This window comes from Euprymna scolopes, chromosome 7 (assembly GCF_053919585.1).
Source record: "Euprymna scolopes isolate OS-2025 chromosome 7, ASM5391958v1, whole genome shotgun sequence".
Classification (NCBI taxonomy): Eukaryota; Metazoa; Mollusca; class Cephalopoda; order Sepiida; family Sepiolidae; genus Euprymna; species Euprymna scolopes.
In genome coordinates, this window is record NC_136488.1 from 156,647,842 (window position 1) to 156,792,020 (window position 144,179).

General features: G+C 32.3%; 2 protein-coding genes and 1 long non-coding RNA gene across 4 annotated transcripts in view; 1 reads left to right on the forward strand and 2 right to left on the reverse strand.

The window, feature by feature from the left end:
* Window positions 1-2,878: 2,878 nt before the first annotated feature.
* Window positions 2,879-69,050, reverse strand: LOC145280091 (cathepsin L-like peptidase). 2 transcript variants are annotated; one of them, XM_080131815.1, is made up of 8 exons: window positions 68,853-69,050; window positions 54,052-54,200; window positions 44,472-44,577; window positions 38,713-38,868; window positions 28,685-28,799; window positions 21,935-22,035; window positions 9,655-9,923; window positions 2,879-3,074 (listed from the first exon to the last, which is right to left on the reverse strand). In XM_080131815.1, the coding sequence occupies exons 1-8, from the start codon at window positions 69,033-69,035 to the stop codon at window positions 2,972-2,974; spliced, it is 1,182 nt and encodes a 393-aa protein (XP_079987941.1). In that variant the 5' UTR covers window positions 69,036-69,050; the 3' UTR covers window positions 2,879-2,971. The 2 variants fall into 2 exon arrangements, with proteins under 2 accessions (XP_079987941.1, XP_079987942.1); XM_080131816.1 differs by lacking the exon at window positions 68,853-69,050 and adding an exon at window positions 62,124-62,274.
* Window positions 69,051-71,141: 2,091 nt separating this feature from the next.
* LOC145280092 (cathepsin L-like peptidase) lies at window positions 71,142-113,794 on the reverse strand. The gene is made up of 8 exons (XM_080131817.1): window positions 113,588-113,794; window positions 109,237-109,437; window positions 100,276-100,381; window positions 94,251-94,406; window positions 85,463-85,586; window positions 85,219-85,319; window positions 77,872-78,143; window positions 71,142-71,332 (listed from the first exon to the last, which is right to left on the reverse strand). Exons 2-8 carry the CDS (start codon window positions 109,389-109,391, stop codon window positions 71,233-71,235), a joined length of 1,014 nt encoding a protein of 337 aa, XP_079987943.1. The 5' UTR covers window positions 109,392-109,437; window positions 113,588-113,794; the 3' UTR covers window positions 71,142-71,232.
* LOC145280093 (uncharacterized) overlaps window positions 101,066-144,179 on the forward strand; it is a 45,269-nt gene continuing 2,155 nt past the window's right edge. Inside the window, exons 1-2 of the long non-coding RNA XR_013868539.1 lie at window positions 101,066-101,397; window positions 109,302-109,373. This is a non-coding gene — a long non-coding RNA (uncharacterized LOC145280093). The remainder of the gene's footprint in view (window positions 101,398-109,301; window positions 109,374-144,179) is intronic.

Genomic DNA, 144,179 nt, shown 5'->3' on the forward strand with positions numbered 1-144,179 from the left:
CACTTTTATAGATAGATAGATAGATAGATAGATAGATAGATAGATAGATAGATTAATTGACTATTAATCTAAACCCCAAAACTATTTGCGACGTATTTACTATTATTCTCAAATCCAAACATATTTACTAATAATTCACTAATAATCTCAAACCAAAATTATTTGCTATTTATTTACTATTTTCTCAACTCCAACTTATTTACTAATAATTTGCTATTTATCTCAAACCAAAATTATTTGCGACGAATTTACTATTGTTCTCAAATCCAAACGTATTTACAATTAATTCACTATTAATCTCAAACCTAAAAGTATTGTCTATTCATTTATTATTGTTCTTAACTCCAAACTTATAATTCACTATTAATCTTAAACCCAAAATTATTTGCTACTTATTTACTATTACTCTAAATTCTAAACTTATTTACTCTTTATTTACTATTAATCTCAAACCCAAAATTATTTCCGATTGATTTACCATTGCATTCAAAACACAAGCTTTTTTACTACTTACATTTCTGCTCGGCCTTGCTCGAGACCTTTGTTCTGTTAATAACTTGCCCTATGGGTGAATATACTTTTATGTAAAAGTTCAAATGTTATGACCAAAAATTGTCTGAGTAATTTCGTAGAGACAGCCGAGGTAAATTTTTTAAAACTTTGACCCGAATTTTGAACCCTTAACATTTATTGTTGTGGTTTCAAATCGAAATAAAACGTTTGACCCATGTCCAAGTTACCTACATTTAAAGTGTTTAGACCCAAAATTGACGGAAAAGTTTCGTAGAATCTGAAAAGGTCAACTCTTTAAACGTTGACCTTTTCGCAGCCAAATCCTTGCTCCAAACCGTATTAAGATGCTTGCCACATGTCTGAATACCGGTTATATAAAATTTCAAATGTTTAAACACAAAATTTGCTGAGTAGTTTGCTGGACGCTGTAAAGGTCAAATCTTTTGAACTTTTACCTTTGGTAGCTCAAATTTTCGATTTAAACCGATTTAAAAAGCTTGCCCTATCTCTGAATACTCTTAATGTAAAATTTCAAATGTTTAGACCAGAAATTGGCTGAGTGATTTGGTAGACATCGCGAAAGTCAAATTTTTTTAACTTTGACCCCAATTTTGAACCCTTTACATTTATTTTTGGGCTAAAATCAAATTATAAAGTAACCTACATTTAAAATTTCAAGTGTTTAGACCCAAAATTGACGGCGGAGTTTAATAGAGTTTTCAAAAGTCAACTCATCGAACTTTGACCCCTTGACAGCCAAATCTCTGGTCGAAAAAGGATTAAAACGATTTTCCCAAATCTCAATAACACTTATGTCAAAGCTCGCGTCTGTAGACCGAAAATTGACATAGTTATTCGGTAAGGAAATGTACACAGACACACAGACAAACAGACAGACAGAGATTTTTACTTTTATAGATATATAGTTGGGGTGTGGTTTGGATTCTAGCTGATGACAGGCAAGTTATATATATATATATATATATATATATATATATATATATATATATATATATATATATAGTTTTGATCTCACTGCTATATATTAGGTTCAATATAATAATCAATAGAGAATTGTCTCTATAATAATAAATACGAAATCTGCATGAATTAAACTATCATATTTAAGCGTATCTTACGACCGGGCAATGCCAGACGGCCTGCGCGTAACTTATAAAGATACTACTACTTTACATAGAATAGATTACTTTTAATAATTATATTTCATTTGTTTCTTTTTAGTTTAATAGCATAAAATAAATATTCGAAGGTAAAAAGATAAGTATTAAAATTAATCAAGAATTAACCTTATTGTTATAACATATACTATTTTTTATTAAGCAGTGCATCTTACATTTTAGGACTTTAATTAATCTTATCTCAATAAATATAAAACTCTGTGGACCGTCTGGATGTTCTTGCTTGTTTGAAACTTGTATTTTAATAAAGTCGTATTCTTGTCTGTTCACAATTTAATTAATCTGTACAAAACCTAAACTGTTTCACAAATTAATTTTCATACTGAAAACCGACATATATTTAATGCGCTTTTATCCCAGCATGATTTCTATATATACTATTTTAATCAAAAGAAATCTATATTCAATGAGCATATTACATTAAAGAAGATCTATTTTTTATAATTAGCTCGATTTTATTAATCGTTTGTTGTAATAGAATCGTTTTCATTGTTCTATTTAGAAATGTTATTTAAAGTTAATTTATTTAATTTATTTTTTAGTTATATTAAATTTGATGTATTGTCAATTGTTAATAGCTGACATCAGGTCTGTTTAAAACCGGAAGTAAGCTTATTTATTTAAGCTATGAGAGTTATTTGCCGTTTAAGCTATGAAAGAAAGTTACTTCGCGTTTGATTATCATTGGGGCTAGGATGACATCATATTCTTTTCATTGTTTTGACTCTCGTGTGTGTATCTGTTGATATCTTAATATCTTATATGCTTTTATATAGAGTGGTGTGGTTCTTGGTTAATTAGCTGTGTCTAACTGAGTCGGATATATACTCGAGAGTCAAAACAATGAAAAAAATATGCTGCTGTCATAGCTTTAATTATCTTAAATCAAGATGGATTAAACATGTGATCACTTTTCGTAACAAGTTGGGATATTCGATGCATCTTAAAAGTATATGATTGTTGCTTCCAGTCGGCAATATGTTTCGACTGGACAAGGCCGGGTACATACTGCTAGTATTTATTAAAAAGTACGTTCATTGAATGCATTGAAATTTGAAAATTACAACGGTTCAGAAAATTTAAAAAATGCAATTTTTTTAAACGGATATATTTATTTATCTAAAGTTTTGACCGATAATTTAAATAAATAATGTGAAAATAAGATATTTCGAGGTTTTCTCACGGTTTTATTGTTTTTTTTATTGTGAAATTCAAAGAATATCATTTTTTTTCCAATTTATTTTAAAAACGATTAAAATTTATCTTATAATCGGAAAGCTGGCCATGGAAGAAATGCCACACATGTTGTCTTGGTTGCGTGCGATCTTGATGTAACCTTGTAACCCCCAAGTTGGACCCCAACTGAAAATATATGTATAGACGAAAAAAATTAGATATGGAAAGAATGAGAAAAATAGTGATGGAAAAAATGAAAAAATTAGTTATGGAAAAAATGAAAAAAAAATAGTTTTGGAAAAAATGATAACAATTAGTTATGGAAAAAATGAAAAAATTAGTTATGGAAAAAATGATAACAATTAGTTATGGAAAAAATGAAAAAATTAGTTATGGAAAAAATGATAACAATTAGTTATGGAAAAAATGAAAAAATTAGTTATGGAAAAAATGACAAAAATGAGTCATTAATTAATAATGGAAAAAATGAAAAACATTAGTTATGGAAAGAATGAAAAAAATTAGTTATGGAAAGAATCAAAAAAATTAGTTATGAAAAGAATCAAAAAAATAGTTATGAAAAAAATTAAAATAAAATTAGTTATGGAAAAAATGAAAAAAAAATAGTTTTGGAAAAAATGATAACAATTAGTTATGGAAAAAATGAAAAACATTAGTTATGGAAAGAATGAAAAAGACAATTGGTTAAAAAAAAATTAATTTGCTGAGGAATATCTGCGTTAAGGACGAGTTTTAGAAAAAGAGCGAGTCGAGTGCTTGGCAGCTGAAAGAACAACTCGATGTTAAGCACCAGTGGAAATCACGGCGTCAGTGAGAAGGGATGTGGCAATTAACAAGATGAACAGACATTGCCAGATTAGATTTCAGCGACGCCTAGTGGACATTTTCAGAGTGAAGATTTTATAAAAGACATATAGCAGAAATCTAAAGAAATAAATGTGTTTATTTAAATGATTCAATTTTATTTACTAAACTGAAATTAAATTAAAAGTAATAAATAAAAATCATTCCAATCATTTTGAATTTAAAAATTAGGGGGAAAATACATAAAAACCTCTTCCTTTTTGCCAAATTCCAGCGAGGTCCGAAAAAATGAATAAAAAATAGATCCATATAAATATTATTAATTGAATAAACAAATAGAATAATATCTATTTAATATAAACTAATAATATATTAATTGAAACATATAATCATATACAACAACAGTGACTTGCATGAACAATAATTTATAAGAAATAAAACAGTTAAATAACTTTTTAACTGTACAAAAACTATACAGCGCTTTGAAAATAATATACTAACAAAACCTAGGAGCCCCTTTACCCAACAAACTCATCAGGAGTTAATCGTTGATATCAAAAGATGCAAAATGACGAATTAAATTGTAATGCAAAAGCAAATACTCGGATATATACGAAAAAGATAAAAAGAAAGACGAATGGGAATTCATGTAAAATATATATACAATAATATAAAATATATATACAATAATATAAAATATATATACAATAATATAAAATATATATACAATAATATAAAATATATATACAATAATATAAAATATATGTACAATAATATAAAATATATATACAATAATATAAAATATATATACAATAATATAAAATATATATACAATAATATAAAATATATATACAATAATATAAAATATATATACAATAATATAAAATATATGTACAATAATATAAAATATATATACAATAATATAAAATATATATACAATAATATAAAATATATGTACAATTGAGATGGAGGGGATATGAGAATGATGAAGAAATATCTCCAAGCAAGTTTAATGATTTAACGAATTCTTTCTGTCGGCAAAACGACGGCTTACTGTAAATAAACTGACTCCAAAATCTTTAAATGATGTTGAGAGTCAGCCCGGTGCAATATTCTGAAATAATTAATTTTATAGCCATTGGCACAAGCTAGATTTTCAATTGGATGCTGGCCAATGGCAACTTCTAAAGCAGAAGAAGTTTAATTTCTGCCGGTATATGTTGGTTGATGCGTGTCTGCAAATGCAAGGAGGTTCGACCCACATTGCCAGCAGCGCAGTGACAATTAAATTCATAAATAACACTACTTTGCGTGATGTGGGGCAAACTGTTCTTCGTTACCATTAGGAATGTAAATCTTACACCGAAAACCAACCATAATACGACAGACGGGAAACAATGTATGAAAGAATCATTAAACTTGCTTGGAGATATTTTTTCATCGTTCTCATACCCCCCCCCATTTAAATTGTACATATATTTTATATTATTGTATATATATATATATTATATTGTTGTATATATATTTTATATTATTGTACATATATATTTTATATTGTTGTATATATATTTTATATTGTTGTATATATATATTTTATATTGTTGTATATATATTTTATATTGTTGTATATATTTTTTATATTATTGTATATATATTTTATATTATTGTATATATATTTTATATTGTTGTATATATATTTTATATTATTGTATATATATATTTTATATTGTTGTATATATATTTTATATTATTGTACATATATTTTATATTATTGTACATATATTTTATATTATTGTATATATATATTTTATATTGTTGTATATATATTTTATATTGTTGTATATATATATTTTATATTGTTGTATATATATTTTATATTATTGTATATATATATTTTATATTGTTGTATATATATTTTATATTATTGTGTATATATATTTTATATTGTTGTATATATTTTTTATATTGTTGTATATATATTTTATATTGTTGTGTATATATATTTTATATTGTTGTATATATATTTTATATTGTTGTATATATATTTTATATTATTGTATATATATTTTATATTATTGTATATATATTTTATATTATTGTATATATATATTTTATATTGTTGTATATATATTTTATATTATTGTATATATATATTTTATATTATTGTATATATATTTTATATTATTGTATATATATTTTATATTATTGTATATATATTTTATATTGTTGTATATATATTTTATATTATTGTATATATATATTTTATATTATTGTATATATATTTTATATTGTTGTATATATATTTTATATTATTGTATATATATATTTTATATTGTTGTATATATATTTTATATTGTTGTATATATATTTTATATTATTGTATATATATATTTTATATTATTGTATATATATTTTATATTATTGTATATATATTTTATATTGTTGTATATATATTTTATATTATTGTATATATATATTTTATATTGTTGTATATATATTTTATATTATTGCATATATATATTTTATATTGTTGTATATATATTTTATATTATTGTATATATATATATTTTATATTATTGTATATATATTTTATATTATTGTATATATATATTTTATATTGTTGTATATATATTTTATATTATTGTATATATATATTTTATATTGTTGTATATATATTTTATATTATTGTATATATATATTTTATATTGTTGTATATATATTTTATATTATTGTACATATATTTCACATGAATTCACCCTCGCCTTTTCTCCCCTTATTTTTGTATATCTCCGAGTATTTGCTCTTGCGTGACAATTTAATTCGTCTTTTTGTATTTGTTGATATCCAACGATTAACACTGTGATTGATTTGTTGGTGAAAGGGGCCCGTAGGTTTTGTTCAAATATTATTTTCAAAGCGCTAATATAAAACATTATATATATAGTTATCCAAACACAGTAATGTTTCGCTGTATCACAGCTCATCAGTGCGGATAGACTAGCAGCTACCTCAAGCCAGGATTGAAACTCGACCGCCTTCTCACCGTTACGCTATTTGGCTGCTGCTAAGATCGATATGCATATTACAGTGTCGCAATCATGGGACAATACTGAAAATGATTACTTAAATATTTGAAGAAATGTGAGGGGTGTACTCACTTTTGTGATACACTGTATGTATATATATATATATATATATATATATATATATATATATATATATATATATATATATATATATATATATGCATAATCGTTCACATGTGTGGCAGGGGAATTTGCCAGCATTTGCTGGTTCATGTAAAGGGACTATATATACACCTTTGAGTATTGTGTCGAACCGATTGCAAATTTACATATTAGTTCACAAGTATTACAAAAATGCCCAGGTTGTCTGGGTGGCAGCACATCTTCATAAAATTGTTGGTCTTGTCTAACCTTGTGTGACCTCATGTGGTTCACAAAGCCTTAGACAGAAGAAATCTGCCATAGATTGTACATTTCAGTTTTTGTTGAAAGACGGCAGGAACTGCAAATTTATTCTGCTTTCTGGGAACACATTTTAATACTATATGCTTAGCACGCTTTTCATCAAAGTTTTTGCATTTTTTTTTACAAAGAAGTCACCACTTATTAAGGCCTAGAGGTCACTCGATGATTAGGATTAAAGAGTGCATAGTAGTCAATGGTACAATATCATAGTAGTCGTTAGTAGTATCATAGTAGTCGTTACTAAGTTTGGTAAATTGGATTACTTAAGGGGAATGGCTCATCAAGAACTTGTTTACGTTGGTTATGAAGACGAGCACATTGTAGTTAGTTTGAAAGCAGGCAAACAGAACAGAGTTGCACAGGTGTGAAGTTCTGAGAAGCTTTGTTCATGAAATCTACGTCTAGGTTTAGGCACAGATAAAGAGTGGGGGAAATTATTGATAGTGGTTTCAGGTAGACGAGTGTTTCTCGTGAATGGTTGGCGAGGGGGGAGCACAGATTGGAGATCAAATGAGCACTTGCCATGAAAATAACGATAAAACAGAGACAGGCTCACAACGTCTCTTCTGTGAGAAAGTGATTGCAAGGAAGAGAAAAGGGCGTCCCCTACTTGGCTACGAAGTCTATTTTGAACTCTATCAAGGCAGGATAAGATCTCCGTAGCAGCTCCTGCCCAGATGTGGCAACAATAGTCCATCCTTGGGCGTACCTGACTCTTATATAGAAAATTATAAAATTTCATGTGAGATATCTACTTGATCGATCGATAAAATCCCAACATTTTTCCAGCGACCTTGGCAACGGATTTGATGTATGTGTTCCATTTTAGATCAGGAGTAAAGGTCAAGCCCAGAAGCTTGTCAAAACATGGAGCCTCCCCAAGTCGAGGGTCATTCATCTGAATTGATTCCAGGTGGAGATCAGAACGTTAATAATGTAATGATAGAAGCTTGGTTTTAGATGCATTAAAAGTAATCAGCCACTTTTTTACCCATTGTACCACATACTCAAAATCAGTTTTCTTCAATGATGTGAATCATTCAGTAGTCCCATTTGCCCACTTTTCCGCAGGAAGAGAAAGATATTTCCACTTGGGGCATCTCTGATGTGATCTCTGATGTCATCCCAGGCAGCCTTATTGTACCTTGTTGTTTTAAGCAATGGCTCTTCAACATGGGGTCGAGAGTTTAGAGTGATGTTCATCATAATCACAGCATGATCAGCATTACCGAGGGCGTTTGTTACACAATCCTCAGGAACTGTTGTCAGAAATAAATTGAGAAGTGAGGCTTGCTGATTCTGACGATCTTAGAGACGGATCGGGAACGTTACTGTCAGTGTTAATAAATGGGATATAGAAAAGTTATGGCTGTGTTTGTGTAGTTAGAGAAGCCAAGCCAATTACTGTGGTGGGCATTAAAGTCAGCAAATACATGTATTTAGGCGCTAGTGTCAAAGGAGAGTGCTACATGCATGCTGCCAGAGACTTGATTGATTAAAGTACAGAATATATATATATATATATATATATATATATATATATATATATATATAGTAGTTAATAAAACATGTTTAAAACACTTTGAAAAGAGTTAAAAACGTATTTAATTATAAAAAAGAAGCATAAAATAAGTGAATAGTCCTTAATCCGCGGAGTTTCAGAGAAATAGGATGTAGCAAAATGCGGGATCGGATTTTGCTTGCAAAAGTATTTGATGAAACTACAAGTAAGTTATTGATCTTACTTGGTAACAAATAGTGAAGGAGAGGGAATATGGTGAAGAAAAAGGCGATTTCACATGAATGTATAGTCTTGTGAAGGGTAAAATATCCAATAATGCTAAAATCCAAAAATCCAAATCCAAAAAAATTGGTTAAGTTTCCATTTTCACAAGTAAAATCCAAGGGAATCGCGTAATTGGAAGATGGTCCAAAGTAATCCAAAAGGCAGAAATCCGTGGAATAATTCACAAATGGGGGGAAAGATGTGCGTAGAAAAAAAGAATTTAAAACGACTGCCAAGGCTGAGCTAATTTTGGGAGAATGAGTAAAAAGAAGAAGAAGAAGAAGAAGAAGAAGAAGAAATTGAATGGAAATTGAGTTGATATTAGAATAGAAAAGCAAATGTCATTTATATATATATATATATATATATATATATATATATATAGCGAATGGTTATTTGGTGGAGGTATAGAATACTCTCAGGCATGAGTAATTTTTTTTTTTTAGCACTGTAGAGAGAACCCACTTCTCAAGAAAGAGAAAACAACGTTCCGAAAATAGACCATGGCGGACATAGCTCAGCGGTGACCTGGAACTTTTAAAAAGTCATGTGCTGTAGACATGTAGACGACCACTGTCACTTTGTAATTATTGACAAAAACAAAAGATTAAAAAAATGCAAAGAAACTGTGTTAATCTTTGAAAAGCAATAGGATTTTCCCAACCTGTTCTTCACTAGCCAGTAGTCTTGCCCATTTTCAGTTCCATAACCAACGACCAAGATTCCATGAGTCATGGTTTGAGAACACGTGGGACTTTGGTAAATTCCACTTTTGTACAAGTGGAATGTCTTCTCTTTGGAAAAGACGGCGGCTGATATGGGACCAACTGTGGCGACGGCGATCTGTAAGCAATCCTCGCAGAATGGTTCAATAGTGGTGTAATCTTTTACTCTTGCAACCACATCATAACGCTGGAAACGGCATTCTTTGTTCTGTAAAAATAGAAAGAAAAAAATTATCTCAGATTTAAAGTAAGCAAATAAAAAATTTGACTACAGACATATAACATACAAGCAAATGAGCCCGGCGTTGCCTGGAATTAAACGTAATGCTAAATTTCTTTTAAAAAAAATGAAGTAAAAAAAACTGAAAGAAACTAAGACATGTGCATGCGATGATTGTTTTATTTCTAAACAGTTCATTTCTTGTAAGTAAAAAAATTTTACTCCAGCCGAGAAACCTTAAAACAATGAGTCAAGTACAATAACCACTTGACAAGCGTGACACGGTCCTTAAAAGCTGTTTTCAAACAACTTACTCTTAACATAAGTAATCTGTAATGTGAAATATTCACGCCTGCACATTTGTGGGACAGTTAATATTTTTTAATTTTAACGTTTTAGCAGCATTTTTTCAGATGAAAACGGATTAAAAAGTGTTTCATGTGGCTATATATTCTATATGCCAAATTTCAAGCCTGTAAATAAAAAATCGTTGAGTATATAGGTTGAGAAGTGTCCTCACAAACATTCTCACTTGTACACACACACACACATATATATATATATATATATATATATATATATATATATTATCTAGTATGTTATGTATAGTTTACAATTCGAACCATGAAATAATTTTTTTTTCTTTTTATCAAATATAAGATTAATTAATAAAAAAAAACACTCCCCGTAGTGTTGTTCCTAAAATCACGATTTTTATAAAACGTCAAATTGAGTTTCCTTTTTGTTTAATTATTTTAAATCTTAGACATACCAAGGAAATAATTATTTATAAATACTTAAACGTTTTTATGCATTCTTCAGAGTTATTTTTTGTTTTATATTTTGTTTGTTTTATGACGCCATTAAAATCTATTCTAAAAATGACACCATTAAAATTTATTCTAAAAATGACACCATTAAAATCTATTGTAAAAATGACACTATTAAAATCTATTCTAAAAATGACGTCATTAAAATATATTCTAAAAAAATGACACTATTAAAATCTATTCTTAAAACGGCACCATTAAAATCAATTCTAAAAATTGACACCATTAAACTCTATTCTAAAACTGACACCATTAAAATCTATTCTAAAAAAATGACACCATTAAAATCAATTCTAAAATCACACCATTAAAATCTATTCTAAAAATATAACACCATATAAATCTATTGTAAAATCACCATTAAAATATATTGTAAAAAAATAACGCCATTTAAATCTATTCTAAAAATAACGCCATTAAAATCTATTCTAAAAATAACGCCATTAAAATCTATTCTAAAAATTAAAATTTATTTTCTTTACGTTTTATGAAACTAACTGATTAGTGCCATCACAAAATGTAATCGAAAGAAATTTTCGATGGTGTGAAAATTCGGTTTATAATTTAACCCTTACTATGATTATTGGGTTAATTATTCGATTTCTATAACACACAAACATGGACTTATATATAAATAGACAGCGTATATGAATATACATGCATATATATATATATATATATATATATATATATATATATATATATATAACTACTTAATTTACTCACATAAAATTAATATACGAAAGTATAGATTTATGCATAAACTTTAACTATTTACTTCAAAAGTGCTCAATACGTAGGTAGAGTTAGTTCGTAATTTATAAAATATATATAGCGATTAAGCTACACTGAATATTCCGCGTTTCATCCACTCTAGGACTCTTCAGGCTTATGCGCAAATTCTGTGGTTGTTTATCGTTTTTATATGCTCCTCTTCTATTGAGATTTTAGTTAGCCAATCAGCTTTCTAGTATCCTCCGCGCCCTTCCTATCAGCCAATAAGCATGCATTTATCGGACAAAAGCCTATTTGGCCTCTGGTTGACCTGTTTCTTTGTGTGTGCTCTATTTAGTTTCTTGATCTGTTTTAAAAATAGGTTAGTGTTTTTTTATGTTAGTTTATATATAAATATATATATGTGTACATACATATATGCACATATATATACATATATATATACATACATATATGTGTGACCGCTTATGTATATTCATGTTTATTTAATTTATTTATTTGTTTATTTTTCTATTGTTTTTGTTAGTTTTACAATAAAATTAATATATACATATATATATATATATATATATATATATATATATTACTTAGACCTTCAGCCCAAACAAGACATATTGCCTCTTGGGTGTAAGGGTTACTAAGGAACCATGTATAAGAAAGATTACGATGTTGGTTTATGTTGCATGTGAACTTCTGCATATCAGTACAGTTTGGAAATCAGGTAGAAGAAAGCATTCCAAAGCCTAGCCGTTTCAGAGAAGAAACTATTAGAGTAGAAAACTTTCTGGCATTTAAGGGACCTCAATAGTGAAAGGGTGTGATTTTGTTGCTATGCGGTTTTGTTGGGGATATGTATGTCAAGAGGGCACAATGAGTTAATCAGATCAGAACACATTCTGTTAAAATATTTGTAAAAAAAGCCTAGGGATTCAATATTGCGGCGATGGGACAAAGGTTGGACCCTAGTTGACAAAGTGAAACCTATTAGATTGGAGACCCTTTTTTTGGACTCTATCCAAGAGGGAGAGGTTAGTGCTAGATGCACCAGCCCAGATGTGGCAAGAATATTCCATGCATGGGCGAATGGTGGCTTTGTAGAGGTGCAGGATACTCTCAGGTGGAAGTAGTTTTCTAGCACTATAGGCGCAGCCCACCTTCCTTGCAGCAGTCTTCGCAATGTCCTTAATGTATTTGTTCCAGTTCATATTTCCTGTGAATGTATATATATATATATATATATATATATATATATATATATATATATTAATTGCTTACCACATATATATATATATATATATATATATATATATATATATATTAATTGATTACCATATATATATATATATATATATATATTAATTGATTACCATATATATATATATATATATATATATATATGTATATATATGTATATTAATTGCTTACCATATATATATATGTATATATATATATATTAATTGATTACCACATATATATATATATATTAATTGATTACCATATATATATATATATATATATATATATATATGTATATATATATATTAATTGCTTACCATATATATATATATATATATATATATATATATATATATTTATATTTATATACTAGCAAAAGTAACCGTCATTGACTGGGTTCAAAAACAGCCTACAGAAAATGGACTCTGGTTTATGAAAGTATGATAGGTTATGAAAAGGAAGGGTTGTAAAGAGATAGCTTCGAATTTGGGGGTATCAAAACCAAAGCAAAATATGATGAAAGTAAAAATAAAATAGATAAACCCCATAATTTATTATACCATATCTGTTCACACTGAAACACTTATCACAATATTCTGTGGATCTATATTAAAAAAACCTTGTTAAACTTTGCGATATATTTACATTCTACGGAGGTAAGGTGCGAACGAACACCCCATAATTTTATTATATCATATTTCTTCAAACTGAAACATAATTATCAAAGTATACTTACGCAGATAGATATGAAAAGTCTTTATTAAAGTTTGTTACTATTTCCATTCTATTGAGGCCAGCGCGAACTTAAAGTTTACGCATGAATCTATACTTTCGTTTATTAATTTTATGTGAGTAAATTTAGTAATTATATATATATATATATATATATATATATATATATATCAAATTTTAGTCATTCAATAAATTTTAAAATGTATGACGTGAAGTTTTTGTGTTTCAGATCAAAGATTTTTATTATTCTATGTAATACAAAGAATACAATAGAAATGTTTTAACTCCTTAGAGGGAAGTTAAAGAAAAGGATATAAAATTTAACATCCAAAATCTTTCCTCCCTCTCTATATGTATCTCTCCCCTCTATTTCTTCATAATTATTTTCTCTCTTTTTTATTTTCTTTTTTCTGTCCCCCCCCCACCGCCATGCATTAATACATTTTCTTCCCTTTTATTTTATTTTATACTCGCTTTTTTTTATTACGCGCAAGCATTTTCTGTCCTTTTCTTTCCTATTCCTTTTTCGTACCACTTCAGTTTCTCTCATTTTGCATGACCTGTCTGCTAAAGCGGCTTTAATTTTTTAATTTTTAATTTTATTAACAATTTGAAGGTTATTTTAGACTGGAATTTTAAGCTCATGTTCTATGAGTATAAAAAATATTAAATATATCAATTTATATGTTTATTAATAAAAAGATCCACCGGACCTATATATAAAAAAACTTTTTTACCGAACCCATCATATAACAAAGCAAAATCACTCCAGGAAAATGCCTAATTCAGATCATTACATTGTGATGTGGATTACTCAAAATACAGTTTTGATCGTTTGCTTTCAAAGACATTCACTTCGGATTTTACGATGCAATTCGGATGTTAACTTTTATATCCTTTTCTTTAACTTCCCTTACTCTATGACTTTTAATTACTCAATCAATTTTTAATTGTGATTTTCCATGTTTCACAGACTTTAGCAAATAAGGTGTAAGCCATTATAACTATTTACTAATATTTTCTCCTCTGAAGAGATGGTAGACATCGAAATCCTATAGGATAAGGAGTTAAAACATTTCTATTGTATTCTTTGCATTACATAGAATAATAAAAATCTTTGGATTTGAAATTTAAACATTTCACGTCATAAATTTTTAAATTAATTGAATGACTAAAATTTGATTTATTTGCTCTATCTTGTATATCGAGCAATTTTTATTTAGGTTGGATAGTACTTATAGAATATTACTGTCAGTGTGTGTGTGTATGTGTGTGTTTGTGTGTGTTGATAAACAATGTTATATATATATATGTGTGTGTGTTGACCAGCAGTGTTGATTATATATAATATATATATATATATATATATATATATATATATACATATATATATATATATATATATATATAGAGAGAGAGAGAGAGAGAGAGAGAGAAAGTGTAGCAAAGTGCTAGATTATAAAGACAAATTCAATATAAAAGCATAATTTTTTTTTTAATTTTACACAAATCCGTATAGAAATATGGATATGATTACCCGAAATAATGGGAAGCAGAAAATAAATCTTTCACATTTGAAAACAGCTAAACATATAATTATATTCAAGCTTATAATTGCCGAGCATTTTGTTTCTTCCTTTCTATTTTCAATTCATCTCTCTCTCTCTCTCTCTCTCTCTCTCTCTGTACACACACACGCACACACACACACACACACATATATATATATATATATATATATATATATATATATATATATACACTTGTGCCCGATATTATTCATACCCCTCGGACCTTTGAGATTTCTATAAGAATATTGCTCAAACCAGAAGGTAGAAAATATTAAAGGGATTTCAAACAATAAATCAAGCATAAGCATTTAATTTAAACTCAACAAATAAATAAATTATGCAAGTTTGAAACATTATACAAAGAAAAACAATAATGGCACTAGTTCAAAATTATTCATACCTCTCTTACTAATAGTCAATAGCATGCCCTTTATTCTTAATAACTGCCTGTAACCGTTTTGGATATTTATCAACAAGGTTTTTACAAGCATCAACACTGATTTTTGACCATTCTTCAATGCAGTAGTTCTCCAAATCCCTCAAATTTCTAGGTTTCCGCTTTTTAACCTCAGTTTTCAATATGTGCCAGAGGTTTTCGATAGGGTTCAGGTCGAGACTCTGGCTAGGCCATTCCAAAACATTAATTTGATTATCCTCAAACCATTTCTTGACTATTTTGGCAGTATGTTTTGGATCATTATACTTTTAAAGGACCCAGTTTGGTCCTAAATGGAGCTTCTCCGCATCCTGTCTAATGTTTTTCTGGAGTATCTCCAAATATTGCTCCTTCTTCATGGTTCTATCTATCCTGACCAAACTACCTGGACCACTAGCCGAAAAGGAGTCCCAAAACATTAGGCTACCACCACCATGTTTCACCGTGGGTATGGTGTTCTTTGGGTTGTAAGCTTCTCCTTTCTTCCTCCAAACGTAAGAAGCATCCATATGGCCAAACAATTCAATTTTTGTTTCGTCAGTCCACAAAATACCTGAGAAAACGGACTCTGGAGAATTCACATGGGTCCTAGCAAACTTTAGACGTGCTGCAAGGTGTTTTCCGGTGTGCAATGGAGTCCTTCTTGATCTTCTTCCTTTCAGACCATTTTCATGCAGAGTCCTTTGCAATGTTTGCCTTGATATTTTTATGCCAGAAGACTCCAGATTTTCTAAAATGTCCTTAGTAGTGGTGGTTGGATTTGCATTAACACTTCTTACAATATTCCTGGTGGCTCTAGCAGACAGTTTCCTTTTCCTTCCTCTACCAATCAAGTTGTTTGTTGTGTGGTGGCTCTGGAATTTTTTGATGATGCTCTGTACTGTTGCTGTAGGGACCTCAAATTTCTTGGAAATTGACTTGTAACCTAAACCATCCTTATGTGAATTCACAATTTTAGTCCTAAGATCATTACTAATCTCTTTTTTCTTCCCCATTCTAATAATTTTTATTCTTTTATTGGTTTTCTAGTTGATATCATTTTAATTTCTGAAAAATGCAAAAAACGAAATGAAATTAATCAAAGGTTGTATAAAAGCATTCAAAATAAGAATCAAACAGGAAACAAACAGTCAGAAACTCGATTAATACTGAAAAAATAAGGGGGTATGATTATTTTTGAACATTGCAGATTTTATAAATAGCTGTATATTTCTTTTATTACAAGTATCCCGAGATTTTAAAATGACGAAAATGATCAGAAGAGGTTTATTAAGAATATGTATCAATATGGATGTAAACAATAAATTCTTACAAAGTTACACCTAATAAACTCAATTTTCAAGGAGGGGTATGAATAATATCGGGCACAAGTGTATATATATATATATATATATACTCGTACTAAATAATAGAAAATATGTAAATTCATTCCGTTTAGGATAATTTTCGGCTTGTAAATTGTACAGGCGAGATATCTTATATTTAAATAACAATTGCAACCATTTTTAATCATTTGAGGGGGTTCATGTGGCAAACAATTACTTTTTTGTCACATTAGAAAAGTCAACGTTTTTATTTAATAGAACATTTTATAGTCTAGTAATCTTAAATTCAAAACATTTTGCAAATATTGTTTAAAAAGATTTTGAAAGCGATTTAATAATACTGTATAAGTATGGGTCGCTCTAAAGACATATCTTTGCCTGAGAAGCAGCGTATCTTTGATTTGCAGGCAGAAGAAAAGACGCACATAGAACTCAATCATTCACAAACCCGATTCACAAATTCACAATTACAGTCGCAGTAATCCTTACAGGGGGTATCCATTCTAATTCGAGACTGCAAAGGGTTGTTTAATACTCAAGATGAGAACAGTAGTCCGAAGAATCCAAATAATACGAATTATCACTCATTATCTCCAAAATTCAGAAACGAAATAGTCACATGATTCCTAGTTCAGGATTTTGTGACAAGGTCAGGTGTGGGTTTCATGAAAGTGTTTCTGTGGAACGAACTGGATTCGAATTTGACATTTCCTAGTTTTCAGTGAGTGTCTCTAAGCACCGTCACTCCCAATGATGTGCCATGTAATATCACTTCATCGTCAGTGAAATCTCTCTATTATATAAATTAACTTTGTGTGTGTTTTTGCTTCCACTTATTTTTCTCTGTGACGTCAACTTTGTTAATATAAGAATTAATCAGTAATTTTCTTAAGTTAAACAGTACAATCCAGTCTAACCCGAAAAGATTTTGTGAGCGAGAAAATACATATATTTTTGATCTATAAATTTTTCCCGTGAACGAAATTTTACTATTTAGTTCTCATTTGAACTTTAATTTTATACCTGATACTCTTCTGGCAATCTCTTTCATTAACTCTAAGAAATCTAATTTTTCCAAGTTTATTCTTTTATTGCCGAGATACCACTTCCTGGATCAATAATTTTTTGTCAATTCGTGGCAGTTGTAGCACGGACCCGAAATTACAAACAAAGACAGAATTATCAAATCCATTCCCTTCACTTAAGAATAAAAGATATAATATAACGGCGTTATTACAATCGAATAACTCCAAATATTAATTAGTTATAAAATTAGAAGGTTGTGATAATCTGTATTTTTTTTCGTTCGTCCGAGTTCGGTGCTTTATTTCGACGCTGGCCATAGTGTCTATCGAGTTGTCTCGATTACTGAAACAGGTTAAAACAAGTTTTAATTTGATGTCACAATGACACCCAATTATTCCACTGGATAGCAAAATTGTAAAAATGAACAAGCATATCTTCTAACCGAAAATAAAGAGTCCATCAGCTTATGACCCAAAGACCTATCTATCTCAAGCAAATCTAACTGGTTCCCTTTGTCTTTTTAGCTGGAATATATATATATATATATATATATATATATATATATATATATATATATATAGAGAGAGAGAGAGAGAGAGAGAGAGAGAGAGAGAGAGAAAGAGAGAGAGATAGAGAGAGATAGAGACAAAAAGAAAGAGAAAGAGAGAATTATTTTTATGTATAACCAGGACCCGTGTACCGGCGTTGCCCGGTGGAAGCATGCCCCCACCCCACCTGTAAAAAAAAAATAATTCAACTACGGTTGGTAGTGGGAGCTACTGACGGCCCGGTCAAATAGCGGCCACTGGCGCCCGTGGCCAAAATGAATGTACCGTGCCAAAGTAAAAACGTTAGTATTTATAAACTCAGTCTTAACATGGGGATTTGATTATGTGCTGCGATTATTCTGTGCTTTCACTTAATGTATCAAATAAAAGTAGGGTAATGTGGCCTATTAGCAGGTGTTACCGTCCGCCTGTAATTTATAATGAAAATAAAAGAATGAACTAATCATCAATTATAACCCAGTGTATTTGTTCTGGGGGAACATTAGTCACGAGGAAAAGAAACAACGAAAAAACACTGCAGCTAACCTGAACAATGATTCTATTAGCCTTTAAAAAGGCTTAATTTTCAGATTGCAAAAAAAAAAAAACAGATTTAAGGTAGTATTTTTAATGACTGTAATAGTCGAAGATCAATTCGTAATGATAACGTTCTAATAAATGGAACACATTTTTTTTTTTTGCTACGTAATTTCTTACTGCTGTCCATAGCCGTTTAATGTTTTCTTTTTCTGTTGGTAAGGTGTATACAATTTTTTGAAAAGTAATGTGAAAGCTAAGCATGTAATCTATGATAAGCGCCGTAGAAATTTGAGAAAATTTGAAAAGGAAAAATGTCAATGCTAGCGGCAGCATTAACAACGGGAGTGGCCAACAAATGGGGGTTCACTGTAGTAGAACGTTACAGTTCCAACTTTAAACATGTAAGAGCTGATAATCGCCTGAAAACTTTACGAATAAGTGAAAAATAAAAATGCAAATCGTGAAGGCAGCATTTTTCAGGTCCACCAATTCTTTTATTATCATTATTGTTATTATTATTATTATTATTATTATTATTATTATTATTATTATTACTATTATTATCATTATTATTATTATTATTATTATTATTATTATTATTATCAGTATTATTATTATTATTATCATCATCATTATTATTATTATTATCATTATTATTATTATTATTATTATTATTATTATTATTATTATTATTATTATTATTATCATTATTATTATTATTATGCCATCTGAAAGTTATGTGTGTTTCAAAGGTTCTGAAAGAATAAACGTGTCATATAGCTAACTCTAACTGGATTGCCACTCTACTATATATTTGAAGCCAAATTTCTCAGAAAAAAATGGCAGAAAGGGCACCGAGAACTATAGCCAGATTTTCACAAACAAAAAAGCCAAATTGTAAAAACAAAGAATCTGTGTAAAAATATCTAAACATTTATGTATTTACCCGTCATTATTATTATTTATGTATAGATTGATGATGTTTTTATTTGTGTATAGATTGATGATGTTTTAAACCGACGTATTTCATGTTACATTTATAAGCTGAAGAGTTTGGCTTCGAAATAATCGCGTCTTTTTTATTCCGATTTGTTCCATAAAAAAAATTACAGAATTTTATTAAAAGAAATATGTTGCAGAAATAAAATTGTTGGCAAAATAATAAATTCGTTTTATTTCGTTCAATAAACTTCCGTATTATTTGTCGATATAATAATAATAATAATAATAATAATAATAATAATAATAATAAAGCGCAAATATTTGATAGCTAATCGATTTAATAATAATAATAGAGTTAACATCTTCAATATAGCCATAGTCTCTATATAGTATTAATAAAGGTAATGTTCAAGGTTTGAAAAAGTTAAATTGGTTGTTTTTCACCGCCTTTCACATTCACTTTACTTTCACGATAGGTTTTTCGGATAATTTGTAAACGAATAACAGATGTAAAAATGCCGCTGACAAATAGTCTTGCAATAACACGCGCATGTGCATTGTTTGGCTGGCTGTCGGAAAGCATAACGTTATTACATAAAAACTATTTTTCGGCGGCAATTTTACGTGATAGTCATTATCATAATACCCGAAAACCTATAAATGTCGTCAAATCGCCTGGAAAAGATAAAATAATTAACAAATAAACTTCCGTATTTATTTTATTTGTTTTTTCGGGCAAAATAATATGTTTCTTGATGATACCATATTCTAATGTTAGTAAGCGTTCGTTTATAAAGCGAAGAACTGGAATCTGGAATATGAAAATTTTCAGAGCTTAGCCAATAAGAATGAACGGACTTTGGTGAGGGAACCTTCATTATTTATAATCGGAAATTGGAAAGATTATGTTAGGTCTATGTATTATGAGTCAGTTACAGTGATGTAATCACAAAATCTGTGAAACGTAGAATTTGTTTTGGTGACAACTAGTAGCAGTGGTAGAACTAAATATTTAGAGGGAAAAATAGGAACTCCTTCATCTAAAGATGTTATCATTGTGATGGTATTCGTAGGATCTAGTATTTTATCATTACAACTGAATGTGTATAAAATGGTGTTCGAAGCTACATAAGATAATGGCTATTAGCCTAGATGTATTGAAGTTGTATGTGGCATCTGTTGTTGCAAACCTATGATATTTTGGTCCAGAGAGGAATTTCTGCAGTCATTTTATTATATATGGAGATTATTTTTTATTTATTTTTAGCATTGTTTAGTAATTTTTTATACCAGCGCTCATCCGAAAGTTGGGATCGAAGCAATAATCAGTAGCTCCCTCCATCAGACCAATTAGAGAGACACCGTCGACAATGATTTATACAATGATATCTAACAATATTATACATGTGTGCAAATATTTCATTGACACTTGTATTTTTAAACAATTTGGATGATATATATTTGTGTGTATGTGACTTAAAAATATTGGGAGTAGATATAAACAGGATGTATTATGGACAAGGGGACGTCATCAAGATTCAAGCAATTAATTTTCGAGCAAATCGGCTATGCACGGGAAGCGAGTTAAACGGAAGTGACGTCAGACGATTGCTTCGAAAATCTGATGTTCTGAGATTCTGGCTAGAAGATCGTAGCGAAGAGATGTGTTTATAAGACGCTCTAACGACTTAGAATCCGTAAGATATGCGTTTATAATGTATCTCCGTCTCTTTGCTTCTCTACACACATCCTTGCCTTTCAGCTAAAAAGTGAATATGACCCTTTTGTGTTGCGTTTGTTAATAAAGAAAAGTTAATGTCGCCCAACTTTCACTACAGTTGCATGATTGTCCATTGTCCGGCTAGATCACTAGTTAGGCGTGGACATTGAGAAGCAGGCAATTAAAGAAGGAAAAGATTATGAGTTAGAATCATTAGCGGTAACGTACGAATCTAGGAGTCCCCTGATATTCCTTTGCTAGATAACATGTGTGCACGTGTACATGCGTTTGTATGTGTGTGAGGGGGGGGTGCCGACCTGGATTTGGTTGGATAAAAACAAAGTTACGAGAGACTCACGATGCCTACAAAGTTGTAGCTTCTCTCCTTCTCGATTCCACCGATGGTGCGAATACACTCAAAAGCCTCGGTCATCAATCCGCCGGAGCAACCGTCATCAGCTAAAAAACAGAAAACGGGAACAATATATCCATGTAAACAAATAAAGGAATGTTGAGTGAAGTCATATTCATTTATTTGCGTTTAAATATTATCACTTGTAGATGGAGTGTTATGCTACAGCTGAATTAATCAATGTTTTGACAATATTTTACCTTTATATTATTTATCTCCTTGTCACAAGATTAGACACAAGCTCACGTGTTTTTAAGAAGCTAACGCACTCAGAGAAGCACCTACAAAACATGTCAACATTTGTTATTCGATTGTGAATTAAAAATCTTTGAGGAAATAAATGAAGGCTATACAGAGCAGGTCCTGGATATGACCTTAAACTATATATGATGGTGAGGCCTTATCTTGTGGGCTTTGGGGAGTGTGGAGCCACTCTTTAATTGCCATTGCTCCCAGGTCCACTCTGACCCCAAGTGGTAGTACCTGTTAGGGTCCCAACTATGGGTTAAATAGAAACCGACTTGAAAAAAAAACAAAAACAAAACAAATATATTCTTTTTAAAAAATTTTCTTCAAAATCATTGGATTCGGCATTAAATAACCTGAAAAAATGGCCCTTTTTTACGTTCATATTCATTTTCAGCACATCGACCATATATCCATATATATAATTTTCAAAATGTGAGAGATTATAGAATTATTTCCACAGTCAAATAACGCTGCAGCCTACAAGAGCCATGACAGCCAACAAACCGAAAGTCCAAGACTCGAATTTCGCCTTCATTCGCGCTCATTAGTTAGACATATCCGAACCCAGGATTCGAAACCTGAGCATTTTGCATGCGAGGCAAGTACTCTGCCAACTGAGCAAACACCACTCACACAAGAAATTCTATTAACTAATACAGATCAAGCAAACCGCGGCGAAATCCAACTGTGAAATGAACCTACTTCGTCTCGACAAGGGACGTGGTCATCCAACCAGCTAATAACTCCAAGCCGATGTCTCACAAATAAGAATTTTCAACTCGCCAGGACGATGCCATCCAGCAATGCTAACCTAGCGAGCAATTAGTAACAGAATTTCTTGTGTGCGGAGAGTTTGCTCAGTGGGCAGAGTGCTTGCCTCGCATGCAGAAGCTTGGACTCCGAACCCCCGGTTCGGATATGTCTAACTGATGAGCCCAAAAAGCAGTCTCCCCCCCCATAAAAAAGAGGGCACTGTGGCAGTATCCAAATAAATAGTAATTGTCTCAGTATAAAAGGTTTCCTCTACATTGACCAAAGATGACGCGGCTCGACGGCCAGGCATTTGCGTTCAAATACGAAAAAGACATACAAACACCGACACGACGGGATGGTGGGAATTTTTTAAAACTTGATCAAAAAACAGATAGAGACAATATGCGTTTGCGAATCTGAGATATTACGATCTAAGAAGTATAAGAAAACTTCTCACGGAACCTAACCGACATTAGAACCTCGACGCCAAAAGCCTTTCGTGGACATACACACAAACGCTTGCGCCCATTTTGCCTTTTATATATTAGACTAGCCTGGGGGTCTGGTGTTGTCCGGGTGTTTGGAAGTGTGTGTTGAGCAAAAAAAAGTGGTAGTAGGCAGGCAGGCTCGAACCAGTATTCGCGCCATCGGTGGAATCGAAAAGGAGGAAAAGAACGTGAAAATACATCGTGACGTATTTGCCGTTGCGTCCATCACTAAACCAGAAATTGGCGAAGGTTTAAATTAAGACTAGTCAATCGAAAAGAGGGATGACTTTCGAAAATATCAGCGAAAAAAGGCGACCCTTCCCTGCAGAAAAGTGCCGAGTTGAGGGTAAAGGAATTGAAACCTCTCGGTCAGTTATTGGTCTACAGAATGAAACTTAATATATAGGGTATTCGAACCCATGCGAAACATTATATTTTGATTTTAGCCGAGGAAAATCGGCGCTAAAGTGTGACAATAAAAAAGAAGGAATTTGTCAGATGACGGTCGAACGACAGCATTACCAATATGCATGCGTAATGTAATAACTATTGGTTTATGTTTTAATTTGTAGCTCTGCAGCAAACATGTCTTCATAGCTGAGACATTAACGTCAAAGGAAAAAGTAAATCATGAGCTAAACGTTTTGGTTTCGATTCTCTGTGGTGACGCACGAGTTATTTATTTTAAACTTTTTAAATCATTACTATATATTGGGTCCAATATAAGATAATAATAAATACAAAATCTGCATTAATAAAATATTATATTTAAGCGTATTTTACGGCCTGCTAATATATATATATATATATATATATATATATATATATATATATATATATATATATATACATATATATATATAAGGCACTTTGTGGGTGTGTCCGGTTCGATATTTGATGTGTCTGGGATATGTTTTGTATCGGAATGCCTCTGATAAATATCGATAATCGAAAGGATAGATTAAAAAAGAAACATCCGATTTTGAGTAAAGTTAACACCCTTATACAACCTCACACCACAAGTGCATTTTAGGAGTTTTATCAACTGTAATTTCTCCACGGGACAATATAGTATACATATATACATATATATGTATTGTGGGCCAAATTATTGCATGAGAAGCTTCCTCCCGTTGTACAGCGGTCATCGAGTAGATCAGGCAATATTGTGGCTTTCTTTTAGAGAGAGATAGTATTACTTATTTTTAATTTAATTAATATTTTTTTAATATTTTTAATCAAATGCAAATTTGAAATATATGGATTTTCAAATGAGAGGTTGTGGCCATATTATTCCCTTTAACCCCCCCCCCTTAAAATACCTCAAAGAAAGTTAAATTCGGAGAATATTTATTAATTGGTATCTAATGCCTATTCCACAAATTTCACAAAAAAATCAAAGATATCTGAATTTTTACAAACGATTTTCACCTTTCGCCTGATTTGCATATAACCTCATTTAAATAATACTATTGGGACCTGTGGAAATTCCACAGCAACATCTTTCATATGTAATTGATTACTGCTGCGCATTCTGTAGACATTCAGCGTGACTGGGGACTCCGCGATATTATTGTAGCCCTTTTGTTAAAACTGTAAAAGTATTTATCTAAGTGATCTGGTTAACGTAATGGTTAAAAAGAACTAAGGGGTTTCGGTTGTGCCAAAAATTAAAATCGGATGTGCCAAAAATTAAGAACAAAAAATACGATTTAAAAAAAAACGCCGTATATACAGATTAAAATCTTTCTTTGAATCGTTTTTTTTTTTCTTTTTTTTATCGTTTTTTCCTTAATTCTTGGCACATCCGAGTTCTTCTTAGTGCTCTTTAATTTCGCCAATAATATTGTTTTGCTTGCTATCGAGTTTTTCCCGAAGAGATGATGATGATAGCCAAAAGAGCTCTCGAGAAATTCACGCATATTATATATATATATATATATATATATATATATATATATATATATATATATATATATATATATATATATATATATATACGAACAGACTTGTAAAGTAGAATTTTACGGAATACTCCAAAGCTGAGTGCTCCTTCATTTTTCCATTACGCTTTTTATCATCATAATTATTATTATTATTATTATTATTATTATTATTATTGCTATCATTATTATTATTATTATTATTATTAGTAGTAGTAGTAGTAGTAGTAGTAGTAGTAGTAGTAGTAGTAGTAGTAGTAGTAGTATTTTTACTATTAATTTAAAATTGCTAGCATTTCTACTATTACCAATAACACTTTAATCTCTAATTTTTGCTTACTAACACCTAGAGTTCCATCTCTTTTCTTCTAAGATTAGCTAACCCTCATAACGACCCCAGATGTCAAATTCTATCTGTCCGCTTCATTTCTAGTCGTTTGACAATTATTGCCATGACAACGCGTGGTCCACATTTTAACCCTACGTTTTCTTCCTTTTCTTTTTTTTTTCTTTTTTTTCTTCATCTTTTTCTAATTTTTTTTCTTTTCACTAATCACTCTCAACTTTCAACCCAGCCAAAAATGGAAGCGTTTTTTTTTTTGTTTTTTTTGTTTTTTTTGCTTTATTCAAATTCTTTGAACTTTTACTTCTGACGCTTTGTTTTTCATCTTTCAACCATTGAGGCGAACATCGGCTGCTTCATTTACCTGCAAATTTTAACCTCCATTACACCGGACTTCTTTTTATACGGTTGGTTATTTTTATTGTTTTATTGTAACATTGAACTCTGAATGAACTGTCCACACGAATTGTTTTACGTATTATGTTTTTGTTTAAGTTTTGTGACTACAAATCATAAAACTTAAAGTTTAAACCTATTCAACAACCATCAAATACATAGAAATGTTAATACTTTTAACGTGAATTTCTGATTATTTCGGTAAAAAAAAATTTCCCTCTGATGAGAAGAAATAGCATTCTTTGAAAGTCCACGGATTAAGGAGCACCCAACTTTGGAGTATCCTGCCGAATAATAAAAACTTTTTGTAAAATTCTACTTTACAACTTTGTTCTTATTATTATTTATCCTAAGCTTTACTACCCTCAGTGAATGTATTGAGCTTTTTCATTTGGTTGGGATTAAGATATAGATAACTACACTGCGTGTAAAATTATTAACGAGATTACATTTATTTAACCAGTATCAAAAGCTTCGGAAACATTGGCCATACTGAGGTTCGTGTACTGTGAAATTTTCGTACTGTTCCGCGCAATGTAAACAACTTGCCATTGTAATTGCTGAATCCACGGTATTTAAGATGTGTCAAATTATTAACAAGGCAATTTGTTTCGTCAATAAAATTGGTCGTAAAGATGGATTGATTAGTTCTAAAAAGAGCCCTATTACAGAACAGCTAGGAAAAGTTAAAACTGCCCTCGAAATATCGAAAATGATAGGAAGATACCATCAAACTGTGAAGAACTTTGTCAATGATCCTACAAAGGTACGTAAGAGAGCTGATAAAGGTAAATTCACGCAGTTTTCTACTCCAAATTAAACGTGAAGTTGTTAAGAACTCTGGGCAAACAATTCGAGAAGTCTTTGACCAAACCGGATTAAAGAATGTCTCAAAAAAAAAGGACTCGATGCCGCCTTCTGAAATAAGTGACAAAGTCTGTTAAGTCGTGACAAAGCCTCCATTAAAACAACATCACATACAAAACTGATAGAAATGGGGAGAGAACAACATGAAAACGGATTTTTCCAAAGTTTTGTTCACGGATGAAGTGCGTGTCATTCTTGATAGCCCAACTAGCTGGAGCAAGGAATGGGTTCAAGATGGCCGACATCGCCATCAGTGTTTCAGGCACCAACAAGGTAGTGGTGGGATAATGATTTCGGCTGGGATTATTGGAGGTACGTTAGTTTGCACATGGAGAGTGCCAGAAGGCGTAAAAATGACGTCAAAAACTTACATAGGTTTTCTGAAGGAGCACTTTGAACCATGGCTGAAGAAGCAAAGGTTGACGTTCGGAAAAACTATTATTTTTATGCAGGATAATGCTCCATCGCATACAGCAAACAAAAGCAAAGAGTATTTGCAACAACTGGGGTTCGCTGGGCGACGGAAGATGAGTGGCTTGCAAATTCACCAAATTTGAACCCAACTGAGAACCTTTGGAGTATCATAAAGCGACGCCTCAATGCAAATGGACGTCAGTTTAAGAGCAAAGATGAGTTGTGGGATGCTCCCCAAGAGGTATCTCGAAGAATAACCGTTGACGAAATCACAAATTTGACTAATTCTGTGGACCAACGTTTTTACAAGTCATTCATAAAAAAGGATCGCATAATTATGTCAACTTAGAAATTGCCATGTAGTTATTGTGTTCTAATGATTTTTCCTAGTTTATGTAATGTTTGAATATCATTTCAATAAACAAGTTATGGATGTATATTGTGTTTTTTCTCAACCTCGTTAATAACTTGACACACTGAAATCAACGGCGATTCCTGTCACCTGCCATAGTTTCGCTAATACTGCTTTAAATACTTTTATTTTCTGAATGGAGTATCTGAATATTATCGTAAGCACATTCTCAAAGTTTCATGGATTTTTATTCACTCGTTCCTTAAATATTAAAAAAAAAAATGTAAACACGTTAATAATTTGATACGCAATGTATATATTTATATTTGGTTTTGGAATTTGCTTTTTCTGGATTAGAAAATTACTCCTCATAAACATTTCTGTATATATATATATATATATATATATATATATATATATATATATATATATATATATATATAGAGAGAGAGAGAGAGAGAGAGAGAGAGAGAAATATATAAGAAACGGTTTTCTGTATGAAAATCTATTTGTGAAATAGTGTACCTGTTGTATATATTAATCAGACAGGAATATGTTTTTATTATAATGAATTCGTGTTTAATAACTATTGATTACATTCGATGTAAGCTTGAAATGACCCTTAAGACCCTTAAAATTTCACAAAGATTAAAGATATCTGAAAATTCAAGTAGGGATTGTAGTTTCTTTTTATTTACTTTGCATAAAGCTAAAATAAACTAAATATAGCCCACCTTACAACCCCTATTACGCCTGGCAGCTGTGCTTCAATATTTATAATGATTAATTTATGAGTTTAGGAGTGAATCCCGTACATATAAATGTATAAGATTATACGCATAGAAAACTTTATACAGAGATTAGTGAATAAAAAGGAAAACTTTTACTTACAGCAACAGTCGAGGATTTCTTGTTCCGATAAAGACAACAAGACGCCTGTTTTTTTGAAATGCTGACCTTCCAATGACCCGGTGGCTGAAAAAGCCCAACAGCCGCCACAATCCTTCTACAATATATAATCAGTAGAAGAAAGAATGTTCAAAATTAATTGATAGAATTATACAAACCATTCTTACACACACACACACACACACACACACACACACACACACACACACACACACATATATATATATATATATATATATATATATATATATATATATCAGGGGCGGAGATGGGACTAGTGCCACTCGTGCCCGGCACGACCAATAATTCGGTTAATGTTATTCAAAATGGATTAAAAATCATCCATTAATTTCAAGCAAACATACTTAGTCTGATCTCAAATTAAATTACATATCTATTCAAGTTTCGATAACTAAGTAGCAAAAAATTCATAAATATATCTGGGAATAATACAAGGATGCTGTTTTGAACGGGTTGTCTTTGTCCGGCCACCGCCAGATTCATTGAAAACTCCATAACAGCGGCTATGACGTTGAACGTCCGTAATTCGTGCCAAGCCAAACCTTTACTCGTAATAATCATAATGTTAGAGAAATCCAGATTTTTCTGTAATCACCCGCAAAGTGAAGCCCACTTATAGTGCCTAAAATATTTAGCACGATTGAGCCTGCTGATGTCTGTTTTAGGAAGAGGATGAGGGACCGAGAGAGAGAGGGGGGAGAGAGGGATCTCTAGACACATACATACGCATAAACACATGAAGAACGATTACTACTACTGTTGCAATATGTAGTAGCACGAATAGTTCTGTGTAAACATAACCCCGCGTGTATATCAGATTGTAAATAAATATCAGTGATGAAGTTATTGTTTCATTAATTAATAAAGAACAGGGTTTGAATAAGAGTGAATTTGTTTTTTGGAGGAATTTTTTTTTTTTCGTGAATTTTGAATCATAGAAATCTACGAAAAATACAGGTTTTAAGTCATTTTATATTAATACTAAGAAACCCGTCAATCCAATAAACCTTCGTAGAATCACGCAATAGCAACTATGATTACTTATTTGGGTCCACGGACCACGGATTGGGAACTAAAGTTGACAAAGGGCACGGGGGGGCGGCACGACAAGCAATAATAGGCTAGAGTCACCACTGATATATATATATATATATATATATATATATATATATATATATATATATATATTGTTGTTGTTGTTGATTTTTAAACGATATTGAGGTTAGCGTCTCCACCTTTAAGATCGGATGTTTTTTTGTTTAGAAATTGCCCATTTTTATTTTGGACGTAAACAAATAATTTTTTTTTTAAGTAATCTACGTACATGCGTGTTTCGTGGTCCTACCCCTCTTCAGCGTAGCTTAACTGTTATTAGGACTCGAACCCTGGACCTTACGTATTTCAGTCCAGCGTCTTAATCCATTACGCTAGGATGCCATAGACCATTTACTGTTTAGTTTTTATCGTTTATATATTTACGTAGATTTTATATGCAGTGATGAAACGATTACTGATTAAATATCTAAAAATTTAACTATAAAATTACGTTTCTAAATTTTTTAGATAAGGATTGGTTATTCGTATTATTTGGATTCATCAGACTATTATTCTCATCTTGAGTGTCATTTACGCAACGTTTCGGTCGCGAACTTGAGAATGTTTCTGTCGAACTTGGGAATTTGGACAGAATTTGGAACGGAGCACTTTATTTACTTCTACGGGGTAGTATGCTTTTGTTCCACCAACCATGACTGGATAGAGGTCCTAGGTAATTTGCAATTGTATTTTTCGATCGCCTCTACTGAGGATTGAACCTTTAACCTTCAGAAAAATATCATTTTTTACAATTGATTTTATAAATGCTCTAACAACTTGTGGACAATTATAGTATGAATTGTAGGATGCTTAAACCTTTTTTTTATTTCTAGTTGTAAATATGACTATTAATTACTAATTATTACTGTATAATATATATATATATATATATATATATATATATATATATATATATATATATATATATATATATATATTAACGTTATTTTCTTATTACTGTATATATTATCTATTACTTATAATTAACGTTTTCCATATCGTGTTCAATTCTATACTATATCCACTTAGAAATCGAGTGTCTCGCAGCATATGTGCTGCTTCTTTGTATCATCTTACTTTCCACTGTTCTTTTCTATAATTTTTACTTCGTCCTATCATGATTGATGGTTTCCCTTTTCCCTCCAGATATATTGAAACAATTCCCGTTTAGCTTGTCAATTTCTGACATTTCATCCGCAGACGCGTGCCACATTTTAATTCATGAACATACATATATGTATAAACACCTATACACACACACACGCACACACACACACACACACATATATATATACATATATATATATATATATATATATATATATATATATATACTAGCATGTTAACCCGGCTTAGACCGGGTCATTCGTGTAACATAGGCAGTTCAATATAAACATTCAAATAAGTAGTTCAATATAAACATTCAAATAAGCAGTTCAATATAAACATTCAAATAAGCAGTTTAATATAAACATTCAAATAGGCAGTTCAAGATAAACGTTCAAATAGGCAGTTCAATATAAACATTCAAATAGACAGTTCAATATAAATATTTAAATAGGCAGTTCAATATGAATATTTAAATAGGCAGTTCAATATAAACATTCAAATAGGCAGTTCAATATAAATATTTAAATAGGCAGTTCAATATAAACATTCAAATAGGCAGTTCAATATAAACATTCAAATAAGCAGTTCAATATAAACATTCAAATAGGCAGTTTAATATAAACATTCAAATAGGCAGTTCAATATAAACATTTAAATAGGCAGTTCAATATAAACATTTAAATAGGCAGTTCAATATAAATATTTAAATAGGCAGTTTAATATAAACATTCAAATAAGCAGTTCAATATAAACATTCAAATAGGCAGTTCAATATAAACATTCAAATAGGCAGTTCAATATAAACATTTAAATAGGCAGTTCAATATAAATATTTAAATAGGCAGTTCTATATAAATATTTAAATAGGCAGTTCAATATGAATATTTAAATAGGCAGTTCAATATAAACATTCAAATAAGCAGTTCAATATAAACATTCAAATAGGCAGTTTAATATAAACATTCAAATAGGCAGTTCAATATAAATATTCAAATAGGCAGTTCAATATAAATATTTAAATAGGCAGTTCTATATAAATATTTGAATAGGCAGTTCAATATAAACATTCAAATAAGCAGTTCAATATAAACATTCAAATAGGCAGTTCAAGATAAACGTTCAAATAGGCAGTTCAATATAAACATTCAAATAAGCAGTTCAATATAAACATTCAAATAAGCAGTTCAATATAAACATTCAAATAGGCAGTTCAAGATAAACGTTCAAATAGGCAGTTCAATATAAATATTTAAATAGGCAGTTCAATATAAACATTCAAATAGACAGTTCAATATAAGCATTCAAATAGGCAGTTTAATATAAACATTCAAATAGGCAGTTCAATATAAACATTCAAATAGACAGTTCAATATAAACATTCAAATCGGCAGTTCAAGACAAACATTCAAATAGGCAGTTCAATATAAACATTCAAATAGGCAGTTCAATATAAGCATTCAAATAGGCAGTTCAATATAAACATTCAAATAGACAGTTCAATATAAACATTCAAATCGGCAGTTCAAGACAAACATTCAAATAGGCAGTTCAATATAAACATTCAAATAGGCAGTTCAATATAAACATTCAAATAGGCAGTTCAATATAAACGCGACGAATATCAAAACATGGTTGTTTTTAACGGACTACTAACCTCTTTACAATTTCAATTCTTCCCGTTCTCCGGCGATTGGTCATTGTGTTGGAGACGCTGGAAACATGTTACTTGCATAAGAAGGAACACCACAATAACTTCTAGTTATATTCACTTTAGGTTTTTTGTTTATTTTTATTCTTAATCTTCAAATCCCCGTGACTATCGGAATTACAATATACCTTGCTAGGTTTTCTTACATTCTGACCATAAACGTCCCCATAGCTTCCGGGACGCACGAGACGATCCTTCACCGAGTGAATCACTCGGTCTACTTGAAAAGCTCAGCTCTTTCATACGATTCATGTTAACCTATATAATGAGTATTTCTTTTCTTAATAATATCTAACTGTTACTGTTATTACTGTTATTTTGTTATTGTTATTTTGTTGTTATTATTATTACTGTTACTATATTACTGTTGTTTTCTTATTCCGATTTACAATGCCTCCCCACGGGACAGAGTTAGACACCAGGGTTGTTTTTTAACGTGGAAAAAAAGGAACAAAAATAAAAATTGTCTCAGTCGTGAAGAATTTCTCCTTCACTGACAGAGAACAAAAAATTGAAGTGCAGCATCTGAAGAACAGATACTACACTTTGATCGTGTCCCGAAGGCCAAATTACTTATAATTAACGTTTTCCATATCGTGTTCAATTCTATACTATATCCACTTAGAAATCGAGTGTCTCGCAGCATATGTGCTGCTTCTTTGTATCATCTTACTTGCCACTGTTCTTTTCTATAATTTTTACTTCGTCCTATCATGATTGATGGTTTCCCTTTTCCCTCCAGATATGATCAGTCATATCCGGTTTTTCAATCTCTCCACGCATTGAGGTTTTTCGATGTTCTTCTTACCGTACTTTTCGTGGACGCCATGTCTCACCTTTGTATAGTTTTCCACATTTACATAGGATTTCATATACACAAATCTTGGTCATGATTTTTCTGTAGGATGCTTGACTCACAAAAGCTGTTTCTATAGAGCTGGATTGCTTCTGAATAATGTCCTGATGTCATACGGATTACATATTAGTTAAAGATACACCTGAAGAAGATGGGAGGTTACATCGATCGAAACGTTGTGTAAATGACACTCAAGATGGGAATAGTAGTCTGATGAATCCAAAAAATGCAAACCATAAAATTGTTAGTGCCCCCCGCGATACCGTAGAAACACATGCTACACGTGCATATATTTTCTCAAACGTAAAAAAAAACAAAAAAAAAACGTGGTGGTGGTGGTGGGCGGAGAGCTTTACTGGAAGTTCAAAATCAATAAATATTTATTATTTCATTATTACTACCAACAGTAGAAGATTTTGTTTTAACAAAATCAAATAAAAAATGATAATTAAAAGAATCGTGTTTGACATCGTAAAATACGCGCACATTTTTCCGATTCCGATACCCTAAAAAGTTCCGATTCGCGATTCCGATTTCGATTAATCGTCTCAACACTAAATGCACATACATTTAAGTTCATGATTATTATTATTATTATCATTATTATTATCATTATTATTATTATTATTATTATTAGTAGTAGTAGTAGTAGTAGTAGTAGTAGTAGTAGTAGTAGTTCAAGTTTATATACATGTGTTTTTTCTATATTAATTGAGCTTAGAGAATAACCAAAAGTCACAGGGAATAAGTTCTGGACTATATGGACGGTATGACACTGTCTTTATGCCCATCTTGGTCAAATATATGTAATAATATAGATATGTTTTATATATATATATATGTGTGTGTGTGTGTGTGTGTGTGTGTGTGTGTGTGTGTGTGTGTGTGTGTGTGTGTGAAAACATATGAATGTTTTATACTTGTTAATTATATATATTTCTGATTAAAATTTTAATCAAATCCATTAACAAATTGTAAGTTTTTAGAAACCTACATTTACAAATAAAAGAGGGTGTTGGTGAAATATAATGTTAAATCACGTGCGTGTCTCTTGTCCGTTTTTTTAATGAATTTTTTAACGAGATGTAATCTTTTTTTTTTTTAAGAATTATCATATAATGACTTGCTTTAATCAAATTTTAATCATAAATAATTTCAAAATTATTTCCCCTAGCGTTTTGCCAGATAATTTTATTGACTTTATATTTTTTGTAAATTTACTATCATAAATCCAAAAATACGAAACCTTGGAGTGTAGAGTTAACTCCCTTTTCTCCTTTGTCAAAAATGGCGACTTCTACACCTGAAGAAGGTCGGAGGTTGCATCAACCGAAACGTCATGCAGATGAGAACAATTGTCCGATTAATCTAAATGATGTAAACAATTATAATCCATCTCAAAAATTCAGAACTGTAGGAATTAATAAAGTTTGTGAATAAAATTATCACACTGATTGCTAATTAAAATTATATATATATATACACATACATACACACACGCATATATATATATACACACAAACATACACACACGCATATATATATACACACAAACACACACACACACACACACACACATATATATATATATATATATATATATATATAATACTAAAACTATCGTTCTTGGTTGTTTGATAGCGCAATATCCTCCTATTCCTACTACTACTACTACTACTACTACTATGCCTCCTCTTCTTGCTACTACTATTACTTCTCCTCTTATAACTACTACTACGCCTCCTCTTCCTCATCCTACTATTACTACTAATGGTTGACATGTATTTTCCCTCCTACTACTCTAAACAGAATGATTCATAGAAATCTATCTATATTTTTTTTTTCATTTTAATATACTTTCATAGAAATGTTTCTGTTATGTCACAAAAAACTACTTTCTTTACGTCACAAGTGTCATGCTCATACATTAATTCCATAGCTAATATAACATACTGACCCCTTAGGGGATGTTTTGCAACTATTCTGTATTACAACTATACTGTCGCAATTTTCTCACAAAAAATCAACTTTGACCTGTTGACGTATTTTTTTTTTTTTTTACTGTGTACGTTTCAGCGACCTAATTTTTTTTTTTCGTTTTAAATTATCCAAATAAACAATTGTTAATACTTTCTGCATTTTTTGTTACATCGTTCATTTCCGTATTACGTTTAAGTTATTTTAACGCAATTTTCTTACAAATAAATCTACTATTTTACAATTTATTGTTTTACTGTGTGCGTTTTCAGCGAGCCAATTTTTTTCCCACATTTAAATTAATAGATATTTCAAAATTTGAATTTAACTTTAAGTATTATGGTATCTGTTCAGTGCACATTTACCTGTAAGTATGACAAACCACTTATAATTCAATGGCTGCAAGTTTTTTTTTCGAGATTAAACAATTATAAACAAAACGACTCATAGAAATCTATCTATATTCTTTTTTCATTTTAATATACTTTCATAGAAATGTTTCTCCTATGTCACAAAAAACTATTTTCTTTACGTCACAAGTGTTACGCTCATACATTAATTCCATAGCTAATATGACATACTGACCCAACGGGTCACGGGTAGTCTAGTATATATATTAGCAGAATTGCCCGTCGTTGACTGGGTTCAAAAACAGCCTACAGAAAATGGACTCTGATTTATGAAAGTATGATAGCTTATGAAAAGGAATGGCTATAAAGAGATAGCTTCGAATTTAGGGGTATCAAAACCAAAGCAAAATATGATGAAAGTAAAAATAAAATAGATAAACCCCATGATTTATTATACCATACCTGTTCACACTGAAACACTTATCACAATATTCTGTGGATCTATATTTAAAAAAAAACTTGTTAAACTTTGTGAAATATTTCCATTCTATGGAGGTCAGGTGCGAACGAACATCCCATAATTTTATTATACCATATTTCTTCAAACTGAAACATAATTATCAAAGTATACTTACGCAGATAGATATGAAAAGTCTTTATTAAAGTTTGTGCCTATTTCCATTCTATGGAGGCCAGGCGCAAACACAGACCCCACAATTTTATTATACCATCTCTATTTAAGTCAAAACATACTTATCAAAGTATTCTTATGTACATCTATATCAAAAACACTTGTAAACGTTTTTTTTTTTAATTTTTAAATTTTTTATTTCCATACTTTGTGGACAAGGCGCGAACGCAGACCCCACAATTTTAATGAAACACCGTTCTGCCAGATCATACATACCCATTCCTGTGTCTCGATACATCTTCTATCATTATATGTAATCAGTTTTATAAAGTACCTATTTACAATGCCTCCCCACGGGACAGTTAGACACCAGGGTCGTTTTTTAACCTGGAGAAAAGGTACAAAAATAAAAATTGTCTCAGTCGTGAAGGATTTCTCCTCCACTGAAAGAGAACGAGAAATAGAAGTGCCGCATCTGAAGAACAGATACTACACTTTGATCTAGGCCAAAAAAGTAGCTAACCATATAGGAGCCTATTAGTGACTACACACACACACACATTCAGCTTTATATTTTAGATATACATATAGCCATTCGAATACCGTACTGTTTAGTTTTATCGCAGATCATCAGTTCGGCTAGACTAGTACCTTAACTTAGCCGGGAATTGAACCTACACAAATTGCGTTGATAGTAGTCCTACTTTCTGGCTCATATGTTTTATATATAATGAAGCCATTTTGTTGGAAAAAATAATTGAAACATGCTGTGAATTTACATCAATTTTAAAACACTTATAAAGATTGAAAGCATTACGAAAATGCTGGTTTCATTTTTTTGTTTTTAATTGGTTAAAAATTGATTTTTTTAGACAGTGCATATTAGTAAGAAAAAAAAATAAAATGACAAAACTAACAGAATTCCAAACAGAGCAGATTGTTGATGACTAGAAGTTCTATTAATACGAAAGGGGCTGACATGGTGGCCGTATGGAGAGGAACTTAATCGAATGTCATAACAGACTATGAAAAAAAAAGTGCTTCCTCTAAACAAAATTATGTAGATAATCGAACCTGTCTGAAAGAGATTGTAGAGACCTTGTAGGGATTATGAAGAAAGAGTACAAAACCACGAAACCTAAAATTATAGTCGCGCTTAATAATTATCTGGATAATCCCGTTTCAACAAAACCTGTTTGCCGAAGTTTTCAGAAGGTTAGGTTTTATGGGAGGTCTGCCATCAGAAAATCACTGCTCCAAGGTGTTTCCACTATTTTCTTACATCCCTACCCATATATATATATATATATATATATATATATATATATATATATATATATATATATATATATATATATATATATTATTCCAAATATAATCATAGGAAATAACTAACACACACAGACACACAAAGTTCCTTTTATATACTAGTAGAGATATACGCTTCACTTAGCAAATTTATAAACATGTTAATCACCTAATCATACCATACATACATCCCCTACTCACATTTGGCCCGAGGCCTGACATAGCTACACAACTTCCGGCCCTTCATCCAGCATGCTTTGAATCGACCTGTTACGCACACCATTTGAAAAGGGAAAATTTTTCCGAAATTATTATGGAACACGTCGCATGAAAACAAGTAAGACATTTTACCATACAACTGAATAAATATATATATTAAAAAAAAATAATAATAATAAAACATATATATATATTTATGTACTTATTGATTTGTAAATCGCCACTTGTTCTCGTCTCCTCTTACCAACAGCGACTATAATTCATTCCTCGCATTGTGACAGCCTTCTAAATCTCTTTTACATACATATATATATATATATATATATATATATATATATATATATATATATATAATATAAAGTTATATATATATATATATATATATATATATATATATATATATATATATATATATATAGGAAGACGAGTTGTTAAGGAACGTCCGAGTTAGAAGACGCTCAATATTCCACGTGGTGGAGTTTATAAAAACTCTTCTTCGACGTATAGCATACCATGTTTGGTCACCACTAGTTGAAAGTAAAAAGCTGTTCCTATTTACTTGCCTCCCCACGAGGGCAGTTAGACACAAGGACTCTTTTGCATGTTGAAAGTCCAGCTCCCCAAAAAGGGCACTCAAGATTGGAACAAAATGTAGGTTCTTTTCTTTTGTTGGTATAGTATTTAGGAATTACGAAATACGTTTTATAAACTATATTAAAAGAAGAAAAGACTTGCCTGATTTTTAACTTCAGTGACGTAACCTTTTTTCCTCCAATCAACTTCCTTTGGAAGGTCGCTGACATTCACAGATTTTGACATAATTGTTGAGCTGTTTAATTCCATGGCATGGGGTGGGATACCGCTCTTTAACATTGAAAATTCAGCGTGATCCTTAAAAAAAGAAACGCATATATTTAACAAGATAAAAATAACATTTATTTCATCTATTATACAAAGAGCAAAATGTGTGTGTGTGTGTGTGTGTGTGTGTGTGTGTGTGTGTGTGTGTGTGTGTGTGTGTGTGTGTGTTAATATCTCACCGTTTATATATCTTTTCTCAGCCGTATCGAATCGGATCGAGACCGGTACCATCTAAAAGAGCGATGCCTCGGTCGAATAATATGTTAGAATTAGAAAAAAAAAATAACAGTCAATTGTTTCGTATAGAAATAAACGTTTAAACCAAGGAAGGATCGGAAAAGTCATGCCTTTCTAAACAACTTCGGAAACTGCGCATGCGCGTCAAGCATTATTTTTTGAATTGCTTTAAATAAAAGAATTTTCAACGTTATTTCGCTCTCAGGTGTAAGGCAGTGAATTAGGAGGTTGTATCGTAAGCTTTAGTTCTCACCTTTGAATACACGTAATGGTGGTCTTTTTTTTAAACATGGTTGTTTTTGATTTTTTTTTTATTAGTGGTTTTAAAAGAAAGTTTGAACATTTTAACAGGGTTAAAAGATTTTTATCTGCCATAACATTTTTCTTATTTCAAGGATTACGTAATGTGATTTTGTTTTTACTTTTAACTAATCATTTTTATAGCAGATATTTCGCTTAGCAAATCCTACTTTTTGAAAACTGAATTATTTTCACTTTGGTTTCGTTGCAACACACCGTAACGAGAAATCTTTCTAGACTGAATTCGCTTAAATTGGTTTTAACGTACTTCTGTTTTTTTGCCTAATTACATTTACCTGTTTTATCCAGTTTTATTTTATTTTTAAGTTAGCAGCTGTGTCCAAACCCAACTTCATCTCCCACCCCCGGGCAACGCCAAGTATCCATAAAAGGATAGCCCCCTGTTTCCGTTGTCACAATTTTTTTTAAATTAAAAGCGGTTTTTACGATCGGGAAACCAACCCTCCGTCGCACGTATGTCTGTGTGTATGTATGTTGGCTAAATCTTTTGTCATCGGCATTGTACACTGTACAGATACCAACGTGGCAGCGTAAAAAAGAGCGATTACTCGGACACAAAATATTAAAAAATTGGAGAAAAAAAATCGCCGATTATTTCGTGTAGAAATGTCGTTTTGTTCGAAGGGGTTCAGATAAAAACCCTGCTTTAGCAGTTTGCAAACCGTGCATGCGCTGACCGTCGTTATTTTCTTCCGTTTTAAATAGCTAAATTTGCGACGGTATAACATTTATCTTCGTGGGCCCATCGATAAACGCGATTGCTTACTAAATTGTGCGAGTTAGCACCCGGCATGTGTCTTCTTCTTTTTTTTTTTTTTTTGCTTTTATTTTTTGCTTACAAAATTTTGCTTTCGATTTCACCGTTGCCTGATGGCACCCAAGTCCCGTTTTTACTTCTGCCAGACAGCCATCCCCACCCCGCCCCCTTTGTCACAATTTTTTATGAGCCGGCATCGCCCCCTCCCCCTGCTAATATGTTAATAAAAGGAAAACTGAAGAATATTACAAGAAATTTACTTGTGAAATCAACTAGAAGAAACTGTTGAAAATGCCGCACTCGGAGTTCATCAACTTTTGTATGGAAATGTTTTATTAATAGCACTACCACATGCGACAGGAATTCGACAATAACGAAACGCCATTATGATTTTGAATCTATTCACTTCTAAACTCAATGCTGATTGGTGACAAACATTCTATTTCCCTTTTGGTTTACCCAATCAGAGATCATATGGGAGTTGATAATAAGGCAAGGCCAACTGGACTCTTTATTTTTCTCTTGCCAGGAGACCCAAGCTGAATTGTTCCGCGACATTTCTTTCAATCTCAAATCTTCTCTCCTGGTGCAAAACCAAACCTCCCGGGTCGTTCGGTCCTAGGGTTCGACAAGAAACTCCACGGACCCAACATGACTAATACAGCAGCGCACACGTAGACTTTATATAAGACACGCATGCACATACATACATACATACATACATACATACATACATATTTACATACATACATACATACATATATATATACATACCTGGCCCTGACTTCAACACCTGTGTACTGTACACATTCTTCGTATATGAATAATTTTCTACAAACAGGATTTTCTAACGGATGTATTTCTTTACTAACACCTTTGTCTTTTATTTACTCCTAGTTTGGCGGTGCGTGTGTGTGGGTGGGGTAAATCAAAACAAAATGGAAAATAAAGAATAAGCGAAGTAATAACCTTGTTTATATATTATTAAAAAAAAAACGATGTTAAAACTTCTTAAAGACACCAGAAAAACAAAAACAAAAAAAAAAAAACAGAAAAAACAGCGAACGTGATGAAAAAATAAAAAACGAACGAAAAATGGCATAAATAACCCTGTTTAAATATTAAAACTTTAAAAAACGAAATAAAAATTCTTACATCTCGGCTCGAACGTGCGATATTAAGATACCGACGCTGTGACTAAACCGACTGAGCCATGACCACAACAGTAAAATAGGGTCGGGTTTTTTTATATTTAAACTAATTCAACAAAACCCTTTTTTGCGCATGCGTGTATGGCTAAATTGTCATGAAGGAATGAGTTTTTGCTACCCCTCCTTGTAGAAAAGTGTCCCGTTGAGGGTGAAGGAATTAATGTTTTTAGCCGAATTTTCGCGTCCGAATGGTCGAGCTTATAAATATAAATCCGTCGCCTCTGTCGAAAGTTTTTGCGAGAAATACAAACACATACACACAAACAAATATTTTGCCTTATATATATATATTTCGGTTTGGCGATGGGCGCAACAGCTAACGCGTCACGTTTTTCTTTTTTTTTTTACTTTCTTTTTCTCCTTCGCGATACGGGTCCGAGCCTGCCTATCTACTGCCATTTTTTTTTTTTTGCACTCGCAATTTTCCTTTTTTTGCCCAACAACACCCTTACACGCACCTCCACTTTCTTTTCCGCCACGCGTCACGGGTTCGAGTCTGCCTGCCTATTACAACTTTTTTTTTTTTTTGCTCAACACGCACCTACAAACACCCGGGCAACGCTGGAAACTCAGGCTAGTGTAATATATATTGGGTACGCCTAGACACACACACACACACACACACACACACACACACACACACACACATATATATATATATATATATATATATATATATATATATATATATATATATATATATGTGTGTGTGTGTGTGTGTGTGTGTGTGTGTGCGTTGTTTTGATAAAATGTTTTTGCAATTATATGCCACTCTTGGTGTATACCAATCTTTTTTATTTTTAGAGACGTATGTTAAATACAACAACAGGGTATATAAAAAATAAGAATAACCGTATAGTTACATTCCAAAATCCAAATTTTCATTTTTCATGCAAAAAAAAAAAACTTGGTCTTTTTTTTTTTTACTGTTCCGTTTCGTTATGTATAAAATAAACGGTCCTGTCAATACCGTCTCTTTTCGTGCATATACGCTTTAGAAAAAAATAGAAACTAGTTAAGTTTGTAGAGATTTGTCCCCTTGGATATGAAATAATTGCTACTTGAGTATCTATAAGCTTAATTAAAGTATATTGATTTATTTGATACACAATTATGTTTATATATATACTAGCATTTCAGCCCGGCGTTGCCCGGGTTTGTGGATGTGTATGTTGAGCAAAAAAAAAAAAAGTGGTAGTAGGAAGGCAGGTTCGAACCCGTACCGCAAAGGAGGAAAAGAACGGGGTAAAACCTAACGTTTATGCTGTTGCGACCACCACCAAACCGGAAGCGACATTTTTTAAAATTAAGGCTAGACAATCTAAAGGAGAAGATAACTTTCAAAAATATCGGCGAAAAAAGTGACCCCCCCCCCGTAGAAAAGTGCATAGTTGAAGGGGAAGATATTAATGTTTTTAGCCAATTTTTCGATATTTGTCGTATGAAAGGTCGAACTTTAAAACGATACTGATCTTGGTAAAATCCGTTGCCTCTCTTGAAAGTTTAAGGCAGACATGCAAACAGACATACATACATACATTTATATATTGGTAACTAAAAATTTTCGACCCAAACTGATGAAAAAGCTTGCCCTATCTCTGAATACCCTTTATGTAAAATTTCAAATATTTAGACCAGAAATTGTCTGAGTAATTATGAAGAGACCACAGAGGTCAATTTCTTTAAAACTTTGACCCCTATTATGACCCCTTGAAATATATTGTTTTGGGCTCAAATCAAGTTATTAAGTTAGACCCATGTCCAAGGAACCTATATCTAAAATTTCAAGTGTGTAGACCCAAAATTGTCGGAGGAGTTTGGTAGAGTTCTCAATCGCCAAATTTCTGGCCCAAAACCGATCACATCGATTTTCCCAAATCTCAGTACCATGTATATCAAATGTCGAGTCTGTAGACTAAAAATTGGCAGAGTTATTGCGTAGGGAAATGTACACAGACACACACACAGACACACACACAAACACGTTCATTTTTATAGATAGATAGATAGATAGATAGATAAGCAAAAATACATATGGAAACAATTTTGTGTTTACTGCACACTTTTTACTCAAATATTATGCAAGTATAAATCATGTAGAATATCTGCATGAATATCATTACACGTAATAGTTGACTAAAGATGATCATTCCATAAAAAAAACGAAAAAACTAATAAGGAATTAATTAAAATGAATGTTTAAAAGAATATGAAAATTATCTAGATCTTTTGCTAGTGAATGCAATTCTACGACCCATATATAAGAAAATTTTCTTTTCTTTTTAAATAAATAGAAAAAGGGTTTTTAATATGAATATCAATACATACAAAAGAGAAACGAATTTATATATATATATATATATATATATATATATATATGTGTGTGTGTGTGTGTGTGTGTGTGTGTGTGTGTGTGTGTTATTAATATTGGTAAGTTACCAAAATATCTAACTGTATAGGAAAAAAACGTAAAGAATTAGTTTCGTATTTTCAACCGATGTATGCAATTTTAGATATAATCTAATTTAGACTAATAATAATAATAATAATAATAATAATAAGTAATTTATTTTCAGAATTTTTAACAAATTTCAAAACGATTTAATTCAAATGTTAAATAAACCCTGTCTCGCTTTACAATATGAACAAAGATGGCTGCCGAAACAAAAACAGTCTTCTATGAACTTTTTTTTTTCTTGCAGCTTTATCTTGTCATGTTAGATTTTTTCTAGCAAAGCAAACAATTCTACCTTTTTTTAAGAGTCTATGCACGAAAAGAGACGATATTGACATAATACTAACAATTTGTTTCAGCATAGCGAAATGGATTTGTAAAAAATGTATCGAAATTTTAATATGCTGGAGGAGCTGTTTTGCATGAAAAGTGAAAATTCAGATCTTGGACTCTAACTATATTGTTATTTTTTTATATGCTCTTTCGTTATATTTAACTTAGTACAAAAACCTGACCTAATGGGGAGAAACGGATGCCATTTCTTGATTCAGCAGTGTAAAAATACTCTAAATTGGTTGGAGAAATCTGGAGAATATTCAAAAAGTAAAAAAGTCGTTGCCCAGTCTTATAGATATTAGTCAAAATTGCTTACCAGATCTGCATACTCATTAATTCCCAGTCTGTAGGTGTAGAGGCCGAGGTCGGCTTTTCGATTATGTTCCGCAATTAGTTGCATATTACTTTCCCATATAAGGCGCCTGAAAAAAAATGGTCAAGTTTGAATTTATGTAACATCTTAATACATAGACACATTTGAACCGTTTAATAAGCGAAAATATTTCAAATCATATAGTTAAAACTGTGTTTACACAACTGAAGTTATGGGCCTAAAAGTTTATTTTACTTCAGTAGAGTTATTAGCTTGGTGCAAAAACAATATCGTTTTCTCCCAAATGTTACTTTTATATATGGCAAACCTGGGTGCCCGGCGTTGCCCGGGTGTGTGAAGGTGTGTGTTGAGCAAAAAGAAAAAGTGGTAGTAGGCAGGCAGGCTCGAACCCGTACTGCGAAGGAGGAAAAGAACGTGAAAAAAGCGTGACGTCTTTGCTGTTGCGCCAATCGGCAAATCGGAAGTGACCTAAGTTTAAATTAAGGCTAGTCAATCGAAAAGAGAGGATGACTTTCGAAAATATAGGCGAAAAAAGAGACCCCTCCCTGTAGAAAAGTGCCCAGTTGAGGATGAAGGAATTAATGTTTTTAGATAATTTTTCGATATTTGTTGTCCGAAGGGTCGGACTTCAAGGTGATACCGATATCGTGAAAATCCGTCGCCTCTGTCGAAAGTTTTAGGCATGCATGCATACATACATACATACATACATACATACATACATTTAAACAGACAGGTGAGATTTATAATATAGTTTTCTGAATTAATTCATTATATATATAGCCATGTTATATATCATTTTGAAGCGCATTTTTAGCTCTATCGAATCGTATTATTCGTTACCGTTCTCAATCTCTTCATTTATTTTTTGCAGGCTTTTCGGCAGCATGGATAAAATTCAAATCCGCACGATTTCTTGTTCTTCAAACTAAGCCGAAAAGCGGCCGAGACAGCTCGGGATATCAATGTTGCGTTTGGCCCAGGAACCAAAACGAACGTGTGGCACAACGGTGGTTCAAGAAATTTCGCAATGGTAACGAGTCTCGAAGATGAAGATTGCCTCGGTCGGCCAACTGCAGTTGATAACGAACATTTGAAAGCCTTAATTGAAGCCGATCCTCGCAAAATCACGCGAGAAGTTGCTGTCTAACTCGAGGTCGACCACTCAATATTCGTTCGCTATTTAAAGCAAATGGGGAAGTAAAAAAAAGTTGGATAAATTAGTGCTGCATGAATTGAACGATAATAAAAAAAAAGTCGTTTTGAGATGTCTTCTACGCTCCTTCTGCGCAACAAAAACGATTCATTTCTTGAGCGGATTGTGACGTTGGATGAGAAGTGAATCCTCTACGACTATTGGTTACGTTCAGCACAGTGGTTGGATGCCGGAGAAGCTCTACAACACTCCCCGAAGCCGAAATTGCACCAAAATGGTTATGATGACTGTTAGGTGGTCTGCAGCCGGTCTCATCTATCATGGCTTCTTGAATCCGGGCGAAACGATTACGTACTGCTGACAAATTGACGAAATGCACCAGAAGTTCTAACATATGTGCCCGAGATTGGTAAATATGAAAGGACCAATTATCCTCCATAACAACGCTCCCCCGCATGTTGCTCAACTGACCCTGCAGAAGCTGAACGAATTGGGCTTCGAGACTTTGTCTCATCCACCATATTCACCGGACCTCTCGCCCACTGATTATCACTTTTTCAAGCATCTCGACAATTTCCTGCGCGAAAAATCCTTCAAAAGCCGAGATGATGCCGAATCGGCCTTCAGTGACTTCATCGCTTTTAGAACTCCGGATTTCTATGCTAATAATATAAATAAACTTGTTTTTTGTTGGCAAAAATGTGTCGATTCTAATGCTTCTTATTTCGATTAATAAAGTTTATTATGAAAGGTTTTATGATCTTTTGAAATTGAACGTCAAAAACGATATTATTTTTGCACCAACCAATGTTTATTCCCCCACCGCATTGGAGCGTCTTAAAACTTTGGACACTCTAAGAAACAAAAATATTCTAAAACAATAAAGCATATGGTTAAGACGATTAACTACTCAAGTGATAAGGCCCCAGTTCGGGGAGGTTTGGGGGCAGTGTAAAGTTGTCACTTAATTACAACTACTCCCAGGTCCAATCTGAGAGCCAGTAATGGCACTGAGCTTTAGTTCCTCATCTATAGTTTAAATGGGAACTATATTTTACATACTATTTGTTTATTAAATATACGCCTGCAAAATAAATGGATCTGCAAACCTATCGCATAAAAACATATGTACTACATTGGGTTAAGGTTAGGGTTAAGACATAAAATTACCCAGTTGCAGTTAACGTGTCGTAAAACCTAACAGCTAAACACCATACAACGCAGCATCTAACATGCATGTTAGCTTTACAGAACGTTGACATTTTTTTATTACTAGCAGGTAGCGTTGCCTTTAAAAAAAATGAATGGTTGGTTGTTTTTGTTTTACGGCATATCAACCCGTTTCACGTCATTTTTAAAAGAATATATTTGTTTGTTTTTTTGTTTTTTTGTTTTTTTCAAATCGGTTTCTATTTAACCCATAGTTGGGACCCTAACAGGTACTACCACTCCGGGTCAGAGTGGACCTGGGAGCAACGGCAATTAAAGGGTGGCTCCACACTCCCCAAAGACCGCAAGCTGGGGCCTTACCATCGGATATAGTTTATGGTCATATCCAGGACCTTAAAAAATGAAGTAAAAAAAACAAAAACAAAGAGAAACTGAGATATGTGAATGCGACTATTATGTTTTTTTTTTCTAAACAGTTCACTCTTTAGAAATAAAAACATACTCGAACTGAGATCAAAATCAATACATAGACAGTGATTCAAGTACGATAACCATTAGGCTATCTTGACATGATCTTTAAAATGTGTTTTCATGCCTACTTATTCTTAACATAAGTAATCTGTCATATGAACGATTCACGCATGTGCATTTGTGAAACAGTTGACCAAGAGATAAAGATCTGATTACCCCCCCCCCCACATACAAATGTTTCGATTTTCACCTTTTAGCAACCTTTTTTCAGGATCAAAACCGATTAAAATTTTCCACGAGTCTGAATATCCTATATACTAAATTTTAAGTCTGTAGATCAAAATTTCGTTGAGAAGTTGAGAAGTATCCTCACACACATAAGTTTTCACTTTTATAGATATAATAGATTAATTTCAGTAAATAAAATTGGTAATGGTATACAGACAAGCAAAACTCAATTTTACCCCCTAAAATAGAATCGATTATCTTTTAAAACTTTTGTACATTACACAATCAATGTTGTTGTTTTTTATGACCGCAATGTCAATGTTTTGGGCAGCACATTAAGTTCAGCATTCTTTCCAGTTATTAGATGGCTCGTATAGAATGTACTGCATTTGGTTGCCATTAATTTAGGGCAATTCTACAGAATGCCGCTTGACACAATTTCAAAACATCTTAAATCTATTATGTTTAATGACTTTTACAAGAAGTATGTGCAAGGTAATTTAATAAATAAGATTACTATCACTGCTTAAAAGACCGCGAGAGGCCATTTTTAAATATGGTTGTGTCTTGTTTCCACGATTAAGTGATACATTATAATCGAATGACATCGTGTTGATCGGTCACAGATCAGCTGTGTAATAGCACTTCGTCACGACCGGACAGGCAGTGTTAAAGATTTTTAAGGCCAAATAGATGCGCAAAACCCAAATCGCCAACGATGTATTCGCCATCAGTTTATATTCGAACAAGCAGGTCGTCAGTTTGATCTACCTCGGCCAGGATCTGGTCACTAAGAACAGGAATAGCCGTGAGTGGACGCAGAAAAAGTAGTGGCTGGGTCGGTTGCGCTCCTATTTTGGGAATGACCAACAGCAAAATGAGTGACGGATATCGGGGGCAACCTGTTAAACAACAGCGTGCTGTCAGTCATGGTTTATGAGTTCGAGACCTACCACAACCAACCATTAGAAGCTAGCTTTCACCCAGCAACCAATTGATAGATGTTCAATGGACTAGTAATGTCAGCAAATAAAAGATAACGATAAAATTGTCGCCCTAGAAAAGACGACATGATTCCATTTCCTTTTGATGAAAATCGGTTTTCTTTTTTTTTCTTTTTTTTTTGCAGACCATCTACTAGTTGGTCAGTTGTGTACAAATCAAAAAAGTGATAGGAGCCTTCTATCATGTCTGAAAGTGACACAATATTAAACGAGGCAGATCGGAAATGCGCCACTGCACAACTCATGCTCTCTACTGATCCAAGTTATGAAAACAGGACCATTGCCAGCACCCTCAAAATGCCCAAGAAGATAAAAACAAAGTTTCCGGTAACTGTTATGGTCTATGGTATGGCTGTTAGTGAGGGCATATCATGCCACCTGACATTTTCGAAATCGGCTTGAAATCCAACACCAATGTGTACCTGGGTGTGCTGAACGTGGTGATCCCCTGGTGCAATCAGGTGGCCGTTGGCAGACCCTGGATCTAACAGCAGGACTCGGCGCTGACTCACAAGTCCAAAGAGACCCAGGTTTGGCTTCAGAACAGGTGCTACGACTTTGTACCCTTCTCTCACTGGCCCCTCTCCTCCCCTGACCTGAATCCGCTGGACTATTTCGTTTTGTCATACGTCGAGAACATCACCAACATAACCTCCCACAACATCAAAGCCAGCGTGATCGCCAACACTTGTGGAAAAGGCATGCCCTTATTTCCGGACCGTATCGAGACGATGATTGAGGTTGAAGGCGGTTACATTAAATAGATGTCAGCTCTACTACATAATCAATTTAGCTGAATTGTTTGGGTTTTTTTTTCAATAAAAGTTTTAAAATAAAGTTGTAGTGGTTTTTTTTTCTTTGGGACGACAAGTTTATCGTTCCACCCTGTAGCTCTGCTGAGGCGGCGATTTGATCAACAAGTTGAAGTCATCAGATGATCAATGGACATGAATGCTGACTGACTGGCTGCTGATCCACATCAAGGGCCCGCTCAACTGACTGGCAATAAGATCACGTGATTCAGTGTAACAAGATCTGATTTGCAGTTAGATTCAAACAGACTTTTCCTTTATTAGAGATTACTTTCGAAGTTTAAATGAAATATATTTTCCATGTCCACTGAAACTATGTTTTGGGCCTATCGGTATGATTCATTTTCCTTAATCCATGTTAGATTATACATGTTATGTATTAATTGGCGTGGGTAACCATGCAATATAGACACATTGAAATGATGAGGTTCTTTGATATGACAGGGGTGCGTTCGAAATGAATGTTTCTGTTAAGAGCACAATCGAAGCATGATACTTGATATTTGCATTTTAAACTTTAATTCAGGCCATTATATATAAAAAATAATTTGATAAAATCAACAGTAGGTTATTTGTTCTTGGCTACATTTTTTTTTTCAGTTATATTTGTTATCTTTTCTAAATTTTTATCTTCTGTATTAGTTTACGTTTTTCTTATGTTTTGTCCGTTATTGTCATCGTTTTAGTAGTCTTCATTTCAAAATATTTTGTTTGTTTTTAGTTTGTTGTTTGTTGTTTGTTGTTTGTAATTTTATTTTATATCTGGTTTATTCTTTTATCTTTCATTTATCTTTTACGCATTTATTCATGCTTTTCTTTGTATTTTTTTCTTTTTTTTTCTTTTTTCTTGTTTTGTTTTATTTATTTTTATTTCATCTCTATCTCTACTATTATATAAAAGTCACTTTGTGTGTGTGTGTGTGTGTGTGTGTGTGTGTGTGTGTGTGTGTGTGTGTGTGTGTGTGTGTTCCTTCCTCGTGGGTATCGAAACGGCTGAACCTATCTTTTGCAAATTTCACACAAAGGTAATTCACATGTCTGGCAGTGTTCGTAGATATGTTTTGTACAGAAATTCATTCGATAAGTAACGAACATCGAAAAAATCCGATCTTAAAAATAGGCTTACTTTTTTTATAGATGGAGATTTTTAGAGCAAAGAATTTTTACAGGATAGTATTTTACGTTACACCGACCAAGGGATATGATTCTCAACAAATCAAGGGAGATTCTCGGAAATGATTTATTCTAAAAAAGAAAAAAAAATAGAGCTATTGTCATCTGGATATAGAGATCAGTGGTAAAGTATTCGACTACAAATCGAATGGTCCCTGTTTAAGCCCGGGTGTACGTCGTCATTTTATTTTAATTTTTTCTCTTGACGATTTCAATTTACGATAAAAGAAGACGTACCATTTAAAATCGCTACAAATCATTTTTTCGTTTGCATATTTTAAAACTAAATATTAACCAGAAGTAACATTTCAAGGCATTCATTGACAAACCCAAATATCAGCTGACGTGTTAATGTAAACAAACACGGACTGAATTTTATGAACAACATTATCATTACTTTTTTATTTTATTTATTTATTTATTTATTCATTTTATGCGAATTAGTCAACCGGGCAAATTATTCGTCGCAATATACAATAATCAATAGAGGATTGATTCTATAATAATACGTACGCAATCTGCATAAATTAACATATCATATTGCAGCGTATTGTACGACCGGCAACGCCAGGCGGCCAGCTAGTATCTTTTATTTTGCGATGTCATATGTTTCAGCGAAATATTTATTTTAACCGTACTTCTCTCGTGGAGAGTTTTCGTAAGTGTAGAAAGAAAAGAAATTAAAAAAAGAAATACTAAGACTAATTCATTCAGATTTAAGAAGGCAAAAGAAGGCGAAATGTGATGAGTTTGTTATCATGTATTCGCAAAAGAAATGCCTTTGTCTGTTAGGGTCTCCATTCGAAAATATGCCGTTTAGTATATACTAGCAGGGAGACCCGACGTTGCCCGGGATTGAATGGGAATTAACGAATGCTCTATGCTTCCAATAATGTTATTGTTGTTGAAATCGATGAAATCGCCTAATTTTCAATCAAATCGATTGATTGCCTGCTCTAGTCGGGAACCTACTGCTTCACATGACTCCACGCAGTGACTTAGTCTACAATACATTGTACTCTACGTTGCGCGTTAAAAATCTACTGTTGATTTTATAAAAGTATTTGTATATAATGACTTGAATTAAAGTCAAGTATCATGGTTCAACTGTACTCTAAATAGAAACGTGTATTTCGAACGCGCCTCTGTGTTATCAAAACACCTACTGTTGATCTCATACGCTGAGCGCTTCTGCTTGGACGGTGATCAAACTTCTCAAATTCACTTTTGATGTTAGGCTCTATAAAAGTGTTAACTTTGATCAAAATCGGATATATATATATATATATATATATATATATATATATATATATATATATATATATATATATACTAACAAAGACACTCGTGCTTCGCGCGAAACTTTGCTGTACGCTCAGGTACCCGCTTTGCGGGCACCTTGCAGTAAGTGAATGTCAAAAAGCCGCACTAAATATGATCTTAACCTTTGATCTTGACCTTGGAAAATGGTGCGCACAACCAGGTTTGGTCATGATCGTCCAGTAGTGCAGACTGTAGGAGAGCATATATACATATGCTATGACATTGACCTTTGACCTCAACCGGGAAAAATGGTGTGCACGGTCTCTAGGTGGGGGACCATCACCATGCCAGGTTTTGTCATGATCGATCCAGTGTAGGCTTTAGGAAAGTTGTACACGCACACACGCACGCGCGTGCGCGCACACACACATCACACACACACATACACACACGAATGCTACAAATTTATATATATATAGTGTTCTTGGCCTTCGGGCCGGGATCAAAGTGTAGTATCTGTTCCGGCAGATACTGCAAACTATGACTAGCTATGACTAGCAAAGACCAGATGTGGGGGCAACCCCACATGCCTGACCTTTAACCAGCTCCCATTTCCCACCTCTCGGGAGCTGGTCCCCTTTTTCCCTTCCCCCTCCCTTCACTCCTCACATTAAAAATTGGCCTTGTGCCTAATTTGCTCGGTGGGGGAGCAAATAAATACCATCTGTTCCGGCAGATACTGCAAGCAAAGACCATATGTGGGGGCAACTCCACATATAAGACCTTGGTCAATGTAGGGGCAACCCTTCATACCAATTGTCACTATCCAGCTCCCCTACTCCCCGGGGAGTTGGTCCCCATTTCCCCTTCACTCCTCACTTTAAAAATCGGCCTTGTGCCTAATTTGCTCGGTGGGGGAGCAAATAAATACCATCTGTTCCGGCAGATACTGCAAGCTATGACTAGCAAAGACCAGATGTGGGGGCAGCCCCACATGCCTGACCATTAACCAGCTCCCATTTCCCACCTCTCGGGAGCTGGTCCCCTTTTTCCCTTCCCCCTCCCTTCACTCCTCACATTAAAAATTGGCCTTGTGCCTAATTTGCTCGGTGGGGGAGCAAATAAATACCATCTGTTCCGGCAGATACTGCAAGCTATGACTAGCAAAGACCAGATGTGGGGGCAACCCCACATGCCTGACCATTAACCAGCTCCCATTTCCCACCTCTTGGGAGCTGGTCCCCTTTTTCCCTTCCCCCTCCCTTCACTCCTCACATTAAAAATCGGCCTTGTGCCTAATTTGCTCGGTGGGGGAGCAAATAAATACTATCTGTTCTGCATATGCTGCACATAAGTTAATTGGTCCTTGGTCAATGTAGGGGAAACCCTTCATACTGAGACAATTACTATTTTTTTGTTCCTCCTTTTGCCCTTGTTTTAGGGGAGCTGGTTTAACCTCACATTAAAAACGACCTCGTGTCTAATTTGCTTTCGTGGGGAAGCAAACATATATATATATATATATATAAAAAAAAACAGCAGACGTGATGGAAAAATAAAAAAAAACGAATGAAAAAAATGAGATAAATAACCGTGTTTCAATATAAAAATTAAAAAAAAAAAAATATATATATATATATATATATATATATATATATCTGACACCTCGGCTCGAACGTGCAATCTTAAGATAACGACGTTGCTACTATAACGACTATAACGCGTGAGCAAAATAGGCCTTTTTTATTTAAACTAATTCAAGAAAGAACATTTTTGCGCATGCGTGTATGGCTAAATTATTATGAAGGAACGACTTTTTGCTACCATTCCCTGTAGAAAAGTGCCTGGTTGAGTGTGAAGGAATTAATGTTTTTTGACAATCTGGGATATTTATTGGCCGAAGGGTTGATCTTCAAAACGATACCGATCTCGTGAAAATCCGTCGCGTCTGTCGAAAGTTTTAGGCCCACATACATACATACATACATACATACATACATACATACATACATACATACATACATACATTTAAACAGGCAGGTAAGATTTATATTATAGAAGATTACATTTCTTGAAACGTGCATTATTTTCGAACTATACTATTATTAGAATGTTGTCAAGCCCAGTTGATTTGCTGAAATCAAGTTTCTTCATAAATCTGAAAACATTTTTGATAGATATATAGAAGCCGATTAGAATATTTAGAATGAGAGAGAGATAGAGAGAGAGAGAGAGAGAGGCGAAAGAAAGAAAGAAAATACTGAAAGGCGACTAAAGCGACAAACTTTTTTTCTTCAGTTTCATTTCCATCATAGATTTTGTTGAATGTTTTCTTAAAATCATCCCAACGATCGTTCAAGCGTAGATGTGCACCCGTGACAGCTGAAATACTAACTGTAACCATCATAAGAGTGAGGGACAGGATTATTCCGATCTGAAAATAAAAAAATGGAAATAATCAATAAAAATAATTGCACATTAAGGGCATTTTTTAAAAGTAAAGGTCTACATGTGGAACATATAGCTTTTTAAATGAATACTGTGTGTGTATATATATATATATATATATATATATATATATATATATATATATATATATATATATACTAGCTGTACCCGGCCACGCGTTGCTGTGGCTCAGTTTGTTAAAATGGAACACATTCCTCAAGAAAAATTGCATTTTGTTCGTTCATTTACTTTTATTATTTTTTGCAATTTTTTTAATCAATAAAAGTTGTTGCTTTTTTCCCCAAAAAAAAGATTAATTTTTTACCATAAATTGTTAGGTGAAAGTTTTTTTTTTTTTTCAGGAAAACTTGCACTTTTTTTTTAAAGAAATTTGGCAGTAAACGTTTCTCTTTGAAAACGGAATTTTTATTATGAAAAGAACAGATGAATGCATTACATGAACACTGTAAATAGTTATGTGAATGTAGAGAAAAGTTTGATTCTTTTTTTCAAGAGAATGTACAAATTATTTTTTTAACAGATGTTCAGAAAATAAACAGAAAAATACTTCCATCATTAATTATGCAGATTTAGTGTTTCAACATTATGCTTATAAATTACGATAAAACTTGCTGTATATGCGCTGTTTTACGGTTGTTGCAAAAATGGAACGGAAACTTAAATTTCGTTTCGTTTTAATCTTTCTTAATTTTTTAATTGTGCCCCCCAAACGAATATAATCAAAACAGTAACATTCAACAATTGTACTTTATGTATATAAAACACAAAATATTAAAAAAAAGAAAAAAAAAAGTTAATAACGAAAGGGAAATAATTCCATTTTTAAACGAAAAAGTCAGTTTGGTGTATCTTTTTGTTATTTTTTTTACATAAGTCCAGCTTACCATTCACATTGGAAATGTCAACATTTATAGGTTGGCGGGTACGTTTACAACGAATAAACACTCCAATCTAGTAGATGTATCAGAATTTTTGTAGGAATTTTTGACACCCCTATCACGAAACTGCGAATAAAATATAAAAAGACTCGTAATTTCTCTTTTAAAAGTGGGTTGTTTATTTTCTTTATGGATTATACTTCCAAAATAAACTAATAAAATTGTTTTAAAAGTAATAGAAATATTTTTTTATTTTTTAAAAAACAGTAATGAATTTTACGAACTCAATATTTTTCAATTTTTAACATTTAAAAATCTATAAAAAATTTTCTATTGATTCTATTTTTACGATATTTTCAGGATCAATATGAAATTCTATACTCTTTCCAATAAACCGAATATAATATTTTAGACAAACGTTTGTTTTTAATTCACGCCCACCCCCATTTTCAAGTGTCTGTAAAAAGTAAATAATTAATTTACTCACCAAAGTTTTATATATCACAAATTGAAGAGAAAAGGTCAATAAATAATATATTCAAATTTTTAAAAAAAGTAGTGTTTTTAGAAATTTAACTGTGAAGTCCGAAGTTTAAAATCTTTAAAAAAACAAACACGTTGTTTTTTTTTATTTATTTAATGAAACCTTGCTCCTTGCTCCTTTAATTGAAAAAAATTAGGGCTTGAGTTACATTTTTTGAGGAGTTATAAGCTTGGAAAAACGGGGTGGAATTATTCACTATTTTTCACGAAATTTCTGACACACATACCAATCTACCCATGTTAGAACGGCTTTCGGAATAGACACCCCTAACCTTGCCAGCATACCCGTAAAGCTATAAAAGTTGACATGTTGAATATGAACGATGAGTTGGACGTAATTTAAAAATGTACCGAATTTAAAAGGGAACAAAATTCAAATTTCGGTTCCATTTTTACAACAACCGTAAAGCAGAGCATGCTATGCCAATTTTACCTAACTTACTGTATTAATGCTATATTTTTAAGCAAAAAAAATAATATTTAGGGTTGGCTATAAATTCCTAAACTCATTTCACCCTAAATAATTTAGGTGACTGAAATAGGAATCTAATTGAATCTTTAATTTTCTGTATAGTATGCGAGAAATTCATTTTTCTTTGAGTTATATCGAATTCATTAATACGGACTTTAGGGGCTTTTTTCGGAATGTTCTTGTAAAAATTATTTTTTATTGTTACAAATTACGATGCTTTATTTAAATAAAAAAAGCAAAAATAAATTCTCACGTTTTTTATTTACTACTGAAAACCATAACTTTAGTAAAGGTATTTTTTGCTTAAACAAAATAAAACATTTTCACTAAGAGTTAAGTAAAAACATAATTAGTTCATTATATTCTGCGATCATTATTTGATAAATACTGAAATTTTCATTAAAATTGGTTAATTTCCTGATTTTTAGTGAATTTTTAAGTAAAGGGGGTGGGGGAGTCAAAATGTTTATACACTTTGAGCGTCGGCATTCATTTTGTCTGTAGCTACCATTTTTCGATGAATATTTGATAGGAAAACGATCACGTGTAGTTAATTTAAATCAAATTTCAATCACATGATTACATTATCAATAATCATGTGATTAAACCCATTGAAAATTTACCGATATTGTAAACATATTCTGTTTACATTTAGCCTGTGAGACTAAAATATCCTTTTCTGAGATTTAAAAAAGCCTGCGAGATCAGGAGAAAGAAATGTCCAGAAAATCGCTAGATTTTTAACTTTTATCATCTGAAATTTTCAAAAATCGCTAATTCCCCCCCCCCGAAAAAAACTCCATATTTTAACTTCCTACAATAAAAAAATTATAAATATAGTATATTCAATATATAAAATGTTCCGTGTTTTCTCACTATGTTTCTGGAATTATATTGAAGCGGTTAGCTCCCCAGAAGGATTACATGTTTTTTCAGAGAGAGTATTTTCTTTTTTTGCAAGAAACAAATTATAAACTTAAAATTTTCATAATAAAAGTTAAATTGAAATATACTGCAAATTAAACATCACAATAATGGTGCAACATATTCTGAAATTAGAAAAATAAAAAAACAAAAAAAAACTTTGTTTTAGCATGTTAAAAGTATTTTAGGTTGGTAGATAATTAAATTCTACTGTATTGGTATAAGTTTTTTTTGCTGTTGTTTCTTGCTTTTTACAATTTTCGACTAAATACTTCTAAATTAAGCGGGATTGCTTAGATCGTATTTCAAACTAAACTTCGGAGGTTGGAATGCCCTCCCCACCTAAAATGTACTTGGAAAAATCGATTTTATAGCGAGATTTAAGAATGGTTAGCCGAAAAAAAGGTGAAAAACAAAACAAATAATCAATAAATAATTGTTACCAAAGGCAATAAATAAATGCTACTTTCTTTTATTTACATGAATGAATTTATTTTATGTTTTAAAGTATTTTCAAGCGCTTTTCTTTATTTTTTTAATCTAAAATTGCAGGTGTGTGGGTGCCAAATATCTCCAGATTTTCTAGAATTCCTCGCTAGATTGCAAACGTAATCTCCAGATTTAGCAGGAAAACCGATAAATTGGAAACACTGGTCACGTGACAGGAAGCGGTAATAAATAATTGTCCCTAAATAAAAAAAAAATGGCCTATCGGTACAAAGAAAACCACCTGTTTATCATAGAAAAATTAAGTATAATGTTATAATTGAAAAGAAATATATAAAAACACACATGGATATAGTAAACATATTATACCAAAACATGGAAGCCATCCGTCCAGTGTTTTTTAGACTATTAATTGCGAACGAACCAAAAGTTACATTTTTATATATATAGATAAACTGAATTTAAAAACAAATTCTTAGCGCTGCAATATTTTTTTTAAGCTCGTGATGATGCGTTTGGCCCAGGAACTACTAACGAATGTGTTGTACAACGGTGGTTCAAAAAATTTCGTAATGATGACGAGAGCCTTGAAAATGAAGTCGGTCGCGACCGGCCGACTTCGGTTGATACTAAACATCTGAAATTCTTAATTGAAGCCAATCCTCAAACAAACACACAAGAAGCTGCTGCTGAACTTGTGGTCGACCACTCAATAGTCATTGGCCATTTAAAGCAAATAGGAAAGTAAAAAAGTTGGATAAATAGGTGCCGCATGAATTGAACGATAATTAAAAAAATCGTCGTCTGAGGTGTCTTTTACGTTCCTTCTGAGCAATAAAAACGACCCATTTCTCGAACGGATTGTGACGTTGGATGAGAAGTGGATCCTCTACGACAATCGGTGACGTTCAGCACAGTGGTTGGATGCCGGAGAAGCTTCACAACACTTCCCGAAGCCAAAATTGCACCAAAAAAAGGTTATGGTGACTGTTTGGAGGTCTGCGGCCGGTCTCATCCACCACAGCTTCTTGAATCCAGGCGAAACAATTACGATATATATAGTTTAGTGGTTATATTTAAATTCTGAAAAAAAAAAAAACATATAGACACATATATTCGAATTAAGAATTTATTGTTTGACAAAAGCTGAAAAGCAAAATAAGCGTCCATTCACAGTTGAACATTTTGCTAACCGCATTTCATTTCCTCTGATGATGTGAGCCTTTATTGAAAATCCATGGATTAAGGAAATCAACATAACCCCTTCTATATATTCCTTTTTTCAAACAATAAATTCTTAATTCGAATATATTTTTTTTCAGAATTTAAATATAACCACTAAAGTTATATATTGCTCTATACTTAAATATTGAGCTTCTCCTTTTTGGCTAGGATGACTCTGAAAGTAATACACCAAGTAATATCTATCAGGAACTTTCATCTGATTTCTAACCAGTGTCTTATCTCGATTATATATAATTGATTCCCGATTCCGATTCTGATTAATCGTCCCAACGATAATATGTGTGTGTGTTTAAGGAACAACAATTATAAATCGACTTTATTAAAAATATTACAGGTGCTTTATAGGTTCAATAAAGTCGATTTAAAATTGCTATTCCTTAAAAAGACCCTATAATATTTTTTTAATAAAGTCGATTTAACATATATATATATATATATATATATATATATATATATATATATATATTTAAATAAGAAAGGTCACCAACAATCGCTATGTATTTTTAACATTATTTTATTATTCCGTGTTTTGATTTTTCATATAAAAAGGTATCATATTTAGATCATTGTAATAATGTTGTGAAATCATTGAGATAGATTTTTACGCGTTTCAGACGTTCTGTGTAGCGTCCTCCTCAGAAATTATTCCAAGTGTAAAATAATTAAAATATATTTAAAATGTGTTCAGAATGTATAGACGCATTTTCGCAGTCGATTTTGGTTACATGTTTCTAGAGCGGATGAAATATCTGTAAATAACACCAAATATCTTCATGGGTGTGTTCCACTCCTACCCTTCTTATTGGGGTCAGACTATGATCATTCCTATCTTTGCTGTCCATTCTCTCTTCTCCTTTTCCTATTTTTTATTTATTTTTTGTTTTTATTTTTATTTATTTCATTATTACTTGGGTGGAAGTGAGGATCGCGTTGGTACTTGGTTAAGTGTGTGTGTGTGTGTGTGTGTGTGTGTGTGTGTGTGTGTGTGTGTGTGTGTGTGTGTGTGTGTTTCCTTGTATTGGCTTGTAGAATGTATATGTATGTGATACAGGTTCGTTTGTAATGTGTTTTGTGGTGGTGGCAATTTCTCTGAAACGGGGGTAATCAGTAAAGATGTTTTCATTTAATTGTGATTTTGATTTTTTTGGATTTTTTGATTTTAGTTTCTTTCTAATGTGATTTCGTGTTAATCTTAGTCGGATGTGCATTCATAATATTATGTTTGTTTAAATAAAAAGGCTTATTTATAAATAGACATAGGGGATTTTTGTTTGTCTCCCCATGTGGGTAGGGCCAGATCCATGATCGCTTTTTAGTGTGGGGAAGATCTCGCTCCCCAGAAGGGAGGGGACACCTGGAAAGGCACAAGTATAAGAATGAGCATTATCTGTCATGAAGGGTTTCTCCTCCACTGACTGGGGATAGGAGGGATGGGCGCAGTGTTAAACAGACACTACACTGTTGTTCTAGGTATATTTTAGTGTTGTAGGTTTCGAAGTAAGTTGGTATTGTTTAATCTGTTATACTAGAGGTAGGGGTGCTGTGCCTGTGTGTATGTATGTGTGTGTATGTGTGTGTGTGCGCGTGTGTGTGTGTGTTTTCTAATGCATCGGTTCTGATTTAGGTGTGGGTTGTACATGTGTATGAACATGCATACGGGTGTGTTTTGCATTTCATTTGTTTACGCGTTGATATTAAGCTCTGTTTAATTCGGGAGTGAATCTTGCTATGAAATTTTTTCCTGTGTAAGTATATATATATATATATATATATATATATATATATATATATATATATATATATATACTAGCATGGGGACCCAGCGTTGCCTGGATTTACATGAAGTTCCGTTTGAAACACGCCTGTATACTAATCATTTGCATGATGAGCAACGTGGATACCCCCACAACAAAAATAAAAGAACGGATGAAAACATGTAAATGTAATCGCTCCAAAACAGAAATATGTGATACCCTCTCCACCAGATATTTCGGCAGAAGGGCTACAAAGAGAAGAAACTATTCTCCGGATATTGAGCACTGAAAAGACTCTCCCTCCAAAAATAATTAAAAGTAAATCATTACAACTTTTGTTTCAATAAAAAAATAGCAGCGAATGCCCGTGCGATCGGAAAAAAATCTACCAAAAATTAATTCAAAAACAATTAAATGAATTTTTTGTCATTTTATATTTCTAATGTAACCCCCCCCCCAAAAAAAAAATGAATTTGTCATATTTTGGGGTTTGTTCTGTTTAGAAAATTGTTAGGTGAAAGTACTTTTTTTTAGCGTGGGGGATAACTTTTCTATGTAAATTTAACGTAAAATGAGCACCCATTTTTGACCACAAAGCGTTCAACTAGTCATGTCATCTCTAGCATTTTTTTTTAAGTTTGGCGATCGAGGGTGGGGAGAGCAAAACATGACAAATACAATTTTTTGTGTGGTGGTGATGAGGGGCGGGAATTACATTTGAAACATAAAATAACAATAAATTTAATTAATTTTTATTAGACCATTCTGTACTATAAATATTTTATTTATTATTTGCATATGTTGTTGTTTATTGTTGAGTTAGAAAGGGTGTCAGTCGCTGGATTGAACTTATTTCCCCCATATTATTTGCATATATTTATGTAGTGAAAATTGTTTGAATAAAATTAATTCATTAGTTAGTTTGTTAGTAGATGGAATTAATAATTTTATTATATCATAATTAGGATCATTTACTTCTTTCTAACTCAACAATAAACAACAACATATGCAAATAATAAATAAAATATTTATCAATATTCAAATTTTATTTTTAGCTGCAATATTTTAAGTCTAAAAAATTCTTATTTTTTACTTTACTAGAATATCTTGTTCTTTACTTTTCCAGGTTGAATTTCTTGTCCTTTACTTTTCCAGGTTTAATAAAATCTTAAGAATATTACTTTTCATGCGCGCATTTTTCCATATAATCCATGATTTTTCCAGGCATTGCTATTGTATTAATATATAAATTTATAATATTTATTAATGATTGTCAAAAAAAATTAGCTCTCAAACACACATTTATGCAATATTTATCATTCAATCACAGTAGTTCCGAGCCAGGGTCTCTACGGAGACTGCGGTTCATGAATTCGTGATCTGTATAGAGCGTAAACTAACAAAAAAGAAGATGGCACTCGGTGTCTTTTTAGATATCGTTGGAGCTTTTGACAACATACCCTTCAGTAGTATGTTCAAGTCGCTACGAGAACTCAATGTGCCATCAGTACTCATCCGATGGATTGAGTATATGGTGAGGCACAGAACAGTTCAAGTAGAACTACTGAGGGCAACTGTTAAAAGGGAAGTAGTTAAATGAAACCCCCAAAGTGGGATTTTATCACCTTTACTATGGAACTGTATGCTGAATCCTCTTTTAAAGGAGTTTCAAAATAGGAATATTTATGCCCAGGCTGCTGCTGATGACATCGCCGTGCTGGTCGCGGGTTCAAAAGCATCATTGGTCAGACGCATTGCCAAAATGGGACTACATTTTTCATCAAATCTGATAACGAAAAATTTGAGTTCATTCAAAGAATATGTATATCATAGAATTCACTAATATTTTTAATCGATAAATTCACCATTTTTTGCTATAAAATCATAAGGAGAGTTAAAAAAAAAATTAGTTATTAAAAAAAAAGTTCGGTTTTTTAATTATAAAAAAACGATACACGGGATTGAACCTAAAATCTTTCCACCAACCCTCGGTACTCTATCCGTTACGCTAACATGTCATATTGGCAAAACCCCAGTAAAAAATATTTATATACAAAAAAAGTTCTGCAAAATAAAAACAAAGCGTTAGTCACTTATGTACTTACTCTCCTGTTTGTGAACCCACATATTTTGTTGTAACTTTTTTTCTACTGAACGAATTTTCGAAATTATTTTTTCAAAATGTAGCTAATGAGGTTTTCTATCCAACTATATAACCTGTTTGAAATTTGGTTGCGAACGGAATTAGTGGTGGGGGTTTGAATGTGTCTCGATTCATTCAATTTCGGACTTAAGCATATATTCAACCACTACCGTGGTTGAATGATAGAGTCGTGATTTCAAAAGTTAAAAAAAAGTTTTTGGGTGCCATCAGCTAGAATCGAAACCGAAACTGTAGCATTCAAAACTGGTGATGTGACCACTGTACCAACGTGACCCACATATGAACTGATTAAGAATTCAAAATAAACTCAGATGAATGTACAAAATGCATACCGATTTTTTAATTTTTGACCCATTTTTGACCCCTTAAAACTATTTTAACCGGCTAAAGACCCATACAAGAATGGTCCGTAAAAAATCCAATCATTTGAGGCCCCCAGCGCCGCTTTGTGACTTTTGGTTTCGGAGGAAATAGAGTTTGAAATTATGGAGACAAACAGACAGACATATAGGCATATATTTTTTTATATATTAGATTCTTAATTTAAAAGTTGTTTTAGTATTTATAACATTTTTCTAATAGATTAAACATCATTGTATTTCCAAAACTCTTTGTAAGCAAACGAAACAAATAAAAACAGATTGAAATAAAAGATCCATGACGCAACGGATAAAAGTGCTATAAATTTCAATTCTAAGTCCCAGTCTTTTGAAAGTTGAAGCTTCACTCTTCGGTGCAGGCGATACTAAGAATACAATTACGAATTACTTAAAAGTTTTACCGGGAACATATTACCCTGTGAATTAAATAAAGGGTTCCGTTCGAAAATTTATACAAATTGCAGAGTTCGATAAGATGCGTTCGAATATTGAAGTTTACATTGCTAAAACGTAGCGAGATTTGCATCGAAAATGAGAAAAGAAAAAAAGAAAACAATTTTTATGAAATTTAGAGTGCGGATCAGTTTTGCATTTATATTTAACGTAAATTGATACTACACTTCCGGGAAATTCCAGCGATTTTGAACAATGAACATTTTTTTTTTTTTTTTTTTTTTTTTGGAGGGAGGGCTTCTACTTTTTAACGAGGGTTTTTGTTTTAGGAGTCTTGCCGATTGGATCTAGTGTTAGAGTTCAGAGATTTTTGCGAGTGCGGTTTGCTATTCGGACTGAAGTTTATTGTTAGGAGTCTGTGATGGTTTTAAAGAGAGGGGTTGTTACTTGCATCTAGATCAAATTGAGGGAGTTTGTGGGGTGGCTTGTCATTTGGATTTAGGGTTAGTTTTAACGTTAAGAGTTTTTCTTGACAGGAACAACCTTGTCACGTAGACTTAATGTTAGAAGTAAGATGCTTTGAGGGAGGGGCAACTTGTAACTTGGGACTAGCGTTCGTCGTAGCGTTTTTTAAACTAACTTTTCAGCTTGAACACACACGCCCCCATCACAAAAAAAACACACATCTAAAAAAGATATTTGCTAAACTACGCTAAAAATCCAGAATGACTCGGAAAAAGATTATTTTGCGTTGAATTTATTTGCTAAACTTATCCGCACACACTAGATTCTAAAATGAGTGTTTGTTTTTTTCTTTTCTCCGTCAACTTTTTCAGGGTGTCTACACATAATCGCGAGAAAAAAAGTAGTATATCTATAATAGTTAAGAGTGTTGATTTACAAAATTGTTAAGATATTTAATAAATGTACGATAAGTTTCTAGACTTTTTCGTATGGGCACTTTTACTGATAGTATACGCATGAAACTCTAGTTCCCTCCGAAGCACTTGTTGTGCTGTTCAAACAACTTCTGGAAGCCCCCATGGAAGTCTTCGTGTTACCATGTCAATGACCCTCGTCACAGCCTCTTTCGTCTCTTCAATTGTCTCATAATGACAACCTCTAAGATTTTACTTGAGATTAGGGCATAACCAAAAGTCACATGGAGCAAGGTCTGGGCAGTAGGAAGGGTGAGTCTTGATACCCATCTTGGTCAAATAGTCTGTAGCAAGGGTGTAGTTGTGGACTGGACCCTTGGGACAAATTCTGTGCAAATCTTTCACATCTTTAGTTGCTCTCGAATAATTATGTGTACAATACCCGCACAGACATCAAACTGTGCATTTATTGTCTCTATAAACACTGACAGTCCTTATCTATGAATTGGAGGGGGGCAATTAACTCCGGTGTTTTGACTTCTTTACTCCTCCCACACCTCTCATCATGCTTCACAGACTCACTGCCTTCCTTGAATCTCTTATGTCAGTCACTGATGCTCAATTCATGCAAGGTGGCCCAAAAGCAGTCTGAAGTATTCCATACGTTTCTGTGGCATTTTTTAAAAGTTTAACACAGAATTTTATTGCATATCATTCTTCTAAAGTGTCTTCACGTCCAGATTACATTTTTAAAATTCACCAGCTGTGACAATCAGGCTTTAGTAGGGTGTATTCTAATGCCTGATGTAGCTGTTAATCTGATATCATAAAAATTGGCCAGTCATCTCATAAGATGTAAAGCAATAGCATACCGAATTTTCAAGAGTCTATGACAATTTCTAATGCCTGTACAAAAAAAAAGTCTGGAAACTTATTGAAGGCGCCTCGTACTCAACTTGTCTATAAAAAGCAAGAAACGTAGAGAAGCCCATCATTGACAAGTATTTCAGCTAGTATTACTAATGAGCTATTTAATGTTGAATGTTTTCTAAGCACGGCTCATGCACATAGTTTGTGGACAAATTCTTTCATCGCAAATTAATTGTCAGTTTTGCAGTATAAATAATGTTTGTTGATATAAACAAAATCTCTATTAATAATAACATACACGAGATATTTGACCCATATTGTCTACTGTGCCATGTACTAGCGTTCCGGTTTGTGCGAACTTAGAAATGGTGGCAGCCTGAATAAGCATTTCTTAATACTTTGAACAAAAGTGTAGAACCACAATACTAATTGCAATTTAAAGCCATACAAAGGATGAAAGTGTCACCAATAACAAAGAATCTAATGGTACAGTTGGAAATGTATATTAATGTCTCTGCCCGGTGTTGTCCGGAAGTGTCTTTACTTTCATAAATAGATAGACAATCGTCAAAAATATATATTTTATTAAAGACGTAAGCTTACGTTTCTGCTTAAATCAATGACGAAAAATAACTCCACTTTAATAGTATTCAAAGCCGAAATTAATATTTTAATAAAAAAAGACGGCACATGTGTAACTTAGCGCATAAATAATTTGATAGACAAAAAATTACTTTAAAAAAATTAGTTTATATAAAACACATTATAGGTTGAAATAAAACAAGAAAAAAATTCATTTTTATTATTTTTTCATCATTTTTAATTAAACTAAATGTACGAGATTCAAGGCCGCCATATTGCTTTTAAAATTTGATCTTTCTAAGGTTTGACAGATTGGCCTTTTTAAGAACAAATTTGGCCTTTTTACGCTCTTTTATAGAGCCATGTTTTGGGCCGCCATATATGAAAGAGCGCAAAAAAGGCCAAATTTCACCTTAAAAAGCAATATGACGGCCTCGAATATCGTACATTTAGTCTAATAAAAATGATGAAAAAAATAATTAAAATAATTTTTTCTATATTTATTTCAGCCTAGATTTCTTTTTTGTCTGTCAAATAATTTTTTGTCTGTCAAATAATTTACGCCGCTGAACTACACATTTACCAAGAAAACTGAAGCTATATTAATCAAAATTAAAGTACTTTAATTTTGATTCACGCTAGCTTTAATTTTGATTCACGCTAGCTTTAATTTTGATTCACGCTAGCTTTCTCTCCTCCAAATTTTTAAAGCTCTGGAACCTTTTTTATTTTTTTAATGCCATGGCCTTAAGCGGTTTCTCCCTTATTCCTCTTTCTGTGACCCTTATCGACTTAATAATGCAATAAAGTTCCTTAACTTTATATATATATATATATAAAAAAAAAAAAAAGGGGGGGGGGATTAAACAAAACGAGATTTGAACGTGGATTCGCGAGGTATATATACTTCACACTTCCGGTTATAAGATAGACGAATATTGGCTGAAGAGAGCTTGATAAGGATACCTTAAACGGGCCTTATTATCGGGCTTGAAACCGACGGTACCAATGACCTGTCTCAACTAACAACTTTCTGTACACAAAATATAAGTACGCTCTTAAAATTTGGATTTTCCTTTTAATTGAGCACTCTGCTGGAATTCTTTTTCCAAAAAAACTAATCATAATTATATATATATATATATATATATATATATATATATATATATATATATATATATATATATATATATATTAGTGTTAGGACAATGACTAGGAATCGGAATCGGGATATGAAAAAATGACAATTTTAGGGGTTATAAGAATCGGTATCGGAATCGAAAAAAATTTTGCTTTTTTCCCGATGCCAAAAACGATTCTTGTAATTGTCTTTATTTGATTTTGTTTAAAGCAAAATTTCCTATTACTGGTAGTAATGATACAATCATAAATATTTATTGATTTTAAACTACGAGTAGAACTAAAATCTATAGATCATCCCCCACACAAGTGTATTTATACGCTTGAGAAAATATCTGTACATTTAACATGTGTTTTTAGAGTTTTATAAATAATAAGAATCGGAATCAGCGATTGTATCGGAATCGGGAATTTAGTACGAAATGGGTAATGGTATCGGAATAGGGGGAAAATATTGGAATGGACCCATCGAGCATTTGGGAACTGATATAAAATTTACTATTAGTGTATGAAGCGTTGCGCTTTGTGTAAACAAATTGTGCTTAGGTAATTTGGACAATGTCAAAACATTGTTAAATCACTGCCCGCATAGCAGCAACCGTATAGCACAACAGTTAGAAGCTCCGACTGTCATTTAGGCGATCGGGTTTCGATCGTGACTTGAGGTAGCTACTTATCTAGCCGGACTGGTGAGCTGTAAAACAGCGAAACAGTACTGTATGTGGATGACTATATATATGCACTCTAGAGAAATATAGATAAGTATATATATATATATATATATATATATATATATATATATATATATACTAGCAGGGAGACCTGGCGTTGTTTGAGATTGAATGAGGATCAACAAATGTTCCACCCTCCCATACTTTTATTGTCATCGAGATCGGTGAAATCAGTCATTTTTTTTAATCAAAGCGACTGATTACCTGCTCTAGTTAAGACGCTCTCCGTAGTGTACGGGTAAGAAGTTTCACATGTCTCCCCGCAGTGAATTATTTTACAATACATTGTAGGCTATATTGCACTGTAGAGAATCTACTGTTGGTTTTATAACGTTATCTGTAAATAATGGGTTCACTTAAAGTTTAAACTGCAAAATCAAGTATCATTGTTCAATTGTGCGCTAAACAGAATCATTAATTTCGAACGCGTCCCTGTCTTAACAAAGAACCAACTGATCATTTCATGGAATTATTTTAACATAATTATATGAATTAACCGTGCAAAAATAAAGTATCATGGTTCAGTTGTGCTCTAAAAAGAAACATTCATTTAAAACGTGCCACTGTTTTATAAAAGAATGTACAGTTGGTTTTATAGGCTTGGCCTTTCTGCTTGTGCGGTAATAAAACTTCTCAAATGCACTTGCGATGTTGGGTTATATAAAACTGTTAACTTTGGTCAAAATCTTACTTCTTTCTTTAATCAGATTTTTTTTTTCGATTATTGATTTTCGATAGTTATCTGGCGTATTCTGATCCAAAATCTACGTAAAAACACTTTCAGACACGTCAAGTACCTTCATGTTAAATTTAAAAAAACATCGGCCCAACTGAATCCAGACGGAAATGACTCCCCCCACACACATACATACATAATACATACATACATACATACATACATACATACATACATAAAGTTCCTTTTATGTAGATAGATAGATAGATAGATAGATAGATAGATAGATAGATAGATAGATACTCGTTGGTTTTTATTATAGAGTGGAGAATTTTAAGAAATAAGATTGATAATAGTTTTATTTTTTGACATTTGTCAACAGCAGAGATTATCATATCGACCAAAGAGGTTGATATCGATCCCTCTGTGTGTCCCTTGGTAAAACGAAATAAAGGAATGCCGGGAAAAGAAAAAATGAATAATATGTTGAACGACAAGCAAGAAAGAAAAAAAAAAGATTTTGTGCGCTTCTTCTCTTACCTTTCTGTCCATGGCTTCTGTTGGACTTAGAATGAGGTCGATTGCATCTGGCAATCGAATGACACCCAGCAATTCACAACATTTGACGTTATTTGTAAAACAATTCGCAAATACTGAGTTATAATAATAACAATACATCGACTCATAGAGTATGCAAAGTGATGGAATTTTGAGGTGACTCATTGTCACTTAACTACCAGTGAAAACAACTGGACGTTATCATCGATACATAAATAGTAAATGGGATTCACTTGCACGGGTTAAACCGGCTTTTTCCCAAGGGGGGAGTTTCATGGGAATATCAACTTCACAAATATCAGATTTATTAAAAAATAACAAAATCCATTTTTTTTAATCATGTTCACCCCTAACAAGGCATATCGCCAATTTGACGTAAGGGGCAACTATTTGGAACCATGCCTAGGAAAAAAAATATCAAGATGTTAGTTTAAGTTACATTTGAACTTCTGCATGTCAGTACAGTCGAGGAAGCAGGTAGCAGGAAGGGAATTCCAATGTCTAGCTGTTCGAGGGAAGAAACTATTAGAATAGAAAGCTTTCTGACATTTAGGGACGTTAGCAGTAAAGGGGTGAGATTTTGTTGAGTTTGTCGGGGATATGTACGTCGAGAAAGCACAAGTGCTATAAGTTCATCGGAGCACATTCCCTTATAATATTTGTAAAACAGGCACAGAGATGCAACATTGCGGCGATGGGACAGGGGTTGGAGCTTAGTTGACAAAGTGAAACCTATTAGACGGAAAACTCTTTTTTGGACCCTATCCAATATGGAAAGGCCAGTGGTAGATGCACCAGCCCACATGGGCGAATGGTGGCCTTGTAGAGGTACAGGGTACTCTCAGGTATTTCAGTAGTTTCCGAGAAAAAATGAGACTAAATGTGATGTCTAATGTCGAAATATAGGAAGTGTTACCTCTTGTATCTGGTTACTCGTTGAAAAATTTCGTTCTCTCATAGAGAATATAGGAAAGTATTATTTTCTAAATGGAAATCCTGACTTGGTTAAAGACTGAGCGGATCCGTTGACAGAAAAAGTGTGATTTACTTCAATGTGGAGGCATGGCGCTTTGTTGGCTTGGCGATGGCGATCTGTTTGTTCGCTGTGATTGTCTGAGATTTTGTAACATACTTGAATGTTGAGAAGTATGTTGTACTTTGTTCGAAACATTGTGTGTAGTGTGGAAGGAGTTGTGTTTGAAGGCTATATCAATGTGGTTCGTAGGAAACACTGTTGACACGAGTTAGCATATTAAAAAAATAATAACAAAGGAAAGCCTCGCAAAACAGTTGTACACGTTTCTTTTAATTTCTCCCCTAAAGAAAAGAAACTACTCTAAAAAATTAGGGACATCAACACCTACCACGGTGTTGGCAAATAAACGTAATATAATTGAAAATTATTGAAAATTACTTCTCATATTATCATTATTCTTTTATATACTAACTCATGTCCACGGTGTTTCCTACTAACCGCAGTGATATAGCCTTCAAACACAACTTCGGTAAGTGTGTAGTTTAGCGGCGTAAATTATTTGAAAACAAAAATTTATAAAAACTATTTATTTTTATATAAAACACATTAGAACCAAATACTGCAACAAAACCAGAAAAAATTCATTTTTATTATTTTTTCAACATTTTTTATTAGACATTTTTGTACGACATTCGAGACTGCTGTATTGTTTTATAAATTTGGCATTTCTAAGGTTTGAAAGATTGGCCTTTTTAAGACCAAATATAGACTTTTTTTACGCTCTTATATTACAAAAAAATATGGCAGCCAAAACATAGTTTATGAAAGAGTGTAAAAAAGGCCAAACTTGGCCTTAAAAAGGGCAATATGTCAAACCTTAAAAAGGTCGAATTTTAAAAACAATATGGCGGCCTCGATTGTCGTACATTTAGTCTAATAAAAAATGTCGAAAAAATAATTTTTTAAAAATTTCGGGTTTTATTTCAACCTTAGGGTCTAATAATGTGTTTGATAAAAAATAAATAGTTTTTTTATAATTTTTTGTCTGTCAAATAATCTACGCCGCTAAACTAAACTCCTTTTATACTTTAATATTTTCCCTTTCGCTATGATTGGCTAATCGTTGTGCAGGTGTCTTGCTTGTGCTTTTTCATTGTCCTTTAGTTTTAAGTGGTTCGTCTGATAAGATCTCAAATTCAATTTCGAGAGTCCGAGTGGATATCGATTTAAACATATTCACTGCCGCTACACACAATGACACAATGAAAATAAAACCACTAAAAAGACGCAAAAACAAAAGATTTATTTTCTTTTATTAATAATGAGACAAAAAATGGATTTATTACACGATATGAATAAAAATGATATATACATGAGATTATGACTTTATATAATAGGATAACTGGCCCAGGTAGCAATACCGCACATATTATCACTGTTGCGGGCCATTTTGATGTAACCGTTCAATCCCCAATTTGGACCCCAACTGAAAAGAAACGGAAAAAAAATCAACTATTTATTAGTCGTAATATTTATCATAGCTTGAAAATCAATTTATTTTTAGAACCTTTATTTTAATAAATAAAATCCAAAAAATCAGTTGATCCGATAGTTTCTTCAGACTTGGCAGACTGAAGAAATATTATAAGGAAGTAGAGATAAAAAGTATAAAGTCAAATTATAACAAATACTCATCTAGTTACAACAACTTCCCTAAGTCTCTATCTGTGCCCAAAATTTAGCAAAGATTTCATAAGCAGAGTTTCTTTCCTAGAAATGTCGTCCGTAGAACACAATAGCATGAAGCTGCTTCCTGGCTGACTATGGCATGGTTATTTTCAAATCTAATATTATAAGTTCCTGTTGATCCATCCTCTTAAATAATCAAGCCCTGCCCAAGTTCCACCATTACTGATCATGTTGCTTTACCATCCACCTAAAACTTATTAACCTTTATCCTAGAGTGAACTCCCCCCCCAAGTAATATATCAACTGTTATATACATGTATGTTAATATTGGAGTGAAACAATTGTACGCAAATTATGTATTATATAAATGGAGACTTGTCTGTGTGTTTATGTGCGTGTTTGTGTGCCTGCTAAAAACTTTTTTGGTACGCATCCTACACGCAGCAGCTCGGACAAATAATATGTAAAAATTAGAAAATAAATGGACAATTATTTCGTATAGAAATTGCGTTTTATTTAAAGCGGGGGTCACCTAAAATCGTCTCTTTCTAAACAATTTTAACAACTGCGCATGCGTCAACCATTTTTCTCTGAATTACCTCTGATACAAGAATGTTCAAGCTTATTTCATAATGAACGCTGAGGCCTAGTAGAATGGGAGGTTATCTCATAACGATTAGCTTTGAGGTTCGTGCACACCTACTGGTGGTCGCTTTTTTTTTTTTTTTTTTTTGCTATTTCGGCGGCTAATTATATTAAAATAAAAAACAATTTCCTAATTTCGATGTTTCATCAGCGGTTTAAATCAACGGAATGTTAATTTTTTATTTAGAAGAAACAAAAATTCCAACCCAATTACGATTCTTTAATTTAAAAAAAAAAAATTTCTTTCATTTTTAACAGTTTAAAACTTCTTTAATTCATACGACAATTTCAGACGCTAAAAGCAATACAAAAACATGAAAACGAAAAAAAAAAAAAAAAGAAAGCTGACGAATTGCAGAGTGCAATATTTTGACGACTTTTTCATGAATTTTTGATACCTTTTCCGTTTGAAATAACCATAATTGTGATTTTTTTAACATCCACGTAATTGTGGCCACATCGGTAAAAGGGTTATACTACTAACTTTAGTTATGCGAGTCCACCCCTAGTACTGCACTATTCAGCTATCTCAGTTGAAACTTTGTGTTATTTACTTGTATACAATTACTATCAGAATTGCAAATAGAAAACAATTATATATATATATATATATATATATATATATATATATATATATATATATATATATATATATATATATATATATATATATACAATGGCTCATGTGTTTTAGTCACCGCATTCAAGGATTTTTCTTAATATTTTAGCCGTTTTCAGCCGTTTCTATTATCATTATATTATTACGCTTATCGCTCCGTCCGTTATCATGCTGTGCATCCCTAAAAAAGGAAAGTGGAATACCTTGTCACCTAAAATATTTTTTTTTAAAAATTGATGTCGCTGTTGAGGCAAAGCTAATAAAAATGATTTGTCTTTCTTGGCCTTTTGGCTAAAATCAAAGTGTAGTATCTGTTCTTCAGTTGCTACATTTCTATTTCTTCTCTCTCAGTGGAAGAGAAATCCTTTACGACTAAGACAATTTTTTCTCCACGTTAAAAAAAAAAACGACCCTGGTGTCTAAATCTGTCCCGTGAGGAGGCATTGTAAATAGGTACTATGTTTAATGTAACAAAGTTTTAATATTAAAAAAGTAACTGGAAAAAGTTATTTCTGATTTACTTACAAAATGCCCTGGAAATGTCACTTCTGATAAATTATAGAATGCACTGGAAAATGTCCGTTCTGATTAATTTTTGTTTACTTGCCTCCCCACAAGGGCGGAATTGGACATATCCAAGAATTATGAAAAATGTAATATGTTATTTAATGCATTAGTGTGTTGTTCGCAATGAAATAATAAGACCAGACAATATATCAAAGTTATTATTTTAGTAAGTGGGGGGATGATGTGGGTAAAAATGATGAAAAATGATTGTCGACATTATTAACATACCCAAGAATTATGAAAAATGACAAAATGTGGGTTAATTGATTGGTGCGTTTGAAATGGAATAATCATCCCAGCTAATATAGCAAAGTTATTATTTTAGTAGTGGGGGGGGTGATAATGTGGGTTCAAATATTAAAAATAATTGTCGAAATGAGTAACATATCAAAGAATTAAAAAAAATTATGTGTTTGGGATATAAATTCGGTCCCGGAAATGGCTGAAACAGTTTACTATTTAGACATTACATTATTTCATGTATATTTTTAGCATTGTGTTTGGGATATAAAATTGGTCCCAGAAATGGCTGAAACAGTTTACTATTTAGACATTACATTATTTCATGTATATTTTTAGCAGTGGATTGGGGGACATAAAGTCGGTGCCGGAAATAGCTGAAAGAGTTTACTATTTAGACATTACATTATTTCATGTATATTTTTAGCAATGGGTTTGGGATATAAAGTCGGACCCGGAAATGGCTGTAACAGTTTACTATTTAGACATTACATTATTTCATGTATATTTTAACAGTGGGTTTGGGATATAAAGTCAGTTCCGGAAATAGCTGAAACTGTTTACTATTTAGACATAACATTATTTCATGTATATTTTTAGCCGTGGGATGGGATATAAAGTCGGTCCCGGAAATGGCTGAAACAGTTTACTATTTAGATATTACATTATTTCATGTATATTTTTAGCAGTGGGTTGGGGATATAAAGACGGTCCCGGAAATGGCTGAAACAGTTTACAATTTAGACATTACATTATTTCATGTATATTTTTAGCAATGGGTTTGGGATATAAAGTCGGTCTCGGGAATGGCTTAAACAGTTTACTATTTAGACATTACATTGTTTCGTGTATATTTTTAGCAGTGGGTTTGGGATATAAAGTCGGTCCCGGAAATGTCTGAAACAGTTTATTATTTAGACATTACATTATTTCATATATATTTTTAGCAGTGGGTTTGGGATATAAGGTCAGTTCCGGAAATGGCTTAAACAGTTTACTATTTAGACATTACATTATTTCATGTATATTTTAGCAGTGAGTTGGGGATATTAAGTCAGTCCCGGAAATGGCTGAAACAGTTTACGATTAAAACATTACTTTATTTTATGTATATTTTCGACAGTGAGGTGGCGGACAGTAAGTCAGTCCAGGTATTGAATGAGATGTGCAAATATATACTATCAGAAAGCATCGCACAGTATTGAATGAGATAGGTAGAAAAAATATATTAGCAAAATACCCAGTGTCGCCCGGGATCGAATGAGATAGGTGAATTGTATATATTAGCAGAATATGCGGCGTCACCCTGGATTGGATAAGATAGCTGAAACATATATACTATGAGAATACCCAGAATTTATTTATTTGTTTGTAATGAAATAATCAGCCCAGGCCATATATCGAAGTTATTATTTAAGTAAAGGGGAGCGACATAGTGAGTTAAAGTTATGAAAATTATTGTCGAAATTAGTAACATATCCAAGAATTATGAAAAATGTAATATGTTATTTAATGCATTAGTGTGTATGCAATGAAATAATCACACCAGACAATATATCAAAGTTATTATTTTAGTAAGTGTGGCGATGATGTGGGTTAAAATGATGAAAAATGATTATCAATATGAGTAACATATCCAAGAATTATGAAAAATGACGAAATGTGAGTTAATTGTTTGGTGTGTTTGAAATGAAATAATCATCCCAGATAATATATCAAAGTTATTATGTTTGTAGTGGGTGGTTGATAATGTGGGTTAAAATTATTAAAAATAATTGTCGAAATGTGTAACATATCAAAGAATTAAGAAAAATGATGAAGTGTGAGTTAATTGATAGTTATGTTTTTCATGAAATAATCAGCCCAGAAAATATATTAAAGTATTTTTTAGTAAGAGAGGGCGACGAAGATGGTTGAAATTATAAAAAATTATTGTCGAAATTAGTAAGATATCCAATAATTACGAAAAATGACGAAATGTGATTTAATTGATTGGTTTATTTATAATAAAATAATCAGCCTTGACAATATATCAAAGTTATTATATAAGTGAAGGGGAAGAAGATAAAGAGGGCTTAAATTATGAAAAATTGTTGTCGAAATTAGTAACATATCTAAGAATTACGAAAAATTGATGAAATATTAGTTGATTGGTGTGTTTGTAAGGAAATAATCAGCCTAGACAATATATCAAAGTTATTATTTAGTAAAGGAGGAAGGGCGAAAATTAGGGTTAAAATTATGAAAAATGATTGTCGACATAAGTAACATATCCAAGAATTATGAAAAATGATTAAATGTGATTTCATGCATTAGTGTGTTTGTAATAAAATAATAAGCCCAGACATTATTTCAAAATTATTATTTTATTAAGAGAGGGCGATAATGTGGGTATAAATTATGAAAAATGATTGTCGAAATTAGTAACATACCCAAGAATTATGGAAATGATGAAATGGAGGTTAATTGATTAGTGTGTGTGTAATGAAATAATCAGCCCAGCAAATGTATCACAGTTATTATTTTAGTAAAGTTGGGCGACAACGTTGGTTTAAATTATAAAAAAAATATTGTCGAAATTAGTAATATATCCAAGAATTACGAAAAATGATGAAATGTGACTTGATTGATGTATGTGTTTGTAATGAAATAATCAGCCTAGAAAATATATCAAAGTTATTATTTTAGTAAGGTGTGCAATATGGTGAGTTTAAATGATGAAAAATTATTGTCAGAATTAGTACTATATCCAAGAATTATTAAAAATAAAAATGATGAAATGTAAGTTAATCAATAGTTGTGTTTTTTATAAAATAATCAGTCGATACAATATATCAAATTTACTATTTTAGTAAAGAGAGAGGCGATAATTTGGGTTGAAATTATGCAAAATTATTGTCGAACATAGTAACATATTCAATAATTATGAAAAATGATAAAATGTGAGTTAATTGACCGGTGTGTTTGTAATGAAATAATCAGCCCATGAAATATATCAAAGTTATTATTTTAGTAAGGGGGCAGTACAGTTTTAATTAAAAAAAAACTAGAATATGATTGTGCCTTCATTCCTGAATAGAACGCTCACAGCATGCCCAGCAACAATATGTTGCATAGGAAAAATGCTGCTGTGGAATTTCCACAGATCCCGCTAGTTATTATTATTATTATTATTATTGTTGTTGTTATTTTTATTATTATTATTATTATTATTATTATTATTATTATTATTATTATTGTTGTTATTTTTATTATTATTATTATTATCATTATTATTATTCGCTCACTAGAAGTTCTCACACAGGTCCTCAGAGATTGCTCACTAACAAAAACATCGCAACAGTCGATTGCCATTGATTTCGCACTGACATTGACAATTGGTCTTCACTGAAATTTGGATGGCAATAATCCTCGCCAACTTCCCAGTACCATCCGCACTAATCCAATGGATGTCAGGTAAATGCTTTTACTCCTCGGTGTCATTATCATCATCATCATCATCATCATCATCATCATTATTATCATCTTCTATGGGGTGAAAAAGTGGTAAAAATGGTGACTTTTAGAGTAGTCACTGGTCAGTCGACGTAGGTGGTTGGTGGTTTTTGCAAGTAATTTTTGCAACTGAGTTCGACTTGTGATTGTTTCAACGGTGAGAATCAGAGTTGGAAGTTTGTAATTTTTACAAGAGTTCAATGTCAGTCATAATTTTGAAAAAAAAAAAAAGACTCTGGGGTGGAATGTTTTCCAAAATATTTGCAGGAATTAATAGTAATTGATTTTGCTGGTTGTCGAATTTTTTTTCCAGCCTTCTCTCACGTCACTGTTGGCTAAACGTCTCTCACTAAAAATCGTTATTACATTGGTTCGCATTGATTTCTTCTGCGACTTTTGCTACAATAAGATTACAATGAACTTCTATAAAGTATCAGCTTAGGAGTAACGGAATACACTTGCAGCTGGAATCCATTGATTACGTCATAAATGATAAATGATAAAGAGATAGAGAGTGCTAGAAATCCGGGGAGGCATGTTGCCACTCAGACTTCAGGGAAACCCATCGGTTATTATCAGTGACTAATCTTTGGTAATGGCGTGTGTGAGAACTCCTAGTGAGTACAACTTATAACTAAAATGCATAACTTAAACAAAAAAAGTAAAACAAAATATAAATGACTCCCGGACAACGTCGGGTAGGTAAAGATAGTAGATAATAATTAAAAGATTGTATAATTATTTGTGTATGCATCCACTTCGTTAGTTACCTGTTCTTTACGAGCCAATAATCTTTTCCGTGCGATGTGCCGTATCCAACCACAAGAACTCCATGATCAAGATTGTAGCTACTGCAATATAAGCTTTCATACACGCCTTCTTTATAGTGATAAAAGTTAATGTCGCTAGCGTCAATGGCGACTGATATTGGTCCAATTGTGGCCACGGCTTTTTGTAGTGCTTTCTCGCTGTACTTTTTGATGTCGACGTAGCTGGACACCGAAGTTACTGACTTTGTGCGATTGAACCGGCATTTGTCGTCCTGAAGAAGAAGAAGAAGAAGAAGAAGAAGAAGAAGAAGAAGAAGAAGAAGAAGAAGAAGAAGAAAAATTAAAGAAAAGAACTGTAATTCCTATTATTTTCACTGAGATTTTGGAATTTTCTATTCTCACAGACTACAGACGATAATGTGATTCAGTAAGGTTCTCGTATGTGTGCAATTGGCGCATGCGCGTATAAAAATTAGGAGTACCATGCATGCAACGTCACCTTCATTTTTATATTTTATATATACATTTGTTTTTTTGTATTGCCAACTCAGACTTTGGGTTAGTGTTTGGGTTAACGAACAGCATGCTTTGCTTATATTATTTTGATTATTCTTACTATTGTTTTCTTCTTAATTTGTTATTTTTACAACGTTTCGGGCGATGTAACCTCTGTCTTCGTTCAGGTCTATGTTATCGGATTCGGCAATCTGTACAAAATCTGTACAAAATCTGTATTTTAAGTGTTTTTCAAACTGGGGACTGAACCTTAAACCTCCAGAACAATTCCACTTAAAACTGAATTACAATGTTCAATGTGGGCGATACTCAGAATACAATTTCGAATTACTTAAGATGTCTACCCATTCATGGCTGACGAAATGAGAGCATGCTACCTTCGTGGTTTAAATAAAGGGTTCCGTTCGAAATTCCATTCAGATTCTCGAGTTCGACAGAAACATTCCTGAGTTCGACTAGATTCCCCTGAAGCAGATCGACCGAAACGTCGTGAAAATAACAATCAAGATGAAAATAGTAGTTCGAAAAATTCAAATAATACGGCATATTTTCTGTTTTGTTTTTACCTTGAAAAAAAAATGCGTATCTATACCTTTTTTTTTTTACAAAAAAAAAACTGCTCTTTATTAACCTAAACTCTAGCCCTAAGTCTGAGTTGGCAATACAAAAAACTGTAAGCTATACTCGTTTTAAAAAGAAATTTTATTGCGTCAATCTTCGTTTTAGAAAAATGATATTTAAAATTTAGGAACCCAAGCTAAGCTGCTACGCATGCGCGCATCTTTCAGAATCGTGTTATCGTCGTTGGTTCGTGGGAACAGATTTTTACCTACATTTTCAATAGAAATATTTAAACTATTAAATGTTTACATTGTGGTATATTAAATATCTCACTATCAAGACAGTTTGACACAGATTCCGGTAGCAGTTTTCGATCCATGAAAACATTTTTAAACTGGTGTGTGTATTATTAGGTTGTAAATGAAAAACAATCATTGGCCAACGTTCATAGAATAATCTCTATCTATCTATCTATCTATCTATCTATCTATCTATATATATATATATATATATATATATATATATATATATATATATATATAAGTGAAAATGTGTGTGTGTGTGTGTGTGTGTGTGTTTCCCTACCAAATAACTCTGTCAATTTTCGGTCTACAGGCTTGAGTTTTGACATAAGGAATATTCAGATTTGGGAAAATGTTTTTAATCGGTTTTCAGCCAGAAATTTGGCTGCCAAGGGGTCAAAGTTCAACGATTTGACCTTCGAAAACTCTACTCAACTCTTCCACCAATTTTAGGTCTGAACACTTTAAATTTTAAATGTAGATTACTTGGACATGGATCAAACTAAAAATAAATTGACAACATTGTAATGGAAATTAATAAATTAAAACATATTCTTTTAAAGGCTGATAAAACCAGGAATTTCTATAAAGTAGATAAGCAAAAGTATAATAACCTAATGCATAAGAACTTGATAAAAGAATGTCACAAGGTAAACAATACTAACTTTATTGATTTGTAAATAAGGATAGTAAGAAGATTACAGATGAACTATAGATGAGCGATAACAACAACAAGCTAAGGGGTAATAAAGCATATATCATTCTAAAGGATCATTAACCGAGCTTCCACACAAACCTCGGTCCTGGATATGACCTTAAACTATATCCAGTGGTGAGGCTCCAGCTTGTGGGTTTTGGAGAGTGTGGAGCCACCCTTTAATTGCCACTGCTCCCAGGTCTACTCTGACCCGGAGTGGTAGTACCTGTTAGGGTCCTAACTATGGGTTAAATAGAAACCGACTTGAAAATAACAAATATATTCTATTAAAAAAAATTTTTTCTTCAAAATCTTTTAATTTGGCATCAAATAACCTGTAAAGGGTTGATATGCCGTAAAACAAAAACAACCAACCAACCAATCCACACAAACCTACCACAAGATTGATCAACCCCTCTAGACCTGAAATCGGAAAAATAATCCAGTGAATATTAGAGAAGATCAATCTGGAATTAAAACAACAATTCAACCTGAATCAATGGGTAAACACAGCGGATCCCGTGAAATGGTACATCGGCATTGCGAACAAGAAAAAATGTGCCTTTGTACAATTTGACATTATGCATTACTACCAATCACAAAGGATCTTTTTGAAAAGGCGATTGCATTCGCAAAGGCTCATACAAATACCTCCGATGATGATATTGAAATCATTAGGAAATGCCGTACAACTGCTCTTGTCTGTAATGGTAAACAGTACACTAAAAATGGACAAAATTATTTTTTGTGTGTCTATAGGATAATCAGACTCTGCAGAAGCAACGGAATTTGTGGGACTTTATATCCGTTATCATTTAACAAAAACTTACACTATTGATGTAGGGCTAATAATTGTAAGGGACGCTACAAGTGTAAAATGTGATGGAGTTAGAAGAGTAATTCATAGGAAGAAGAATAATTTTGGCCTTAAAGTTGAAATTAATGCAAACTTAAAGCAAGTTAACTTCCTCGACGTTACATTTGATTTGGAATTAAACACTTCTACCGAAACTATCGAAAGTAAAATAAGTAACATCTGATGAAGTAACTTTAAATGAGTGCAAAACTATTTATAATACAGCACTTAAAAATAGTAGGTACAAAAACATAGATATAAAATATAAAGTTACCAATTCTAGTACAAATAGGTCTAGAACCCGTAATAGGAAAGTGATCTGGTTTACACCCCCTTCAATCTAATGCTAAAAACAAAAGTTGGTACTACATTTTTAGAACTTATTAACAAGCATTTCCCACCAAACAATATGTTACATAAAATTTTTAATAAAAATGCATTAAAATTAAGTTATAGCTGTGATGATAACTTAGAAAGAATCATAAAAAAGCATAATAAAAGAATATTAAGGATAAATAATAGGGAAACTATAAATATTAATGATAATGCAGTTATGAATGATTGTAATTGTTAAAAACTCGAGAATTTCTCCATAAAAAATGAATTTTAAAAAAATGAAGATAAAATATTCCCAGAGAAAAATCCGAGGGAAGAAAAATTCTACATATGATGTTCAAGAATAGATTTTATGGACATACACGTTCGATGAATAATCAAGCGTATGAAAAAGACACCTCGTTATCATTACACTATTGGAAACTAGTTAGGGCAAACAAAACGCTAAATATAGAATGGAAAATTATTAGGAAAGCAGTACATGTCACTCATTAAACTCGACATTTCCGTTATGTCTATCAGAAAAAACTTCAGATAACAAGGTTTAAAGACAGGGACAAACTATTAAATATTAAACAAGAAACCGCTATATCCCATATAAAAATGCATGTCCTTAAAGAACTCTCAGCTAAAAAGATCTGAACTGTTACAATCAACAACTTTGACAATAACAACCCCCCCATTCTATCCCCCCCCAAAAAAAAGGATAAGTGAGGTCATGGTTATGATTCTATTCAAATTATCTTTAGATAAGTCTGTTAATATTCTATTTTCTCAGATAATACAGTATTACTAGTCTTGAAAAATAATACTAAACGAGTGATGAAGAAATTAAGCGAAATACTAAATAATATATAGGTATATATAATGTTATGAAATGAATAAGTTAAATAATATGAAAAACATGTGTATTCCGTTTATATAGCCTTCATGTTCAGTTCTTTGTTTTTATATACATTGGGGTAGTAGTAGTATGATTTAAAAATGGACCTATTGACTTCAATGAGCATGCAGTACTAGTTTTATGTAGATAAAGCGTACAATCTACAGAAAAAAGCCGCTGGAAAAATAGTGGGATCCTTCTATCGATCCAGTAGATATCTGACTGCTGATGCAATTCTCTATCTATATAAGAGCCAGATACGCCCAAGGATGGAGTACTGTTGCCACATCTGAGCATGAGCTGCTAGAAAAGACTTATCCTGCTTTGATAGAGTTTAAAATAGACTTCATAGCCTCGTAGGGGATTCCTTTTCTCTTCCCTGCAACCTCTTTCTCACGGAAGAAATGTTGCGAGTTTGTCTCTGCTTTATCCTTATTTTAATGGCAAGTGCTCGACTGAGCTCCAATTTATGGTTCCTCTCTCTCGCCAAAGTTTCACAAGAAACACCCGTCTAGTAGAAATCACTATCAATAATCTCCTCCACTCTTTATCTGTGCCTAAATCTAAACGTAGATTCCATGAGCAAAGCTTCTTTATTAGAACTGCACGTCTATGGAATTGTCTTCCGTTTTCCTGCTTTCCAGCTGACTACAATATGGTTGTCTTCAAGTCTAACGTAAACGTTTTTGATGAGCCGTTCCATATGTTAACAAATTTAACAAATTTCCATTACTAACGATTACTATATTGTCCAATTTCTACTGTACACTCTTTAACTCTTATCCTCGACTGGCCTCAAGGCCTTGATAAGTGGTGATGCCTACGTAAAAAAAAATTAAAAATAATGATTTGGTGGGTGCGCGTTATATAATTGTGTAAATCGTTATTCCTGTATAGAGGTATACGATGTTGGTTTATATATATATATATATATATATATATATATATATATATATATATATATAGAGAGAGAGAGAGAGAGAGAGAGAGAGAGAGAGAGAGAGAGATAAAGAAATAGACATAGAGAGGGAATAACGTGTGTGTTATTTATTTTGTGTGTCACGCTTACATCCGAGTGACTGTCATTTAATTGTTATGGACTTCCATTTCTTGTGATAAATCATTTTACCAACAATTCTTCATAAGTTTTGGTTTCAGTTTGAATTATAGTTGAAGGAACTCAAGTTATATGTATATACATATAAGCTTTGGTTTCAGTTTCGATTCATCTAATGCACCCAAGTCATATATATATATATATATATATATATAATTTTTTTTTACTATAATAATTAAATACCCTACTAGTGTTTCATTCTTTCGGGAATCTTCAGTGCAGGGTATCACGATTACTACCAGTCGAACAATTTGAACCCCGCAACACGAGACATCTCTGGCTCGATTAGCGAAGACCGTATCAATTCGGCTACCATTAACTGCGTGAAATAACGTTGAATTTAAACATTTTAATTTTAAATGTTCATTTACGTCAGTCAGACAGTGATCTAATCATTATACGATGATCTGTGCATAAAAGCTAAATTGACCGATTTTAATTCAACTGAAAGTGCTCAACAATAAGAAACGAATTTCTTAAAGGGGCTGTCATAATTATTTTTTTACTACATTAATTTAATACCTACATATATATATATATATATATATATATATATATATATATATATATATATATGTATATATATTGAAATCGCAACTTTATAATATATAAAAATCGATAGAACATTAACTCTATAATAATTTATACGAAATCTGAAAATATTAAAATATCATATTTAAGTGTACTTTACAACCGGGCTACGACAGGTGTCCATGCTAGCTTAGATAAGTACTTTTGCAGTTTTATCAAAAGAGTTACAATAATATCAGGGTGTCTCCATTTATGTTGAACATCCACAAAATACCAACATCAATATATTACATATGAAAGAGTCCGCTGCAGAATTTCCACAGGTCCCGCTAGTGTATAGATAGATAGATAGATAGATAGATAGATAGATAGATAGATAGATAGATAGATAGATCCGGTAATATGTTAGCACCAAAGAAATACATCTAGTTAAATATATTCACTGAACTAGAAGGATACCGGCCTGTGAACTTGTTCATCCTATAATTTATTTTTGTTGTGTACAATTTATCAATGAAAAGAAATGCGAATGTTCATTTCTATCGACAATATTGCCGCCTTTGACGGCTTACTATCGCTTTGTAAAGTTTTCGACTTGAAATAATTGAAAAATTAACTTAGCATAAAAATTTCAATTCATAACTTTGTTGCAAACACGAAAGAAATATTTCTCACTTATTCATGTAGATGGGTGCACGTTAACATTTTGGTAATTTTGATACGCATTTGCTTATATGTTAAATGTGACCGCAAAGAAAAGAACAGAAAGAAGAAATTAATGTTCTTTTTATTTGCGATTTAGAAATAGATCGTAATTTATGGAAAATCAAGTCAGTCAGTTTATATATATATATATATATATATAATTATTTTTTTACTATAATAATATATATATATATATATATATATATATATATATATATATATATATATAGTGGAAATGGTAATTAATAAAAACCGAAGAAAGTGCTCAATACTGTTGTAGAGCAAATATGCGTTTTATTTTTTATTACCGTATCTTTCTGTTAAGTTACATTATTGTTTCAGCTACTTGACTGTTTTTTTTTGGTTGTCTGTAGCTTCCTCAGACTTTTACAGAAAAGCCTTTTTCTGTAAAAGTCTGAGGAAGCAAATTATCGCAGAAATGCTTCTTTTCATATTACAATATAGTTGTCTTCAATAAATCGATTTCAACAGTAACTTGCCAAAAAAACCGCGTTATAAATAATAAAACGGTCCATAGCATTGATTAATTTTAGTACTTGCATAGTGTTCCTCATCTTTTGGATGATAATATTTTCATCTTATTCACCCTTATCCTCGCGTGATTGTTAGCCTTGATAAGCGATGACCCAAAAGTAGATAGAGATCAGAGTGTTAATGATGAAAAAATAGAAGCTTGGTCGTAAAATTAACCAACCTGTGACTAGTAGTTTAAGAGTTTATTGGTTAAATATAAAAATAAACGACTAATCCGGGTAATAGATTTAGACGATAAATAACGAGTGAAATAAACACGTTATAAACAACTTTTAAAAAACAACTTACTTTTGCTTCATAAGGGTAACTATCTTCTGAATCAATTCCTCCTTGTTTTTTTATGCACTTGAAAGCTAAATCCATCAAACCTCCTCCACAGCCGTCACCGCCTGAAATAATGAAATCCATTAAAAAGTTTAGACAAATCTATAGAGAAATTCAATGTGAACATGGTTATTAAATAGATGATTTTTTACAGAACATGTTCTACAACATCTGATGTCGATGAAAAAAAAATGGCATCGAAACTTACCACAAGAATATGAGCAGTCAATTATATCTTGTTCCGACAGAGACACCAAATTTCCTGTTTTCTTGTAATACTGTCCTTCCAGAGATCCAGTTGTAGAGAACGCCCAACATGAACCACAATTTCCCTAAATCGAAAAGAAACCATACATGATTAGTGACTTTATCCTTTAAAAAAAGCCAACAAATATAAGTTCGTTGACGTTTTTTGTGATATATAAATATATATGTATGTGTATGTTTGTGTGTGTTGTAAGATTTTTTTTTTTTTTTTTTTTTTTGGCGGCGGCGGCGGTATCTGTATTAAATAGCTCCCTTGAGCCCTGGGGAGTTGCTTCCCATTACAAATGCATGAGTTTCCTCTCCTACGTATGCATTATTGTTCCATTTTTATGGATGTTTATGAACATATGCACACACACACATACATATATATATATATATATATATATATATATATATATATATATATATATATATATATATATCTGTAGAAATATTCTTTATTCACTTATATCTTTTTATAGATACCAATCCTTATTTAAGAAGCTCAATGTAATTACAGAGCATATAATGAATGAATGACAAAAGTCTATATTCCAAATCTGGAATATAGACTTTTGTCATTGATTATATATATATATATATATATATATATATATATATATATATATATATATATATATATATATATATGAACAAATGATTAATAAAATATGTTAAAAGACATCTTGAAAAAGAGTTAAAAACATATTTAATTTTAAAAAAAGGAAGCACAAGATAAGTGGATAGTCCTTAATCCGCGGAGTTTCGAAGAAATGCTCTCCTTCTCATCAGAGGGCAGGAAGTAGCGAATTTTATTAATCATTTGTTCATATTATAAGCTCTATTTCCTTTTCGGTTTTATTTAGCTTTTTATATCTGGCTGAGTTTATTTTACTTGTAAGTATTAACTCTTTAATATTTATAATACATTTTAAGTTTACCATTTTGATTACCTTAGTAAACTTATTGTAACTTTTATTTTATATATATATATATATGTGCGTGTGTGTGTGTGTATATATGTATATATATATATATATATATAGAGAGAGAGAGAGAGAGAGATAAACAGACAGACAGACAGAAATGGGTAGACATTGATACACATATACATGATGAAAATTATGAAAATAATAGTCCAATATATTTGATGTTTATTTTTTTTATTTATTGATAAAATAGTAACAATTAAACACGTGCCCGTGAATAACGATTTATCTATCTATCTTTATCCTTCTCTATCTATCTATCTATCTATCTATATATATATATATATATATATATACGCACAGACACGCACACACACACACACACACATATATATATATAACTACTTCATTTATTCACATAAATTTAATATACGAAAGTATAGATTTATGCGTAAACTTTAAGTATTTACTTCAAAAGTGCTCAATACGTAGGTAGAGCTAGTTAGTAATTTATAAAATATATATGGCGATTAAGCTACACTGAATATTCTGCGTTTCATACAACTATAGGATTCGTCAGGCTTATGCGCGAATTCTGTCGTTGCTTCTTGTTTTTATATATGATGAGGATTTCTAGTTAGCCAATCAGCTTTCTAGTATCCACCGCGCCCCTTCCTATCAGCCAATGGGCATGCATTTTAAAGTTCTAAAACAGATCCTTTGTTTGATAAAATACATGCCCATTGGCTGATAGGAAGGGCCACAGAATTCGCGCATAAGCCTGACGAATCCTATAGTTGGATGAAACGCAAAATATTCAGTGTAGCTTAATTGCCATATATATTTTATAAATTACTATATATATATATATATATATATATATAATAAAATAAAAAATACAATTAAATCAATTCACGTGAAATCACCTTTTTCTTCAACATATTCCCTCTGCTTCACTTTTTGTTATCAAGTAAGATCTTTGACATACTTGCAGTTTTATCAAATACTTTTGTATGTAAAATCCGATCCCGCATTTTGCTAATTCCTACCCTCTGATGAGAAGGAAAGTATTTCTTCGAAACTCCGCGGATTAAAGACTATCCACTTATTAAGTGTTTCCTTTTAAGATTAAATATGTTTTAACTCTTTTTCAAAATGGTTTTAACATGTTTTATTAACTATTTGCTCTTTATATATATATATATATATATATATATATATATATATATATATATATATATATATATATATATATATATGTCATATGTTATACACAAATTAGGCAAGATTCTCGCATTTTCATTTCTTTACGAAAACATCCTGATACGCACTATGGAGTGGAACGTTCAAGCCATAAATTTTAACACAACCTCTTGGATAGTTCGTATATTTCTGATTTGCATAAAATTGTTATATAGTAATATACGTAGTCACAATACTTTTCTAATGAAATATTTATTCGTTCTAAAACAATGTTTTACTTAAATTAGTAAAATGATGCTCTTTTTTGTTTACTGGTTTGTATTAAATCGTATAACAAGAATGCGCGTGCGGGTGTGTGTGTGAGAGAGAGAGGGGGAGAGAGAGAGAGAGAGAGAGAGAAAAGGGGAGAAAGATTCTATCATATTTTCTTTAATGTTGATAAATCCAAATCCTTCAAATTGAGGCTGTGTTGATGAGTACAAAAACACTGGTAGAGTCCCGTCGGAACTCACACCGGAATGTGAGAACTTTAAATCTATCGGCCTTTAGTTTTTTTTTTGTTTTGTTTTGTTTTGTTTTTTACATAGGGATCATCACTTATCAAGACCCGTAAGCCACTCGGGGATAAGGGTTATTTTGTGTACAATAATCAATGGGATAATATCGTAGTAATAGTTGGTATTGGAGATTTGATAAAGCGATTTACTTAAAGGGGCGATTAATCAGGAATTTGTTTGTTGGACTTGAAGACGTTCAAGTTGTAGTCAGGTGGGAAACAGGCAAACGGAAGAGAATTCCACAGGCGTGCACTTCTCAGAAAAAAGTTATGTTCATGGAATCTACGTTTTGATTTAGGCACAGATAAAGAGTGAGGGAAATTACTGACAGTGGTTTTAGCTAGACGGGTGTTTATCATGAAGGATTGGCGAGGACGGACCAGAGATTGGAGCTCGGGCGAGCACTTACCATGGAAATAACGATAAAACAAAGACATGCTCGCAACATCTCTTCTGTGGGAGAGAGGTTGCAGGGAAGAGAAGAGAGCATCCCCCACTAAGCTACGAAGTCTATTTTGTACTTTGTCAAGGCAGGATAGGCTGTTTTTTAAGCTCCAGCCCAGATGTGGCAGCAGTACTCCATCTTTGGACGTACTTGGCTTTTATAGAGATAGAGAATTGCATCAGTAGTGAGATATCTTCTGGAGCGGTAGAAGGATCCTACCATTTTCCCAGCGGCCCGGGCAACAGACTTTATATACGTGTTCCATTTCAGATCAGGAGTAAAGGTCAAACCCAAGAGCTTGTCAAAACATGAAGCCTCCCCAAGACGAGAGCCATCAATTTCAATTGATGCTAGATGAGGAACAGAGCGTTCATGATGTAAAGTTAGGAGCTTGATGCTAAATACATTAAAAGTAACCAGCCATCTCCTCCCCCACTGAACGACGCGCTCAAGATCAGAGGAGAGGGAATCAGAGAGAGCTTTGTCATTTACGGCCTTTGATGTGTTGCCGTAGATGGTCGTGTCATTAGTATAGATGTCAACGAATGATTTAAGTATGTGTTTTGGGAGATCATTGATGTAGATCAGGAAGAGAGTTGGGCCCAGGATGGACCCCTGGGGGACTCCAGCATTAATACTATGGGCCTCTGATTTCTGCTCATCAACCACTACTCTTATGAGCCTATCAGAAAGAAATGATTTAATTATTGAGAAAACATTTCCAGTTATACTGTAGCTGGTAATCTTGTGAAGTAGGCCCTTATACCAAACCTTATCGAAGGCCTTTGATATGTCAAGAGCAATTGCCCTAGAAAGGAAGCCTTTGTCGAGAGATTCACTAATCCTATGGGATATAACTGTTAGCACATCAGCTGTAGATCTAGCAGAACGGAAACCACATTGCATGTCACTAAGGAGGTTATTTATGCTGAGATGGTTGACTACTTCTTTATTTAATATGGATTCCAGTAACTTACTCATGACACACAGGAGACTTATTGGTCTGTACTGAGAGGGGGATGATTTATCACCTGTTCTTAAATACAGGGCATACTGACGAGGTTTTCCAGAGTGTTGGAAAGCACTTCTCCTTAAGGAAACGCTTAAACAGTTTTGTAAGTATGGAGGTAAGTTCTCGTCAAAGCTTTTTCAACACTATAATTGGAATGCCGTCTGGGCTAGTTGCTGTACTGGAATCAAGGTTCTTGATTAGTTTGGCGACCTCGTGCACAGATATTTGTGTGTTGGATAAGGCGGTGTCTGTTGTAGGAGGAAATAGAGGGAGTTGATGCCCTTCGTCGCAGAGGGTAGAGTTAGCTGCAAAGTTATTGGCAAATAGTTTGGCCTTGTCTGATGCTGATGAGATGACCTCAGGTCCATTGATGATGGTTGAGATGGAACGCACGCTTCTGTTCAGGATCCTGTTTGCTATTTGCCAAAACTGGTGGGAACCAAGCCGTTGCTCAGCTACTTTGGATTTAACGGACTGAGCATAGAGCTCTCTTGCATTTTTATTACTCTTTTACAGTGATTGCTGGCAGTCCTGAAGGCAGCTTTAGTGTCAGTACATCTATTACGTTGGTAGCTATGGAAAAAGTGATTTCTGTGCTCAATTGCAGCGGCACATTCTGGGGAGAACCATGGCTGGCTGTTAGCTTATTTCTAAGAGGAGCAACGAATAAATGGGAGAGGGGGTAGTATATTTTGTTAAGAATAAATGCACCCTTATTTTAAGAAATTTGGAACATACATGGCAGATATAAAACGAAGTGTGATGAGTTAAGTTTTTATTTATTTTTAGAGGAGCAAACGTAGCAGAACTTGCTTTTTTAAAAATAAAAGTTACCAATAAATGTTATTTCTTTGTTCTTACTATACAGTTACAAGTGATGTTATCGCCTACTCTAAACCGGGAAGATGTGAGGTAACCCTGCTAGTGTTTTGTATCGTATATATATATATATATATATATATATATATATATATATATATATATATATATATATATATATATATATATATATATATACACCCACTTTACTACTGGTTTTGTAATATAGTGGAACCTCTAGTTACGAAAGATTCCACTTACAAAATCTTCAGCTTACAAAACGTAATGTGAACATTTTTTCATCTCTACATACGAAATCATTTTCCGGATACGGAAGATATGAGCGAGAAAGACTAATTCTTCGAAAATATTTTTTTTTTCAAACCGATTTTGAAACTTTGTGGTTATTTTTAGCTGGAAAATATATTTTTTTAACTTTTCTACTTACACCCCCCCCCATAAATTAAATTTATTTTTAAAATTGAGAACTTAATGTGCGCAACTTTTACCAAATTTTACGAATAATAATTTCTTGTTTTATCATACACCCTCTGAAATGTTTTTTTTTGTAAAGGGTGGAGGTGTTTGTTATTATTTTTTATTAGAAATCGCAAATTAGCTGTAAGGGAATAAATAATACATCTTACTTTGACTCTTTCGTGTGTATGCGAGCGCACATGTTTGATTGATATCGTGATGTTACAGGAAACAAGTAAAAACATTATGTTTTCACCCCAAACAAGACACATGGCCACTTTGGTGTAGGGGGCTAATATCAGGGGCAACAACTACTAGGGTACTATGTAGGGATTTTGGCAGCAAGATGTCGGTTCACGTTGCACTTGAACTTCTGCACGCCACTCCAGTTGGGGAAGCAGGGACCTTGAATGGAATTCCAAAGTCTAGCGGTTCTGGAGAGGAAACTATTGGAGTAGAAAGATCTTTTACATCTATGGATCTCTACAGTGTGGTGGTGTGATTTAGCAGTCTGTCGGGTTTGTCGATGGTGTTCACGTCGTGGGGGCACAAGTGTTTGCAGTTCGTCAGAGCATTCACCATTAAAATACTTGTAGAACAGGCAGAGGGACGCACAAGCCCAAATATGTCAACAATACTCCATACATGGGCGAATAGTGGCCTTATAGAAGTACAGGATACTTTCGGGCATTAGTAGTTTTCTAGCACGGTAGAGAGAGCCCACCTTTCTTGCAGTGGCCCTGGCAATGCCTTCAATGTAATTGTTCCAACTCATGTTTCCTGTGAACGTTAGGCCAAGGAGTTTGAAAGATGTACTCTCGAATAAAGAGTCCTTGGCCATTGTTATTGGTGGTAGAGAAGGTTTCTTGTAATTATTGAATGAAACTAGTTTGTCACATCAATGTCATATCAATGTTTTGTTTTATTAAATAAAATTCTATATTTGAATGTCAAAGAGAAGTTTTTAAAAGAAAGTAGAAAATGAAGATATTAACGGTTAGCTTAGGTACTATTTGGCTCTTATTCTAGTGTTACCCTTATTATAAGCGTTAATGAGTGTTTTCATAGGTCTTGGAATAAATTTGATGATTTATGTGTAAAACGCTTTTCAGGATACGAAAATTTCAAGATACAAAAGTCAAGCTGGAATTAATTAATTTGGGTTTTTAAATGGTTCCACTGGTTTAGATTGGGCAAAGACACAGGCGTTATAGTCATATAACGTATTTTCTAACTTCCGGCATTGCACAACCGGAAGCGGTGTAAAGGCAAATCAGTTCCTTCACTTTTATTGCTCTTCAGTATTTCTATTGTGAAGTGATTTATTGAAATAAAATATAAGAAAAGGACATTATGGAAAAGTATGAAATTAAAATTAACAAAATTATACATAACATAATTAGTTTTTATTTTCCATTTTTATAATAAAAATTAAAAAATAAGTTTTTATTTGAAATTTTATGAGAAATATGTTTATGAAATTATAAAAATAAAAGTTTATTTTATATCAAAAATAAAAATTATTATTTGAATTTATACAATAAATAGGTACTTATGAAAGTTTAAAAATAAAATGATTGAAATCAAAATAAAAAAAATTCAAACATCATTTAAAAATCGTATTCAATACCTAATATTCCCAAAATAGTTCTTAAGAAAAAATTTTTTTTAAGTATTTTCAATAATTCTTTAAAAAAGATAATTCTTAATTAACATAAGACCAAAAAAAATCTTTCAGTTATTATTAAATAAATAAATAAATAAATAAAAAGCACATGCACAGGAGAGCTACAGGCGTGAGAGAAAAAAGCGAAGGAACCGATTTCCCTTTTCAATGCTTCTGGTGCACTATGCCGGAAGTTAGGAGTACGTTAGCTTACTATAATTGATACAGGTCCAATCGTATAAAAAAAAGATTTTAGTAAATAAATGAGTGTATGAATTACTATTATTATTATTATTATTATTATTATTATTATTATTATTATTATTATTATTGTAGTAGTAGTAGTAGTAGAAGTAGTAGTAGTAGTAGTAGTAGATTAACGATCTATCTAAGAAATTTGATGGATCATGCAGCATAATGCTACGCGTCGTCAACAACATATCGTGACGAGACTATGCAGCCAACAAAATGTTCGGCGAAGGTTTTAACCTCCGTCCGAAAGCTACAAAGGTCTAGGCCATTATTAAAATGGCTTTTTCTTTGTTAGCTAAGATTAAGGTACCGCTGTGTATTTATAGGCCTTGCCTCCCGTCTTTCGGGTGAAATAAGTTTATTACTTGCTGCCTGCCGCGCCCTGGTCGGGAAATGCCGACAGGATTTCTTATACAATTTTTAATAAACCAAAATGTTTTCTTTTTAGGGGCTATGGCTTGACTCTCCTTCTCGCAACTTCTGACTTTGTGTCACATCTTCCTGCGGTTGGAAGGAAGAATGTAATGTCTTTCACGCATATCTGCTGACTTTTTGTACTGGTTTGACACGTATGCCGACACGACAAACTTGCTAGTAAAGTGCTCCTTTGATCCTACGAGATCATGCGATGGGCTAGGAGGCCTCATATAACGATCAAGACTCTTCTAGGGAAAGTCTCTAGCTTCTCACGATTGGAGCTTCTTCCTGCAATGAGTAAGGGAGCACCATTGTTCAGGAACTATGTGAATGTTTCACCGGATGACTCACGTAAATGCTTAAGAACGATGGGGATCAAATGTAGGTTATTTATGACATCTATAATTATAAAAACGAGGATTTTCAAAAAAATATACTTGTAAGAGCATTTTTTCAGGGCAGGTGCTCAAGTGAAAAAACGGTAAAAAAAATATAATAATTGTGGGGCACAGGCCTATAATGCATTCCTCTGAAAAGGGCATTTTTGAAACGGGAGTAAAAGGGGCAGGTGCTTGGCCACCCCTAGCATTTGTCTCTGCACGTCCCTGGTGGGATGGTGCTCTAATACAATGAAGATTAAATGAAATATATATTTTACCTGTTTTGCGCAGTCTTCTCTTCTCTCTCACACATACATTCTCCCCCCCCTCTCTCTCTCTCTCTCTCTTTCTCTCTCTCTCGCTCTCTCTCTCTCTCTCTCTTTATCTATCTATCTCTCCAAAAAATCTAACGTAATTTCTATGAACACAGTTTCTTTGTATTAACATCCCATATGTGGAACAGGACACTATGATTTCGCTCCACAACCTTCCACATGGTTGCTTTCAAGTCTAATTTAAACAAATACCTGTTACTTTTTTATTTCTTGAACAGGAATAAAAATTTAGATGAAATATAAAAGCATTTTTACCTGACTTTTAACTCCGGTCACATAGCCTTCCTTTCTCCAGTCAATTTCCTTCGGCAGTCCACTAAGATCTTCGTCCACAAACTCCGTGGAGGCATTGTATTTCTCATAGTCTTGTAAGCGCAAACCATTCATGCGATTATTAAACTCGTCGTATGTCTGAAAATAATAAATAAATATACAGAATGAGTCCGAAGTAACCGTGAAGTCAATATATTTTTATTGTAAGTTTTGTTGCAGCAATACAACGCACTGCTTTGTTGCATTTTCTACGTAAAGCGTTCACAACAAGCACCTGCCTATCTATAACCAAAACAAAGGAATTTCCCCTTTCTTTCTCTTTCTCTCTCTCTCTCTCTCTCTCTCTCTCTCTCTCTCTCTCTGAACACACACACATGCATATATATATATATATATGTGTGTGTGTGTGTATGCCGCATATATATATATATATATATATATATTAAGTAATATGATTGATAATTTAAAATTTAAAAATCAAATTATAATTAAATCAAAAATCCGTTTCATAAGAAGGAACAACAACAAAATACACTCAGCTCTTTAGACTATTGTTCTAATCTCCTTTATATATATATATATATATATATATATATATATATATATATATATATATATATATATATAATTATTTTTACTATAATAATTAAATACCTACAGACACTAGTGTTTCATCCTTTCTGGAATCTTCAGTGGAGGGTGTCACGATTAATACCAGTCGAACGATTTGAATCCCGCAACACGAGATATCTCTGGCTCGATTAGCGAAGACCTACTCCATTCGGCTACCATTAACGGCGTGAAACGACGTTGAATTTAAACATTTTAATTTTAAATGTTCATTTACGTCAGTCAGAGAGTGATCTAATCGTTATACGATGATCTATGCATAAGAGCTAAATTGACCGACTTTAATTCAACTGAAAGTGCTCAACGATAAGAAACGAATTTCTTAAAGGAGCTGTCATAATTATTTTTTACTATAATAATTAAATACCTACACTCACACACACACACACACACACACACACATACACACACACACACACATATATATATATATATATATATATATATATATATATATATATTTTAAACAATGAGTTTGTTTGTTTGTTTTCTTCTTTTAAACTATGAGTTTGTTTGTTTTCTTCTTTTATGAGTTTGTTTGTTTTTCTTTTAAACTATGAGTTTGTATGTTTGTTTGTTTCTTTTCTTATTTTAAACTATGAGTTTGTTTGTTTGTTTTCGTCTTTTAAACTATGAATTTGTTTGTTTGTTTTCTTCTTTTAAACTATGAGTTTGTTTGTTTTTTTTCTTTTAAACTATGAGTTTGTTTTTCTTTTAAACTATGAGTTTGCTTGTTTGTTTGTTTGTTTTCTTCTTTTATGAGTTTGTTTTTTCTTTTAAACTATGAGTTTGTTTGTTTGTTTGTTTGTTTTCTTCTTTTATGAGTTTGTTTGTTTTTCTTTTAAACTATGAGTTTGTTTGTTTGTTTGTTTTCTTCTTTTATGATTTTTGTGTTTTTCTTTTAAACTATGAGTTTGTTTGTTTGTTTGTTTGTTTGTTTTCTTCTTTTATGAGTTTGTTTGTTTTTTCTTTTAAACTATGAGTTTGTTTGTTTTTTTCTTTTAAACTATGAGTTTGTTTGTTTGTTTGTTTGTTTTTTTCTTTTCTTATTTTAAACTATGAGTTTGTTTGTTTGTTTTCTTCTTTTAAACTATGAGTTTGTTTGTTTGTTTTCTTTTAAACTATGAGTTTGTTTGTTTTTTTTTCTTTTAAACTATGAGTTTGTTTGTTCTTTTAAACTATGTGTTTGTTTCTTTGTCTGCTTTCTTCTTTTAAACTACAAGTTTGTTTGTTTTTTCTTTTAAACTATGGCTTTGTTCGTTTGTTTTCTTCTTTTAAACTATGAGTTTGTTTGTTAGTTTTCATTTAAAATATGAGTTTGTTTTTTTCTTTTAAACTATGAGTTTGTTTGTTTGTTTTTTCTTTTAAACTATGAGTTTGTTTGTTTGTTCTTTTAAACTATGGATTTGTTTGTTTTTTCTTTTAAATTATGGGTTTGTTTGTTTTTTCTCTTAAACTATTAGGTTGTTTGTTTGTTTGTTTGTTTGTTTGTTATCTTCTTTTAAACTATGAGTTTGTTTGTTTTTTCTTTTAAACTATGAGATTTTATTTTCCTGTTTAAATTTCATAGATGACTATGTTTTATGTTTCCAAAAATACAAAATATGGTCAACTTTCAGGAAAATCGTGACAACTAACGTGCATAGGGTGAGGCAAAAGTAAGAAATAGCAGGTGTTTTTAAAAACATCATGAAACATAAGATTTTATTGAAAATAAGATAAGTTTTTCGTCAATTTATTCAAAAGGTTTGATATTTTATAAAGTCAAATGTTTTTTTTTTTTTTTTTTTTTTTTTTTTACAAAGGCATCACCACATTATCAAGGCCCAGAGGCCACTCAAGGATAAGGGTTAAAGAGTGTACAGTAGAAGTTGGTCAATATAGTAATCATTAGTAATGAAAATTTGGTAAATTTAATAACTTATATGGAACGGCTCATCAAGAACTTATTTACTTTAGACTTGAACAAAACCATATTGTAGTCAGCCGGAAAGCAGGAAAACGGAAGACAATTCCACAGGCGTGCAGTTCTAAGAAAGAAGCTTTGTTCATGGAATCTACGTTTAGGTTTAGGCACAGATAAAGAGTGGGGGAAATTATTGATAGTGTTTACAGCTAGACGAGTGTTTCTTGTGAAAGTTTGGCGAGGGGGGACCATAGATTGAAGCTCAGTTGAACACTTTCCATGAAAATAACGATACATCAGAGACAAACTCGCAACATCTCTTCTGTGAGATAGAGGTTGCAAGGAGGAGAAAAGGACATCTCCTACGAGGCTACGAAGTCTATTTTGAACTCTATCAAGGCAGGACAAGTTCTTTCTAGCAGCTCCTGCCCAGATGTGGCAACAGTATTCCATCCTTGGACGTACCTGGCTCTTATATAGATAGAGAATAGCATCAGCAGTGAGATATCTACTGGATCGATAGAAAGATCCCACCATTTTTCCAGCGGCCTTGGCAACAGATTTGATATACGTGTTCCATTTAAGATCAGGAGTAATGGTCAAGCCCAGAAGCTTGTCAAAACTTGAGGCCTCCTGAAGACGAGAGCCATTCATTTCAATTGATGACAAATGTGGATTAGAATGTTGATGATGTAAAGAGAGAAGCTTGGTTTTAGATGCATTAAAAGTAACCAGCCACTCCTTTCCCCATTGTACTACGTGCTCAAGATCAGAGGAGAGAGAATTGGAGAGAACTTGCTCGTTTACTGTCTTAGATGTGGTACCATAAATGGTAGTGTCGTCAGCATAAATGTCTACAAATGATGTAAGGATATGATTTGGAAGATCATTAATGTAGATCAGGAAAAGAGTTGGGCCCAGGATGGATCCCTGAGGGACACCGGCATTAATATTGTGAGCTTCTGATTTTTGCCCCTCAACTACTACTCTTATGAATCTATCAGAAAGAAATGATTTAATAATTGAGAAGACTTTTCCAGCTATACCATAGCTAGCGATCTTATGAAGTAAACCTTTATGCCATACCCTATCAAAGGCTTTAGATATGTCAAGAGCAATTGCCCTAGAAAGATTGCCACCGTCGAGAGATTTGCTAATCCTATGCGATATAACTGTAAGGACATCTGCTGTAGATCTAGCAGAACGGAAACCATATTGAGTGTCACTAAGAAGGTTATTTTTGTTGAGATGTTTGATTACTTCTGTATTTAATACAGATTCTAGCAACTTACTCATGTAGAATCTATCTTTCATGTGATGTCCATTTTCGGTGATGAAAAATTTCAAAAACATCTGTTATTTTTGCCCCACTTTGTACATATATGTGTGTATGTGTATGTGTGTGTGTGTGGCCCGATCCCTCGCTTGGGATGGCTGCTAGTCTAGTTGTACCAGACAGCTGTGATGCAGCGTAACATTTTGGTTGTGGATGACTACATATATATGTATAATATCCACAAACGGGCCATGTGAAAAGAATCAATTTCGCCTCTGATATACTAGAATATTCATGGTGAGAAGATAAACCCCAAAAATGGACGCACTTATGCACAGAAAGAGAACAGGAAATGTGGGCAATAAAGTTCTTGAGAAAGAACTCGGTGCAGGGCAGAAGATCGTATTTTTCTATAATTTTAACTAATTTGCATCCGTATACTCTACCCCCCACACACTTTATATATATATATATATATATATATATATATATATATATATATATATATAAAACAATTTTAACTTTAATATATTAGAGTAACATTCACAAAGATATTACGTCATATTTTAAAACAATGCCGAATGCATACTGTTTAGTAACGAGAAAAATTCGTTTGCCTCCGAATTACTATCAAATAGTGTCGTCTACAAATCTAAAATCGACCAATGGTTAAAGTATACGTATGAAAGTGAAGATAATTCCGCCCTGGGGTTTCTCGATGTTTTGGTAACGAAAACTCCATCGAGTTACCTTACATCGATTTATCGCAAATAACATTCACTGGGCTGTATACACGCTAGGATTCATTCTGCCCTAACAAGCGAAAATATAATTTAATTTGGACATTAACACATCGTGCCCTAATGATTTGCTCGCCAGAAAAATTGGATGAGGAATTAAATACAATTACAGATGCTTTGTTCAATAATGGGTATCGTTTAGATGTAATTGAAACCACAATTAAAAGGAAAAGAGCAGATTTTTTACGAACAAACCCCAATATGGTGGATAAATGTCCGGTTTATATTCGATTGCCGTAGTTGGGGAAAGTAAGTGAAAAATTCACGAAACAAATTAGTTCAACTGTTGAAGAATGTTATTTTGCTTCAAATGTTCGTGTTGTGTATAATACAAAACCATTAATGGCTTTCAATAAAAAAAGATGTTCTTCCCCCTCATCATATTAGTAATGTCATTTATTCATTTAAATGTAGTTGCGGTGCCGACTACGTAGGTCGAACGTCTTTAAAATTGGTAAGTCGCATACAACCACATGTGCCAAGCAAAATCAGGAATGGAACATTCCTACCTACCGACGCTGCAAACAACACGTATGGATCCGCTATAACGGAACACTTTATTAAATCCCGGGATTGTGCAACGAACTTCAGTATCGACTCTTTCTCCGTATTGAGTCGAGCTAACTCCGTATATCATCTAAAAGTCTTGGAGATTATTTACGTTCGCCTTAGGAAGCCTTCCCTTCGTAAGCAAAAGGGCTGCTTGTTGGGTTTGAACGTGATCAGCCTCTAAAATTCATCCCCATACGTCGCTATCCATTTTCCTTTTCTCCTCGGTCTTTGTTTTTTAATATAAAATGAATTCCGAAGGAATACGTCTTCCCTTCATGATTACCTTAATAAAGTTTTGTACACCCAAGAAAATCATGAAATATATATATATATATATATATATATATATAGAGATATATATATATATATATAGATATAGATATAGATATAGATAGATATAGATATAGATATATATACAGAACGCTTAAAGATATCACGTAAAGTTACAATCACGTAGCCTGAAAATATTTAATAGTTAATTATAAAAATTGTAAAATTCTAGACTATAACCACTAAATTAAAGCACTAATAATACGTGTGACTAAGTCTGTCTTTTCCTTAAATATATCGGAGCGATATATCACATAGATAGAAACAGTACTATTAATATTTGTTTACACGTAATTTTTATCAACATTTTGAAATGAAAAGTTGTTTTGAGATATGATGCAATGTCTTTGTGAATGTTACTCTAATATATTTAAGTTATAATCGCTTGTTTTGTTTTTTGTTTTTTTTTCCTTTTTGATATTATTAGTAAAGGTTTCCAACTTTTAGGTGTCCTTCTTTTATTATGTAGCTATTTATCTATGTCTCAAGCTGTTGTTTTCAATGTCTACGTACCATATCTGAGTATTCGTTCATGCCCAACCTATAGGAATTATAACCGAGGTCGTTTTGCAAATTGTGTCTGTTGATAAGATTATAATTCATCTCCCATATCAATCGTCTGAAAAAAAAAGAGAGAAACAGAAAACAAGAAAAAAACAAGAAAAGAAACAAAAAGAACAAGAATCAAAAAACAAGAAAAAAAAACAAGAAAAAAAAACAAGAAAAAAAACAAGAAAAAAAACAAGAAAAAAAAGAAAAAAAAACAAGAAAAAAAAACAAGAAAAAAAACAAGAAAAAAAAACAAGAAAAAAAAGAAAATAAAACAAGAAAAAAATATCTGTAAATAAAAACATCGGTTAAACAAATGATAGTTCATAAAGAATAAAAAATGAATACAAATGGGCGAATTATTATGAGAATTGACGGTCATGATTATGTTACACGAAAAGGCTTTATTTATTATTACAGAGCCAATTCTCTATTGAAAGTATTTATATATATATATATATATATATATGTTACATGAAAGGGCTGTCCCATTCTCATGTAAGTAAGAAGACATACTAGATAAGTGAAAATGATATTAGGATAAGCCTAGAATCGAACCCTGTAAGCAAGTGTTAAAGATAATAAATAATGGAATGTTAGAAATTAAGTCCATTGTTAATTCTTTAGAAATAGTTAAATATTGTTTATGTCGGAAAAAGAGTCGATTGTTCATTCTTTTAGAAATCTGAATATTAAATATGTCAGTTAAAAGAATGGACAATGCAAATTAAAAATATATTGTTTAAAAATAGGTTAGATATTAGAATTGAGGATTCTTTTGTTTGCCAAAAGTGTGTTTGGAAAAACATATGTAAAGCCACGTGATATAGTCACGTTGATAAATACACTTCTGGCGTCATAAAGAAAGGAGATTTTTCAATATAGGAATCAAGGGTTCGAAGTTAGAGGTCAGTTGAAGGATGATTTCATGAGGATTAGATATTCAGAGCAGAAGCGAAGGAAGGAAAATATCCATGTAAATCAAAGTTTGAATTCCTGGCATCACCGATCGGTCGATTGAAGAATAAAGAAACCAACTATGTTTGTAACTGTTTGTCTCGTGTCGTGATTCTTTACAACAAAAAGGTAAATGTGCTTTATCATCATCTTGTAAGAACTCTTGTATAACCCATCCAAGTTATGTGTCCTCCCCACCACCATCATAAGTGAAGTATCTCATCCTCCTCTCTATATGCGTATAAGAACTGTTACATCATATCATACAGTCTATATTAATAATATGAAATCCCCAAGAATTATCACAGTCTGTATAAATGTCTTCCTCCTCCTCCTCCTCCTCCTCCTCATCATCATCATCATCATCATCTGTTCTGAGTACCCCGTTATATATGTCCCCAATAGGAGTCCCGTGCTATACAGCAATATTATAAAATTTTATATGACAGCAGGTCATTAGTTACACATAAGGGTAGTTCCAAGTTCGATTCAAACATCCCCAAAAGTCCAACGGTGTAGTCAGTTGCTTTTATGATGAGAGGGTTGATGTAACGCTGCGGACCGGATGCTGGTTATGGTAGGTGGATGACTCTCTTTCTCGTTTGCTTTTCGCTGAAAAAGCTCACTCAATATGTCTTTCTTTAAGTTAACTCACAAATAATAACGATGAATAATCAACGCAGACTCTGGGTTTAGTTTTCGTCATAAAGATTAATTATCATAAGAAGAAAAAATAATTATATACATAGAAAATAAAATAAAAATATCGATTATATTTTCTTCTTTTCAACAGTAATCGATAGTCACTTAACAGGGCCCTTTTCTTGTTTTTAACAACCGATTTTCATCGCTTGTATCATATATCGGTACTCATGCACTTATTGATCCGTGCTGAAATAATAACGTTATTATTTAAAAAGCCATTCTTAACATGTAGAGGGGAGGATTTTTTGTACCTATTCTGTACTTTAGCCTTACAATTGAATAAAAAAAAACATATACAACTTGGAAATACGATTTAAAAAATAGCGCGGATCAGTAAGTGCATTAGCACCCATATATCATGCAGTGTGTACTAATAATATGAAGTCCCCAAGAAGCATCCCAGTTTGATATAAATGGCCCCGTTCATACTAATCATCACAGTCGTCATGATGTTACCACTGTATAAATGTCTCTCCCTTATCATCATCATCGTCATCTGTTCTGAGTCCCCGTTATACATGTCCTGTTAATGTGTCCTCAATAGGTACGCCTATGCAACAATTATTTCATCACGAGGTAAATTTGATTGTTTTGGCTTACGGCAGATCAACCCTTTTTCGGATTATTTAATACGGAGTTCAGTAATTTTTGAAAAACAAGTTCAAGTTGGAATCCAAAATGTGACGGTTAAAAGATAAAACAAGGGCAAGATTATTTTAATAGATACATCTATTTATTAAAAATTAAATTTATATTTTTCGACCCATAAAATAATCCAGATAATATTTTTCTTTCTTGTATGTACCATGTTGGTGGTAATGCCTGGCACTTCTTCAAATGTTAATGAAGATCGATATCTTCAAATATGTATTCATAGTGTTTGGTTTGATTGTTTTCTAAAGAAAAATGTTTTTGTTTTCGAATTTACAGAACACGATTGAGTTTTTATTTGTATTAGGTAATACATTGGTCAATTTCCTGATTTTTTGGTAAAGGGAGGGGTGAAAATGTTTATACATTTTGGGAATCGGCATTCATTTTGCTCGTACTTATTATTTAATCTATATATATATAAAAGCGAAAATGTATGTTCGCTTGTTGTGTATGTCCAAGAAAGGCTTTCTTTTCAGAGAAGCTGTCGGTCGCCTAACAACTTTTTAAACATTTTATATCACATGTACATCGTAATATCTCAGAGTTAACAACGGAGCTCGCCTATCTATTTAATTTGCTCGACTTCGGGAAGATAAATATTCAGCAGTTTTCGCTCGCCGCATGTAGGTTAGGCCTTTTCCTATAATGTTTCCCCCTACCCCCAACGTCTTGGGAAAAAAAAAATTCCCCGCACTAAATGAAAATGCTACCCCGCAGTCAAAAGTTGACCTCATTAAGTCATTAAAACGTGCACTTGCCAATTTAAGTAATTAAATAAATTCAAATGTCGCGGTGGCGTAATGGTTAACGTTGCATATTTTTGTTTTTCACACTTTCTTTTTTTTACATGGGTGTCACCACTTATCAAGGCCCAGAGGCCACTCAAGGATAAGGGTTAATAGGTATACATTAGTCATTGTGATTTTAGCATAGTAAACAGTGGGAATTTTGTAACTTGGATTACTTAGGGGGACGATTCAATAAGAACTTGTTCACACTGGACTTTTTCTTTTTTTTTTCATAGGTATCAACACATTATCAAGGCCAAGAGGCCACTCAAGGATAAGGGTTAAAGAGTGTACAGTAGAAATTGGACAATATAATAATCATTAGTAATGAAAATTTGTTAAATTTGATAACTTATATGGAACGGCTCATCAAGAACTTATTTACGTTAGACTTGAAGACAACCATATTGTAGTCAGCCGGAAAGCAGGAAAACGGAAGACAATTCCACAGGCGTGCAGTTCTAATAAAAAGCTTTGTTCATGGAATCTACGTTTAGGTTTAGGCACAGATAAAGAGTGGGGGGAATTATTGATAGTGTTTACAGCTAGACGAGTGTTTCTTGTGAAAGTTTGGCGAGGGGGGACCATAGATTGAAGCTCAGTCGAACACTTTCCATGAAAATAACGATACATCAGAGACAGACTCGCAAAATCTCTTCTGTGAGATAGAGCTTGCAAGGAAGAGAAAAGGACATCTCCTACGAGGCTACGAAGTCTATTTTGAACTCTATCAAAGCAGGACAAGTCCTTTCTAGCAGCTCCTGCCCAGATGTGGCAACAGTATTCCATCCTTGGACGTACCTGGCTCTTATATAAATAGAGAATTGCATCAGCAGTGAGATATCTACTGGATCGATAGAAAGATCCCACCATTTTTCCAGCGGCCTTGGCAACAGATTTGATATACGTGTTCCATTTAAGATCAGAAGTAACGGTCAAGCCCAGAAGCTTGTCAAAACTTGAGGCCTCCTAAAGACGAGAACCATTCATTTCAATTGATGCCAGATGTGGATCAGAATGTTGATGATGTAAAGAGAAAAGCTTGGTTTTAGATGCATTAAAAGTAACCAGCCACTCCTTTCCCCATTGTACTACATGCTCAAGATCAGAGGAGAGAGAATTGGAGAGAACTTGGTCGTTTACTGTCTTAGATGTGCTACCATAAATGGTAGTGTCGTCAGCATAAATGTCTACAAATGATGTAAGGATGTGATTTGGAAGATCATTAATGTAGATCAGGAAAAGAGTTGGGCCCAGGATGGACCCCTGAGGGACACCGGCATTAATACTGTGGGCTTCTGATTTTTGCCCCTCAACTACTACTCTTATGAACCTATCAGAAAGAAATGATTTAATAATTGAGAAGACATTTCCAGCTATACCATAGCTAGAGATCTTATGAAGTAAACCTTTATGCCATACCCTATCAAAGGCTTTAGATATGTCAAGAGCAATTGCCCTAGAAAGGTTGCCTCCGTCGAGAGATTTGCTAATCCTATGAGATATAACTGTAAGCACATCTGCTGTAGATCTAGCAGAACGGAAACCATATTGAGTGTCACTAAGAAGGTTATTTTTGTTGAGATGGTCGATTACTTCTGTATTTAACACAGATTCCAGCAACTTACTCATGACGCACAGGAGACTTATTGGCCTGTACTGAGAGAGGGATGAGCGATCACCTGAATTCTTAAATACAGGGCATACTGATGAAATTTTCCAGGGAGATGGGAAACTATTCTCCTTAAGACAACGTTTAAATAGTTTTGTAAGTATGGGCGCTAGTTCAGGTTGAAGTTTTTTGAGTACTATAATTGGAATACCATCAGGGCCAGTTGCTTTACTGGAATCAAGGTTTTGGATTAGCTTGGCAACATCACGTACAGATATACGTATATCACATAGTGTGTTTTCAGATACAGGAGGAAATATTGGGGGTTGGCGGCCTTGATCGCAAAAGGTAGAATTAGCTGCAAAGTTCTTGACAAAGAGTTTGGCTTTGTCTGATGCTGACGAGATTACCTCAGGTCCATTGATGATAGTTGGGATGGAGCACACGCTTCTGTTCAGAATTCTGTTTGCTATTTGCCAAAACTGGTGGGAACCAAGCCGCTGCTCAGCTACTTTGGACTTAACAGATTGAGCATACAACCATCTTGCGCTCTTTATTACTTTCTTACAATGGTTGCTGGCAGTCCTGAAAGCGGCTTTAGTTTCCATACATCTATTACGTTGGAAACAGTGGAAAAAGTGATTTCTGTGCGCAATGGCAGCAGCACATTCTGGAGAGAACCATGGCTGGCTGTTAGGTTTTTGCTGAAACTTTTTCGAGGGTATGAAACGATCAATACCTACAATTAACCATTCCGTCAGGTCTAATACTATAGAGGACACATCCTTTTTAAATATGGAATGCAGAGGTAGATCAGTTATAAATGCACGGAAGCTATCCCAGTCAGCCTTAGTGTATCGATATACTGTACGATGGAGAGGTACGTCTGGGGACTTATTACATTTCATTTTTATCTTAATTGATACAACAGAGTGGTCGGAAGATCCAAGAGGCGACAGAACAGAAACTGAACATAGTTCAGGGCAAGTTGTGAGAAAAAGGTCTAGTAGGCTCGCATACTGGCCGTCATTGTCGGGCACACGGGTGGGTTCCTGAACAATCTGAGTGAGGTCATAGGCAATGGAGAAATCATGACAGAACCTCCCCTCATCATCGGTCTTGTTTGAGTGAGTCAACCATTCGACGTTGTGAACATTGAAGTCTCCACATACGTGAATGTTAGCTGAAGGATAAGCAGATAGGACTTGGTCAATTTTCTCAGATATGCTTTTAAAGATAGTAACTCCGCTGTTGTGGGGGCGATAGAGAGTAAATAAAAATGCCGTAGTGTGAGCTAAAGCAACCCGGAAGCACATATAGGGTAAGTTAGGATCTTCCCTGGAGATGTCCCTACCACATGGAAAGCTATCTTTAATATAGGCACATATTCCATGCCCATGGCGATCTTGGGGGTCAGATTTAGAAGTTAAGTTAGAGTATCCTTTAATTGCAAACTCTTCTAGGGAAATAGCCTGTCCAATGCCAGTTTCACTTAAAAATAAAAGGTCTGGTTTAGTCTCCTGTAATTGGGTTTCAACCTCTGGAAGGTTAGAACTTTAATTTCCAACTTTGCCTCAAGGGTTCGGGTTCGATCCTCATACTTACCTACCAAAACTTTTTTTTTATTTTAACCCCCCACCCTGGAGTTTTGATTTACCCAAAACCACACACACCTCCAAACACGCGGGTAACGCCGGGTACCCCTCGCTAGTAACATTATAATCTGTGAAATTTTATCGGTCGTAGCGTCCGAAATTCGCGTACGAAAATATGAACGAATATTGTGGAAACGGCTTTAGTGAGCATTGTAAACTTTTTGGCGCTGTTGTTTTTAAGAAGGATTATCTAAGGGAGATAATTCCTATTGACTAAAACAAAAAAAAACATGTTTGGAAATAAATAATTTGTTATGTAGCCTATAGCGACAAAATATAAAATTCAATTAGCCAATAAAAAGTTGTTGATCTTTCGAATAAACAACAATGAACAAGTTGTTTTCGATTAGCCAATGACAAATGTTTTCTATTTAAAAAAACAAACTAACTTTTTTATAAAGATTTTTTTTTTAATTTAATAAAAAAAATGATTTTATTTACAAAAAGGCACTTATACATTGTACTCAAGGCATTAAAAAGAAATGAAAATATCGAAAAAAAAGTTATATTGTACGTATCCGTTTTGGACTGAAGTTCTCTGGGGAAAAATTCACTTAATTTGATCGAGTAGTTTTTTGTTTGTTTGTTTATTTGGTTGTGTGTTTGTTTTTGTTTGTTTGTTTGTTTGTTTGTTTACAGGGGAAAATGCGTTTTTATTACAGCGCGCTGGAGGCAGCCATGTTTTAATTTTTAGAATACGCCATGGGGAGATAACTCAGTCTAAGACGCCAACGCCCCCTCCCCATCTTAAATACTAGCTTTTCTTCCTAAAAATCGAAAAATTGCTATCGATATCATCACAAATTGTTTTTTCGCTGTAAAAAAAAAACTTGATGAAATTAAGAGACATTTTTTATCGGAAAACTTCATTTCATAACAGATACGTACAATATAACCTTTTTTTCGATAGTTTCATTTTTTAATGTCTTGATTAAACTGTACAAGTACCACAAAAATATGGAAATGTACTTAATTAAAATATAAAATCCAATTAACCAATAAAAAGTTGTTGATCTTTCGAATAGCCAACAATGAACAAGTTGTTTTTGATTAGCCAATATATGTGTGTCTATGAATTTTATTAGAAATATATTATTATAATATTATATTTAAACCAAATTCAGATTTATAATTTTATTCTATTTTATTTCTATCTTTAACCCATACTAATTTGCTTATCAAGTAAATACATACCTTTTATTTTAATTTTTTTTCCAGATACATCTGCCTTACTTTTAATGCTAGGTTTATTTATGGTATTTTTTACGTATATTAAAACCCCTTCCCAATACTTTTGCTGATGAGGAAACTTTGTTTTTTTTTTTAAATACTATATGTAAAAATTATTGTCCGTGGCTTAATGTCTACCGCAATAAAAACATTGTTTTCCGAAACGATCGTACAAATTATTGACTTTGTTGTTGTTCCTTCTTGTGAAACGGATTTTTAATTTAATTCTATTTTGAATTTTAAATTATCAATCACATTACTGAATATTAAATTAGCTCTAGAATATTTACTTATCGAGCTTATTATATATGTAAATTAAAACGAGCACTTTTTCTTTTCCTGTATTTTAATTAAATTAGTAATTATACTATTACATTAAAATACACTCTGCTCTTTAGACTATTGTTCTAATCTCCTTTAAATTTATATATATATATATATATATATATATATATATATATATATATATATATATATATATATATATATATTCAAAGTAGTGGAGTCATTAACATTTATTGTTTTTATGCTTTGTCTTTATTTAAAAGTTTCATTTGTTCAATTATTTTTATAAGTGTATCGATGTTCACATGTTTATGACACGTTTTCAGCATTTTTTTTTTTTTTTGCTCCCTTCAGATACTATTTCAATTCAGGATGATTCCAATTTTACAAACCGACAACCACACACACACACACACACACACACACAAATATATATATATATATATATATATATATATATATATATATATATATATATATATATATATATATATATATATTGTGTACAGAAAGTTGTTAGTTGAGACAGGTCATTGGTACCGTCGGTTTCAAGCCCGATAATAAGGCCCGTTTAAGGTATCCTTATCGAGCTCTCTTCAGCCAATATTCGTCTCTATATTAAGCTACGAATATTGGCTGAAGAGAGCTCGATAAGGATACCTTAAACGGGCCTTATTATCGGGCTTGAAACCGACGGTACCAATGACCTGTCTCAACTAACAACTTTCTGTACACAAAATATAAGTACGCTCTTAAAATTTGGATTTTCCTTTTAATTGAGCACTCTGCTGGAATTCTTTTTCCAAAAAAACTAATCACATTATATATATATATATATATATATATATAATAGCATCTTTGTGTCTGGAAAATGGAATATCTATTGAGCTAAAATTACGAGACTTTAACTACACAACCGAATATAATATGTGTTTGTTTTCTGTCACATGACTACGTGAGGCATGAACTGTGTAGCAGGTAAAAAAAATTGTGATGATATCTATTGATATACATAGAAGAAGAAAAATGTGATTCTTACCTGGTTATCTCGAGTTCTTTGCTTTCATAATATTTATTGAACTTCTTTTTATATAACTCCCATAGATCGTCTAACGGCATATCAACACGTGGAAGATACATCGCTTGAGCGGCGCTGAGGACAACCAGAGCAACGAGGTAAGTGGAAGTTTTCATCGTTCTATATATTCGGGTAGTTAGTACCAGCGTTGTAAACAAATACCTAAAAAAAAAAATAATAAAATAATAATAACAACAACAACAAACAAAAACCAGACTCTACGGACAAAGAGACGAAACAATATAACACATAATAAGTGAATGCAGCAAATTAGCCAAAAAGCATATACAAATAGACACGATCAAGTAGGGAAGGCAGTACATTGGCAAATATGCAAACAATTGCATCTTGAATACACAGACAAATCGTACAAACAGAAACCGGCAGCAGTACTAGAAAATGAAAGTCACAGGATCCTAGGAGACATGGATATACAAACGGATAAATCCAGCCAAGCAAGAAGACCGGGTGTCATAATAGTTAACAAGAAGAAAAGTCCTGCCATATTGTAGATTGTTCCGTTCAGCAGACCACAGAGTCAAGATCAAGGAGACTGAAAAACAGAGCAAATACACGAAACTGACCAGAGAGCTCAAAGAGATCTGGAAAATGAAGAAAGTAAAGATGACACCACTAATAGTAGGCGCGCTAGGAATGATACAAAAAATTTTGAAAAAAGAATAGGAAAGATTGGAATCAGAGGAAGAGAAGATACAACAAATCTCAATAATGAAAACTGCAGAAATATTAAGGAAACCTCTTGAATGTGGAGACTAATGTCACACATAAACTACACAGAAACTGGACACAGAAACTGGACACACAAACTGGACACACAAACTGGACACAGAAACTGGACACACAAACTGGACACACAAACTGGACACACAAATTGGAGACAGATGCAAAACACAAAGGAACATCACATGGAATCATGATAACTGAAATTGTATAATTGTAAAAATACCACCCATACTCACAAAAATATGGCGAGTGTCACCATAAACGGGCACCACACCAAATTATGAGAATCAAGGAGGATGGAAAGACCGAGGAGAGAAAGCACTAACTAGACCTCCGGATGAGTGCAAAGGACTAAAACTTGTGGAAGGCTTATTGCCACAAAAACTATATATATATATATATATATATATATATATATATATATAGTAAGTTATAAAATATATATGGCAATTAAGCTACATAGAATATTCCACGTTTCATCCACGCTAGGATACATCAGGCTTATGATGTGTAGCTTAGATGTGTAGCTTAATTGCCATAACTTACTATCTAGCTCTACCTACGTATTGAGCACTGTTGAAGTAAATACTTAAAGTTTACGCATAAATTTATACTTTATACGTATATTAATTTATGTGATTAAATTAAGTAGTCATATATCTATCTATCTATCTATCTATCTATCTATCTCTCTCTCTCTCTCTATATATATATATATATATATATATATATATTGAGAGAGAGAGAGGGGGGGGATAATATTGAAGTAAACCTTGTTAAAATTAAATTGTTTAATTGTACTTTTTTTATTTTTTCGATTTTTCTCATGATTTTTCTTGTTAAAATAAAAGAAAATAATGCAACTTCCAAATGTATGACGAACATTTTCGATTCTTTTTCGAATCCTCATCAGGTGCAAAAAAAAAGAAATGAATAAAAAAAAGCTGTAGTAAACAATTGAATGTCAACAGGTGACTGTGAAACGGGCGCGTGAAGTTAGTTAGAAACCTAAAGAATTTTTTGCTACACTGTTCCAGGAACGACGTTAACAATTTAATGTTCGTGATTTTAACAAAGAAAGGTTAAAAGAAAAAATTTAAAAAGAACTTTTTTAAGTTTATAATTATGATTTTTGTTATTTTAACAATGTTTGTTTATATGAAAAATGCTGCCTAAATACACACAAATAATATATATATATATATATATATATATATATATATATATATATATATATATATATATAGTAATTTATAAAATATATATGGCGATTAAGCTACACTGAATATTCGGCGTTTCATCCACTCTAGGACTCCTCAGGCTTATGCGCATAAGCCTGAGGAGTCCTAGAGTGGATGAAACGCCGAATATTCAGTGTAGCTTAATCGCCATATATATTTTATAAATTACTATATATATATATATATATATATATATATATATATATATATATATATATATATATGAGTTTGTTTTACAATACACAATGATATGAAAAAGTGGTCAAATTACAAATATATAACTAATAAATGTTATCAAAGGCAAAATAAGTTACTCTTCTACCTATCTGGGAAAGTTTTTAGTGGTTTTACTCACTTTAAAACAATTATTCGGTTCGAAAAACAAATAGTGTCGAGCGTTAGGTAAGAACAAGAAAAACGGTCGCGAATTGACAGCTAAACATTTGAAATTTTAATAATGAATTAAAAATAAAAATAAAACAAAATACTGTACAGTAAATGTTACCATGACATCATGACATGTATTGGGTTTGAAACGATATTTCGTTTTATGTTCTGTTTTGTTTTGTTTTATTATTATTATTATTATTATTATTATTATTATTATTATTATTATTATTATTATTATCGAACTTTCAAATATTGAGGTGTAAATTCGCGGCCATTAGACGTTTTAAAGTGAGTAAAACCACTAAAAAACTTTTCCAGGTAGATAGAAGAGTAACTTATCTCGCTTTTTCATAACATTTATTTGTTATATATTTGTTTTTACCACTATTTCGTACCAAAGTGTATAACAAACCATATATATACTAGCAGGCCTCCCGGCATTGCCTGGTCGTAAAGTACGCTTAAATATGGTATTTTAATCCATGCAGATTTCGTATTTATCATCATATTATATTGGATGCAATAAAAGTTGTAAAAAAAATGACTCGTGCGCCACCACCGAGAATTGAAACCAAAACGTTTACCCTACGATTTACTTTTTCTCTTGGCGTTAATGACTGTACTATGAAGAACTGTTTACTGAAAAGCTAAAAATTAAAACATGAACCAATAGCTATTACGTCACGCATACATATTCGTAATGTCGTCGTTCGATCTTCACCTGGAAAATTCCATTTTTTTTATTTTCACACTTTTGCCCCGATGTTTTTCGGCTAAAACCCAAATATAAAGTTTCGCATGGGTTCGAATATCCTATATATTAAGTTTCGTGTTTGTAGATCAAAAACTGACAGAGGAGTTTGGTAGATAATTTTTAAAACAAAAATATATACGCATACATAAATATATATATAGAAAAAGGTTTGTGTTTAGTAGAAGCTTTTTACACAAATATTACACAAGAATAAATCATGTAGAATATCTGCATGAATATAATTACACGTAATAGTTAACTAAAGCTGATCATCTCATAAACAAACTAATAGGGAATTAATTAAAATGAATGTTTAAAAGAATATGCAAATTAGCTAGATCTTCGGCAGATGGATGCAAATCCACGACCAATATAAAACAACGTTGTATTTCCCTTTTAAATAAATAGAAAAGATGGGTTTTAATATGAATAATCGCCAATCTTTCACGAAAAGCACCCGTCTAGCTGAATCCACTGTGAAAAATTTCCCCCACTCTTTATCTGTGCCTAAATCAAACCGTAGATTCCATGAACAAAGCTTCTTTCTTAGAACTGCACGCCTGTGGAACTCTGTTCTGTCTGCCTGCTTCCCACCGGACTACAACTTGGATGTCTTCAAGTCCAACGTTAACAAATTCCTAATGAACCGTCCCCTTAAGTAAACACTTCATCAAATCTCTACACTAACGTAATGTACTTGCAATAACCCTTATCCCTGAGTGGCTTCCGGGCCTTGATAAGTGGTGATCACTGTGTAAAAAAAAATATTAATACAGAAAACCCCAAATTTATAGGAGTATAGAAAAAGATAGATAGATAATAGATATATTTATACACACACACACACACACATATATATATATATATATATATATATATATATATATATATATATATATAGTAAGCCTGAAGAATCCTAGAGTGCATGAAACGCGGAATATTCAGTGTAGCTTAATCGCCATATATATTTTATAAATTACTAACTAGCTCTACCTATGTATTGAGCTCTGTTGAAGTAAATACTTAAAGTTTACGCATAAATTTATACTTTCGTATATTAATTTTATGTGAGTAAACGAAGTATATATATATATATATATATATATATATATATATATATATATATATATATATATATATATATATATATATATATATATAAGAAAACGAATGTTTTACTTACTTCTGGTTTGGAGATTTGTTCGTGTTAATTGTCCGATGCTTGCGAGCTTCTGTTTATTAAAAGACGTGAATCTTGACGTACATGATAAATTTCATTTAAGCTCGAACTCAAATTTTTCAAAACAATATTGAATCTGGTGCTTATAAATACAGCTGTCCTTTATGTAGGTGTCACATTACAAAAGCTGAAACAATTCTCGGGTCATAGGTCATCCTATATAAAGATATACAATTAAAAGAAAGAAGTGTTTAATGTTCTCACTCGTATACTTACAGTTTTCAAATCTACACAAAGTCTGCCGTTCAATTATACCTTAGGGACTGTTAGATGATTTGGTTCATTTCGCCCAGTGTTGGATACAATCTATTCTTTTTTTGATACCACACTGACTTTTAAATGTACTTTTATATCAAACTAGCAGGGAGGCCAAACGTTACCCAGGATTGAATGGCGATCAACGAATGTTCCACACTCCAAATATGTTGATTGCCATCGAAATCGGCTAAATCGACCATTTTTTAAATTAAATTGATTCATGGCGTGCTCTAGTCAAGACTCACCGGGGGGGCACCGGGAGGAAACTTCATATGCTTCCCCACGTTGATTTATAATATACAGCATGATCACGTTGACTGAAGTTAAGTAACGTTGCGCCTGGCAGTACCAGATGGGTGACCAATTTGGGAATAACAGGCGCTGTATGTAGGAGGACGTCGACACCTCCTTGCAAGAGTAACAAAAACCCACCGTCGTCATCTGACCTAAAGGCGATATACATGCGACTGGGGACGCCTTGTGAATTTTATAATCCCATGGAACTTCCTCTTTCGGAGGAAGTCGGTTAAACACGCTTTAGAGTTAGTGCCGCACTTTCTTTTTATTTTTCCGTAATGACTTAGTCTACAATACTTTGTAGTCTACATTGCACTGTAAAGAATCTATTGTTAATTCTATAAAATTACTTTTGTGTATAATAGTTTAAATTTATATATAATGGCTTGAATTTATCTAAAATAGCTTGAATTTATATATAATAGCTTGAATTTATATATAACAGCTTAAATTTATATAAAATAGCTTGAATTTATATATAATGGCTTTAATTTATATACAATGGCTTAAATTTATATATATATTGGCTTGAATTTATATATAATGGCTTGAATTTATATATAATGGCCTATATTTATATATAATGGCTTGAATTTATATATAATGGCTTAAATTTATATATATATTAGCTTAAATTTATATATAATGGCTTATATTTATATATAATGGCTTGAATTTATATATAATGGCTTGAATTGAAGTTGAAAATCAAGTATCATGCTTGAATTATGCTTTAAAGAGAAATATTCATTTCGAACGCACCCCTGCCTTATCAAAGAACCTACTGTGGTTTTTATACGCCGTGCCCTTCTGAATGGGCGATTATAAAGCCTCTCAAATGAATTTGTGATGTTAGATTGTATAAGGGTGTGAACTTTGGTCAAAATCGAACTGTTCCTTTTTGAATCAGATGTTTCCAATTATCTATTTTTGTATATTATCGGAAGCATTCCGCTGCAAAACCTATTAAAGAACACCCCGGTTGTGATCTCAGTTAACACCCTTACACAGCCTAACCTCACAAGTACAGTTGATAAGATATCATTTTGTACTAAGCAACATATACATATATATATACATATATACATATATATACATATATATGTATATACACACATATATATACATATATATATACATATATGCCCATATATACATACATATATATATACATATATATACATGCATATATATATACATATATACATATATATATACATACACATATATATATACATATATATACATATATATATGCATACGTACATATATATATACATATACATACATATATATATACATACATATATATATACATATATATACATATATATACATGCATATATATACATATATATACATATATTATTACATACATACATATATATACATATATGTACATACATATATATATATATATGCATACATATATATACATATATATATACATGCATATATATATACATATATATACATACATATATATATACATATATATACATATATATACATACATGCATATATATACATATATATACATACATATATATACATATATATACATACATATATATATACATATATATATACATACATACATACATATATATATACATATATATATATATTTTTTTACATGGAGTTCACCACTTATCAAGGCCCAATGGCCACTCAGGGATAAGGGTTATTGTGTGTACAGTAATCAAAGGGATAGTGTAGCAATAGTATTGGAGAATTGGTAAGGTGTCATTACTTAGGGGTGGGGCGTTTCATCAGGAATTTGTTTGCATTGGACTTGAAGACATCCAGGTTGAAGTCGGGAGGGAAACAGGCAAGCGGAACAGAGTTTCACAGGCATGCAGTTCTAAGAAAGAAGCTTTGTTCATGGAATCTACGTTTTGATTTAGGCACAGATAAGGAGTGGGGAAAATTATTGACGGTGGTTTCAGCTAGTCGGGTGTTTTTTGAGAAAGATTGGCGAGGGAGGGGCAGAGAATGGAGCTCAGACGAGCACCTGCCATGAAAATAACGATAGAACAATGACAGGCTCACTACGTTTCTTCTGTGGGAAAGAGGTTGCAGGGTAGAGAAAAGGGCATCCCCCACCAAGCCACGGAGTCTATTTTTTACTCTGTCAAGGCAGGATAGGCTGTTTTTTGCAGCCCCCGCCCAGATGTGGCAGCAGTACTCCATCTTTGGACATACTTGGCTCTTATATAGATAGAGAATTGCATCATTAGTGAGATATCATCTGGAGCGGTAGAATGATCCCACCATTTTCCCAGCGACCTTGGCCACAGACTTGATGTATGTGTTCCATTTAAGATCAGGTGTAAAGGTCAAACCCAGGAGCTTATCAAATCCTGGGGCCTCCCTTAGATGAGAGCCATCCATTTCAATTGATGCCAGATGGGGATCAGAGTGTTTATGATGTAGAGATAGGAGCTTGGTCTTAGATGCATTAAAGGTAACCAGCTACCTCTTTCCCCACTGTACCACGCGCTCAAGATCAGAGGAGAGAGAATCAGAGAGAACATCATCATTTACGGCCTTTGATGTGTTGCCATAGATGGTCGTGTCATCAGCATAGATGTCAACGAAAGATGTTTTGGAAGATCATTGATGTAGATCAGGAAGAGAGTTGGGCCCAGTATGGACCCCTGAGGGACTCCAGCATTAATACTGTGGGCCTCTGATTTCTGCCCATCAACAACTACTCTTATGAGTCTATCTGAGAGAAATGACTTAATGATAGAGAAAACATTTCCAGTAGCTGGAAATCTTGTGTAGTAGGCCTTTATGCCAAACCTTATCGAAGGCCTTTGATATGTCAAGAGCAATTGCCCTAGAAATTAAGCCTTTGTCGAGAGATTCGCTAATCCTATGAGATATAACCGTTAGCACATCTGCTGTAGATCTAGCAGAGCGGAAACCATATTGTGTGTCGCTAAGAAGGTTATTTCTGCTGAGGTGGTTGACTACTTCTCTATTTATTGTGGATTCCAGCAACTTACTCATGACACACAGGAGACTTATTGGTCTGTACTGAGAGGGGGATGACTTATCACCTGAATTCTTAAATACAGGGCATACTGATGAGGTTTTCCAGGGTGTTGGAAAGCACTTCTCCTTAAGGCAACGCTTAAACAGTTTGGAAAATATGGGGGCAAGTTCTGGTTGTAATTTTTTTAACACTATAATTGGAATACCGTCGGGACCAGTTGCTTTACTGGAGTCAAGGTTCTTGATTAGCTTGGCGACCTCACGCACAGATATTTGTATGTTGCATAGCGTGTTGTCTGTTATAGGAGGGAATATGGGGAGTTGATGGCCTTCGTCACACCGGGTAGAATTTGCCGCAAAGTTTTTGGCAAATAGTTTGGCCTTGTCGGATGCTGCCGAGATGACCTCTGGTCCATTGATAATGGTTGCGATAGAGCGCACGTTTCTGTTCAAGATCCTATTTGCTATTTGCCAGAACTTGGAACCAAGCAGCTGCTCAGCTACTTTGGACTTAACGGATTGCGCATATAGTTCTCTGGCATTTTTTATTACTCTTTTACAGTGGTTGCTAGCTGTTCTGAAAGCAGCTTTAGTTTCAGTGCATCTATTACGTTGGTAGCTATGGAAAAATGCATACATACATATATATACATATATATATACATACATACATACATATATATATACATATATATACATACATATATATACATATATATATACATACATACATATATATACATATATATATGCATACATATACATGTATATATAGATACATATACATATATATACATATATATACATACATATACATATATATACATACATATACATATATATACATACATATATATACATATATATATACATACATATGCATATATATACATACATATATATACATACATATATATACATATATATACATACATATATATACATATATATACATACATATATATACATATATATATATATACATACATATATATACATATATATACATATATATATACATATATATATACATATATATTCATACATATATATACATTTATATACATACATATATATACATACATATATATACATATATATATACATACATATACATACATATATATACATACATATATATACATACATATATATACATATATATACATATATATACATACATATATATACACATATATACATACATATATACATATATACATATATATAAATATATATATATACATATATATATATATATATATATATATATATATATATATATATATATATATCAATGACCATCCCTCTTGAAGAAGCCCGCATAAATCGGGCGAAACGTTGAGTATCCAGGTCCTTCCACCTCCATTTTATTTCATATATATATATATAGTGGGTAGCAAGAATATTTGGTACATTGATTTTTTTCGTATTTGGCCAAAAACATCAAGTTAATTTGAATGAAATTTACACTCAATCTTTGGACAGATATTATCAATCTAAAAATAAAATGGAAATGAAAATATACTTAGTTCACAAATATTTATTAACAAAAAAATCAAATTACAAATATGCAAAAGTATTTAACACATTGTCAAATTGCATTCTTAAGCAGTCATTTCATCTTGCTACAGTATTTCAATTGATGAGAAAGTACCCTAGAGTTCCGGCTCCTTACAGGTCAGTTGATAACAGCTCTCAGACACTGCGCAGGTTGCTTCTTTCATTGCTGTTTTAAAATGGTTAAAACAAAGGAATTGACTTATATACACCAGGAAATAATAGCAAGGCATGAAGATGAAAAGGGGGTACAGGAAAATAGATTTAGAACTAAATTTGGTGGTAAGTACATTTGGGCTGTCGTGAGAAAGTGGAAAATAACGGGTGGTAATACTATAAATTCATCTAAGAAGTAGTCGACCACGTAAATTTAATAATACTACATTGCTCTTAACGTGAAGAAAGAACCATTTCTGATTTGTTCTGAAATTCAGAAGGATTTGCAGTAAGTAGGTATTGAAGTAAGCAAGGATACAATCAAGAGATCATTGAATCGTATAGGCTTGTATTCTAGATTACCGAGAAAGACTCGATTGTTGAATCTTAGATCATGTGAAAGATCGTTTGAAATTTGTTTTGAAAAAAACCAATGTGAATTGGATGACTTCTGGAACAAAGTTATTTAATCAGATATTTAATGGAACAAAGTTATTTAATCAGATATTTAATGGAACAAAGGTATATAATCAGATATTTAATGGAACAAAGATATTTAATCAGATATTTAATGGAACAAAGTTATTTAATCAGATATTTAATGGAACAAAGTTATTTAATCAGATATTTAATGGAACAAAGTTATTTAATCAGATATTTTATGGAACAAAGTTATTTAATCAGATATTTAATGGAACAAAGTTATTTAATCAGATATTTAATGGAACAAAGATATTTAATCAGATATTTAATGGAACAAAGTTATTTAATGAGATATTTAATGGAACAAAGTTATTTAATCAGATATTTAATGGAACAAAGATATTTAATCAGATATTTAATGGAACAAAGTTATTTAATCAGATATTTAATGGAACAAAGATATTTAATCAGATATTTAATGGAACAAAGTTATTTAATGAGATATTTAATGGAACAAAGTTATTTAATCAGATATTTAATGGAACAAAGATATTTAATCAGATATTTAATGGAACAAAGTTATTTAATCAGATATTTAATGGAACAGAGTTATTTATTCAGATATTTAATGTATCAAAGTTATATAATCAGATATTTAATGGAACAAAGATATTTAATCAGATATTTAATGGAACAAAGTTATTTAATCAGATATTTAATGGAACAAAGTTATTACATCAGATATTTAATGGAACAAAGTTATTACATCAGATATTTAATGGAACAAAGTTATTTAATCAGATATTTAATGGAACAAAGTTATTTAATGAGATATTTAATGGAACAAAGTTATTTAATCAGATATTTAATGGAACAAAGATATTTAATCAGATATTTAATGGAACAAAGTTATTTAATCAGATATATATCTAATACTATCTAATAATATATCTAATACTATCTAATGATATATATAATACTATCTAATAATATATCTAATACTATCTAATAATATATCTTATACTATCTAATAATATATCTAATACTATCTAATACTATATCTAATACTATCTAATAATATATCTAATACTATCTAATAATATATCTAATACTATCTAATGATATATATAATACTATCTAATGATATATATAATACTATCTAATAATATATCAAATACTATGTAATGATATATCTAATACTATCTAATAATATATCTAATACTATCTAATAATATATCTAATACTATCTAATGATATATATATAATACTATCTAATGATATATCTAATACTATCTAATAATATACCTAATACTATCTAATAATATATCTAATACTATCTAATAATATATCTAATACTATCTAATAATATACCTAATACTATCTAATAATATATCTAATACTATCTAATAATATATCTAATGCGATCTAATAATATATCTAATACAATCTAATAATATATCTAATACTATCTAATAATATATCTAATACAATCTAATAATATATCTAATGCAATCTAATAATATATCTAATACTATCTAATAATATATCTAATACAATCTAATAATATATCTAATACTATCTAATGATATATCTAATACTATCTAATAATATATCTAATACTATCTAATAATATACCTAATACTATCTAATAATATATCTAATACTATCTAATAATATATCTAATACTATCTAATAATATACCTAATACTATCTAATAATATATCTAATACTATCTAATAATATATCTAATACGATCTAATAATATATCTAATACAATCTAATAATATATCTAATACTATCTAATAATATATCTAATACTATCTAATAATATATCTAATACTATCTAATGATATATATAATACTATCTAATGATATATCTAATACTATCTAATAATATATCTAATACGATCTAATAATATATCTAATACGATCTAATAATATATCTAATACAATCTAATAATATATCTAATACTATCTAATAATATATCTAATACTATCTAATAATATATCTAATACAATCTAATAATATATCTAATACTATCTAATAATATATCTAATACTATCTAATAATATATCTAATACAATCTAAAAATATATCTAATAGTATCTAATAATATATCTAATACTATCTAATAATATATCTAATACAATCTAATAATATATCTAATACTATCTAATAATATATCTAATACTATCTAATAATATATCTAATACTATCTAATAATATATCTAATAGTATCTAATAATATATCTAATACTATATCTAATACTATCTAATAATATATCTAATACAATCTAATAATATATCTAATAGTATCTAATAATATATCTAATACTATCTAATGATATATATAATACTATCTAATGATATATCTTATACTATCTAATAATATATCTAATACTATCTAATAATATATCTTATACTATCTAATAATATATCTAATACTATCTAATAATATACCTAATACTATCTAATAATATATCTAATACTATCTAATGATATATATAATACTATCTAATGATATATCTAATACTATCTAATAATATACCTAATACCATCTAATAATATATCTAATACTATCTAATAATATATCTAATACTATCTAATAATATATCTAATACGATTCTCAGTGTAAAATTTGGAGGTGGAAATGTGATATTTGGGTTGCTTCTCTGCAAATGGTGTTGGAGGAATGGAAATCATAGAAAGGAAAACGAATGCAGCAAAAATCCACGAGGATTTTTTCAACACATCTATTCAAGAGTGTCACAGATTTCGAATTGGGCCGTGACTTTATATTTCAGCAAGAAACTGATCCCAAGCACAAGGCTAAAATAACTATGAAATGGTTTAAGGATAATGGGGTTCTGGTGTTCAATTATGTTCTACAGTGGCCTATCCAGTCACCCGACCCAAATCCCATTGAAAATCTGTGGGGAGCTTTGAAATTAAGGGGGCATGCAAGAGACCCCAAGAATATCAAGGAAATAAAGAAAATTTGCGAAGAAGAACGGTTGAAACGACCAGCAAGTGCTTGTATGAACCTAGTAGGCAATTATGGAAAACGTTAGGAGGTTGTAAGGTAGAACAGAGAATATGTAATTAAAGATTAATAAATGTGTTAAATACTTTTGCATATGGGTAATTTGATTATTTGTTAATAAATATTTGTCAATTAAGTATATTTTCATTTCCATTTTATTTTTAGAGAGATAATATCTGTTCAAAGTTTGGGTGTAAATTTCATTCTAATTAATGTGATAGTTTTTTTAGAAATACGAAAAATACTAATGTACAAAATACTTTTGCTACCCAGCGTTTACAGTACACATTTGAAACTGTGAGTTTTTGTATTTCTAGTTCCCAAATGGTAATGAAACTTTTTATAAACATAGAAAATGTATTAAAACTAAGATAGGAAGCGTGGGAAAATTTTTTTTTAAAAATAACAAATTTAACACAACGCGAAGAGAAAACTCAATAATTAGCGCTGCAAAAGTTTACAAAAATATCAAATTCATTAGATTTCTCAATGATTTTCTGACGGTTTATCACGGTAAGATGCGTAGAATCTTCTAGAATGTTGGGGCATATACAATAGTGTTGTGAGACCGGATCTCACCCTATAATATATAATCAGCTCCTAAGGCTGGTAAGGTGGAGCGAGATCTCAACGGATATTGTACGTCGAGGAGCGAGATCTTAATGATACCTGCAACTACTACTATTCTCTTTATCTTTCTCTATATCCTTGTACCTTTCCTTAATACACTTGTAAACCACCTGCTACGTATTTTCTGGTGTCGTTCTTGTGGACCCAACTGAGCCCTACAACAAATAGACATTGAAGTAAGCAATTCAAAAGTATTACGTCATTCTTTATCTAATAACCGTATTGTAAACAACCACATCATGGGAAAGAATAAACAGATTGGCCAAGAGCTCTGAAAACGAATTGTAAATCTTCATCAAAGTGGATTGGGATATAGAACAATATTCAAACAGTTGATGGTTCCATTGAATTCTGTTGGAACAATAATTCGGCACTGGAAGTCTCACAAATCAACCCTTCATTTGGCCAGATAAGTTCGTCATCGAAAAATAACCAGACGTGCTGAAAGGTTATTAACAAAGATGGTTATGAATAAGCCTATAATTACTCTTGGAGAGCTGCATAATGACTTAGAAAACAGTGAAATTAAAGTTAGCAAGGACACAATCAGTAGAACCTCTTCACCTTAAAGACATCTTCTCTAGATCAGCAAGGAAAACTCCCCTTCTTAAGCCAAAGCATGTTCGTTCTAGGCTTGATTTTGCAAGTGAGTATGCAAGCAAGCATTTAAAGATTTGGCATAACGTGCTTTGATCAGATGAGATCAAAATTGTTTGGCAATCCAACAGTAAAATTTGGAGGAGGATCCATTATGATCTGGGGTGGTTTTTGTGCAGATTGTGTAGGAAAAGTGGAAATAATAAAAGGAAAAATGAATCGAGCACTTTATAAGAGTATCTTGGAGAAAACCCTTAAAGAAAGTGTGGAGTTGCTAAAATTGAAATCAGACTGGATCTTTCAACATGATAACGACCCAAAACACACTGCGAAACTCACACAAAATTGGTATAATTCAAATAATGTGAATGTTTTAAAGTGGCCTAGTCAATCTCCCGATATATAAGTAATTTATGTGGAGAATTGAAATTACGAGTCCATAAAAGAGAACCTTCAAATCTGCGAGGATTGGAGAGAATTTGTGTGGGAGAATGGAATAAAATAACACAAGACATATGTAAGAAGTTCGTAGGAGATTACTCAAAACGTCTACATGCTGTAATCAACAATAATGGTTATGCTACAAAATACTAGATATACTGCGTTGCTAATTATTGAGTTTTCTTTTCGCGTTGTGCTAAATTATTATTTTTTATTTTTTCCACTGTTTCTACCTTAGTTTCTGTTGTGGTGGCAACCACTTATTTGCATATGCGAATAACATAACACTTTAAACGGCAAGCCTAGGTTGGCCTTGGTGTGTCTTACTCAAATGCCACCGGAAGTGACGCCGAAGAGCGTACATGTCCTCCCACCAAGACTCTCTGACTCGACACCGTCATTTGTACATATTGTAAATATACCTTTTCTTTAATACACTTATTATTGCGTTATCTTGTTGTTTGCGTCTTCATTGTATTTCCTTACTAATTATTGTTCAACCTTGCAACCACAACAGTTGGCGACGAGGTATGAAGCGTCAAATATAACAGTTTGACGAAGAACTATTTAAGAAAAAAAAAGTACAACGCAAAGGTTGACCATTTTTTTAAGGAATGCAAAGTGTTGACGAGTAAACGGGTTTTACGCTAAAGAGAAGTTTCAACTCAAGTGAAAAAAAACTCTAACGTGGCAAAAGCGACAATTTACGCCGTTTTCTGGGAATCCGACTTGCAAACGAATGTAAAAGTGAATTTTTGTTTGTCGCTACACGACAAATCTTACTAAAGGACCAACTCGCAAACGAAAAGCGAACTTTGTTCTGTCGCAAAAACGACAGGTCAGCCCCGTATTACGAAAAGCAAGGAAGTAACCTACGAAAAAAGTTCACCAGTGGATTCTAATTACTGTTCTCCGTAAACAAAACAACAACTAAAGGACTTTTTAATTAATGTTTTGGATGCCGTCGGTACTAAAAGGAAATACCACAGCTAAAAACTAAAATTCAACGAAAGGATTTTTTTCTTGAAGTTGTCACTGAATAACGGATAATACAGTAAAACTTCACGGAAAAAAGGTAATCTCAATTTAAGAGGTATTTTAATTACTAAAATACTAGAGGAAAAAAACTCAAAGAACTAAATGTACTGCATACATTTATTCAAATGTGACTCGATAAAAAAAACTTTTATTTTGTGGAAAGAGTTACTTATTAGTAAGTGCCTAAAAACGGAAAGTCAATTCCATTTCGTGATTCCAGATAAACCTGTTTTATTTTTTTTTCTTTTTGCAGCGTGACTCGCAAAAAGAATATATTATTGCAAACAGCGATATTATTATTGAAAACAGGAGCTGACAGCAATTTGCTTTTTTGTTGTAACCCAAACCGGTGTATATGGTACATGGTACAATATTTTTTTTAACTACACACTAAAAAAAAAAAAAAAAAAACATGGAAGACTTATCAAAAATGTTCATGCAATTTTTACAAGCACAGGCTGAGCGGGATGAACGCAGACAAGCTACACAAAACGAGCTTGTGCAAACACAAATACAGGCACAGGCTGACCGCGAGGAAAAGAGAGAGGACAGATTATTGAAATGGCAGAAGGAACAAGAAGAGCAGAAAATGGCACAATTAAAGCAGAAAAACTGCAATTGGAACAGGAAGAAAGGCATAAGAAACTACAATTGGAACAGGAAGAAAGGCATAAGAAACTACAATTGGAATATGAAGAAAGACAAGATGAACGTTTTGTTAAAACACTGGAACTACTAAAGAGTAATCGAGAAAATGTCGACAGTGTTAATTTCTCCCATACAACTATTTTTAATAGCATGGACACATTTCATTATGTGCCTGAGGAAGAGAAGAATTTTGAAGCATACTACACAAGATACGAGGATGTTTTTCAACTGGACTGTAAAAATTGGCCAAATAGTCAGAAAGTGAGCCTCTTACTCAGAAAATTGGGTACATCAGAACACAGCAAATTCGTAGATTACATATTACCTAAAAAAAACTGCGGAATTAGAGTTCATGGAAGCTGTAAAATTACTAAAAGAATTATTTAATCCAAATATATCTCTTTTTCATAAAAGATGGCTGTGCATAAATCTAAGAAAGATGGGCAACCAAGATTATTTGACATACGCATCAGTTGTCAATAAAAACTGCGATAATTTTAAGCTTGCAGAACTAACGTTAGAAGATTTTAAATGTCTAATCTTCGCTCAAGGGTTAGTTTCCACGAAAAATGCAGAAATACGCAGACGAGTGTTGTCTAAGCTGGAATCTGAGCAAGATTTAACCCTTCAGAAACTAGCAGAGGACTGTGAAAGGGCCATTACACTAAAAAAAGGATTAAAAAATATAGAAGAATCCGGAGTGGCATATGTAAGAAAAGTTAGAAAACCATACGCACCAACCAAGAACTTTACAAAGAAAAGCAATGGAACGGGATATTCCAAAGATAATAACCATAAATATAGTACACAATATAACAAGCCTCTTCCTAGATATAACTGTAAGAGATGTGCAGAAAAGCATTGGGAATCAGATTGTCCTTATAAGAAGAAAAAATGCTACATTTCTAAGAAGGTGGGACACAAAAGCGATTGCTGCAGATATAAAGATTACACCAGAAAGAGAGTACAGCAAACAAAATCAAATACAAAATTAGACAAAGATCGGCGAAAATACGTAAAAGTGGAAATATTTAAAACATCAATAAAGTTACAACTCGACTCCGGCTCCGATGTTTCTATAATAAACCTGAATACGTGGAAAAAGTTGGGAAAACCGGCCATGATGAAAACTAGTAAAGCAGCCCGGACGGTAACTGATGGTGGTATAAAATTTGAAGGAGAAGTTGTCCTCCCGTTAAAATTGAAAGGGATTTCGAAGAAATTAAAAATATTCGTACTAAAAAATAGTGAAAATCTTTTTGGAATAGATTTAATTGAGAAATTCGGACTATGGGATAAGCCAATCAATACATTCTGTAAAAAATTAGAATGTTCTTCTCCAACAACAGTAAATATAAAAGACGATTTAAAAGAATTATTTCCTGAGGCATTCACGACTAACTTAGGTCGCTGCAATAAATTCAAGGCCTCGTTTGAACTTAAAGAAAAGCTAGCCCAATTTTTAGAAAAAAGCGAAATGTTCCGTTCGCTGGGTTGGAAAAGATTGATAAAGAATTAAATAGATTGGAACAGACGGGAATTCTATCAAAAATAGAACACAGCGAGTGGGCAGCCCCCACCGTATACGAAAAGAAAAGTGAATGAACCATTAATGGTAAAACCAAAAAGAAAAAGATATTGAAATCTGTGTGACTTCAAATCTTGGGAGGGGGGTGTTGTGGTGGCAACCACTTATTTGCATATGCGAATAACATAACACTATAAATGGCAAGCCTAGGTTGGCCTTGGTGTGTCTTACTCAAATGCCACCGGAAGTGACGCCGAAGAGCGTACATGTCCTCCCACCAAGACTCTCTGACTCGACACCGTCATTTGTACATATTGTAAATATACCTTTTCTTTAATACACTTATTATTGCGTTATCTTGTTGTTTGCGTCTTCATTGTATTTCCTTACTAATTATTGTTCAACCTTGCAACCACAACAGTTTCAATACATTTTCTATGTTTATAAAAAGCTTCATTACCATTTGGAAGCTAGAAATACAAAAATTACAGTTTCAAATGTGTATTGAAAATATTTGCGGGGCACTGTATATATATATATATATATATATATATATATATATATATATATATATATATATATTAGCAAAGGTACCCGTCGTTGACTGGGTTCAAAAACGGCCTACAGAAAATGGACCCTCATTTATTAAAGCATGATAGGTTATGAAAAGGAAGGCTTATAAAGAGATAGCGCGACAGCTTCGAATTTGGGATATCAAAACCAAAGCAAAATATGATGAAAGTAAAAATAAAATAGATAAGCCCTATAATTTATTATACCATACCTGTTCACACTGAAACACTTATCTCAATATTCTGTAGATCTATATTAAAAAACCTTGTTAAACTTTGTGATATATTTACATTCTATGAAGGTCAAGCGCGAACGAACACCCAATAATTTTATTATGCCATATTTCTTCAAACTGAAACATAATTATCAAAGTATACTTACGCAGATAGATATGAAAAGTTTTTATTAAAGTTTGTGCCTATTTCCATTCTATGGAGGCCAGGCGCGAACGCAGTCCCCACAATTTTAATGAACCACCGTTCTGCCAGATCAAACATACCCATTCCTGTGTCTCGACGCATCTTCTATCATTATATGTAATCAGTTTTTTTTTAAATAGTCAACCATATAGGAGCCTATTCGTGACCAGACACACACACGCACACACACACACACACACACACACACACACATTCAACTTTACATTATAGATAGATAGATAGATAGATATTGGTCTTACTTTATATATATAAATATATCAAAATGCCTAACATATATATGTGTGAGGGTCCGTTTGTGGGGTTTTGTGTCTATGCGTGTGTTGGATCCGTATAGGGTGAAGTGTTTTGGATATATAATTTTAGCAGGAGAAATAAAAAGAAAAAAATGATAAAAACCCATAACACCAATATATGTTTGGGTTTTTCTTTTAACCCCCCCCTCTCTCTCTCTCTCTCTCTCTCTCTCTCTCTCTCTCTCTCTGTGTATATATATATATATATATACTAGCTGTACCCGGCCACGCGTTGCTGTGGCTCTGTTTGTTAAAATGGAACACATTCCTCAAGAAAAATTGCATTTTGTTCGTTTATTTACTTTTATTACTTTTTGCAATTTTTTATCTATAAAAGTTGTTGTTCCCCCCCCCCCCAAGAAAAAATTAATTTTTTACCATAAATTGTTAAGTGAAAGTTTGGGGGGAGGGTTCAGGAAAACTTGCATTTTTTTTAAAGAAATTTAGCAGTAAACGTTTCTTTTTGAAAACGAATTTTTTATTATAAAAAGAACAGATGAATGCTTTATATGAACATTGTAAATAGTTAGGTGAAAGTAGAGAAAAGTTTGATTTCTTTTTTCGAGAGACTGTACAAATTATTTTTTTTTCAATAGATGTTAAGAAAAACAGAAAACATACTTCCATCATTAATTATGCAAAAAAATAAATAAAGTGGAAAACTTTCTGTTATTAATGTTTGCTAAAAAATACAGTAAACTTCGCTGAAGTGTTAGCATATGCTGCATCTTAAAAAGTTGGTTCATGCTGACAATTAAATAAAATAAACGTCTAAAAATTAGTAAAAATAAGGAAAGTCATGAATGGCGGCTCTTGGGGGGGGCAAGTAAGTAGGAACAACACAATCATTTGTGTAAAACAATTAATATTCGAGAAATTGTAAACAATAACAAAAATACCTGATACCAAATGCAGTAAAATTCAAGTATCTTTTATACGTGCTGAAACTGTGTTAAGTTATTTTTATTTCATTTCTTTTATTAAAAGTTGTCTTTCCAACAATTATCTGGTTGCATGTCGTTTAACTAATGGGGACTTCACACTTGGAAAATTGTATAAAAAATCTATGACTATCACTAACTCTAAATTTGGGAGTGCAACTCGAACTTAGGGTTAGTGGTAGATAAGTAATTTGCTGGGTGTGTCAAAAATTTTGTGAAAAATATTCCATAATTACACCCCATCTTTCCAAGCTTATAACTCCTCGAAAAATGTAATTCAAACCCTAATTTTCTTTTTTTCAATTAAAGGAGCAAGGGCCAAGGTTTCATTTAAATCAAAACAAAACAAAAAAAACGAACAACGTGTTTTTTTAAAAAAGATTTTAAACTTCGGACTTTACACGTAAATTTCTAAAAAAACATTACTTTTTTGTTTTAAATTTGCATATATTATTTATTGATCTTTTATCTTCAATTTGTGATATATAAAACTTTGGTGTGTAAATTAATTATTTACTTTTTAATATACATTTGAAAACGGGGGGCTTGAATTAAAAGAACGTTTGTCTAAAATATTATATTCGGTTTATTGGAAAGAGCATAAAATTTCACATTAACCCTGAAAATATCGTAAAAATAGAATCAATGGTAAAATTTTGATAGATTTTTAAAATTTACAAATTGAAAAATACTGAACTCGTAAGACTCAATTAATTTCATTACTGTTTTTTTTAAATAAAAAAATAATATTTCTATTACTTTTTATACAACTTTAATAGTTTATTTTGGAAGTATAATCCATAAAGAAAATAAACAACCCACTTTTAAGAGAGAAATTACGAGTTTTTTATATTTTATTCGCAGTTTTGTGTTACTACAAAAATTCTGATACACCTAGTCATTTGTTTACAACTTTTGAGAAATTAAGCCCCCTTACTCCTTAAGCGATAAGCGGACATTTGTTTATTATTAATTTTTATTCAGCGTGTAAAATCCACTTTGAACAACATATTTGGAAATTAGAAAAATAAAAAAAATAAAAACTTTGTTTTAGCATGTTAAAAGTATTTAGGTTGGCAGATAATTAAATTCTACTGTGTTTAGTATAAGTTTTTTTTTTGCTGTTGCTTCTTGCTTTTTAGAATTTTTGACTAAATACTTCTAAATTAAGGGGGTTGCTTAGATCGTATTTTAAACAAAACCACGGAGGTTGGAATGCCCCCCCCCCCTAAAATGTACTTGGAAAAATCGATTTTATAGCGAGATTTAATAATGGTTAGCCGAAAAAAGGTGAAAAACAAAACAAATAATCAATAAATAATTGTTACCAAAGGCAATAAATGCTACTTTTTTTACTTACATGAATGAGTTTATTTTATGTTTTAAAGTATTTTCAAGCGCTTTTCTTTATTTTTTAATAAATAATTGCGGATGTGTGTGCGAAATATTTCCAGATTGCAAACGAAATCTCCAGATCAAGCGGGAAAACCGCTTAATTGGAAACACTGGTCACGTGACGGCAAGCATTGATAAATAATTGTCCATAAATAAAAAAATTGCCTATCGGTACAAAGAAAACCACCTATTTATTATAGAAAAATTAAGTATAATGTTATAATTAAAAAGAGATATATAAAAACACGCATGGGTACAGTAAACATATTATACGAAAATGTCGAAGCAATCATTTATTTAGTTATTTATACTATTAATTACGAACGAACCAAGAGTTACATTTATATATATATATATATATATATATATATATATATATATATATATATATATATATATATATATATATATATATATATATAAAAATATGCAGGGTGACCCCAAAAAACGTTATATCTCCATTATTTATTCACCAATTGCCCTTATTTTATAGGACATGGCAGAATCAACGGCCGTGAGTACACCAAGTTCCAAGTGGGAGCTGGGACAAAGAATACACTGTGTTAAATTTCGTTCGGATAAAACACTAAGAAACAGGGCCTAATTAGAGTTGGGGCCCGTTTTTTTTTGTCACTCTGTATAACGAATCCCCAGAAAAATATATATCTTCCCTTATAAAAAATTTGATTCACCGCTCATACAATATAGCATCAACCCGACAAATATTTTACAAATAACTACAAACATAAAACAAACCCTAATAAACAATAATTTTTGCAATAAAATCGTCGATAAGCACATAAAACTCTATTTAAACTCACTCTCACTCTCAGTCTTCCTTGACACTAGCGCACAAGTACATGTATTTGGTGACTTTAATGCCAACCACAAAAGCTGGCTTGGTTTCTCTAATTACACAGATGCAGCGGGAAGCACACCTCATAGCTTCTCTATATCTCACTCCTTATCACAAATTGTTACGTTTCCAACCCGTTTCCCTGACCAGGAAGAACAACACGCATCACTTCTAGATCTGTTTTTGACCACAGTTCCCGATGATTGTATAACAAATGCCGACAGCCCACTTGGGAACGCTGATCATGCAGTGATAATAGTTGAAATCGTCCGAAACTCTAGTGACAAAACTGAAGAGCCAGTGCTCAAAACAGCGAAATATTATAAAAAGACTGACTGGGAAGCCATCAAAGATCTTATCAGAGATGCCCCATGTGGAAATATTTTTCTCTTCCAGCTGAACAGTGCGCAAATGAGACCACTGAATGGTTCAAAACTGCAATCGAAGCGCATGTTCCCATGCGGAAATTTTATAGTAAGCCCCACTCTCCCCAATGGTTTACTTCGACTTGTGCAACTGCCATTGCTCAAAGGCAGCATGCATACCGCAGATTTAACCGACATGTCCAATTCAAACAGACAAAAGTATATAGAAGCTAGAAGTAACCTTAAGAAAGAAATAGCGGCAGCTAAGAGAGAATTTACTGAAACCACTAAAAAACGCGTCGAAGCACAAAAACTAGAAACTCGTGACTTATGGAAAATCTACAACAGTGTAGTAAATAATGGGCAATCAACAATTCCCCCACTATCCAACAATCACGAGGTTGTTTCCTCAGCAACCGAAAAGGTTAGCATGCTTGCCAGTCGGTTTGCCTTAAACTCCACACTGGATCCTTCCAACCACCCCCTAACTGACTTTCCTATGCGGACAGATGCTACGCTAGACGAGCTGAAAATCACCCCTGCTCAGGTGCATGCTATCATAAAAAACCTTGACACTTCAAAAGCATGTGGACCCGATCTCATCCCAGCTGTGCTATTAAAAAAATGCTCAGCCGAAGTAGCTCCAGTTCTCTCCAAGCTCTACAACAAATGTCTTAATGAATCTTGCTTTCCGGGCTGTTGGAAAACTGCTTCTGTGGTACCAGTATTCAAGAATTCTGGCGAAAGAACTGACCCATTAAATTATCGCCCAATTAGCCTCCTCCAACTTTTGGCCAAAATATTTGAGACTTTTATTAACCATGCTCTAGTCCATCACCTTACAGATGCTAAACTTCTAACTGGCCAACAATATGAATTTAGACAAGCCCGTTCCACAGCAGACATCCTCACTGTAATCTCTGAACGTATATACCATTCACTGGACAAAGCGGAAGAGGGCAGAGCGGTACCTCTAGATATATCTAAGGCTTTTGGAAGGGTATTGCTGAAGGTCTCCTCAGGTAATTTTCATCAAACGGTATCACTGGTAGAATACTTAACATAATTAAATCCTTCTTAGATAAGAGAAAAATCCAGGTTGTCCTAGACGGTCGTACATCTAAACAATATGATATAAATGGGGGAGTGCCCCAGGGGTCTATCCTTGGAACTCTACTGTTCTTGATATTTATAAATGACCTCCCCGACAAAATTGCCTCTGAGATAGGTATATATGCTGATGACACCACACTCTATAACAGGCATGACAGAAAAACAAATGAACACATTTCTAAAGAAATGGCAGAAACACTAGAGGAAGACCTCCAATCTGTAGTGGAATGGGGACAAAAATGGATGATCGCGTTCAATACTGCCAAGACTAAACTAGTTTCATTCAATAATTACAAGAAACCTTCTCTACCACCTATAGCAATGGTCAACGACTCTTTATCTGAAAGTGCATCTTTTAAACTCCTTGGCCTAACGTTCACAGTAAACATGAGTTGGAACAATTACATTGAAGGCATTGCCAGGGTCGCTGCAAGGAAGGTAGGCTCTCTCTATCGTGCTAGAAAACTACTAACACCCGAAAGTATCCTGTACCTCTATAAGGCCACCATTCGCCCATGTATGGAGTATTGCTGTCATATTTGGGCTGGTGCATCTGCTGCTAGTCTCTCGCTCCTTGACAAGGTTCAAAAGAGAGTCGCTAATCTGATAGGCCCTGAACTGGCATCTAAGCTTCAGCCTCTGTCCCATCGACGAAATGTTGCATCCCTCTGCCTGTTCTACAAGTATTTTAATGGTGAATGCTCTAACGAACTGCAATCACTTGTTCCCTCACGACGTGAACACCCTCGACAAACCTGACAGGCTGCTAAATCTCACCCCACACTGTAGCGATCCCTAGATGTAAAAGATCTTTCTACTCCAGTAGTTTCTTCCCCAGAACTGCTAGACTCTGGAATTCCATTCCAGGTCCCTGCTCCCCCAACTGTATTGATGTGCAGAAGTTCAAGTGTAACATGAACCGACATCTTGCTGCTCAAATCCCTACATAGTAACCCAGTAGTTGTTGCCCCTGATAGTAGCCCCCTGCACCAAAGTGGTAATGTGCCTTGTTTGGGGTGAAAATAAAAAAAAACAAAAAAAACTTCACAATAAAATCATAAACCCTAACAAAAACGGCACCATGAAAGTATATTATAAAAAAACAGCTACGCACTGACTACAAAACAGACGGAAAAATAATAACAAACCTAATTAAAAGATACACCAGACCCACCGACCAAAACAAAAAGATCAAACTAATAATATATTGTACTAAATTTAAAACCTCCAATTTAATAATTAAAAACAATGATAATGCTAACACCACACTAAACCATATTAATGTAGTGTATGATTTTATTTGCCCATTTGCAGAATGTCTCGGAATCCATTCTAAAAACTCATACAACGCATACATAGACCACACAACAGGAAAAGAAAAAGATAACAGCAACAGTCACTTCTGATAATAATCGGATGCACCGAAAGAAAGTGTTTGAGTAAAATATGGCTGAACAACTTTTGCGCACCATTTTATGCAATATGCCAGCTGAAAAAAAAAAAGACCGCTCGGCGAATGGAAAAGATATCCAGAAAATTTGGAAAAAAGAATAACTGTCGTGTTCAATTAGACGTGCTTGAATATATATATATATATATATATATATATATATATATATATATATATATATATATATATACAAAATTCCAGTATTTTCCCGATTCCGATACAATGACTGATTCTGTACTAAATTCCCTGTTCCGATAAAATTATCGATTCCGATTCTTCATAAATCTCTAAATATTCAATTATAGAATTGTTATTTTTTTTTTTTTCAGATCACCGTCAAAACACATGTTAAATGTGCAGATATTTTCTTAATCGTAAAAATATACTTGTAGGGATGATCATTACATTTTAGTTTTACTGGTAGTTTAAAATTATAGATATTTAATCTAGTCTGTCTGTCTATAGTAACGTAGTCTGTCTGTGTGCGGAATGGTTTTTTACTGAATTACTCAATTCAATTTCTGGTCTACAGACTTAAAATTTAATATATAAGAAATTTGAACGTGGGAACAAATTCGATTTGGTCTTTAGTCTGTAAATATAACTGCTAAGGGGCAAAATTGAAAATGGAACTTGACAGGCGTAAATTGACTAAACGTGTTTTCGACGCATGCGCAAATATACATTTATACCTTTAACAACGTTGTTTTTTAAGTCTTTTATATTCGTATGGACTTAGCTCAAGTGGTAACGAATAATGCTGGAGAGCTAGGTTTTGGTTTCGATTCTAATTAATGGCACCAAAGTCATATTTTTATTCATTTTTAAACTTCTGAAATCACTACTATGTATAAGGTACAATATAATAATCAATAGAGAATTGGCTCTATAATAATGAGTACGGAATCTGCATGAATTAAAATATCATATTTAAGCGTACTTTATGGCCGGACAATGCCTGGCGGCAAGTGACATTGTCTCTGTATGTGCGGAACAGTATCTACCAAACTACTGACAATTTTTTACCTACAAACGTGAAACTTGATGTATAGGGGATTCTGAGCTGTTGTACAAATTCAATTTGGATTTTATTCGGTAAAAATAGCTGCTAAGGAGACAAAATTGGAAAATTGAAATTGGCAGACGCTAGTCGACTTAAAGTGCTCCTTTGCGCATGCGCTAATAGTTAAGTTAATATACGTTAAAGTTGGTTACTTTTTAAAGTTTTGATCTCCATTGTTTATTTAGCTAACAGAGCTAAAATGCTCACTGATGTGGCACTGTGGCATCCTAAACATGGATCTGCGAAGTAGGAAGTCAAGACGTACACAAAATTATTGACAAAAGACACTGGCTTACAATTTGAAGGCCATGGAAGATAGACACCTGTGGATGGAAAGAGTCAATTTGGTTTGGGCAACCCACCTGATACGATAATGATGTTTATTTAGCTCAGATGGTAATGAATGTTGGATCGCTAAATAGTTTGGTTTCGATTCTAGCTGATGTCAACCAAGGTCATATTTTTCTTTTAAACTTTTGAAATCACTAATATATAAAGAATAGAGAATTGGCTTCATAATAAGATTTAGACTATCATATTTAAGCATATTTTATCACCAGATACGGCCGGGAGGTATGTTAGTGTATATATATATATATATATATATATATATATATATATATATATATATATATATATATATATATATATATATATTGAATATGAAAACTAGTGGTTACACATACGCAAATATGTTTCAGTGACCACCCTGCTAGGGAAAATCACGTCATCAGGCCAAGAATATCTTCGGATATATTCTTGGCCTGATGGTGTGATTTTCCCTACCAGGGTGGTCACTGAACCTTATTTGTATATGTGTAGCCACTAGTGTTCATATTCAACATATTCATATTGCTCTGTCTAAACATTGAGCACTCTTTGGTAGACACATTTCGTTTTTGTTTAAATAACTAAACAATACTACCAATAACATATATATATATACATATGTATATATATATATATATATATATATATATATATATATATATATATAGAGAGAGAGAGAGAGAGAGAGAGAGAGAGAGAGAGATGTATATATATAGAGAGAGAGATATCTGGGGAAAGAAAGACATAAAAACCCCATAAAACCCTTCATCAAATGGACCAAAAGTCGCCTCGTTGAACTTAACTCTGACTGGACACTGCCAACACTTACTGTTAGGGACAGAATGTCTGAGACCACATCACTCTGAAAAACACATTTAGTATCAGCAGATGTAAAAATAACATTTCAAACTCTCATTTTGAAAAAAAAACTTTTTACGAAAATATCTGAAGAGAGCAAAACAAAGTGTGAAACGTGTTATAAAAATATTTTAAAATAAAAAATATGATAAAAGGATGAAAACCCCACAATTGTTGATGGCTACACGCTTTTATATATATATATATATATATATATATATATATATATATATATATATATATATATATATATATATATATATATATATACTAGCTGTACCCGGCCACGCGTTGCTGTAGTTCAGTTTGTTAAAATGGAACACATTCATCAAGAAAAATTGCATTTTGTTCGTTTATTTACTTTTATTATTTTTTGCAATTTTTTTAATCAATAAAAGTTGTTATTTTTTCCCCAAAAAAAAGATTGATTTTTTACCATAAATTGTTAGGTGAAAGTTTTTTTTAAGAAATTTGGCAGTAAACGTTTCTCTTTGAAAACGGAATTTTTATTATAAAAATAACAGATGAATGCTTTATATGAACACTGTAAATAGTTATGTGAAGGTAGAGAAAAGTTTGATTCTTTTTTCAAGTAAATGTACAAATTATTTTTTTAACAGATGGTCAGAAAATAAACAGAAAAATACTTCCATCATTAATTATGCAAAAAAATAAATAAAATGTTGATTTAGTGTTTCAATATTATGCTTAGAAATTACGATAAAACTTGCTGAGTATGCGCTGTTTTACGGTTGTTGTAAAAATGGAACGGAAACTTAAATTTCGCTTCGTTTTAATCTTTCTTAATTTTTTAATTGTGCCCCCCAAACGAATATAATCAAAACAGTGACATTCAACAATTGTACTTTATTTAAATAAAACACAAAATCTTAAAAAAAAAAAAAAAAAGTTAATAACGAAAGGGAAATAATTCCATTTTTAAACGAAAAAGTCAGTTTGGTATATCTTTTTGTTATTTTTTACATAAGTCCAACTTACCATTCACATTGGTTGTCGGGTACGTTTACAACGAATAAACACTCCAATCTAGTAGATGTATCAGAATTTCTGACACCCCAATCACGAAACTGCGAATATAATATAAAAAAACTCGTAATTTCTCTTTTAAAAGTGGGTTGTTTATTTTCTTTATGGATTATACTTCCAAAATGAACTATTAAAGCTGTTTTAAAAGTAATAGAAATATTTTTTTTTATTTTTTAAAAAACAGTAATGAATTTTACGGACTCAATATTTTTCAATTTTTAAACTTTAAAAATCTATCAAAATTTTTCTATTGATTCTATTTTTACAATATTTTCAGGGTCAATGTGAAATGTTATGCTCTTTCCAATAAACTGAATATAATATTTTAGACAAACGTTTTTTTTTTAATTCACGCCCACCCCCATTTTCAAGTGTCTATTAAAAAGTAAATAATTAATTTACTCACCAAAGTTTTATATATCACAAATTGAAGAGAAAAGGTCAATAAGTAATATATTCAAATTTAAAACAAAAAAGTAGTGTTTTTTAGAAATTTACCTGTAAAGTTCGAAGTTTAAAACCTTTTTTGTAAACCACGTTGTTTGTTTTTTCTTTTGTTTTTTTTATGAAACCTTGGTCCTTGCTCCTTTAATTGAAAAAAAATTAGGGCTTGAATTACATTTTTCAAATGGTTATAAGCTTGGAAAGACAGGGGATCGAATAATTCACGCCTCCCATTTTGAAATGTCTATTAAAAAGTAAATAATTTACTCACCAAAGTGTTATATATCACAAATTGAAGAGAAAAGGTCAATAAGTAATATATTCAAATTTAAAACAAAAAAGTAGTGTTTTTTAGAAATTTACCTGTAAAGTCTGAAGTTTAAAACCTTTTTAAAAAAAAAAAGCACGTTGTTTGTTTGTTTTTTTTGTTTTGTTTTTTTTCAATGAAACCTCGGTCCTTGCTCCTTTAATTGAAAAAAAATAGGGCTTGAGTTACATTTTTCGAGGAGTTATAAGCTTGGAAAGACGAGGTGAAATTATTCACTATTTTTCATGAAATTTCTGACACACCTACCAATCTACCCATGTTAAGAACGGCTTTCGGAATAGACACCCCTAACCTTGCCAGCTATAAAAGTTGACGTGTCGAATGTGAATGATGAGTTGGACGTAATGTAAAAATGTACCGAATTTAAAAGGGAACGAAATTCATATTTCCGTTCCATTTTTACAACAATCGTAAAGCAGAGCATTCTATGCAAATTTTACCTAACTTACTGTATTAATGCTATTTTTAAAGCAAAAAAAAATATTTAGGTTTGGCTATAAATTCCTAAACTCATTTCACCCTAAATAATTTAGGTGACTGAAATAGGAATCTAATTGAATCTTTAATTTCCTAAATAGTATGCGAGAATTCATTTTTCTTCGAGTTATATCGAATTCATTAATACGGACTTTAAGGGCTTTTTTCGTAATGTTACTGTAAAAATTATTTTTTATTGTTACAAATTACGATGCTTTATTTATATAAAAAAAGCAAAAATAAATTCTTGCGTTTTTTATTTACTACTGAAAACCATAACTTTAGTAAAGGTATTTTTGTTTAAACAAAATAAAACATTTTCACCAAGAGTTAAGTAAAAATAATTAGTTCATTATATTCTGCGACCATTATTTGATAAATAGTGCAATTTTCATTAAAATTGGTTAATTTTCTGATTTTTAGTGAATTTTTAAGTAAAGGGAGGAGTCAAAATGTTTATATACTTTGAGCGTCGGCATTCATTTTGTCTGTACCTACCATTTTTCGATGAATATTTGATAGGAAAGCGACCACGTGTGGTTAATTTAAATTAAATTTCAATCACATGGTTACATTATCAATAATCATGTGATTAAACCCATTGAAAATTTACCGATATTGTAAACACATTCTGTTTACATTATCCTTTTAGTGATATCACATGCAGTGTTGCCAACTGAGATTTAAAAAAAAAACGCGAGATCAGCAGAAAGAAATCTCCAGAAAATCGCTAAATTTTTACTTTTATCGTCTGAAATTTTTAAAAATCGCTAATTCACCCCCCCCCAAAAAAAACTCCATATTTTAATTTCCTACCATAAAAAAAATTAAAAATATAGTATATTCAATATATAAAATGTTCCGTGTTTTCTCACTATATGTTTCTGGAATTATATTGAAGCGGTTAGCTCCCCAGAAGGCTTATGTATTTTATTTACCTGTTTTTCAGAGAGGGTATTTCTTTTTTTGCAGGAAACAAATCATAAACTCAAACTTTTTATAATAAAACTAAATTGAAATATACTGCAAATTAAACATCACAATAATGGTGCAACATATTTTGAAATTAGAAAAATAAAAAAACAAAAACAATTTGTTTTAGCATGTTAAAAGCATTTAGGTTGGTAGATAATTAAATTCTACTGTATTGGTATAAGTTTTTTTTGCTGTTGTTTCTTGCTTTTTACAATTTTCGACTAAATACTTCTATATTAAGCAGGGTTGCTTAGATCGTATTTTAAACTAAACTTCGGATGTTGGAATCCCTCCCGACCCAAAATGTACTTGGAAAAATCGATTTTCTAGCGAGATTTAATAATGGTTAGCCGAAATAAAAGGTGAAAAACAAAACAAATAATCAATAAATAATTGTTACAAAAAGCAATAAATGCTACTTTTTTTTACTTACATGAATGAGTTTATTTTATGTTTTAAAGTATTTTACAGCGCTTTTCTTTATTTTTTAATCTAAAATTGCGGGTGTGTGGGTGCCAAATATCTTCAGATTTTCTAGAATTCCCTGCTAGATTGCAAACGAAATCTCCAGATCTAGCAGGAAAACCGCTAAATTGGAAACATTGGTCACGTGACAGGAAGCGGTAATAAATAATTGTCCCTAAATAAAAAAAATTGGCTTATCGGTTCAAAGAAAACCACCTATTTATCATAGGAAAATTAAGTATAATGTTATAATTAAAAAGAAATATATAAAAAGACACATGGATATAGTAAACATATTATACCAAAACGTGGAAACCATCCGTCCAGTAGTTTTTTAGACTATCAATTACGAACGTATATATAGATATGTACATATATATATATATATATATATATATATATATATATATATATATATATATATATATATATATTTCTTATCGTTGAGCACTTTCAGTTGAATTAAGTCGGTCAATTTAGCTCTTATGCATAGATCATCATATAACGATTAGATCACTGGCTGGCTGGCGTAAAGAACATTTAAAAATTAAAATGCTTAAATTCAACGTTATTTCACGCGCTTAATGCTAACCAAATGGATACGGTCTTTGCTAATCGAGCCAGAGATGGCTCGTGTTGCCGAGTTCGAATCTGTCGACTGCTGTTAATCGTGAGACACTGCACTGAAGATTCCCGAAAGGATGAAATACTAGTGTCTTATTATAGTAAAAAATAATTATACATATATATATATATATATATATATATATATATATATATATATATGAAAGTAAAAATTAAATAGATAAACCCCATAATTTATTATACCATACCTGTTCACACTGAAACACTTATCTCAATATTCTGTGGATCTATATTAAAAAAAAACTTGTTAAACTTTGTGACATATTTCCATTCTATGGAGGTCAGGCGCGAACGAACACCCAATAATTTTATTATACCATATTTCTTCAAACTGAAACATAATGATCAAAGTATACTTACGCAGATAGATATGAAAAGTCTTTATTAAAGTTTGTGCCTATTTCCATTCTATGGAGGCCCGGCGCGAACGCAAAGCCCACAATTTTATTATATCATCCCTATTTAAGTTTAAACATACTTATCACAGGATTCTTATCGACATCTATATCAAAAGCACTTGTAAACGTTTTTTTCTTTTTCATTTTTAAATTTTTTATTTCCATACTTTGGGGCCAGGCGCGAACGTAGACCCCACAATTTTAATGAACCACCGTTCTGCCAGATCAAACATACCCATTCCTGTGTCTCGATACATCTTCTATCATTATATGTAATCAGTTTTTCAAAATAGTCAACCATATAGGAACCTATTCGTGACCACAAACACACACACACACACACACACACACACACAGACGTTCAGCTTTATATTATGGATGTGTGTGTGGGGGGTTTATAGCGCTCGAAATACTAAACTCTGGAGAATATTAAAAATTCTGAGTAATCATTTCAAAAATTGACTTTCATTGTTCAATTTCACAATACTTATCAAATTTCTTAAATTACCCATCGATACGCGTTAATGAAATCTATCTACACAACGTTGATATTAAAAGACTATTTTTTCTATTTCAAAATAATTAAAACGAACTTCTTAATATATTCAGTCATGAATATGCGAGCTACTAAATTAAGGTTAACTTATTTGCATATTCTTTGAAAAAACGAAGTCTGATTGATGAATTTTTTATAATTTTTTAATAGATGATTGGCTTTATTACACTACTAGTGTGGGTGGCCGGCGCTACCCGGATGTTTGGAGGTGTGTGTTGAGTAAAAAGAAAAGGTGGTAGTAGGAAGGCAGGCTCGAACCCTTACCGCGAAGGAGGAAAAGAACGGAAAAAAACTTTGCTGTTACGACCACCGCCAAACCGGAAGTGACGTAGGTTTAAATTAAGGCTAGATAATCGAAAGGAGAGGATCTTTCGAAAATATCGGCAGAAAAAAAGCGATCCCCCCCCCCCTGGAAAAAAGTGCCCAGTGGAGGGTGATGTTTTTAGCCAATTTTTCGGTATTTGTCGTCTGAAGGGCCGGGCTTCAAAATGATACTGATCTTGTGAAAATCCGTCGCCTTTGTCGAAAGTTTTAGGCAGACATGCAAACATACATCATACATTTATATATTGATAGCTCAAATTGTCGACCCAAATCGATTAAAAAGCTTGCCATATCTCTGAATACCCTTTATGTAAAATTTTAAATGTTTAGACCAGAAATTATCTGAGTAATTTAATAGAGACCATAGAGGTCAATTTTTTTAAAACTTTGACCCCTTTTATGACCACTTAACATTTATTGTTTTGGGCTCAAACCAAGTTATTAAGTTAGATCCATGTCTAAGGAACCTATATCTAAAATTTCAAGTGTTTATACCCAAAATTGTCAGAGGAGTTTGGTAGAGTTCTCAAAAGTCAAATCGTTGAACTTTGACCCCTTAACAGCCAAATTTCTGACCGAAAACCTCCAAACCCCTATGTGAATTTTTGGTCTACAAGCTTGAAACTTGGCATATAAGGGGATTTGGGCATGTGGAGCAATTTCGATTATTTTAGCCTGCTTAAATAGCTGCTAAGAGGTCAAAATTAAAAAAAAAAAACAGTTGACCTTGGTAGCGTAAATCAAATAAAGCTGTTACTCCTGTTGTTACTTTTGCGCATGCGCAAAACTAAACATTCATCACTCAGAGATGCTTATTTCGTATCCACACCTGTCGGTGGCTCAGACGTTAATGACGCTGAAGCAATAAATAACGACTAGGGGTGGGCGCTAAACATTTTGGTTTTGATCCCAGTGGATGGTACCGAAGTCATATTCTTACAACGTTTGAAATAATTGCTATATATTGGATAATTATCAGTCGAGAAATGAGGCTATAATAATAAGAAATCAGCATTGATTAATAATATTTAAGCGTATCTTATGACCCGTCAACATCTGGCGGCCTGTTAATCTATAATATAAATCTCACCTGTCTGTTTTAATGTATGTATGTATGTTATGTCAGGTCATGTTATATGCTACTGGTACCATGTAACCCAGTACTACCTGCTTCATGGTCGGGTCACCGGCGACTAAACTGGTTCCCCCACCAGACTTGTTTGGTGAGGAGGGCGGCTAGTTTCCCTGAAGGATTAAAAACAAGACCTTCCAAAGGGCGAATGAACTCTTTTTCTGGGTCAACGGCCAACTAGCACTGTGTATATTTCTGTGTGTGTGTGTGTGTGTGTGTGTGTGTGTGTGTGTGTGTGTGTGTGTGTGTGTGTGTGTGTGTGTGTGTGTGTATTGGGGTAGAGAGGGCTCCCGTAAGCCGTGGTGAAGGCAACCTTTCTAGGAGAAGCAAATCTCTGATTTAAAAAAAAACATAAAGCGGAAGACCAGTACCCGCATTAAGCTGGTCTGCAGTTTACTTTGTTGCTGGCTATCTTGCTCTTGCTTGTTGCTGGATCTCAACATT

Bases quoted from the DNA above. Each gene is read 5' to 3' on its own strand.
- LOC145280091 (XM_080131815.1), bottom strand. From the start codon at position 69,035: ATGAGTCACCTCAAAATTCCATCACTTTGCATACTCTATGAGTCGATG. The intron at 22,036-28,684 runs GTAAGTAAAAGT...TCTGTTTTTTAG, and splicing joins AGAAATCCTCGACTGTTGCT to CTGATGACGGTTGCTCCGGC. The intron at 9,924-21,934 runs GTGAGTCTCTCG...CTATTTTTACAG, and splicing joins GCTACAACTTTGTAGGCATC to AACAAAGAATGCCGTTTCCA.
- LOC145280092 (XM_080131817.1), bottom strand. From the start codon at position 109,391: ATGAAAACTTCCACTTACCTCGTTGCTCTGGTTGTCCTCAGCGCCGCT. The intron at 100,382-109,236 runs GTAAGAATCACA...TTTTTTTTTCAG, and splicing joins AAAGAACTCGAGATAACCAG to ACGATTGATATGGGAGATGA. The intron at 71,333-77,871 runs GTAACTAACGAA...GTTTCTTTTCAG, and splicing joins TATTGGCTCGTAAAGAACAG to TTGGGGTCCAAATTGGGGAT.